The sequence below is a fragment of the Centroberyx gerrardi genome, chromosome 16 (assembly GCF_048128805.1).
Source record: "Centroberyx gerrardi isolate f3 chromosome 16, fCenGer3.hap1.cur.20231027, whole genome shotgun sequence".
NCBI lineage: Eukaryota > Metazoa > Chordata > Actinopteri > Beryciformes > Berycidae > Centroberyx > Centroberyx gerrardi.
This window is the reverse complement of record NC_136012.1, coordinates 14,674,823-14,819,001: the sequence shown is the minus strand read 5'-3', so window position 1 is coordinate 14,819,001 and position 144,179 is coordinate 14,674,823. Positions and strand designations below refer to the sequence as shown.

The 144,179-nt window shown below is 40.9% G+C and overlaps 2 protein-coding genes across 2 annotated transcripts; one reads left to right on the top strand and one right to left on the bottom strand.

The window, feature by feature from the left end:
- Window positions 1–23,100: 23,100 nt before the first annotated feature.
- ctnna1 (catenin (cadherin-associated protein), alpha 1) lies at window positions 23,101–134,735 on the bottom strand. Its single transcript, XM_071916457.2, has 18 exons — window positions 134,478–134,735; window positions 132,750–132,867; window positions 131,262–131,457; window positions 124,698–124,864; window positions 122,455–122,574; window positions 118,753–119,022; window positions 110,077–110,280; window positions 71,316–71,396; window positions 70,865–71,017; window positions 61,826–61,918; window positions 60,975–61,131; window positions 59,973–60,173; window positions 53,793–53,944; window positions 49,679–49,789; window positions 46,131–46,312; window positions 38,405–38,510; window positions 27,343–27,477; window positions 23,101–25,812 (listed from the first exon to the last, which is right to left on the bottom strand). The coding sequence occupies exons 2-18, from the start codon at window positions 132,852–132,854 to the stop codon at window positions 25,528–25,530; spliced, it is 2,718 nt and encodes a 905-aa protein (XP_071772558.1). The 5' UTR covers window positions 132,855–132,867; window positions 134,478–134,735; the 3' UTR covers window positions 23,101–25,527.
- lrrtm2 (leucine rich repeat transmembrane neuronal 2) lies at window positions 75,909–77,486 on the top strand. The gene is made up of 2 exons (XM_078289245.1): window positions 75,909–76,997; window positions 77,028–77,486. The coding sequence occupies exons 1-2, from the start codon at window positions 75,909–75,911 to the stop codon at window positions 77,484–77,486; spliced, it is 1,548 nt and encodes a 515-aa protein (XP_078145371.1).
- Window positions 134,736–144,179: the final 9,444 nt, after the last annotated feature.

Sequence of the window (144,179 nt, the reverse complement as noted above, 5' to 3'; positions counted from 1 at the left end):
GCCAATTTCCATAAATTCCTCCCTTTATTTTGCGCCTCAGCCTTGGAACACCCACAAATGCATATGCAATTAGACCACACCGCAAAAAACGGCGCACACAGATCAACCCATGCCGTCTTAGTAGATCAGAAAACAAGGTTTTAGCACCCGCAGTGCGATTTGCGGTGGAGCAAACCTTTAGTAGATCCGGGCCCATGTCTTCAAAACCTCACCAGAATAATTTATCAGTTTCTAGTACACAGCAGAATTATCATAAAGATACACCGAAATGCAAAGAGATTATACCATTGGCTGGAGAGGTGCTAGTAAATGAGATATCTATAGTCTGGTGATGCTTCTGGGTTGCAGACTTTTAGCAGTTGCATGTTGTACATTTTTCAATGACACACAAAAAGATTACTGAAATAAACAAAAATACTGGTGTAATTCAAGATTTTCCACAATGTGATGATTTCTCTGCTACTTCAGACATACTTAGATTAATACGAATAGTGTTACAGAGATATGCAATTCAAAGTGAAATTCAAAGTGAAATTACCCTCCGTTATCAGATATGCCTTTCACAGACATCTGCGTTGATCTGAAACCATATCCAACAATGGGACTTCAGCCTTATCCACTTTTTGCAGGCAAATATCGTCCTACTTCTTTTCAGAAAATAACTTAGAACTGGCAGTAAGTTTAGCAACCATCGAATCAATTAATACATACTGGTACATTTCAGAAATGCTAAGCAGGCCTCTAAGTTTTTTTTTTACCCATTTCATTATTTTTGTATCTTTTTTTTTTTCTTTCTTACTTAAGATACCACATTCCATTTGAAAGGACCCGGCCCCAAATCATAACAACAAAGCCACATAATGGGAAATGGCCTATGTCAAGTAGAGCTGCAATGAAGGAAAAGATTAAAGGATAATTCCTGCTTTTTGATGTGATATTCAGGCAGTTCTTTGGCTTGTGAATAGTCTAAGAACCACATTAAACTGGAACGCAAGGTTTGACTCTGATAGAATAAAGTGAACTGTGGCATCCCGCATTTGCCAGGTGCTTTGGGAAGGAAGACTCCAAGCCACACCACACGTTCTTTGATAGAGGGGAAAAGCTTTGACATTTCTGAAAAGTCGTGTCAGCTGTGCAACTCCAATATAATTTGCATATTTTTGTATGCGATGTGGTGCCAGTGTAAGAAGATAAAACAAAACAAAACTGCTCTATGTCGCTATATGACGTCTTGTGTTCTCCATAACCCCAGGAAACTTCAGTTCATGCCGTGTACAATTTATGAACACATCGCATGAATGCCAATATTTATATTTACAGTTATTTACAGTGTGATAACGTATGATGACAAACCAAAACCCCATGGCATCCCATGGCACTAAAACAACAGTATGGACATTTCCAGTTGTAAAAAATAAGTGAAGAAATCTGAATTTCCATCTTGGACTTAATCTGTTCACACTGCCTGGGGCTTGGTGTCCATCCTCGGGGGAGTGCTGGCAATCCCCTGGCTCTCTCTGGAGACCAGCAGAGAGAAATGTGCAGCAGAATGGAAATCTCAACACTCTCAGCCCTCCCAGATTGCTATTGAAGGCATTTACAGTACACTGGGTAAGATAGGCAACCAAGCATTGATAATGAGAGAGAGGGAGGGAAAGAGAGAGAGAGCACTATATGGGTAATATTTGCAGGCAAATCTAAGAACACACAAGTTATACGAGTGGTAAGAGAGTCAACCCTAGTTTTTATTTACCCCTCTAGTGTTGGCTAACAGCAGTGGCCATTGTGCTCCAGCGTTTTGATGTAGTGGTAGTGAGCTTATGGATGACCGCCATGGGGTAGGTGTGGGGGGATTTCAATATCTCCCTCAGATGCAGCAGGACTGGGAAAAAGAACTCAGCAGGTCTACCTGAAAAGTGCAATCATCTGCCATGGAGACAGTCTGAGAAACAAAGACTGGAGAGTGCGAGAGCAAAAGAGAGAGAGAGAGAGAGAGAGAGAGAGAGAGAGAGAGAGAGAGAGAGAGAGAGAGAGAGAGAGCGAGAGCGAGAGCGAGAGAGAGATTCCACAAAACAATTATCAAAGACAGGCATGACATGCCTAGTAGGGCAGATTGCATCCCCAGTACTGGTAACAGGGGGTTTTCAGGAGGGAGTACACTCTGCAGATGACTACATGATTTATAGATGAAAGAGGATCCAAAACAGAGCGATCAGTGCGCAGATGAGACCAGATACCAACTACTCCAACACAGAGGATTGAGCGCACAACAAAACTCAGCATGACCACTGCAGTGGGGGCAGGTGCAAGGCTATTTTAATGTCTCCCTGTCCCCTCCCCTAAAATAACCAGCAATTAAATCGCCTTTTCTGCCATCATTCTGAATGTGGGAAAGGACTTGCGTTCTTGTCTTCATTTGGGAGAGCCAGTAAATGAGCCAGCATGATCAGTGAAGAGTTACAGCCATTTAGGCAGATCCATCAGAGCCGTTTGCAGCCACGTTTCCCCTTTGAACACGTTCCTGCACACAAGCACCCTCACAAATCTTTTGTTATCGCTGAAGTAGCTGCTGTGAAACCACTATACCATGTGTGATATGCCTGTTCATGCTAGCCAGGGCAGTGCGTGGGGATCGGAAGTAGGACCTCAGAGAGTGCATTAACCCACACCGATCTGCCAAATACAGCAGCAATTTCACACCTGAGTGGACAAAAACATGACCATTCATTTTTGCTGGTGACAGGGAAAACCTCACGGCTTACAGTCAACCATCTTGTATGAGACATATGTTCTCCATCATTCAAGTCAGATTTTACAGCAGTTGTGGAAGGGATGCCAATTATTTGATTATATATTAAATTCAATTAACTTTGTTAGGAAACATTGTTTACAATCATTTCCTATGTTTGGATGTTATTCCATTATTTACCGTGATCACATGACACTGTTTTCTTTATGAATGACTTCATATTTAATTGGCCACATCTCATGTGTAGCTTGGAAAAAACACTCTGTCAGAGAGATCAATCCTTTATGGTTTGTAGTTAATATGGTAGGTACTGTACGCTTAGCATCACTATGGGAAGAAGTATTTTTTACTTATCCTATCTATGTTGATAGAATAAGTAAAGAATTTGTCACCTTCAACTTTTTAAAGAAAATATTTATGAAATATATGTGGAATGGTGGTCCTCAAGTGCCACGGTAATACTAGGCTTGGTCAACTCACATCACTTTCCCACATAACATTTGCCTTGAGTTGTACAGGAAAAATGTGTTTCCTCAGGATTAAAGGGCATGTGTCAAGTCACATTGGAATAATGTGAAGTGAGACCGATGTTTTGTCACACGATCTCTGCACAATGTCTGTTTACAGTCAACCTCTGTACCATTCTAACATGTCAAAGCTCCGTTTTTATCATGGAATTTCTGCCTCGTGTGAAAATGTATGATAATGACAGGAAAATATGTTTTGATATAACTGTTTTTCTTTGCAGTGCGTTCTGCAGTAATTGCAGTAACATTGATTTTTAGCAATATTGATAAGTGACAGTCAGGCTACAGGCTGCAATGTTTAATGGCACATATTCAAACAGAGATAATCTCAAAGGAATGATTGAATTTATGATGTACACACTTAATTGATACTGTAGATATTATACTGATAGGCTCAATTTTGTTGTTGCTTTCTTTCCTTCCCTCCAAATTTTTGCTGTGTAGCAACTATACAGACCTCAGTAATATGAAATTTGAGTTCACAGTGCAGGAGAGGAGTTTTCAGATCCTTTGATGTGTGATTTCTAGTGGACAAGGACGAATGTGATGTACATGAGAGAAAAGACACCAATTAAGAGAGGCGCCACACTCCCAGGGAAATCACACCATTATTTCTTTGAGACCCACTCAAACTCTGACAAAGGGTATGAACCAAACCAAACCAACCCTTAGGCTAGGGCAAGTAAGGAAAAGTGTGTGTGTGTCTCTGTATGTGTGTACATGTGTGCAATGTATCGGGCACAGCCAAGCTCTGAAACTGGGCAGTAACAAGATAACAAGAGAGTCAGAGGTGCTGCTAGTGAGGGGTGATACTCTACTAAATAAGGGCGTGTTCACACCAAGCATGTTTGGAGCGGTTTATTCAAACTATGGAGTGTTTACTCCCTAAGTTCAGTTGTTTGGGCAGGTGACCACAATGCCATTCAAACTTGGGTGGCACCAAATAACTGTGCCGAGCCGCCTGAAAATTTGGGTCTTGATCCTCTGCCAAGTGAACTGTGGTATGGTTCGTTAGGAGTGAGAATGTAATCTGAACCAACTGCAGGAAACAACCCCAAAACATGCAGTTCTATGGGTACAAGGAGACGGATGTTGACATCTGATAGTCAGCAGTTCCTCATGCTTGGAAAGCCTAGCATTACAAAATGAACTGAGGGCAAACCGCAGTCTCAACTGATATTCGCTCATATTCAGCTATTTCCTCATGTGTTCTTAACTGGTATGAACACCAGAGAAGGGAAATTATGGCAAAGAGTGCAGAGAAGTCCATTATGCTTAGCTAAAGTTACAGGGACTGATATCAGATTTGTCCCTTCCACCGACAAAATCTCTAACCTCGTGATATGGAAGGTTACCAAAACTGTCCAATAAAGGAGCTATTTGCTGCCGCCGAAAAGTGGAATAAGAGCGGCATACCAGTTGTAAGTGGCACCTGCCAATGGAATAAGAGCGGCATACCAGTGAGAAGTGTTACCTGCCAGTGGAATAATAAGTGGTACGCCACTGATAAGTGGTACGCGACAATGGAGTAAGAGCGGCATACCAGTGAGAAGTGGTACCTGTCAGTGGCATAAGAAGTGGCATGTCATTGATGAGTGGCACATGACAATGGAAAAAAGCAGCATACCAGTGAGAAGTAGTTTGCCAGTGAAATAAGACTGGCACACCAGTGGTCACATTTGATCTTGGCCCTGCTGGTGATTTGTGAGTCCGTGTGAATTTTGTTTACAAGCCCTGGTTTGTTTGTAATTGTTGTAATTGGGCAATGTGAACCTAAATGAACGAAATACAAAAATACAACAAAGTAAAGTTTTCTACTATGGTTTGTACCAAAGAAAATGAACTGTAGGTGTGACTGCACCCTTAGATACATCAGAATGGTGTCACATCTTGGCAGAAGGCCCCAAATTCCTAACAGCTCCCCAGGTAGCACAGCAAGGACAACAAATATAAGGCAGTTGCTATTTTTTTAATATACCTTAATGAAACTATGTATTCTGTATATTTTCTATGAAATGATGACTTTTGTGTGTCATTTATGGAGCAAGTATTTACATAGTCACAAAGTTTTTTATGACTTAACTTGCATCTGTTTAAACCTTAAATCAGCATTACACAAAAGGATTTTGAGGGTTAGAGTTCATGGAAAGATGGCTACATTCAGCTGAACCAGGAGGTAGGCACTGCTGGTTTTATTTCATACATTCCTGAGTTTGAAAAGATAAATAGAGAAAACTAATGATATTTTGCTAAACCTCTCAAATGGAAGAGGTTTTGCAATTGCTAAGTTACGGTTGCTATGGTACAGAATAATTAGAGAGTCTGCACATGAGGGTGTGACTCAGCACTATCAGTGTACAAATGGGAGCCAGTGAATAAACATTAAGAGGATGTGAAATAAAGCATTGTTTATGCAGCTGCTGCCTTGGTCGAGTAAGTAGCCTATGCCAGCATCTCAATTCTATTCCTGTTCTTCAAGACTGTCCAAGGAAGGGGAAAGAAAAAAAGAGGAGAAACCAGCTTTCATGGTTGCTTATATAAATGCAGATGAGAAGTCCAGAGTCCTTAAATTTGTGGAAAAGTAAGTACACCCTCCAGATAAGATGCAGGGGTTTGTGCTGTGAGCTGTGAGTATGCAGTGATCTGTTCGCAGCATTGGTATATTTAGCAGAGATTAAAGAGCCATGTGATGCAACAGCAACACAAATGGTTGAAAGATGCACTTTCTGTTTTGTGATTTTGTAGGGTTCAGTCTATAATTCATTTAAAAAAAGGGCAAGTCGATCCTACACACTGGCAGGTAACATTAAAAGATGAGTCATTCAGCACTCCTCAACTGCTAGGTTATCTCTTTACTTTGGTTTTTTATTTTACAGTTTAGGATAAACATCCTATTCAATGTTACAGTCTCATAATACACATTGTGTATGTGAAGCCAGCCCTTAATTTTGTAAGGCACATCTTCTATAATTTTCCCTTTTCATTTTAGGATGAATATCCTCTCCAACCTTACATTTCACTTAATGGTATGTGAGAATTTATGTCCCCGAGGATTTTTTCACGCTAGGGCTGTGTAATAACCACACATTGAAAATGTGGTTCCAAACATTCATCATCCCCTGCACTGCTATGATCCAGTTTAAACACCACTGGGCTTTGGCAGCAAAGCTGCAATAAAAGCAACTTGACATTGTGCTTGTCACATGATTCGCTGCCTACAATAGGCTCCTGTGGCAGCTAAGCACAAGAGGGATAAATCTGAATTGGCACGGTAAGTACAGTATACATATAGGTGAACAGAGTTCTATGACAACTCGCAGGAGATGGTATTTTTAATTTTCATTGCATGCATCCCCAATTCTTCTGTCGTGTGAACGACATAAGCTGAGAAGTTTGAGTCAGTTCTCTTCACACCTGAAAACCAAGAGGTTCATCCTCATGAACACCACTATGTACTTTGGTAGATGCAAATAGAGTTCTACTGGCGCCTGACCCAATCAATAAGCGAGACACTGACTCTTTGTTGGGGTGTTACAGATTTCTTTGTATTTATCTATCTAATTCTGCCAGCGGCAACCAATGCATCACTGTCGGTCTGCGACTGGAAGGCTGCAAAAGAGCAAGATTTAGCTAGTGCCAGGTCACATGGGGCGCCGCGCTGGACTTCACAAAACTCTCTGAGCCCGACGAGAGAGCACTGCCAGAAGCACTGTGGTGCAAAGCCTTGGATTACACCCGGGTGGAGTAGCTAATTGGCCAGTTGTGTTTTTACGCAAGCTTACATCTAGTCTGCTCATGATTTAACTTCCTCATTAATTGGTGGTTGCTTATATCCTCTGAAGGCGCAAGAAACTAAATGAAAGTGGATATAGAAATGATGATTTATCCACAACGGGCCTCATTTATGAAATGCTCATTGAGAAAGTTCATTGTGTACTGCGGCAGGACACAAACTTTACTTCTGTCCTCACTGTAAACACTTCATCTTGAATGTTGGTACATTTTTCAGGAATATAGGCTTTATTATTTGAGACCACAAAAACAAAAGCACAGAGCAAATTGCGATTGACCAGTCTATGGGGAAATTTGAATTTGCTGATGCTTCAAATGTACAGGTTTGTTTGCAGTGATGGAACAACCAACCTACAGTACACTGAGACATTTTAACAAGGAGCTGAGGACCAATTATTGGCTGAACAGATGTTACGTTCTTATTTCAGGGCACAGTTGTCATGTCAACCAACAAAACTCAAAAGAACTCATCCATTTCATACTTCAGGCTGACACTTACTGAGGTACAAGCTAATAACAAGCTTTTGGGATGTATTGTATTACTGTTCCCTGGCATAGGCCGATTTTCCTCTTTTTCACATTTTTTGGCTGGAACAGAACAAGGGTTGCTGAGAAGAAAAACAACTAGGACAAGGGGACATTGCATGCCTGTCTATTTATAAGCTGATATAATGCCAGCTTTTCAGAATACATTTGAAATTGTTTGACCATGCAGGGAGAGAGAGAGGAGCTGTTGACCACAGTTTCTAGCAGGTCAATTAACCAGCCAGTTTTTGCGGCCTTGGGCATCGAGTTCAGCACCACATCAATTATGATGTGCAGTGCAGGCTGCCAGTGCAGCTGTCACCGAACACCAGTGCAATTCAAGTGGTCAAACTAGCTGACCATGGCTGACTGCTACAAAATATAAGTTTTATAAACAATATCACCATACCTCACTAAAAGGTAACTGAAAATGGAGAAAATCAGATGCATAAAGTAAATGCATCCAAAGATTAAAGTCAAGCCAACCATTTGTTGTAATTCATATACTGTTATAGGGCTGGAATTTTAGGTCCAAAACAAGATAGTCCACATTCATGCAAATAGTTGTTTCATATAACGCTCAATTTGAATTGGCGCCTGTATCCTTATTTCATATTCATAGGGCCACTCAGCATGCTATGAAGTATTTACACTAAAGCCCTTTGTAAAGCATTCTACATACTGAAGCACTTCCAAGTTAGTTGCACTGCCTGGAGCAAGAGAAGAAACAGGAGGTCTCTCTGCAGATGCCACCAAGTCACTGATTACCAAAGTCCAAAAATCACTACTGCCACTAGAAACAGACTGTGCACTTCATTTTGTTGCACACCTATTACTTTGCACTCTGTGTCTGTCTGGGCAGAATCTATAGGGCAACAAAAATTACCCACACACAGATGTTTGAGTGTTTCTCCGAAGCGTTTAAGGCTTGATGTATGCCATTATAAAAGCGGTCTGACGGCAGGTGCATTGTCAGCATTCTAGTGTTCTACTGGGTGACGGGGGCTTGGGGCTGTTGGAGAACTGGCTGACCGAGGATATGACAAGATAAAGAATATTAAATTACACACTTCCAACAATAATTACATCTGAAATGAAACATCTACATATACAGGGATAATACAATATTGATTAATTTTTAATGATTCTCAAGACACATCTTGTCTTTTTCTCTTTTATTTGTCATGGTAATTGTGACATATTTGAAAATTAAATATTTCCCCTTTCCATTTTAATCATTTTTCAGTTGCAGTAAATGTCCAAAATAAATGTCCAACATTGCTGAATTACTGCAATGTTAGTCCTGCTGTGCTAAATAAAATATGTATTTACTCATCCCCTTGCATGACATAATAATAGTATTTAAAAAAAAATCCTATTACTTGCTCTCAAATTGGGGATGCATCTGCAACATCATTCAAGAACCGGTGTGAAGTAGTTCTAATGAGGTTGAATCATGCTGCAATATATTCCTTCATCCTAAGCCTATTTCTTTGCAACGCTATCAATCTCCAGGAAAAATGGGATAGTGTGTGTGTGTGTGTGTGTGTGTGTGTGTGTGTGTGTGTGTGTGTGTGGTGTTTGCTCTGTGTGATGCCATGACAAGTTCACTCAGCCCTCAGAAGAATTTAATGGTACTCCTTCCCTCTAGTTCCATATTGGACTGTCGTCCATATTACAGACCCTTCAAGGAACATAGAGCAATCATTGCAAGAGAGCAGACACTCTTGAGGCACTGATCCAAAGCAGAGCCTCATTTTAACGTTGTTTTGTGCCCTGCTTCATCACATATACAGAGTAACAATCACCCAGAATCACTCCTGCGGCTGAAGGATATTATTAAAGAGGGGACAAAATCAATACAACCCAAATTTCATATTGGGGGTGGTTTTCTTAGGCAAGTTAAATGTCGCCACTCTGATAATACAGCTTTTCAAGTGTGCCTGATGACTGAAATCAGGCGTGGAAGAGAGTACCAGGTCTTGCCATGAGGCTGGGTCGAGTTCATGACACCATCACCACCGAGAAATTATTTAACATCACTTTTAATTAAGTCAGCCTACACAACAGCTCATTACAATGGAAGGTTGATTAACTCAACATATTTCTAGCTCAGTTCAGTTCATCCACTTTTATGCCTATGTCCATTCAATCTCACCCCATACTCACTGATACCATCACAGGCCTACATATGTTAAAATGTACATGACAGCAATAATATGGGAACTGACAGCAGAATAAGAATGTCACTTGTCTTTGTAATGTATTAGTTTAAATCACCTCCATAAGGGATACCAAATAAAAGGAGCATGGCCATCCTGTGTATGCCTCCTTCTTCTGAAGGGCAAACCTGCCCTTCATTGAATTAATGCACAAGCCTAGTCTCCCGAAATTTTGTGAAATGAGCACAGTGTCTTAAAATGCAAATACATGCTCCATGCACAAAAAGTGAGAGAAATATATTTACCCAGCACAAACGGGATTTTTTGAAGGAGACGACTACAAACAGGCAGTTGTTTGACATTGAAATAGAGTGGTGCAAAATAGGAGTGTTGTGGTGGGGGTGGTGGATGGGCACATACATTTATCTTCAACTCCGACAACCTGGGTTAAATTCCCAACTCATATCAATAGGTTTTCTACTGTAAGTGAAGATTTAATTCTTAGCTAAAAAGTTTTTCTTATTTAACCATGACCAAAATCTTACTCTAAACTTAAACAAATTGTTCTAGTTGCCAAACCTGAGAGGATAATTCCAGTTATTTTCAACCTGGGCAATCCAACAGGGCCATGGGAAACTGAAACAGTCAATCCCAAAAGCACCCACAACATCAACATCAACATCAACATCAACACGATAACACTGCAATGGGACCTGCCTACATCCGATTTTCCAATTATCCATGGCCAGAACCCCAAGTATAATGCGGTATTAGATATGTTAGGGTTAGTAGCGTGAGCTAGTTGGCAAGGAGAAAGTTCAAGTACTCTGATGCCACATTCAGGTCATAGTGGATTTACAGTAAATACAAACTCCCGACTGGAAAAACTGTTCAAGTCAGCCTCCTAATGGTAATTACAAGTAGAGTATGTGGGAATATACATCTCCTACTTGGCGTCACGAATTGAGAAAGTGTGTCAATGCAAGTGGTAAACATAGCAGGGACTTCAAAGATGTCGGTAGTCCGAGGTAATAAAAATCAAAATTATCAGTTATATTCACACTAATGAACTTCAGTGTGAGTGTTATTGTGTTGAAGGTGTGTGTTTTAATTGCTTTTTGGGTTTCAGTTTCCCTTGGCCCTGTTGGATTGTAGGGCTGTGCAAAAAAATCGATACAGCTGAGTATTGCAATATTTTTTTCCACGATACTGTATTGATTTGCCAGCCCCTCGTATCGATACATAAAAAAAAAAATGTATTCATGTTTTAAACGGATTTAAAATGTCCTTAAATTTCCCTCAAATCCCTTTGAATTAAATAGTTTTGACTCAATTTGTCCGCTGAGTTATCAATATAATGTGAAACGGTCAGTGTCGTGGATGCCCCGGAGTGTGGCCGTAATGCCCCTTCTAAAATTAACTATCCACACGGCCAGTTTGGCATGCCCTGTTTTGAACTGGCCGTTGTGCCCTTAAAAGAAAGTTGCGGATTTCCTAATTTAAAACTACATGCGACGCAGCAAATAGACAAACTCACGTTTCCCAGAGTCTCCATCATCACGCTGGACATCAACAGTAGCGCGAGATTTCTCCCACTCCCGCAAATATATGTGTAACGTTAACGTAAACATTAACAGCTAATTATTAATTAAACTGAGAGGGAGAGAGAGAAGCCATCGCTAACTGCTAAGCCATCGCTAACTGCTAAGCTATCGCTAACTGCTAAGCTAAGTAACTAGCAGATCTGAAAAGCGTGTAAACAACTGTGGGATTAGCGAGAAAGTCGCTAAAAGAAGGAGAGAGCTATGAGTGCTGTGCAGAACTAGTGTAAGTTTAAATGTACAGCAGGTAATTAGCCGCTGTAATGAAGAATATAGCAAAATTAACCGGGTTGAGAGCAGCAAAAACGCTGTAGCAGTAGTCTGCATGAGGCGTTTAGGGAACATCGGTAAATTGTAACATCTACCGATAGTCTGCATGAGGTGTTTAGGGGACATCTGTAATTTGTAGGTACAGAAAATAACCTGGGTTACACTTACGTTATCGTGTGTTACTGGACATGTAACTAACTTTACAGTCTGAGCCATCTTACATATGTGCTGTATCACACTGCAGCACTTAATTTTTCTATTAGGATATTTATTTTGTTGAGGAAAAATGACTGAAGAAAGGATTTTAATAACCATTGGTTTTGGCCTTGGTGCCCTACATTTTGGCCGCGATGTCCCAATAAATTTGTATTTATCAAAGGCCAAAGTGGCCTTGCCCTAAAAATGACTTAATTCCAGGCCTGCAGGGGGTACACAGCAAGTTGTATTTTCAGCTCTATTTTTAAATTTTCAGTAAATTATGTATTGCAATTCCAGAAAGACCTATATTTACACCATAATTTAGTGCAAATCTTAACTACAGCTGATTGACTTGCAACAAAGTATAGGTCTTTCTATTCACAGTGTGATTGTTTGGCTTTTTTTTTGGGAACTCTAAAGAACTGGTCCCCACTGACTTCAGTTGTTTTGGAGAAGGCTGCTACGAAGTTGTGCTGGCAACCTCCCTGTGTGTTATATGGACTAACAAATTTCACCTGTGTTTCATTTGGCATGAGGGTAAGTAGATGATGACAGAATTTTCATTTTTGGGTGAACTATTCCTTTAAGTTGCCTAAACTTAACCGTAAACTAACCTTTTTACATGAAGCACAGGTGAAAATGGTGTGTCCAATTTGGGTATTGTCACATAATCCAATTAGTGGTAATAATAATTGATTACATTTATATAGCGCTTTTCTAAGTACTCAAAGCGCTTCACATATCGGGGGCGGGGGGGGGGGACTCAACTCATCCACCACCAGTGGAGGTAGGGGAACGTAATCTTTATTCGTGTCCACAACACGTAATTAAATTTCAGAGTTTGTGCTCATTTCACAACTGACTGTGTTGGATGCATTGCATGCACCTAGCTCATTAGAAATTGAAATATACATAATGTGAAGTCCTCCACCTGAGAGCTGCATTGGACACTTTCACTCTTTTTAATAAAACACCTGGTGAATAACAACTTGGATGCAGTTAATTTAGGCTAACACAGCAAAATAGCTGCTTTTATAGGTGGCAGAGAAAACATTCTTTGTAGGGGAAAAATACAGAATAAACAATCCCACTGTTGGAGAGGGATAGGTTTCACAGGAGATAAGTGTTTTTCAATGTGAGAACTAGGGAGGGAGGCTTGACTGAATAATAACTTGTGTGCTATGCCCCTGGAATTGTTATTCCAGGTCTCTCTTAGGATCTGCATAATTAATAAACTTATGATATTAGAAGTACACAGCGCCGTAGGGAAATAAAGGAATAAATTTGTGATTAATATTTTGTCTGTCCGTCTTTACAACTCCCCATACTGGCTCTTTCAAAAATAATTCTAGACTAATTTATCACTTGTCATGCATGTTCCTGGCCTAATGTCACAATTTTCACAGGTAGCCATGGTGATAGAGGTAATGGCCTGATTGGCATGCAATGGAAAAGGTGTACCATTGCATTTGCACCCTGTCCTCTTCCTGGCAAATCATCCCCCTCTCTGAGATGCCACATTGCTCCTCTCTCCTCCCCTCTGGCATATTGGAATAGCTAGATGCCGGTCTTTTCAGCTGCACTCATACTGTAGTAGATAACATTCACTACCTGTCTCAAAAGGATATTTGGCCGCTGGGTGTATTGTGGCCTTTGTTTCACCACTGGTCAGCGTGCTGCCCCTAAGCAAACACGCATTTTTGTGGTCTAACTATCTCTCGCCCTAATTAGCCACAAATCACTGAGTGCATTTGAAAATCATCACTAATCTTACCTATAAAGAACACCAATAAAAATGAGCAGGTCTTCGATTAAAGCATTTAAAGCCCATATGTGGAGTGGGGTAGAGGAGTACATTAAGTGATTGTAGTGGATTTCCATTGACATTATGCTATGAAGAGAGAGGAATGCACACCCACCCACACAACCATGAACTATGAGGGCCAGGGTTTGTCAGCTAAATTATTCTATTATATTGTGCTAGGTTCTTTGCCTCTCTAAACACGCTCTACATCAAACTATACTTTTACAATCCTTTTTACTTTTCAAGGTCCAGAAAAACATTTTTTATTTTAATACCTGGATATTACTCTACACTCTGACTGTTGGCTGTACAAATAAAATATTTGTATTGTTTTTCCAAAGATGTCATGACATAATTTTTATGTCTCTCAATACTATAGTCTAAATACTGCAAAACACAAAGCCAAGAGAAATAATAAAAGCAATATTAATAAAATCAATAGGTCACAGACATTTCTTAACATAGATCTAAATAATCGTCACTCTGGTTCACACTCAGAGCTCTTGACTTGTCAAATCTGCAAATTGTATGTGTGAGACGTTTATTAGACAGATAATTGTGCTGCTACACAGGCAGCTACCACAGGGAAAGACATGCAGGACACATTCCCTCAACCTCCAAATGGAGAGAATATGTCTGGCTATTTGATTAATGCTGCAGCTGGGAGCAAGATCTAATTGTAAAAGCAGGATAAACACTTTGAGTAACCCTACTCTGAGAAAGGAAACAGTGCAAATCAGACCACTCCCCAGAGTATTGAGGGAGGAAATTGGTTTAAGGATGAGACACAGACATGCGTACCAATGCAGGCCCCGTCACCCCTCTCTTACTCTCTGTAGCCTTCTCCACCCCTACTGCAGCACCTTTGATTCAAATTTCTACAAAAATTGGGATTGTGACACAACTGTCTTTTTCTTTTTCCTCCCCTCTGTATTAGCTATGCTTGTCCTATAAGCACAAAGTCAGATCCTTGGATCTGATTGTAACTGATGACTTGAGAAGATATAAATCACACTTGAATTGCAGCCCTGAGATGTCAGCCATTAAAATACAGTGCCTGCTAAAGTGGGTACCTGGAATACATATGAGATGATTGGTAGTCAGCAATGCTGTATGACACCACAGGATTACCTTATGCAAAGGTGTTTGACTGAATGTTTAATATCTGGAGCTGTTTAAATAGTTGTCAGGATGTATTTCAAGTTAAGCACCTAAGAGTAGCTTTGAGGGAATCTTAACAAAGTGAGTATGGAATATATGCATTGAAAGTAGTTCTTCCTTAGGGTTATAGAGATCACGTCCACACAAGAGACAGCTGAGGAGCTGATCGAACAAGCCCGGCTTCAGAAACTGGATTTAGGTGCTTGCAAATAATCCCCCGGCCTTGACTGAAGACAACAGCATGCCACTAGTAGGAACTTGATGGTCACAAATCACTCTAGCCAAAAGTCAATTAAAGAGCCAGCTAAAAAGCATTTTACATCTAATTACATCACACAAATCGTCCCGGACAGCACACACATGTTCACCACAGCCATTTATTTGCAATACAAAGACAGCGGCCCTCACTGCAAGGCTTACAGTATTAAGCTTTTTCCAAGCTTCCATTGTGAAAGGAGTTTTTAACATAATTACCTGTGTCTGTGCCACTGCTGATTCTATTACTTTTTACTGCCTTTTTTGTGATTCCTTGGGAGCTGATTATAAAAGTGACTTTAAATGGAAAGATAGTGCTCTATTTAATGCTGGCACCATTTCACTGGATTACACACCACCCAACTCTAAAATGTTTTCAAGCTCACACAACCCCAGGGGCGACTACCCTGCATGCACTCACATCAGAAAGAGGTGGTTTTAGAATATAGATTTTATATAACTGGTCTTGGAAGCCATGCCATCGAAGGTGAAGATATGAAATTGTGTTCAGTGAGACAACCTTACATGTGTGGGAGTCCTTTATGAGGGAAAGGCACTGGATTTTATTGCTAGATGCAGCATTTACACCTACTATGCTAGACGTAAAAACGTGGGTGATGACTGAAATACTATTCATTTCATATGGAGTTCAATCACAGGTTTGTGGTATCGTGAATTCTGAGAAGTCTTGCTGGGATGGGCTGGCTGGGTGGCTGCGCTGTATGGAATGCTGTACTCTCCTCCTTCTTGGGCAGCGGCAAAATAAGTCTTTGGCTAACATTGCTACCCAATGGCAGGCTCATACCAGTAAAAGATTGGCCATGAAACTCAGCAGTCACAATAAAAAGCTCTGTTCGACAAGTCTCTCACATTAGCCAACAAGGGGGAAATGTTTAAGGTTTATGAGATAAACGTTGAGATTGAAAGTACCGTACCACAGCACTAATTACACTTCTACGAAAAATGCAAGGTGAACTTCCCCAAGGGAGAATACTTCCATTAAAATGATATGTGGGTTACCGTGCTACTATAAACCTGACATGGGCAGCACAATATACAATTCAGTAACTTACAACTCCTCCATTTGTCCTGATGGCCTTAAGGTAATTAATGTTCTCCCAAATTCCCAGCACTCTGTCTATGACTGTGGCTTTAGGAGACTTTTTGAACCTTATTCCTCAAGACAAACCCTGATAAAAACTGTTATTAATGTAAAAATATTATTAATGATACCCTGGAAAGGTTAAGCTCGTGAGGTCATTAGAACTGATGGAAGACCTTCAAACTTGATAAAAATCCATTTCCCTTACTTTTACTTTGAGGTTTCTACTTTGTTCAGTAACCTCTAGTGTTTATGTTAAATTAATATTGATAGGACAGATGACATTTCATTGTCTGTGTGCTGGCTGTTAAATAACTCATCTGAAGAGACTGAAATAAACAGACTTTATGAACTGATACCCCTTTTGGTTTGATATTGTACATCTAAAACATAATTTCACCTGTCAAATGATTTCACTTACAACTAGCTCAGCACAGCAAATAAAAGAGCCTTACTGGTATGTTTGTAGGTAGTGGAGAATATTAAAACTCAAAAAATAAATGACAGTTCCATTTAGTTCACTGGTGAACTCGTTGGACTCTTAGATCTTAGTGTAACTCTATTGACATTTTAATAAGAACTGCCTTATTTGGCATGACTGCATGACTGGTGTCTGTATGGTGTGGTTCAGTGGTCCTTTCAACCAGTCATATGTCATATTTAACATTTATACTCCAACACAGAGCCAAGCCTATTTGTCTGAAAAGTCCACCACTACATTGGGCAGCTTGTCAGTCCAGCAACTGATGTTTATTGCCAATCCTTTCCCACCTGGTTGAGAGCTAATACTTCAGAGGCCTATGTGTTCCTGTGTTTATGTATAGTACCCCCCCACACACACACACACACACACACACACATATACACGCACCTGCTTTACCTCCACTCCCTACCCCAACCCAGTCCCTGTACTTATGAAATAATGGGAATCTTTGAGAAAACTTTCCCTATTGATTAAACTGTCACACTCGACCAGTATGATTGATAACACTTCATTCAATCATCTCATCCCGTGACAACGCTTTGAGTGACACAGAAAAACATGGAAGGAAGCGAACTAACTGTGGGGGTTCTGACGTGAATGGCTGCTCTGTACTGTCACCATTGCATCATATCTGCATTGAAAACCCCTCCTCATAATACCTGCCAAGACTCAATAAGTACAGAACCTATACAGACCCACAGTGTGGCTCCAATGCATGCTACAGGACATAATGGTCCTTTTTTGTTTTCTGAGATAGACATTTTATACCACTGCCATACACTACATCCTCAATTTGATGAAGGTTTGATGAATTTTACATCTACAGCATTATTTGTATTACAGTGAGTATATGTCAGCAAATTCATTGTATTGCACCGCATACCTATTGACAAGTAATTGTAAAAGATGTCCTTAGCTATTCTTGTTTGTGATTAGAATCTTACACTTGTAGCTAGCTAGCTAGCTAGCTAACTAAACATACACATCTACCTCCTTAGCCTTAGCTAGTGATATGGCGTCAGAGCAATCTCTGAATACAGCTATCCAGTGTGATCCAACAATATGCATTGACTGAAACAGTGCCTGAAACTATGTTGAATTTAAGAACTCCACCTGTTAACACCAACACGCTGTGGTAGCACAGCGTTGTTGTAACTAAGAGAATCGCTGAACAAAATATTTAATTAATGGGTTGACTTACCCACTCTAGCTAGAAAATCATCAAGCTACTTCCTGGTAGTGAAAGTCCACAGGATGCAGTGAGGATCATGTCCCAAGGCTGGCCGAGAGGTGTGGTTTAAAGGGCCAAAAATTCAGCTCCACGTAATGCAAGTTGGAAAATGTGAGCGTGTGCGTGCAACACCATCTTTGACACGGTGAACAAGCACTGGGGGTGAGGGGTGCATAGCGCTGTCACGTGCAGTGCACTCAAAACTTAATGAAGACCATTATTTTTAGTCGCATTGCTCTACCGCTCAATACATGACTCTAGCTAGCTAGACATTTAGTGATAGTTTGTCTAACAATGCTAATGTTAGCGATAAGCATGACTGTGTAACTTTGCCCATTTAGCAATTGTTCACCCGCTAGCCTATGTTTACAGGATATTTCAATCCCGTATTGTCTTTCCAATTGCAAATCGATCAGGAAGAGCATTTAGGTCAGCCATGTTGCCCCAACCCCCTGCACCGTATTTGAACTAGAAGGCACTATTCTGTGCATACCTTAGCTTAAGCCTACATATGCAATAGCGACTCTGTTGCATCAGTTCCACTGATGAATACTACCTGAAGTCCAACACCACCCCTCCACCTCACAGCTCAGGCGTGTTCACGAGGCAACTTCAGGGGCCAAACAATGGCAAACAAAGAAAAATGTACACACCCATAAACCCCTACCTCTCGTCACTGTCTGCTCCATGTTTAAAGGCATGGAAAGTCAACTGGGGTCGGTAGGGCCAACCAATGCCCTACTTCCAGATAATATAATACTTCCGTGCCCTGCCCAAAAAAACAAACTTTCGAATTGTTGACTCGAGACTACCAACGATTAAGGAATAGTTCACCCAAAAATGAAAGTGTGGTCATTATCTACTCACCCTCATGTCAGTTGAAACACTGGTGAAGTTTGTATGTCCACTTGTGAGTTTGGTAGTGCTGCCCCGTATCAGCCTTCTCCAAAAGAACTAAATTGGCCGAGTCCTGGTTCTTTAGGGGTCTAAAAAGGGCAAAAAATTACCATAAAATTAATATAAACAGCTTGTGCAGCTTAATCCTAGTGTTCTAAAGCCAAACCATTCAAGTGTCGGTCCAAAAGTCCAATATTTACCTCATTATCTCCTAGATTCTATTAGTTGTTTTGGTGTCAGCCCCTCAGAATCAAAAAGCAAAGTCTTTTTCTAGACTCACAATTTTCCACCTATGTTTAACCATCATACAGAGAGAAATCCATTGTAAGAGAGGCAGAGATATCAATTTCTCCATCAACAGTAGCCTCAGCAGACCAGAATGCAACGCAGCCACAAGACATGTTGTGTTTTGAGTGAGACTGGGGACACAATACAGGATCATTGGGTCGATTAACACCATATTCGACCATCCTGACATTTGGGAGGGGAACCCCTGATCTGAGGCTTGGTCTGGACAGATGGTCCGCACAGACTATCTGGTAGTGAGAGTTTACAGATGAAATCTTAAACGCACCGAGTGACTCCCAGACTGATCTGAGCCTAGTGCGATTGTATTTACGGCAGAGACAAAACAACATCTGAAATCTGTCATTAGGTGTATGATGCAATGCATTTTCAAAATCGGTTAGGATTTTAAGTCTTCTAGAGTAGAATAGTAGAGTAGAAATCTTTACTGTCCCCAATGGGGCAATTCGGTTCACAGCAAGCAGTTGTAATACACCGAAAACATCAAAGAAACATAACTACATACTACAAAAACACAGACAATATCACATAATATCAATTTATGTCAACAAAAAGCTGTAGGCCTACATCCTAAGCCCCCCCCCCCCCCCAAGTATGCATAAGCAGGGGACAGGCCTTTGTTTCACACACCTAACTGCAGTTAGCCAACACATTTAATCTGTGGATTGCCTCAGGGATAAAAGAGCACCGAAATCTGTTACTGCTACCTTTAGGGAGCATGTGCCTACGCCCAGAGGGAAGAAGGGAAAACTCAGAGAAAAGAGGGTGCAGGGGGTCCAGAAGAATATCCTGAGCTTTCTTAGTAACTCTCTTCTGGTAGATACAGGCTAACTAAGATCATTAAAGTCACTGCCAGTGATTTTACAGCACAACTTCACAATTCCTAGTGTGTTCCCAGCCTAAGGGGCGCAACTCTTTTTCTTGACTGGAAAACCTCTCTCCACCTACACATAAAGGGTAAGTTAGGCTATACTTCTGCACCGAAGCTAGGCCATAGCTACAGCGGTGCGAGCATTTATGGTTCTGCGCAAAGACCACCGAAATGCTAAACGCCAGTGATGTGTTTTGTTAACATGGAGGTAATAATAACAGAAGAAGTAGTGTTTACATTCTCAAACTCATGCTCTGGGATATTTCTCACCATAAATTCAGCGGCATCTGGTAGTCTTTATAATTCAGAGATGAGGTGTCCTACAAATTAACGTATTTGCAGAACTCCTCAGCTAGTCCCTCTTTGACCTGCTCCATTGTCTTCGCTATCGGTGGACATTAACCGGATACAGGTAGGAGGAAATGTGCGGGCCAATCACAGTTCTTACGATCTTCCGTCGCCCTACGCACAGTTACATAGGAAATTACTAACTTAAGTAGATGTAGACGAGACAGATTGAGGCAAAGTGAGTGGGTCCACCAAAAAAGTAAATTACTACACTTCACCGCAGAATAACTCCTGGAATGCACTGAACACCATAAATTGATCTAACAGTGTAAGAGTATCCAAGGGTGGATTTTTCCTTTAAGCGTCCCCTGACCGACCCACAGACGGACTCTGCTGTGGATTGCTGTGGGTAAAATGGGCAGTTCATTCCCAGTACTCTACCTCTAGCCACACATAGTTTGCTTTCTCACCTCTCTGTCTGAATTTTCTTTTTCAGGCAATGTTTTGTTTTTGGTTTTTTTAGGCCTAGAGATGCTGTATAGTCCCAAGGTGCTATTGCAGGAAGTTGCAACCTGGGCATTGCACAGGCAAATGGCTGAAGTTTGAACGAAAGGAGGGAAATGTTCACGTGGAGATTTCACATTATTTCTGTTAGCCAATAGCCAATGTACAATACATTAAAGCATATAGAGAGGGGCAGACGTAGCCTAGGCTATACATTGAATAGTTGGGTTAACGTGACATGGCATATACATTTTATTATTTTTTTGCATGTAAACATAGCCGAAGTGTTCATAGTATTCCCATGATGTCACATGCATTTCCTACCAATATGATGCTTTAACATACACAGCTTGGATATGGCTGTCATTTGATTATAATAATCTGTTAATTTATTACAGTCACCTGTTATTTTCCTACCAAGATGGCCACGTGGTGATGTAACATAAGAAATCCTACTATGGTAAACATAGTTACCACTATAATAAATATAAAGTTATGTCTATTGGCTGGATTTCGCTATTTGCCATGGTAACGTGTATTTCAAACAATTATCATACATACATACCTTCTTTTAAAAATAGTGGGATTTCCATAGCTTCCACTTAGTCAGCAATAAAGTACTCAAACGCAATGCCCACCATTGCGAAAATGAACAAATCTAACATGATGCCTGCTGTTTGAAAACTCCTCTACTGCACTCACGTCTACTTTCAAGGCAAGGCGAATCTCATCTCAAAGTTCAAGCCTAATATTAGATTAATGCTAGATATAATATAATATAATATAATATCATATAATATAATACTTCCATGAGCTTAGCATGTCAAGAGTAATATTTACCATGACTTGCCTTCATCCACAGCGATGCCATTCAGGTTTTCTTGTTCCGCCGGCAACCGGGGAAAAAAAATCTAACAATATCCATGGAGGATATCTCAGTCATCATCAACACCAAGCGGGATGGCTGCGATACCCAGTTCTGCACATTGACGGATCTGGTCCTCCATGAGTCCAACCAACGATGCGTACTGGGTTCTTCTTCCGCGCCTTTTTGTCTTCACTAGCAAGAGAGCTAGCCGAACCCGGTAGGGAAAAGAGCGACAATATAGTCTCCTCCGATAAAAAAAACAAAAAAACAATGTTTCTTCAGTGTAGTTATTTGTTCTTATGTAAGTGCAGTTACACCCTGGAATTCTGAAATAACAGAAAATATACGTTAGCTTCATAGACACCGCTAAAGCTGCCATGCTCCATCGCCGCCATTGTTGTTTACGTTTCTTCTGCTGCGTCGCGCGTCTCACTTACGTCACTCCGCTTGGATCACCCTACAAAACTGTGATTGGACCGAATCTTTATTTTTCTAAACAATGGTTCAACAACAACATAATACTGGTCAGTGAATTATTTAATAAAGAGGCTATCCTTTACAACTACTCCGACTTTTTATCTGTATACCAACTTCTATAACCCCCAGAGAATTTGGTTTGGTGTTTGATGCTATCCCCTCTGGCATCATTATGTTGTTCAAGAGCCTTTCTATTCCACTGCCCTCGCCTTTACCACGTACTGATCCAGCTGACTCTGCAGTAGGAAAAAAATGTTTTTCTTCTGTGTGTAGTAATGGAAGGATACGTTCTATATTTTCGCAGGATGTTGTTTCTGTTCCTATGGTGGCATCTTATTGGAATAATTTGGTTGAAAATATCAACTATGGTCCAGGCCTTTCTAAGTTCTTACTAACAAATAAGGTAAAAGAAATTTAGAAATTTCTTTTAAATTACTTCCTAAATGTTATCCTGTCGAGCACTTTCTTAAGAAATTGAAGAAAGACATTAATACACACTACTCTCTCTGTGAATCATATCCTGAAACAGTCTTTCATCTCTTCTGGTTCTGTAATTACACCCGTAAACTATGGCAAGATGGTTGTAATGAGTACTATATCAGTGATGAAAAAGCCTTTTTTCTTATTGGTTAAATTTTAATTCTAACAAAATTCAATATCCACAAATGTAAATTTACCAACAGAAAGCCTGAATTTGTGTGTTTTTTAAGGAAATTAGTCTTTATGTTGATTTAATTTCTCTCTCATAACAAAAAGGCCATTAGAACTTTTAATATTTGTCATTTATATAAGGTCTTTGTGTAATTCAAGTAAATCTGTGTATCCCCCTTATTTTTCTTTACATCAATTATTTAATTTATTTTTTATTGTATGTCTGTCATTACCTTAGCATTTTGTATTACATTGCTGTATTCTCTGAAGATTATTTCAATAAAAAAAACTGATTGGACCGTTTGGCTTGCAAGGCTTAAGTATTGTCAACCCTTTCAATGAGAATTGAGCCAAGAGATTGTACGAAAATTCACAGCTAGGGTTTAATAATCAAACTTTTATTTTGTTTGCACCAATTACAAGTAAAATATCAGCACAATACTAAAGATAAATGTAGGCTACTGACACCGTGGCACATGTTCCTTGAGTGAAGCGTCTGACTGACTGACCTGATTTTGTCAGTCCCTAGACCAAAACAGAAGATTGAAGGATGTGCGTTTGATCTTAGATGCTGCACTTATTTTATGGATGAAAATAACCCACAGCTGTAGCGCAACCCAATTACATGACGATCTAGTTACTTTTATTGCACACTGCACTGTGTACAGCACAAGTTTAAAGAGCAAATATAACCCTTGAGTCACTAAAGCTGACTATATGGGAGGTATGCACACAGATAACTCCTTTATTATGCATAGCCTCCTTTTGAGCTTTTGCAGAGACTCTGACTCTTTAAGAAAAAAAATTACTATTGAGGGCCAAGACTTGTTACTTCTGTACCAATTTGGTGTAGTGATAAAACATGCAACATATCATAAAAGCAAGGATTCAAGTGAGAAAAAATACTTTGATCTGCAGTAGATTTGACAAAACACCAGCATGAAAGAAATAGTGGATCCATCTCATTTGTTTATTAAGATATAAAGCAGGCACATGAATATGGAAAACGGTGTGCAGTAAAGTTAGCTCTCAATAATAAAGAATTTCCACAGCAAAGTAGTATGAACACTCCAGATTCAAACTCTTAACCTCACAGCAAAAGACGCAAATCATGAGGAAAAACTTATCAAAAACACGCTCCAAATGCTTGAGTCTACAACACAACAAGCCAAAAAAAAATCTTCCATCTGTCAAATAACCTGACATGCCCATTCTGCTATAGTTTACAGATGTCAAATGAGCGAAAACAGATTCAGCCTCGACACCAAAGCAGCAGGATTTCAAAGCCTCACTCTACACCAATGCACCACTATGCAGCAGACAGAATGACTGGAAAACAAGCGGCAAAGAGCAACTCCTTTCCATTCTACTGTTTTTACCTACTGTAGAAGGCATTTCTCCTGTTAAACACTTTAAAGCTCCAACACCTCCAACAAGTCATTTCAAGGACTTTCATAATGACTAAAAGCAAACCCTCAGAGTGTTTCAGGAACAGCATGATTGTGCATAAACTAAAATCTTGATTAGTGTTCAAGCTTAAGGCCTGGGATTTAAACAGAAGACAAATAACAATGAGCGGAGGTTAAAGCCAGTGGAATTTCCTCCGTTCCCCACCCACCACTAAGCTGTAGAGAGAAAACATATTGATCCCTCAATTTGGACACATTCTTAGATTGTGGAGGCGTTTGGTCTCATTGACAGTTAATGGAGCCTGTCGGCTTTGGAGAACGGTGACACATGGTCAACTCGTTGTTTAGCCCACTGGGTTCTCTCAGACTCAGACATAGGAGTTGAAAGCTCAGTTACCAAGACTTTCTGACTGGGTGGATCCATGTGCTGTGAGTGTAGGATGCAGCACCTGTAGCAGTCTTATGTCGTAAAACAAAATGTTGGGGAGACTGCTCTCTATCACCTTTGGTTTGCCGCATCACATGAACATGAAAAGACATCATGAAGATTATAAAGCCTGGGGTGTGTATTAACAATAAGGAGAAAAAATAACATTTACCAGTCCAAATGTCAAAGGGGACCACAAAATAATTCAACATACAGTACTGAAAATAGTGTTGAAGGACAATTCAATATTACTTGAACTGTATGTAGTGGCATAACAAACTATATATATATATAAAGATATAAAAATGCAAGCACACATGGAAAAATATTTGACTTTGGTTCCTTAGAGCTAAACCAAAACATTTAAAACCTCACCAGTTAAGCTCAGCACATCCGAATGAACTATAATTATTGCTTGAGTTAAAATAAGGCAGTTGAGATTTTGCATAGTTGATATCTGCACTACACATTACAAGTTATTGTGCCATAATCATAAACAACACAATGGAACACCAAAGAGACCCCACAATATTATTATAAAATAGGTTAGAATACAAAATACTCAAAATCTAATCAAAAGCCTCTTGGAATTAGTTCTTACAATATCTATGAAAGCCACTCCCTCCCTCCTATAAACATGACAGAAAAAAAGGGGAACAGGTAAAAAATGCCTTTGTCCAGTTGCTTCCCTCAAACTGCATTTTCCCCAGAAGAGAAATAATACTCAATGCTACAGACTAGGGCAAATCAGACCTTTAGTTTGAGATATGAGAGACAGAGTAGGACTATAATGGGTATACCTTAGGAAGCCTCTACAAAGCAACTCCAAGTCAACCAGACAAGCCGACTATGCAGAGACGGAGTAACATTTTTAAATGTGTTAAATCCTTTCTTTCTGACGGACCGTCAAGCTCAATCTATTGACCAATATATTGTCTCTGCCCTCTCTTGAATCAGAAATAGTGGATCTATATGCTATCCATGGCCTTGAACTCGCTCAGGGCCTGCACAGGATTAACATGCTTCTTGTGAGAGGATCTCTTGACTCTGTTAGTCTGGCCGTCTTCCTGCTTCTCTCTCTTCACCAGGGGCTTCTTCTCAGGGGCCTTCATCCTCCAGGAGATGGCCGGCATGTTGAGGGACTGCATGTTCTTCTGGTACTTGGTGGACGCCACATAGGAGGCCTTCACAGTGGACACCACCGTGTTCATCAGGTTCTTTGCTGCCTGGATAAGGGACATGGCGCTGTCCACCTGAGCAAGTGGAGGAGAAATGTGGAAAGACCAGAGACTCGGTTAGCGTTGTGACATGATGAAAGCACAGCTTAAAGTGATGTTGACCTTTGGTAGTACCTTGGGTTGATATACTGTAACTTCTAGCACATAAAATCACACATCTAGCACATAAATGAATATGAACAAAGCAGATTCTGACAATATATTAAAAACCTAGTCATTCTGCAGATTTTTTTAACCATGAATCACTTTATTTATGTTTACACTTGTTGACTAGTTGTTTTATATATTGTCAGAATCTTCTTAGTTCATTTAGGTGCTAGAAGAGTGATTTTCAGACCTGTTTCGCCATATAATGGCAGTGAATAGAGAGAGAAAAAGACGCAATTCTCCAATCGTCTTGCAACACAACAGAGATTCGCTGATTTTGCTGTTATATCATGGCCAGGAAGCTACACAACCCAAGGACTACCGAAGTTCAACATCACTTTAATATCCTTAAAAATTTACATTCTTGTTGAATTCTTGTCTAGTAAATGTAAACAGTTCACGTCTTTCTGCTATGCTTGGAGAATCCCACAGTTTCGTAGTGTTAGCTTTCCAGTGGAAGGCCAAGACTCAGTGTTTGGAGACAAGAATTAACGACCTTTACCAAGTTTGTCTGGCATACAAACAGATGTGAGAAATTTGAGAATATGGAAAAAGGTCATCCTAATTTAATCTCCACAATTTAATAGCCTCAGAGACACTGCTGACACTCGCCTGGTAGTGTCAGAAGCCTAGTCTCTCATTTCAGGACTACAGAAAGGAGGAATTCATTATCTTCTGCACATAGAAGCAACCAATTTTAAGCAATTCCACTGGTGAGTAAGTGGTTAATTCGCTTTCAAAAGGTTCTGTTTGTAAATATCGTCTAGCACAATGTTATCTTGAGGATTGAAAAAGCTTAGGAAGCATTTGGGCAACACTAGCCCTCCTTCAGAGAGAAAAAGCCATTATTTTTGTTATCTGTCTATTAGATATAAAATATAAGCTGCAAATTACACCGCAAGAGGATGAATCATTAAGTAATCAGAACCAATAGCCTATGCCATTAAGTCTTAGCATTTTTAATTTATTTGGGCAACACCAGCTTATAAAACTGCAGAAAACAGTCTAGGCATTCTATTGATTTAATAATCCTTCTGTCCAGAAATTAAAATAAATAGTTCACTTTTAAACTGTGTTGTGCCTTTAATTTAAGATATGGAAAAATGTAAACCCCCCCTCCACACCCCTATTTTACAATTCAATTATGAGTATTCATACTCATAGAAATAGCTACAAAAATGTTACCTTGAAACTGTAATGCAGTTTCATCTTTAAACACTTTAATTTTGAAACCCGCTTCAGTGTTGTCCATTTTACTTAGGACTTTAGCTAGTTCCTGAATACAATTTAATACCGCGTTTCAACCGCTTTACTACTCTTCAGCTACTGTGGCACCTTAGGATAACAGACTGTCTGTCATACACAATGTGTCCATGGTTGCAATGGTGTTGAACTTACCCCAGACACGACCAGCTCTCCTCCCAGGTTCTGAACCTCAGCCTTGACCTTGCTGCAGATGTTGAGCTGGTGGCAGTACAGAGCGATACGCTGCAGGTAGGCCAGCAGGTCCTGCTTACAGGTGGAGTCGGGGCACTGGGGGAGAGGAAGGAAGATAGAGAATGTGTTAACTAATGTGCGCTATAGTCAGTATTTCCAAGCACACTCAAACATTGTACAACAATGAGGTTTAGAATACATCCATTTTAATCACCTTAATGTGCATTTTCTGGCTCCCATCAATCTGAATATTTATGTTGTTCCACAGATGCAATCTCATACTTAGTCAAGTTGAGTCAGTAGCATTATGACAGGTAAGGTAGACACCCACGTTAGGGCCGTGCTCAGAGCAACTTGACAAACAAACGCCCACAGACTGGTAGATTGATAACTCATCTTCACAGGGTTGAGCACTACCAAGTCACACACGATGCAAATTCTACTGTAAGGCAAACACTGCTGTCGATCAATTACTCCAAGGTGGTATTAATAATGCTGTCTGGAGCAAAGTCTGTGTTTTTATATAAAAGAGCACTTACTCCAGAGTAAAGTGAGATAAGAACTGTTTTCAGGATAATTAAACAAAGGCATCTTACCAACTGTCATTAATCTGTTTGAGCGAGAGTTCTTGGAGAAAATGTTGGAAAAACCCTCCATCCCAACAATTTAAACAATGAGCTTAGATGTAAAAGGCACAAATAAACTGCTCAGGGCTAGAAAGGCACTGAAATAGGCCCCCATAAGCATAATTAATTCTCAAAGGAAACATGCAGTGGATGAGAGATGGTTTACAATGTCTGGCAAAAACAATTTTAAGACCACAGCTGCAATGCTAAGTTGAAAAAGAAGGCTATGTCTCTTATTCTTGTTTTCAATGAGGCGTAACGGTGCTATAAACTACTAGGAGGTCAAGAACAGTTGAGAACAAAAAAACAAAATGCATCAGGATCTATCGGAAATCTATCAACTTCAAGAAATCCCAAAACTTAATTATCATAAAACCCACTTGAAAGAGAAGCTGTATGTAAATAAGTCCACAAATGCATCTCATTTAGCACTGGCAATCTTTTTGAACTACTTCATCTCGTCATAATTAGACTTAGGCTCTATGTTGGAACACCACTTCCAATCCCTTTCCTAGTTTGCTAAACAAGCCCCCTGCCAGCTTGATAATTAGGCTGTAGTTCTCTTCCTCGCTGCTCATCAGGTGAGGGATGTAAACACATTGATGGGGCTCTGGAGCTTTACATTAGATTCTAATAAGATCCAGGCAGAGTGACCTGACAGACAGGGCATTACGGTATGTCAGCAATGATCACGACATGGGGAGACAGTCGACACAGCAGCACCCCAACGACCCTTTATCAGTCTGTTAATAAACAGAGGCTAGTAGCTTTCCCCCTCACCTCATCTGATCTCACTATACCTGTGAAAAGGCACACGTGTGTCCATGTGAGTGAGCAAGCAAGAGAAAATATTTGTTACAACACCAGTATTTGCAGGTGCTTGGCTGTTTGAAGGAGGGTTCCTTTGGCAGCTGTTAATTCTGAGTGCAGGCAGAAGGTGAAAGGGAGGTAATAGCAGCCAATCTTTTAATTGATGGAATATCTGGGCTGTGTGCTGACACCAAGCACATCTGCAGTAAGGAGCTGGCGAGGTCAGAGCTGTAAAACTAAAGCCCTGTGTAAAGGAGTGTGTGTGTGGGTGAAATGAAGAGCCATTTTGACTGGCTTTAAGTGAGCAAATCAGATAGTATACATATCGTTTTTTCCAATCGCAATGATTAGCCTATTTTTCAACTTCAGCTATTACCACTATTTCCATGCGTGAAGCCCTGTGTATTTTCCCCATTCTAAGGGAGGAAAGGAAAGGAGCGTTTTTTGGGGTCGTGATTTTTAGACACTTGAAACAGACTGGGAGTTATGATGCTTCTAATCCTGCTGAGCGCATCAATATCCCTGGTGGGATGTCTACAGCACTCCGCTGAACATAGTGCACACACTCCCAGACACACAGCCATGCATGCATGCAATCACACACACAAGCCCTGCCAGTCCAACTGTGCTCAATCATACACAGCAAACATGAGGGACTGATGGGACGCTATAGCTAAATGAGGACACACAAAATATAGGCACACACATCTTTTCAACCTACACAAAAAAATACAAACCCATGCTACACTATGTCCACATGTAAACTAATACAAATTACAAGACACACAAAAAAAGCACAACTTCACACATTGCCAGTATGGAAAAAAAGACCTCAGTTGTCTTTCCATCTAGAGAGCTCTATAGTTGTCCTCCGACAATATTAATAAAATGGACTAAATCATTTCTATCACTACCATCCACTCCTGATTAATAGAAGGGTGTGCTAAGTAGAGAGGAGGGAGATGTAAGAGATGACATTCTATTAAAAGGAAGAGAAAAAAGAAGGGTATGCAAGAGGAGACAAGGGGAAAGAGAGAGCTGGAGGGGATGATCATCATACAGGGGAGGACTAATACATGGCTGAGAGACTGGAGAAAAAAGGGAGAGGGAGGAGAGTAAAAAGGAGGAGGAGAGAACCAGAGAGAAATAAGTAGTCGGATAGAAGACGAGGATGAGGAGTGAGCCAGAGGGGGAACAGTATGGAGGCGTAAATAAGGGGGAGAAATCCAAATGGGGGCAAGGGAGGTTGAGAGGAGGATACGACTATAGTGGGAGAGGAGAAGGGAAGTGTGTGAGAGAGTGTGTGTGTGTGCGCGCATGCAATAGCAAAGAGCTGGGCTGAGGTTGAATGCAGCAGCCATGCTAATGAGGGCTTGGGGAAGTATTCAGACGGCTGAGAGCAGGGCACTGTGAAAGCATCACTTGTGCTCGTACTCAGCTCAGCTGCTGGCTTCACTCAGCACTCAGGAAATTCTGCAAGGCTGCTCTGACTGTCTCTGACATGTGAATACATGGGTTGCACAGAGAAGAGACAAGAACACCTCTTCTGATTAAGAGGCTTGCATTGGTGACTAATAGCAGGCCTATGTATGATTAACCTGGATGCTAGTCATAAGCTGCTGATTGTTTGGGTGATTTAAGTAGCTCACTGGCTACATTCACTGTGCCACATTAATATGAGTTGAGAACCAGGTTCCATGAGGCAACACACATTTCATCAGTCAGGTTTAATTGCTGTGGGACATAAGAAAATCTCTGCTTGAGCTGTTTGGTGATTTATGCTGTAATCTGGGTCTAGTGTTTAACTTGTATGTTTCCCTCATGTATCGGCAGGTCATGCAAACCAAAATACATGCGGTCATGTTGAAAATCTCAGTTAGCCTCAGCATTTGAACAATCCCCTTGTATTTTATGGCACGTAATATCTCGTGGAAAAGACAGGGATCATCACTTTTACTCTTGTCCCCAATGACTGACGATTGGTGGTACAATGGTGACTTCAATCATTACAGCCCATCATTGTTTTCTCTCTCCCCTAGTGAGAAAGCATCTCTTGTCTGAGCGAAGGCCTGTGAAATGTCCCTAACACCTGGTGATATAGGCCCCTTGGTTTTTCCACATGCTGTGCGGCCGGTTATTAAGTGGGACAGAGTTCACCTTGCTTGGTCAGCGACTACTGAGAGATAGCAAAGCGGGAAGAAGGGGCACTGGAGGCTTCATCACACAACCCAGGAGGTCTTTTCAAGTGAAACAGATAAAAAGGTAAGACACCTCCATCATTAAAAGGAAGCAGCAGTAAGTAGGTAGAAATGTCACAGGTGCTTGTAGATGGAATGTCGTCTCCTCACTGTTGACATTAGGTTCATATTCAGAAAGTACAGCAAACACACCAAAGTAGGGCTGAGAGGTATTGGGTAGTCATTCTATCTGCTAATTAAATCTCTTAAGTAACAATGCCTGGCATGGATGACTTTTGGTGTACTATTTCCATATTCATGAGGTTCAAATTTTGAACTGCTGTGAGTGTGCGTGGGCGGCTCAGTTTTTTGTTTTTTTTTGCCTTTGTGTTTAAGCTGTTACTCTGAAGAAGGTTCAGAGCGCGCTGCAAACAAAAGCAAAAATCTTTTTTCCTTAACAATACCCAGCCCACAAACTAAGAAAGGGGAGAGAGGAAATGAGGCAATAACAATGATAGAGGAGAATGTTGAACAAAAGGATTTCACAGTGCTACGTGTTGGGTAATGTCCATGATATAAATGATCATCAGGAAGGTCAGGTCCCATCATTGGAAATGCCATGCAATTCTGCTGAATTCCATTATATAGAGCAGAGACAGTGGGAGAGCCACTGTGCTGCTGCTGCCCAGCATTGACCTTTCAGGACGCATCACCCAGAGGAAATGCCAATTTCCAATATTTACTGACACGGCAGCATTCTAATGTGCCGCTGCCAGGGGCCTGTCGGGGAGCGCCAGGGGGTAGTGAATACAGAGGTGTTTTCTGCTATGTTTGTTTTCACTCACTTCTTGTCATGAGAGAAGATTGATACTCCTGCTATCCTCAGATCCAAGCGAGGTAAGTTTGAGTGTTTTGCTGTGTTCATGGTAAAACTGATTAATCTGCTGACGAATCAGAAACACTGCCCACAACCCTCTGATGTGAGGCTGACTATCACTGGTGAGTTTTGAGTCATTGGAGCAAACTGGCTCAATGTTGTAATTCCTATGCTGTGATAGAAAAGTATAATGAGGCTTGAAGGTAAAATGGCCCCAATTTTTCTTCTGGGCTTTGGCCTGGTAACAGGGGGCCGGCTAAATTATAGCTTCCCCAAACCAATAATGTAACAGCTGCTGTTATGGTACACGTACCATAAAACCCAATTTATAATTAACGTGAGAAAGTAAAGTGAAAAAGGAAAACAAAAAAAAGTGTTGTTCAATTCCACAGTGGATTGGGAGATATGCCTTAGCTTTGTGAATCATCCCATATCTCAACCTACTGACAGCCCAGTTTGTTCTCCTGCCACTGTTTAAAGATATGCTCATCCAACCACCAAAACCATCTTTAGTCAGGCAATCTGGATGCCTTCCAGTGGAGCCGTGGCTGGATTTTCATAGCCCAGAGAGAAGGAAGCAAACCCAAAAGCTTAGGTCAGTCAGCAAGTTTCACCCTGCGACTTTACTGCTCTGACATACAAGACATCTGCTGGGGACAAAATGTCAAGACATTTCTATGTGTGTGTGGTTGGGGGTTGTGGATGACGAACTGTGTCTGAGCTGGGAGAGCACCTTTAGGACAGCAAGCCACCAGGCACCTTTATCTGCCATTACACCTCTCAACTGCCACGGGGATTGCAGGGGGGGATATGGGTTACAATGGGCTCACCGCCATCGGGAGGAACAGCGTGACTGAGATGCATGGCAAAGTTTAGGCAGATACAGATAATGCACTGGAAAGACTACTCCATTATTTTGAGGCAGAAACAGAAGCTGGGGATAAGGCTAGATAGGGGGAGGAAATCAATCCACAAACTGAACTGTGGTCTGTATGCACTTCCAAGATGAATAGACAGTAACTACAACATTTAACATTTAATATTAATTTATTAATGTTCTTGTAGTATGCTTCAACATACCCCAAGATATTTAACATGAGATGGAAGAAGTAAAAAAATCTTCAGGACAGCTACTAGAAGAGATTTTTTTTTTTAGTCGGGATTCAAAAGTAGAAAAAAAAATCCTACAGTACAAAAGATAAAAGTGCTTTAATGCAGGATAAAGGCTTGAACAGAATAGACTCCCTACTGGAGAGACCTCTAATGAACTTTGTGAGTATGCTGGTATTTTCTGTGTATAGCCTAGTTAATGTGCCGTACCATTAGATTTCTTCTGTCTGGTGCTGATCCTGTTACTGCGGCTGGCTAAATATAAAACCACCATGGTCTACAGTGATCAATCAAGACCCATTTGAAACTGAATGATGATAGCCAGAATTCCTCTCCTCATCACATCTGCTAAAATGATGCACCAGATTTGCGTGGGGCCAATTCAATCACACTGACACTTGGGGATGTTAATGTGACAGTGAAACAGACAGACACTGAGAGTCTGGGCATGACAGGAGAAAATCATGCTGGGGGCAGGCCAAAAAGACTGACTTTAGAGGTAACCACAGGGACCAATTAAATGGCCTTCATCAATTTTTAATGTCCATGCTGCAGCTGTCAGTCAGGCATTTCATTGAAGTACTTGTAAGCAAAACTGATATCTTAACAGGGCAGCTACAAAATAGGTAGGTACAAACAGGCATGTTAAAACATTTATACTTTTGGGGTTAGCTTGACATTCAGGCTGTGACTTCTACTTGGCCTGAACCTTCGCTGCTTAATGGCTCATCTGCTACTTGACAGCTACAAAACTTCAGATTTACAAACTGAGGTTAAAAACCAAAGGACATACTTACGGCCTTCACAGGTTGCAAAATATTTAAACAGTGGCAAATAGTTGCATCCTATTTAAGCTACTTAAATTGTATTTTTGTATTTAGAAAGTGTCTCCATTCCTCTCCTGTGTGCAGAAGGTCTATACTGTGCAATTAATCTGTATCAAGCATTTAGGTATAGCCAAGTACTGAATTTCTGTCAACATGTAACAAGGTACCGCAGACATCACACAACCACCTCAATACGATATTTGGCCCTTCTTGCAGTGTACCCTCCCCCTCGTTTCTCCACCTCTGGGCCAGACGCCAGAGGTCCAGACAGCCTTATTCCAAGGCCACGTGCCTTTTGCCGAACTGCTTCGAAAGTGAAAAATGAAAGCATTTTTGCTATGATATTAGCATAACTACATGCTTTACAAACCAATAACAAAGTGGCAGTGGATAAATTTCCGCTACCAGCAACCAAAAAGGCGGGCTGCTGATGGGAGGGCTGAGCTGCAGTTGGCTGTGGGCTGACCCTTGAACTGCTGAGCTGAGAATTTGTGGGCTCCCTAGGTGATTTTGCTCCTCCACTGCAGCAGGAAATTTACAGCCCTGTCCGCCCTAAAGCGTCCAGGGCCAGAGCCGGGATTAGACTGCGACCAGCACCAGAGCCCATGGATCACCATAAATCTCCACTGATTGAATGCAAATTGGAAAAGTACACTACGTATGTCGGTATACATCATGAGAATAAAGCTTGCGCACCAAACGCACACACGGCAAGCACATGGCCCATTCTCTAAGTATGCAAGCCTTATTTCATGTGCATGTGCCTGTGCATGCGTTTGTGTGTGTACATGCACAAGTGAGTGTATGTATGTGTGCGAGCAGACGGGCGGTGGGAATTTATGGGCTACATAGTGGCTCACACATTTGCATTATAAATCTCAATTACATAGCATTATTTGTTTACCAGCCCGCTCAGATGGAATTCTCATAAGGTGCCCTGCAGAGGAGGGTCATAAATTCTTAATAAACTGCAGTGCAGACCTTTGTACGGCACTGACCTAAATCCTGCAGCTCATCTCTGCACTACACTCATTTCTTTAAACTTTAATAAGGCTCTATTACACACATTTAACTGGTTTTCAGTAACCCAAAACTAGACCACTTCTACCTGCACATATCTGCTGAACACAATGTGCACATACAACAACATGCCATAACACGATCTTGTGCAGGAAAGTGTGGAGTGAGATGCTGTGCTATCAGTATGGGACCATCTGCCGATGTGTTTTATATGAAGAGTCAACCCTCATAGGCCCTCCAGGCCTGAAGCACAGAGGGCGAGTGATTAATATGCCTAGGTTAATGAGCAGACCCAGCATTGCCTTTGCTGCCCTGACTGTTTCTGACAGTATGTTTGCATCTAGGTGGTGATTCACTTTACTATTGCTGCTTGAGTATGCAGACCATCCTAACTTGCCATGTCTTTGCTGGAACTGGGCCTCTGGCATCTCCTGCTTTGTTAGAGATATGCCCCTAAATATAAACCACCTACGTAAATAAATTTTAAAAAGCTGCCACCTGGTAATTACGCTGCTAATTAAAGGCGAATCACTCTTAATGGATTCAGCTCTCAGGAGGGACTTCCCTTTCCTGCACACACACACACACACACTGCCCCTACTTTCTCCGTCTCCTATCATCTCCATCATTCCTTCCCCCACTAGCCCATGTCCATCCCTGGGAGCCCTGGCTGATGTGTTGTGGGTGAGTGTCGCCTGGTCTGCTAGTGTTTTGGTCTGCGCTGAGAGAGGCTAAGAGGGACAGCTGGATGGGTTCAGAGGCTGGAGGGGTCCTCACTCTTGGCAAAGACTTCGGTTCCAACAGCCAAAGCTCTTCATTTATTCATACTTTGAGTGCTTCAAACCCCCAAATCCCCTAATAGTGTACACACATACACAAAGACGTACACACAGAGAAAAAAAACTATGCAGAAATGAGTAGCTACAAATAGTCTCAGACAAGGAAAAAATGTCACCCAAATCAAACATATCCATACACATGTGCATGCGGGGAGGCAGGCAAGTGAACAGACACGTATGTAGGCATATACACTCACACACATGCACGCCCACACACCTGCACAGTTGCCCATCTGTTTTCTTTGGGGGATAACACTGTATTCATTAAAGTGAATAAGCAGCTTCAAAAGCCGCACTGAGGCATGAAGGGGAAAAAAAAGAAAAAAAAAAAAGAAAATCACTTTCCAGAACGGCTTGTTCTCTATTCAGATGCAATTAGGTCAGTACAGGTAAAGGTTTTGCTTGGTGATAGACATGGGTCTGCAACATGAAGGATCCAAGGGCAACTTAAATAAAATATCAAAAGTGTAGGGCTCTTGGAGGCCGGCAGCTCATTATGTCAGATTATGAGGGAGAGATCTCCACTGAAAGCTAACTGCAGATGTTTCCAGTATGCCTAGGTCTAATTAAAACCTATGGTCGTGCAGCAAATCGGATAAAGGTACTTAGCTTTTACATTCCCTCCTTACCTCTGAGAAACAGTCAAAAAAGTATTTTTGTATGCATATGTGGGAGGTGTTCAGCAAATTACAAAACAAGTGATAAATATTTCACATGCCCCAACAGTACATGGTTAAAACATATTTCTCCTCTTTACACAAACAACTGGTATGAAAAGAGCTATGGAACAAAACTACGTAATTCATGCATCAATTATTAAAAAGTGTCTTGTGTATGCGCACACTGTTTGGAAACAGATATTTAATAATGGCGCAAGATAATTGATTCAAACAGAATTGTTAATGACCACTATAAAGCAGCAAAATCCATGACTTGTATTTAGCCTTTAAACATTCAATTTGAATGAACTCATTACTTAATGATGAGGCTTTATGCTGTTATGACACATTTTGCCAACATGAGATCAGTGGAGATGTCAACAAAACCAGAGTAAGAGAAAGACTGACAACGCCTCCATGTTTATCTAAATCGAAATCTTACAGCAAACATCTGAAGCCAGTGTTTGCCTTCCCGCCCGCCTGTGTGTTCTTGGATAGAAGTGGAAGAAACCCACAGCTGGTAGATCTCCCAACCACAGAGGCAAGCGATGTCTTCACAGGGGAAGACCATGTCAACCTCAATCTGACAACCGTGTCTTGTTGCAAACATCACAACTCAACTCCTCCATGATTTATCAACAAAATATATACATATTGCAGACACGGAGCCAGTGAGCCTCTTTTCTGCCTAAGAGGTGGTACATGAATAAGTTGGGGGATAAATCATGTACAGTGTCTCCCAGAGGAGTGGTACAGTGCAAGTATTTAAGTGAAATATGAGGCCATGGATAATTGAATGTGTGTTTCCCTATGTCAAGTACCATAGTCTCTGGGGTAAAGGATAGATGTGGAAACATGATGGAATGGGGGATTGGGGAGTGGGAGATAGAGGGACGATGAGAGGGAGAGCAGTGTTTGATCAAGAAAGGAATTGGTTAGGACCGAAGGGGGGGGTCTCATGAATAACACGCATAATGGTAAAGTTAACAGCAGGCTCAGTGATAAAGACCTAGTGTAGACCCTTTTCATTCTGTTATTGTCTCGTAATATATAATTTTGATTAACAAATCAGCTAGACAATATTCTAGTAGCCTGTCTGTGCCAAACTGACAAATATGACAACAGAAAATACGATTTGGCGATGCAACCATCCTATCTGCAATAGGCTCTTTTGAAACAATGATGTCCTACTTGCCGAGTTCACCGAGCCTGTTCCGATTGGTACAAACATAGCTGAGCCTTGTTCTGGCAGATTCAGAAATGCAATTGAGATCATAATGAAATGTTACTGTAGCCAACACACAGACAGATGTCTCATTTTCAGCCAATAAAGTAGCTTAGCTCCACAAATCCAATGGCATTATCTTCACACATTACATCTGGGTGGTTATCCCCCTTTTTACAGCTTATTCCTAGCCCAAAGTGTCATGTATATAGACCATTATTTACCGTCAGTATTTTCTACTGGACATTTCATTGGGTACTGCGACAGTGCATTAATTAATCCGCTGTAGACTCACTCCATGCAAAATAGTCAAAGATGTGCAAAGTCCTTTTTTCTATAGATACACAACAGAACCAGTAGATAACACCAATTAATCGGCGAAGAAATCTGCTCAGTCTTTTGTTTTCAAAGGAAAAAAATAAAAAGTATTTGAATTTAGGCTATTCCTGTGGATTTTGGACTTGTGAAAACTACTGGTCCCGCTGGGGTACTACTGAGGGAGCTTTATTACTTTTATGTTGATGTATGTTAAAATCATCAGCAAGAAACCAAAATCTGTGTGGGTAGGCTAATTGCCAAGGCTAAAGAAAGGGAAAAGTCTAATATCATTCTGCACAACACGCCAGCAGCAGCCACAGGAGATTTAAACCAAACTTGCCTACAACTATCCTTAACATCTGTGCTGTATCTTTTTCCTCACCATCATGCATTTTAACAGCGCATATTCACATGTGCACAATATAAGAGTCAAGGTGGCAAATAACTAAAATTCTATCCACATATTCGGGTCACTGGTGCAATGTCTTAGTCTACTACATCAAGCCCTTTGGGATGGGGTTCATTTCAGACTTACATTGTCAGCGATGGTGCGGCCCAGCTTGTCCATTCTTGATCCCGCCTCGGCGATTTTCTTGGCGGCGCTGATGACATCAGACGTGTTCTTCAGCGGTCCTTTCCCCCTGGGAAAAAAACGCGGCAAGATCACTCACTGTTTCTGATCTACTGCAGCCTCATTCAATATGCAAGAGCAGCATCTCAGTCATGGAGCAGCTGCGTTTTTTCTGAAGGTTGTTTTTCGGTCAGAGACAGGTATGGACAGAAGCGTGATATATAGGAATAGGTCATAAAAACATTGTACTAGTGCATGTGTATGCTTGGGCACACTGGATAATTCCACACACACAAAACACACAAACACACAGACCTCTGGCACAGTTTTGTTCAGCCAGGGTTGTGAACGTTTTATAACCCATTAAACTCAGGAGTGCAGCCTTCAGTCTGGAGGCCATCACATCAGAGCCGTAGCCATGTGCTTGGGATCCTAACAGAAATTCCCCTTTCCAATCCTGCTGTGTTAACCTGTTTGGCCCCTTTAATTCAAGCGGCTTCACAGGCTTTGTTAGAATGCTAAGAAGCAACTAGGTTGGTTTCATGTGTATTGGCTGAGGAGAACCAGATGGTCTAAACAACATAACACACACCACCCACTCTTCATTTGTGTGGTCATTTTCTGCCATGGATGGTGGGACAAAGAGGGAGAGGTGGACAAAGGAAGAAAGAAGAAATTATTCTAATTGGAAAGTAGTGAGAGCCCAACTCAAATCAAAAGCTCTGGTCAATGTCCTAATGCTATACCTCCACCCCCCTCCATGACCCAAACCAAGCTAGTCCCAACACAGGCCAGTCCAGCCCTGACCCAACCCACTGTAAAGCTTGTCAGCCATTTGCCAGCTTTGTGCCCCCACAAGGGACTCTGGGACACAGTTGGCAAGAGGCACAAATTGGATTCAAAGCTGCTCTCTCCAGGCTAAAAAATGAGCCATCCAACCTAGAACAGATGGAATTTTGTGTTCTCTTCTCTCCCTTCCTCTGCCCTCCCCTCCCGTCTCCAACCCTTCCCCTCTCTTGCTCTCCCTCTGCTGCTCTGCTGTGGAGCAAGTCAGGGTCCTCGTGGAAGAGGCCATGCGTCACGGCACAGACTGGGAGATCTCTGGGGACCGGTCCACCCCTGGAGACAGAGCTGGGGGCATTGTGATGGGTTTGAAAAAAATAAATAAAAATAAAAATAAAAAAACAGGAGAAATCAACAACTCTCTAAAAGACAGCCTTAGCTTGGCTCCATACAAACACAACACTTAGTTTAACAGTGATTAAACTTCTACTGTCAAAACATCTCATAAATATAGCCAACATTGATTTCCTGTTAAAATACTCCTTGCTTAAATATGCAATAACCATAAGAGCAAAAGGATAGCACTCAGTGTGCTGTTACTGCTAAATTTCCTCCATATTTCCAGCACTCCCTTGGTGGCATAGTGACTGTTTTGCAATAGGGAGAGGAAGAAAGGAGGCAGGGGGGAGGGACAAGGGGACTCCTGATTTACCCTTATCAGATTTTCATAGTGGATTTATACATGGAAGAGAGGCTGGGGGAATGTCAGGTCTGGTGACAGCCGCAGGACTCCAGATGGGAGTAAGCCACATCGGGGCGAGCGCTCCACAGCACAGAATGCTCTAGGACAGGTGGCTCCCAAATATGTTGCATGCTTCCAAGCCACACATGCCTTATTCATGAGAGCTACCATACAACCATAAGCAAAGTAGGAGTCAACAAGAATCTCTCACTCTCTCTGCAGATAAGTCAGGAGAGAGGCCCAGATCAATTTCCTCAAACAGCATTAACCTTGGCAAGGCTATGTGCCAGCTCAAGGTTGAGGGGGCAATAATTTGGGCGTGGGCTGAATTAGCCAGCTAGTGACCTTCCATGTGCTACTGCTGCATGTGAGAGTGAAGACATAATGTGAAGATAGATCGTCAGACAGACAAGTATCCAAGTATGCTTGCTCACACTCCCCTACACACACACACACACACACACACACACACACACACACACACACACACACACACACACACAGGCATCCACTGAGAAAAATACAAAGCACTTGCAATCATTTCAAATCATTCTAACTGCGTAAATTATGTAATCAATGGGAAGTCACCTTTTCATTTGCCTTCATTCATTAATTCTGTTAACTTTTTTTTTCCACTTATAAAACTGTTGTGTGTGTTCCTCTTGATTTGTAGACAAAATTGAAATGCATGTCCTGAGTGGGTATAGTAATGGAATAATTTAGGAAATATTGCATTCTCTCCAATTTAAATGATTAACATGATTTAACAGGCAGAATCCAGGCAGATAAAGCTAACAACAAGCAAATTCAGCCGACACAACTGTTGTTGATAGATTATCCAACATGTCACAAGTGTGGAAGCCTACAAACAAGCTACTCCTCTCTCACTGAGTCACAAACTTCAACATTGGCTATTCAAAGATAGTCCAGATAAGAAATTCAGCTGGTTATGAAATCAGTGACTTACAATGGGTAGGCTTCCCCGCAGGAAATGCACAAGAGGGCTGCACAAGAGGAATAAACTTTAATAATTCATTACCTTAATGTCTTCTATCTGCAATTTCTGTTTAATGTGCAAGGGATTTAAATAAACTCCATTGAATTAGATTGTGTATCAAGAGTTGAGTTTGCATCAGCTTACTTGTAGGCTAACAGACTTCCAGTAAAGGCAGAGGAAAGGCCTTGGCAGTGCAAATGTCAGGGTTTGTAAGGACAATTTAAACTATTTATCTTACTTGCCAATGTAGCTAACCAACATTTTAGACAGGTATGCTGATATTGACAATCAGCCCATAAACATTAAAAACATGAATAATGGAATTTTGAGACCAAGTTTTTGCTGTAACACCAGACAGGGATGAAAAGTGCAGCACACGGGAAGCAGAAGGGCCAACTTCCTATAAGTCTGACTATTCAGTCTAGTCTATTTAAGACCGAATGGGAAGCGTAGTTGGGGTAAAAACACATTTCAGGTCTGTTAAGATATCATGATTTGTTTACATCACCATGTCCCATTAACCCTGTCCATCCAAAACCAGTGGTTGAGGAAATTTTGGTATGATGTTTCTCAACGAGCAGACGTAACAAAACTACTGTTTAATATATTCTATAATGCATATGTTCAGCACCAAATTAAATTAATACCTTTACTTGAGAGTAATACTCAGTTTCCAATGGCATCAAAATTCTCTCTACCTCCAACTTCTTTTCTCCATTTAAATACAGTATTTCAAATATTGATGGCACCTCATTGGGCACTTCATGTGAAAGGTTTTCTTCATTTGAATTCCTTGGGTGTGCTTTACATTGTAAAGGCTAGAAAGAAGCAGCCGTTACCTTGACAGAAAAATATGACTGCAATCAAGAACCCCTTAAAATATATATACACGGCTGGTACCATCTAATCAAAATACATGCATGGCACGGGGCTGGAGATGCGAGGCAGCATCATTTGCATTGCATTTACATGCAGCACAATAGGTGTAGTAGGCGAAAGGCTGCTTGCAATTATCTTCTCTTGATCGTTTGGGTAAAAAAGGATCAAATCAAAACTTGTAGGATTCAGCGGACGCTCAGTCGGATCAATGGCTGTCTCAGCACTCTGAACTCTGCTGCAGCTTTCTAATATTATTCCTCCACAGCCAAGGAGGCAGGATCTTTGACCCATTCAAAAAGATGAAGATGGAGAGGGAGCATTTCATCGTCATTACCGCTGTGACTCAGAGCTAGGCACAAGATGTCCTCTGAGTAATTCACTTGAATATTTAAAAAGGCACAGTCACACAAATACAGTCAGACACAAATACACCCAGCCAGTCAAAATGTCCCCTCACTTCCTCCACACACACACACACACACACACACACACACACACACACAGTGAGCTAGACTATCGTGCTGAGACAGACATTTTCTCTCGCAAACCAATCCATACCAGAGAAGCGTCATAATTACCCCACACAGCCAGATATTCAAATGCATCAGGTACACACATGCACAAGCACATGTGCACACACAAACACATCACACACACCACACCATCATACACATTGCATATGGCAGGGATTCGCGGGTGATATGCCAATGAGCTTAGCTTCTGTCACATTTAAACAAGATAGTTTTTGGACTCCTCTGCCTGTCAGAGAAAAAAACCTGACCTTTTCCTCTGTTAAGAACTGCCCTTTCTCTCACAGCCTTTCACAAAGACAGTTTTCTACAGAGGCGGCCTACGGCAGAACCCTAAATTCACACTTGATGCCTTGCAGTCATATTATTTCTCAACATGTTTACTGCGCCGTCGGGAGGTATTCAACCCCCTTGACTTTGTCCACATTTTGTGGTGTTGCGTCTGAATTCAAAATGAATTAAATCAATTTTTTTGTCAACAATTTACACAAAATAACCCATAATGACAATGTGAAAACATATTTTTATAATTTTCCATGGTTTTTTTTGACAAGGCAATACAGAAATCTCATTTAAATAATAATCCACAAACCATACTTTGTAGAAGCACCTCTGGCAGCGATTATGATTTTTTTTTTTGGCAACTTCTTTCTCTTCCTCCTTGCAGATTTGCTCAAACTCAGTCAAATTGGCTAAAAATTTCATTTTTATCAGACTACAGTCTTTTGCCTCATGCTCTGTCTTTCACTGCGTTTTTGAAAACTCCAGGCTGCTGCCATGCACCTTTTTGCAGAAGTGGCTTCCTTCTAGCCACTCTGCCCTACAGCCCAGATTTGTCAAGTTCTGCACCGACTGTAGTCCTTATAACAAGATCTCCCATTGCAGCCAAGGAACTCTGTAGTTCTGTCGGTCAGTGGGTTTCTTGGTCACCTTCCTTGACCACAGTCCTTCCTGGCTAGTTGCTAAGTTTTGTGAGACGACCAGCTCTAGAAAGAGTCAGGGTAATTTCTTCCACTTTCCTAATGATGGAGACTACTGTGCTCTTGTGAACTCCCAACACTCCAAAAATTGTCTGATGCCCTCCTCCACAGTTATGCCTCCTCACAATTCTTTCTCTGACTTCATGGTAGAGTTTCTGCTCTGACGTGCACCATCATCTGTGGGACCTCATATGTGCTTTGTTATAAAGTATGTTGAATCATTTAGTTGGCCACAAGTGGATTCAATCAAGTTGTAGAGCCATCTCAAGGACAATTTGGATGTACTTTAACTCACTGCAAAGGGTGTGAATACTAACTGACAAAAAACATTTCAGCTTCTTTTTGAGTAATTTGTAGATAAACAACTTTGACATTACGTGTTATTGTGTGTAGATCAGTGATCAAAAAATCCTAGTTTAATCCTTTTTGAATCCAGACCAACACAAAAGGCAGAAAAACCCAAGGGGTTTAAATACTTTTTGAAAGCACTGTACATTGAGCGCTGCTGTATTAGGGATCGACTCAGCACAAAAACGACTCAGCACAAACATGCTCGTTAGCAAAGTAAACAATGCCAAGTTAAATTTCTTACTGAAATAGCGCAGAACTGAGAAAACATCTGTCTTGGGGTGTGATTTTTACAACATCTCAAAAGACTTTTTCAGGCCACTGATCCAGACAGAAACCTTCCCCGATTTGTCCTTCCATGACATTTAAACTTTCAGCACATCTATCTAGTGTATCATACCTCTCCATACACCTGAGGAAGTTTGAAGGCCTAAAAAACAAAAATACCTATGCTTACAAATACTCTGTGGCTGGCTGGGTAGTTGAGCCAAGAATATAGCATCTGAAAAGGGGAAATATTTTTGGTCAAAGGACAGGTAAGAATCATTTAATCAAATTTGTAAACATCAGATGCTTAAGTTGCAGAAATAATTTACATCAAGCCAAGCCTAATCCAATATTACAAAATTCTGTTAAAATGCTTATCACACACATTTCCCAAACTGTATTTTTGCAAACTGTGGGGAATTGTGGCACTTCCCAACAGTTTGCAAGGATGCAGTCTTCACAATATGTGTGCGTGTGTATGTGTGTGCACCCGGCATCATCTAAACAGTAGTGTGAAATTCACTCTGTCTTGCTGGCACAAAAACAGTGCGACTAATTAGCTGAATTATCTCACTACAGGTCAAACACTCAGGCTCAACATGGCCCCCACTCATCTGTGGATTATGGTGCAACATGACAGTGCTCACGGACACTTGAGTTTGACACCACAATACAAAGCCTATTGGTATTTGTACCGTGCACAACATTATTTGGATTAAAATTTGGTTTGAGTTTTGATTTTAGGCCGACAATAAGAGCTGGACTCTCTTATTGAGGTGCTCCTCCTGAGCATCTAATAAGTGCTTGAAAATGTAATGCAACAAAAATTCATGTTTGTTTGATATGGGATTGGATTTAAAGTGGTAATTTCAGGGAGAAATATGCTTCATCCAGAAGTCGCTATGCTGGCAACATCTGCAAAACAACTGCTGCCCCATAGAAATCAACACTGTAGCGAAGTGTGAATCAAGTTAAATGTTTGCCAGATATTCACAGCTTCCAACCTGAATAACACAGAAACGCCAACTGCTCTCAGTTTAGGCGTATTTTAGAGCCATCTATACTGCAGCGAAAATCTGGACTAATCTGTTTTATACTTCACAGTGAGTTCTGAGGTTCTTTGCTTGCTGGCTTATTGTCTCAACAAACCCCCTTTGATTTTCTGATGCACATGTACAGACATGAACACATTCACACACAGCAAGCCCTCAGCCTTGTACAAACACAGCTCAGACACAAACACAACAGTCCACATGCACAGTGCAATAATTTATCCGAAGCCTCATAATGGCATGGCAGTATGTCGTTATGTCTGAATTCTGTTTTTGAAGTCAGATTCTGCAAGCTCATTTGTGATTTCTACACAATGGAGAACAAAGAACCCCAAGACTGATTGAAGGGAGTGCATGAGGAAGTGACAAAGAGACACTGGTTAGGAGGGAAACAAGACTGTATAAATGGTATTCTAATAGGAGATGCTGTGTACACAGTGGAGCGAGGGGTGAATCTGGCCACCATGTAGCAGCTCTGCTCAGAGAGCTTGTCCATTTAACATTTACACACACACTGCTACACATGTAGCAGAGAGAGAGGGGAAATTTGACATATTGCTTATGGCTCTGCAGAAAAAGAACAGGGGAAAAAAATCGAAATCAAAAAACAAAATCCCACCTACAGTGCAGCTTGAGGAATATTAAGAGCGTTGATGCATGAACAGTAGTGTTCAACTGGGTGCATAATATATTGCGGATATGGGCAAATGTTGGGAAACAAATGTAAGCTTATTGGGTGATTGTGTTTGACACGGGCTGAGCTTGAAGACGCATTTTGTCTGGAGGCATTTTGCTGCTATTGCACAACCACGAGAATATCAATGTGAGGTGTGACTAAGATGACACATGCGTATCAGCAGGGTGAATAAAGCACCATGGAGAAGTCACAAACACACAGAGAGACTACGAACCCTTCATCCAACTGACTTCTGAGGCTAGCAAAGATCAGCTATAAATACTATATAGGGTATCATTCAGGTCGACAGTTGCAAGGGAAAAACAAATGGCATAAGCTGTGTGTTCGACTGTCTACACGCACAAAACACACAGCCACATCTTCCCACCCCAGACCAGGTGCCTGGATGTGGGCCAAGTTGTCGGTCCAAGCTCACCTGGTGAAGTCCGTCATCTCCATCATGATCATGCACATCTGCTTAGCCAGCACGATGATGTCATTGCCACTGTCATCCCACTTGGATACTTCAGCATCCAGCTTGCTCTTCTCTTCCTGGAAGCTTGCCACCTGTTCTGCAATCTTCGCCTTCTGCTCCTGGGGCAACTGGGCCATGATAGCCTAAAGGAGGGATAATGGAAAGACATAGAAGGTAAGTACAATGGACCAGAACATGGCAGACTGGTGTCGGGGGCCATTTCTGTGTCTCCAGGCTACTTTTTTCCCCAAATCATAGCCACTGGCTTCCAAGGATGCTCGTGTGTTTTTTTGCCAGGGGGAGAGCATCATGTTGTATGAGATTACAGCAGCACTCTCAGGGTCCGAATTACCCCCTGCCAAGCGCCAAATACTGGTAAAATTTGTTTTTGGGTCACCTGCCACACTGGTTGTTCACTTTGAGACAGTAGCATTTGAATGCCTTGGCTATATATATAGTCTTTGATACAGCCATGATGAATTACAAAGCACCTGATCTATACATAAGATAATAGGAGAGCTTGTGAAAATTGTGATGGGCAAGCAATCTCATTTGTGATTACTACAGCAGAATAATATTGTGATTTATTTTTCTGCCCCACGAAACATACTGTCACATTTTTGTATTCCAATATATTGAATTTCCATATATTGTCCCATCCCTATAAGATAACATTGAAAACGGGTAGAGTGTGACATATTTCTCTGAGAACTCTATATTAATAATTTTGGCTGGTAAAAAATATTCTTGGCTTCCAATTTTTTTTTTGTTTACGAGCCCTTGGCAGGTGAGCGAAAAAGTTAATTAGAAGAGGCCGACACCTACTCTTCCAAAAGGACTGTTATAAAGGACATTATTGGTTACCATTAAAGTTGAGTCATCTATAAACATTTGCTTACCTCATAGTTATGGTTTGTGAGGAAAAACTTGTTTTTGAATACTGCTGAATTTAAGTCATCAAAAATTTTCTTAAATAGATAAATAGCATGTTAGAATGACATTCTTCAGGGAGTGACCAATGGCTACTTGAAGAGTAATGTCCTCCCTGTAAATAACTGTCATAAACAGCAACCCTCTAGGGTGAACATTTCCTTGATTGGCCCTGGTTAAATGGGGACTGAAAATCATTAGAAGTTTCATTTCCTACCATCAAGGATGGGTTCAAAACGCCTGCAGAGCTCAAGACTGAAGAGGTTGGTCAGATGGGTGAGGAGAAATATATATCTATTTCACTCTCTGCCTCTGGCCATTAAAGGAGATCAATAGAAGGGCATTTATTTAGCAGTACTTAATATCCTGTGCAAACGTGTTTAGCACTTTATTTCTACTCATCCTGTTGAGGTGGACGGTTAAAGGGCAGCTTCCCAACAGGCAATGAGACATTCAATGAATGAGGTTGTGAGGCCGAAGTGGGCAGATACTTAAGGGTAGAAAATCAAATACAGCAGCAAGGATGTTCATGCTATTACTGGTAAATAGGGATTCTCTCTAGAGTCACCCAAGTTTAAATAAGGGTGTTCACAGTGGTGCAAGGATGAAGGACCCCTACTTAACCCAACAGTCAGCTGATCTTCTGTGGGCTAAACGTACAAACAGCATAGAAATGAGGGACCATTCCACTCTTACAAGGAGTGAAAATTTCAGAGGAATTCAGTCCTGCGTATTATTTAAGACATTTAGGCAATTGGCCTCTTAAGTTACAATTGGATGGGAAGTCAAAAGAGGTTAAAGCTGTGTGGTAACAAGAGAGAGGAGATCTTAGAGATAATAGGAACACAGACATAATGACAATGCTGGCCCATTAAGTTGGCTATGGCACAGCACAACCACTCAAGACAATAGGACTAATGAGAGTGAAGCTCTCTGACAAGAGCTTGGAGTCACACTTGACTTCAGCTCCTCAAAGAAGAGGGCCAACAATAAGAGGCCTATTGTGTGCCGAGGGGCTCTTCAGATGGACCACTGTATGCTAGAAAAGCCTGACCTGCCCATTTAACATATCAAATACCAACCCAAATCCACTTTAAGACTAGAACATTATACCCGAAAAACAATTAGCATGAAGTCCTTGCTAGAGAACAATATTAGAAAGAGAGAAAAGTCACAAACGACGGGCGGAATGTTAATATGTATATAAAATAATCATTCATTGCCTTGATCTGCTTATTCCTATTAAGGGTCATGGGGCGCTGGAGCCTATCCCAGTATGCATTAGGCAAAAGGCATGAAGAAATCCTAGAAAGGTTGCCGTCCCATCGCAGGGCTAACACAGATAGACAATCACACACTCTAGAGCTTCCAATCCACCTGACTTGCATGTGTTTTGATTGTGGGAGGAAACTGGAGCACCCGGGGGAACACGGGTCAAATATGCAAACTCCACACAGAAAGGGCCAGGGCCACAAATCAAACCCGGGACCTACTTGCTGTGAGGCAACAGTGCTAACTACTGAGCCACTGTGCCTACCTCTCATATAAAACATGACAGTCAGAATTTATTTAAAAACCACCAAGGACAACTTTCAACTTCAGCTTGCAAAGATAAGGTGTACTTGTTTTATATAGTCCACTGACCTGCAGCTGCAGTAAAAGTTTATGAAACACAAATTTGTACAAAGTTTGAGCTATGTTGAAGAAAACAAGGTATATAATATTACTTGGTCAACATCAATTTTCATGCTGGTAAGCAAGTAAAGCCTTACGAATGTTAAAGTGTGAGTGTGAGTTTTGTTATGTGCAGTGCAGGCATGTGGGCCTCAGCATGATAACAACATGAACTATAGTACTGACTTCAAGTACAGAGCAGGGCATACATTGTATAGTAGATGTATGCATAAATTCAATTGTGTGTTATGTCAACATAAGAGACCTAGTTGTCCTTAGAGTTGCGTGAGGAGAGGCTCTTTATGAATACTAGGGTCACATTAGCCATGGTTCCAGGCCAACTGTACATAACTCGTCAACAGTACGTGTGGGGGAGGTGTCGGGGGTGGGGGGAAGCATAACTGAATCTGCATTGTAGCAGAAATACAAACTCTACTCCTCTTGTCTACAATGGCAGAGTGGTAAAAAAACAGAGATATTAAATGGCTTTAGATAATGCAGTGTTCTTGGAGGTATTTAATTCTACCATATTTACTCACTACACTGATGTGTGGGAGGATTAGGCTATATTGGCAAAGAGGCAAGTAAGTGATTACAGTTCAAAATTCAACTCAATAGCTCAAGGATATTAGGCAAGCTTATGAGAATGTTTAACCATCTACAAGTACAGATCTGCTCCTTAAGCCACTGAAAAATCCAATTTCCTATATGATAAATACTAAATTTGTGCGCTTTCAGTGAGAATATATTTTTCATTCAGATAGAACATTCTTCACATGTGATGTCATGTCACAACTGAAGATGTCAGAGCCATTAACAGGGTATATTCTGTATGTGTAGGGAGCCCGGGACAGGACAGTACAAGGTGTGCCTGCTGATTGCCTGTGCAGCAATGGACAACTCACCCTGGCACTCTGGCCGGCAATAAGCTGGTCATCCTCTGTCTGCACGCTGGTCCTGCTGCGAACGTCGAAGTCCTCTGTCTCAAAGTCAGAGTCATCCAGCTCCTCTGGAGTCTGCAAGTGAGTGGGAGAAAGGGACAGAGGAAGGGAAATGAAGGAGGGACAGATGAAAGAGTGAGATGGACAGAAGTAGATGAGCAAAGACAAGAGGGAAGGCAGAGAGGATGGGAAGAAGGGAAGGAAGTAGTTGGATGGGAGCAAACAAGAAAAAAAAATATGTTGGTGTAAAAGAGCCATTTGAGCACAGTTAAAAAACCAGCCTGCTTATGATCTATGACAAATGCCTTAGCGCTGCCAGCTAGGGCAGCATCAGATAAATGTCTTCTTTCCCATAGCTTGGTACAGGAAACTGTAAACTGTAAATGAATTTGTAAATCAAGTGTAATGTGCTGCCTGTGCATTTTGAGAGGGAAAGTGGAGGTACGAGCTGTAATGAAGCATATTGGGAGTAAAACGCTTCAGTCAGAGTCCCATCTGTCGTTGCTATCTGTAGAGAGGAGGGGGAAGCATGAGTGGTGCTCTTATAGTGTGCTGTTACTTTATCCCTGATCCTTAACCCCTTCCCAGCATTGAATGCAAAGCAAGCCATGAGCAACTGTTCTTCCGTAAATACTCACATGCAAAGGAAAGTCTTTCTTAGCAGGTCATGCTTAAAGCAAAATATAAAACTGACTGACAGGAAAATGTATTTGGTGGCGATATGGGCAAGGGGAAGATGATGTGGACAGATAAAGGTGCATTATCACGCCTCTGCCGCTACTTGTGCTTATCCAACTGTCTCAATACTTCCCCTCTGTAATGGATTTGGAGCTCTCACATCTAAAAATAGCTGAAGGTCTCTGAACAACCTTACACTCCTTTATGGAATATAGAGATGCTCTTGTTCCCAGGGGAGAAGGGGGTATGGTTTCAGATACAAAGCAGTAGTGACTCATAGGCATCTCTTTCAACCCAGACAATGCTGTTCAGTGGCGCAGAGATATCACCTGCTGTGGCCTGTGCAACAGATAACCTGTGAATGTGGGAGTTTCAGAAATGATAGTCCATGGTGGGTGCCCAATGGGAAACTAGAGAGGTGACAAAGATAGCCTGCAGTTAAACAAAGGGGTTGGATAGTAGTAGCATTGTCACGATAAATGAAATTTCAATACTACTTTGATACATTTGCAAAATATTTTATTCAATACTTAATTTTATAAACATTTGATACTTTCACTGTGTGTTCTTCAAGCTGAATTTCCATTTCACTGTCACCTACAGAGGGTGGATACATGTGGATTGGAATAGTTAAGAGAGGAAGAAGAAATATTGGAATAGACTGAGTTGCAGTCTGTCTTTTCACAGTGGACTGTAGCGGTCAGCGCAAAATTCAAACAGCTGAAAATATAGCAGTGTCAAACAGTCCACCATGCTTTGAACTAAATCCCAGTCCACCATAAATGGTTGGGAAAACTGGTGCCAGGAGCAAAATAAGGAACTATTTTACTTGTTACTTAGCAGTAGGCATACTCATACTGTAACAACAAAGCCAAAGTTGGCTAAACGCTGATGCTGTCTTCAGTTTATTTTATGTTCTTCTGGTTAAGTCAAAAATGATGCTGCACATTTTTCAGAAAGTCCTAGATATATTTATTTGTTTATCTGTTATCATTACAGTTAAGAGTTGAGATGCTGAGTTATTTAAGTTAGTGATGTTGAAGTTATGGTCCTCTCCAGTAACTTATGGTTAAAGCACAGTGATTGCTCTGTGACATTGCCTGATGGTTTCTTTCTTGTTTACTGTGGTATCAGAGAAGTACTGAAATTTTAGATACACTTGGTATCGAACTCAAATTCTGGTATCCACCATTTTTATTCTTCCTGTGACACTCTGCACCCACCCTCTGTGAGCCGAGCAGTAAGCGGTCTTTTTTTTTTTTTTTGGACAGAGCAGGCAAAATCACCTTGGGCTGTGACGCACTGTACAAATCAAAAGGTAGCGACAGCTGCCCCCTGTATCTCGCTGTCGGCAGCTCCCTGACTTTGAGACAGTTTGTTTGATGTCTGGGAGGCGTATTCTCTGATGTCGCTGTAGGTGGGAGAGGGTTCTGTCCGCCTGTCAAATATCCAGGGGACGTCCAACATGGGCTGCCAGTGCTCCACTTACAGAGGTTAAAGACTCTGTCTATCTTAAGTAGCCCCAACCACACACTTGTCTGTTCCGATTGAAGAGTAGCCCACTGAGCAGCGTGTGCACGTGAGTGTGGTAGAGAGCCGGGGAGAGAGAGAGCGCGTGCGTGTGTGGACATGCCCTTTGGAGTAGTTGTTTTACAGAGCTTTTAGCTCAGCTGATTTACAGGCTTTCATATTTTGTTGGACTCAGAGATGGACAGGACAGTTCAGCCAAGCAAAGGGTGCTTCTAGATACAAGTTAACATTTCTGATACACTTTTCTATCTTTTTCCTATAAGATCAAGTCTGTGTACTTGTGTGCTACGCACATAAATGAGAGTACCATTATAGCTCAACAATAATTAAGAATAAGCTTAAACTGACTCCTGTGTAGAGGCTGTTGGAAATATGCGCGCTAACCTGCTGAGCAGCTGAGCTCTTTCCTGCTGAATAATCACTACAAAACCTGTGGTGATTACCTCTTGCACCTGATCCTGAAATCCTGGCAAACACCTGGGAACTGTATGATTTTTTTTACGCATTCAGAAAGGTTCACAGATCAGCAGAGATCTCCTGCTCTCAGTCAATGGCAGACTGAACCTCTGATGGAACCACAACACACAAACACACATCTCCACACACACACCCCCACCAGGTAGCATTCAGCCAGCCCAACGGGCCCCGTGTTAACGGCTTAATCAATCTGGATAACAAGAGTGGAGCAGGGGCAGAGGGGAAATTGAATGTAGTTCTCTGGCTCTCACTCCAACTTAAGAATGCTAATTAAAACCTCCATTTTAAATCAATTGCTTATTATAATGCAAATACTGCATAATGGCTCCCCTCTCATTTGGTGTTTGTCTATGTCTGAGCAGCATTATTAATGGGAGCCCAAGTACAGTTTGGAAGCACCACTGTCAACGCACAATGTGCTGTCAAGACTAATGGTTCCAATTCAATGGATTAAAGCAGCAAAAATAATGGAAGATGGCATAATACAATAAACCAGCACTGTAACACAAAATAGTAAATAAATAATTAGGGACTGTTAGACATGAGAAGCAGTTTAAGCAAATTACCAATTCTCTTCTTAATAGAGAAGAAATTAAATTTGGTGGTTTTAAGTGGTTAACCTAGTAAAACAATAAGACATTAAGAGCTATCCATTTCTCTTCACAGCTGTAGTGGGTTTTGTTGTCAGCTCATTGTCAGTCAATTATGTAACGCTCCAATGGTACCTAACTACCATCTGTCCCGGTTATAGTTCTACTCAAGCAAAGGCCATTAACCCACAGACAACTAAGGCTGTTGTTACACTACATTGCAAGTGTGGTCAATTAGGTCGGCTCTTGCCTGAGACAAGTTAATCATTGGCTTCTGGGGCCACACATGCATATAAAGTCACTCGCATACAATTAAAATAAAAACATCTGGTGGAGAGACCATCAGCCATATATACATTTGGCTTTACACTACAATGCACAAGAACGAATTCAATGCTGGGGATAAAAGGGCTTCTCTTTGTGTAAATTGTTTAAATTAGCCCAAACCAAATGAATGCAGTCCCAGGTCAATGAATCTTAACCTCTATAGATGGCTCTCAAGGAGATGGTGCTTCTTAATGCGATCAATGATAAGCAATGCTGAAGGTAAACCTTTCTATGCACAGTGAAAGCACATACTGGAGCATTATTTAGTCCTGACAGTTTGGACTCTGTCCAAGCTCTGCGGGGGAGAGGGAGGACAGTGTTACTTGCACTCTCCAGGCTTGATTCAGAATAAGACAGAATATGGTGTGATTTAAGCTTGAAAATATTGGTTTTCTACTCCTGGCAGGGCGGAGTTGTAGTCCTGTGGTGCAGAGGGGGAAAATCAAGTGTCCACCAACAGTGTGTTGTTTACTTACCCTGATCATGAGGACAGCCTTGCGAATGTCGCGAACGCCATCATACACCAGACGGGATGCGTCAATGAACTCGTTCTCATCCACGGGTAGCGTGGGGTTTGCACTCAGGGCCTCCACTGCAGCCTCCACCTGCTCTGTGAACCGTGGCATGACTGAAGGAGCAGGGGCGACGGGGTAGGAGGGAGGGAGAGAGAAGCAATATCAATGAGGATTCACCAGAGTGAGTGTAGGTAGGTACATAACCAAAATAGGCTCAGTAAAACAGAACGGAGACCACACACCGTTTACATATCCTGTTTTAAAGGAAACACAGTTTCTTTTCTCTGATTTGAGAGTGAGGCATGACATGGATTATACTGCATGAACATATGAAAAAATCTTGACATGGACAGAAATAAATGTTGCATAAACCCCAAGACCAGCCACCACCCACCCACCCACACATACCAACACAGCCAATGGGGTATTGAAACCTTGGGTACTATGTTGAGAGCTTACTGGAGCAGTGGTGCCTCCGCACCAGTTCCTCTCTAATCCATATTTGCCACATTCCCCCAAGGTTACAGGCTATCAAAGGCTTCTTGACATAAACCATAAATATAGACGCCCTCAAGAGGAGACACATTTCCAATTAATATCAATGAGCCCCTCAAAGAGAACTAGTAAGGGCCCCAATTCTGCTCTGTTGAAAATAAAAGATTCCTTACTGTGCAACTGAAAAACAAAACAGATTGGCCTCTGAATAGTTAATAAAGCCAAGTGTGATGATTACAAAAACCTTTGACAGTTGGAATACGTTTTGCGTTGTTGGTCTACTTGCTTACTTATTGCTTTCTACATGACGTTAGGGTGTTCAAGCTGGGGGTTGCAAGGGGAAGGGAGGCAACATGCCGAGGGGGAGTAGACCCTTGATTCAGCATGATACATAGCAGCTTTCCACTAGTATGTTTCACAAAGCTGTCCCAGCGGGCATGTATTTTGCCCCATCGATGATATAATGGTTGCTCCAGAGGGCTCTGCAGCACATTTGCATTAATAGTCTTTCTCATTCTGTATTTCGGCCTTCGTGGTAGAGGCATGTATGTAGGGATGCAGGAGTGGATAGGAGCAGACGCAGCAAGGAAAAAGGAGAGGATTTGGTTTTGTGCATTAAGAAAAAGGTTTTAGGCCTGCCTGCAGGCTTCTGAAAGTAAATTAAGTTTAAAAGAAATTTTAGAGAAGCGTTTGCAGTGACAACAATCCCTCTCCCCATTTTCTTCAACCTACTCTTGATGAATCTTTCAAATAATTTCACATTAAAAAAGGGAAGTAACCAAGGCATCTCAAACCATGATTAGTAAAACTAACACACTGGCCAGGCTTATTTCCAGCGCAAATGTCCTGTGCTGTAACTGCATTTTCCATCACAAATATGAGAAAAGCATATTTCACACTAAAACGTAATCATGTATTACCTAATCAATGTACTGAGCTGACACTTAATTGCTGTCATAGTGTTGATATTAAAATGAAAATGATATATGCAGAAAAATGCTACATTTTAATGTTGCATTTTTATGCAACAGGAAAATACTGTTGCACCTAAAAATTAGCCCATAAATAATATCAACCTGCAGGCGTGACAATTCTGCATGCAATGTGAAATGCATAGTTACTTAAGAATTTGCGCACTGCTGAATATTAGGAAAGTCCTTTTCCCAAAAGCCATAGAAAAATATATATTTTCTCATATTTTTTGTTACAGATGCTCCAAATATAAAGTTCATCGTGCAGAAGTGCTATACAAACTAGTGTCAAACGTTTCGATTGCATCCTCTTCAGTGACACTATTACTGGCGAACCCATAACAATATATAGAGAGACATACAGAGAATAAACACACACACCCTTGATGTCATTTGGCATTAATTACACGGAGCACCAGCATCAACCACTGGAGATGGCAAAGTGTCAAATGTCTATATTTGGATAAGACATAACTTGTTAAAATTCTTCAAGCTACAGTTGGAAATTTGTTTTTATGCTTCCAATTACTTTCAAAATGGATGACTGAAATAATTCAATCTTGTAATATCTTCCATTAGCCATTATGAGAGGCTATTCCCAAAATCTCATTAGAAATGCTGAACATTGCTAAAATTGTGGCGCTTAAAATATTGTAATGGGATAGTGGTCTTGGGTGCTAATAAATTATAGACCATGGGAGCAGCTTTTAGTGTGCGGCCCGTACTTTTGTTTCATTTCATGTTTTGTATTCTGTCCGGCACGTGGTTAAGACTTGGATTGGTTTTTACTCTCCTCATGCATCTTGGAATACAGTCATAATTTGACATTTGTCAGTGTCATAAATGATAATTTTTCTACCAGGCTTGTTAACATTTGGGACATTTACTAACAATTACTTACAGTTAATATGTAATGTAATATGTATGTTATAATAATTGTCAACAGTCAAAGTAAATGAACTGCATGCATGTAAGAAAAAAAATGCTTTGTGTTACCTAGATCAAAAGTGATGGGAAGGATTTGTACAAATCATAATTCAATCAAACTATCTGTAGCAGTTTGTTATTTGGCAGCATGGAAATATTTTCTCCAGAGTTCTTGATTAGCTGGGAATGAAATGTATAGAATATTCAATTTCTATTTTTGTGGTAATAAATAGAAAATCTGATTTAAAATCAACTATTTTGACAATATATTTACAACTCTACCTCATATTTATCTCCATATAAAAATACAAAAAATGTGTAGCTTGCGAAAAATAAATAAATCAAGCTCTGCTCACAGACAACAATTCAAATGTCAGGCAACTGGCAGACAGCCAGCCCACAGTTTGACATCTGTTCTGAATATGTACAGTGCCTTCAGAAAGTATTCAACTCCATGGATTTTTTTCTGCATTTTGTGGTGTTACAGTGTGAATTCAAAATGGATTAAGATTTTTTGTCACTGGTCTACATAGAAAATATCACAATGTCAAAGTGGATTTTTTTTTACAAATTAATTAAAAATAAAAAGATGTTGTTGACTGAAAAGATGACTGTTTTGAATCAGTAAGTACTCAACACTTTGCAGAATCTGAACTCCTTTAAATGACCTTAAGATGTCAATGCAACTTGGAGTCTACTTGTATCCAATTCAAATCACTGAACAGGATTTAAAACAAACACACATGCCCATATAAGGTTCCACAGATGACAGTGCACGTCAGAGCAGAAACTCTACCATGAAGCCCAAGGATCTGTCTATAGACTTCAGGGAAAGAACTGAGAGAGACACAGATCTGGGGAACAATTTCTAAAGTGTTGGGAGTTCACAAGAGCACACTATGCTCAATCATTAGGAAATGGGGGAAAAAACATGGAATTTTTTGAATTTTTTTGGAGCTGGTCATCCAACCAAACTGAACCACGGGGCAAAAAGGACCCTTTGAACCCAAGGATCACTTTCACAAAACTACACAGCTCTGTGATTGCAAAAGGGATCTTGCTCGAAGGACAACAGTCACTGTGAACTGTGAACAGCACTTCACAAAAACTGGCTGTATGGAAATGAGGAAACCTGACACCGCTCATGACACATCAAACATCATCCCTACTGTGAAGCATGGTATACTTCTTAAGGAGAGCCTGCTTCAGAGTGCCAAAGACCTCAGATTGGGGTGACAATTTATGCCCCAAGAGGACAATGATCTCAAGCATACAACCAAATCAACACCGGAATGGCTTCAAAAAAAGAATGGTTAAGTACTTGAGTGGCACAGTCAGAGCACAGACTTAAATCCCTTGAAAATGAGAGGAATGACATCACCAAGCTTGAGCAAATCTGCAAGGAAGACTGGAAGAAAATCCCCAAATCAAGATGTGCCAAACTTGACAGACATGCAAGAAGACAAAGCTGTAATCGCTGCCAAATGTGCTTCTAGATTGTAGAAGTATTGAGTCGAGCAGATTAATAATTCTTTAAATGAGATATTTCTGTACAGCATTTTCAATACATTTGTAAAAAAAATATATTCTATTGTTGCCAAATATAAATTAATAAATAAAAAATCTGAATTCAGGGTGAAATATCAAAAAGTGCAGGGAAAAAGTCAAGGGGGCTGAACACTTTCTGAAGGCACTGCAAGACATATTCTAAGGCATTTATATGTATATTTTTTTTTTAGAAACAAAGGCCCGTTTTTGGACATGAAATTCATCTCAAAAGTTATTATAATCATCTAATCTCAGCTAACTGGACATATTACCTTATCACAGCCAAATGTAACATCAAGTTCTCCATGCTGCCGGCCTCACTGACACAGACCATTGCAGCCAAAAATAGCCGACAAAGAGGGAGGGCAATTCAAACCCACCTCTTCATCATCACACTCGACTAATACTTGGTATCCCTGGAGGGCCCATTGTCTTTTGGTTTCCTCCGGTGTGTCTGACTGTACCATCACAATTAGGGATGTACCAATTTATTTTTTTGGTATCTGATACCGATCCAGGTTATTAAATATTGAGTGTACCGAGTGATACCAAGTACCAATCTAATATTTTTGTAATTAATTGAAAAATGTTAATTTTTACACCGTACTTTGTAAAGTAGAGCTCAAATCAATCCAGTTTGCGGTCCAACTCAGCAGTGACACGAGGCAGACGTCTGAACTCCAGATGTCTAATGAAACCAACTGCGGTTACATCTTTCAAGCATTCCAAGAGCTGCTCGAACACTGCCCTCCTACAGTTGCAGCAGGGCAGTGGCAAAGATAATGTTGAGGGAGCAAACTACAGCATGGCTCCAAATGCTCCATTAGACGGCGAAACCCAAATTTGTCCACCACCAAGAGGGGTTGGTAGTCCAGTGAAATAAACTCAATAGCTCTGTTATTTTTTTTTTTCAGTGTTGTGGGGCAATTCTCAGTTTTTCAGCACATCCTCTAATGTTTGCTGCTTGGGTGCACACTTCTGATCTACTACCTGTGAGAACTATTACTCCTTCGAATGGTGTTTCTTCAGGTGCCTGATTAAATTAGTAATTTATAATTGGCTCTGCTGCTGCCACCCCTCAAAACACTTGCATTGCAAACATTACAAGAATTATATGCAGACATGACTGCTACCCAGATGCTTTCAAACCATGCCCCGCACGGCCATAAGTGGTGGACGATACGCGTTTAAAGCAAATATGTTTTTACGTCAAAAAAGTATTTACAGGGGAAATTAAATAATAAATAAATGGATCAGAGTTGAATCAAACAACCTGTAGCCAATACCAATACATCAAAATTCAGCAGGATTGCATCTGATTTTGATACTGGATATCAGAATGGTGCATTCCTAATCATAGTTGACAGACCATTAAATACACTGAACTCAGTAGCCTTTAGACCATAGCCTAAAGTGCAATGAGCCATGCATCAAGTCAGTGGCGGTCCTGGTTTATTTGATGCCCTAGGCAAGATCATAAAGAGGTTTTGCGCATCCCCCCCATCAATCAAGGGTCATGTCCCAACTCTCAAGTACACTACTTCAACAACTTTTATGTTTTGTGCAAGTCATGCAATTTGCAGATTAGGGAGGGGGCGCGCATTTGGTTACATGCTGCATTTTGTGTTTTGCCGACTTTTAGTATATAACCTCTACTACAGTGCGGTGCTTTTTGACATATACCCCTCTCCCAGCCCCTGAGTCGACTGGGTGCTCCTGTCCTCACAGAGGGCAAGCACCGAGTGGGAGGAGGAGGGCGGCAGTGCGGCACAGTTGAAGGTGTGCCCCGCACGAGCGCAGGAAGGGAACTACTTGAAATTAACATTATATTAATAAATAAAACAGTACTCTGCCACTCCTACCGCAGCGCACGGCATGAGCGCACAGTAAGGGAAGTACTTTGAATATAATAAATAAAGTGCTCTGCTGCCCCTAACCAGCTGTCGCCCTAGGCGACAGCATATATTGCCTACGCCATTGACCGCCGGAAAAAAATACAAAAACATACCACGAGTTACCCGTTTGATTTTCTCATAAAAAGTCCAATGTTAAGAAGTTGTTACAGGCATCAATCCTTTCTTATGCGGCCCCCGAAAAGAATAATTTACCCACAAAATGGATGGAGCAGTGATGTTCAATTAAAATATAGCACGGTTTGTGTTCTATGGCTCTCTACATGGTGCCTCTGGTTCTGTGGTACCTGTGTCGGTGAGGAGCTTGGTGGCTTCCAAGACCTTCTCAGTGTAGACTCCAGGCTCATAGTTGTCCATTTCTGAGGTGACCACATGGACCACCCTGGCAGCACGGCCTCGAATAGCCCCAGCAGTGCGATCCAAACCATCAACATCCTTCTCCTGGAGAGCGATCACACACTTATTCACATCCTCCAGGATGTGGTTCTCTGGAGACACAAAACAACAATGATGCAGTTGGTTGTTTATATTTTCTATTAATCAAACACACAAAGATGCCATGAGGCTGCCTGGATGCACAGAAGGTGGTATGCAGATTTAACTTAGAGAATGAATACTAAGGTATTTTCACTCTGTGACCTAGAACACTCCTAAAACAAAGATGGGACAAGTCTGTGCCAGTAGCGATGAGAACAGAAGTATAAGCAGGAAATCCTCATCCTTCATGCTGTGTTTGCATTGTCATGGACTTAAGATGGCTAATGGGAAGCACAAGGGCAGGAGGGAGAAGACTTGAGACAAATGCTCAGATGGCTTATTAATGGGGAGCCTGTAAAATGCAAATGTCTGCTGTGTAAACTGCAGTCTGTCCTTGGTTGGAGGTGAGAGGAGTCACTCTGCTCAATGCTTAATGAGAACTCTTTAAGGCCATGCCTGACAACCCATTTGTGTGCCTTAACACACGTGACAGGATGTCAATTTCAGACCTAGTTCTGCTGATGCTTCAGTGCTTTCGTCTAGCTTGTAGAGTCCAATCAGCCTTTGTACATATGGCTCTCATCAGAGAAGACTAATACCACTGCTCCTCCAAAGCTCTTTCTCTCCTCTTAACAATGCTCTTAAATGCTTTGGTACAAATGTATCTAAATAGTGACCAAGAGCTCAGGCGGTCCACCAATTAAGAGTGTGCTGTTCCCCTTTTAAAACACCATTTATCCTGGCCAAACCAACACAATAAAACAGTTATCTTTCCCATGCATAGCTGAAACATGCAAATGAGTACCACTCACCAGACACACACAGGAAGTCATCAATGGATGTAATGTCATCAACAGCATCGGTGAGGACGCGGACCTGCTTCTCCCACTGCTCCTTGAACAAATCCATATTGTCCTGGGCCACCTTACTGTTGGGCTTGGCAGCAAGGGCTAACGCTGCATTAATCACCTGCAATCACCCAATTACAACCATTAAAGCCCCATTACAGCAGAGCCCTCAGCCACAACATTAGCATAGGTTGATTGCACGACACCCCCCCCCTCCCTCAACCTCCCATACCAACGTTTGGACCGCGGCACAAAGTCAATTCATTCCTGGGAGTGATTAGGGACATGGAGCGTTTTGAAGGAATGAATGAAATAAAATGAATGGCTGCTTGTTTTTTTTGTGGAGAAACACATCTGTGGATATCAAAGCTGAGGATGAATGGGAGTCATTAGATGAGATTAAAAAGAGCAGTGGCAGCACACTGGAGAGGGCTGGCAAGGCTAAGGGGTAGAGAGATCAGGGACTGGGAGTTGGCACAGCTAGGGGTATGAGGAGATAAGCTCAACGTTGGCAACATGGACAACAAGACTTTATATTTTCAGGGTTTTATTTCCTGACACACTCTATCTGACTTGTCTACCACTATATTCATTAAATTAAACACCTAGGGTAGGGTCAGACAAATGGGAGTTAACAAAAGATCTAAGGTGTAGAACTGCAGGGTTCTGGTCAGGGATGGAGGCTGGCAAGGCTATGGAAATGGGGGATGGGCATTTACTGATTCAAAGGGGTTGAACGAGTCCAGCACAGGGGAGTGGGGTGGAGAACAGAAGTGAGTGAGGTGGGTGGGGGTTGGGGCATGACAGTCAGTTACCTGGGGGCAAAGGGTTTCCAGTTGGGAGGCTGCCATACGGACCAGCTTCACTCCCTCCTCATTGTTGGAGATGGAGCATGCCAGGTTGGCCACCTAAACAACAAACAATTACAGGAGTTAACATTAGAGAAAGAGAGTTAATGAGAGCGAGAGAAAGAGAGAAATGCATATATACATAATGCATCGTAGGTATGGTAGCCTGGCTCAGAGATGCTTCCCTTTCTATCAGAAATGGAGCAGCTCTGTAACACTACCAATCCCCGTGGAACACAAAACCCACCGCTGGGGATTAACTCATAAAGCTGCTAAAATGATACAATATGATAGCACAGAGGGAGGGAAAGGAGGAGGAATGGGAGGGGAAACAAAAGCTAAGCTGTTGGATGAATGGATGAACAAAAGTTGTATGTTTGTTTTCCACTAGAATAGTTAATTTATCAAAATTCAAATGCCAGTGGTGGCTGATAGTTCAAGGAAGAGGTTCTTTTCAATGATTAAATCACCAAGCTGCCACATTGCCATTACCCTCCTGGAATCAGAGAGGCAAATATTCCTGACACTTTCAAAAACCGAGCGGCCCGGTGAGAACGGGAGTGCTGAGCTAAGCAAGTCCCGCTCCCCGCTGCCAACATTTATAGTTTGAGAGTAAATTTTGTTGTATTGACCAACAAATCAAGCTCTCCAACAATGTAATTTCTAAACATTTTTGCATCGGCCAGAGGCAGAGTAACATTATGAATCCACTCTTGTTCAACAAATTTAGGTCAGAGAATTTAAAGATTGCCATTTGTTGGTTGGGATGTGCTGGCAACAATGTAGCACCAGAATGCTTAGGATTTGAGGTATTGTGCCAAAATGGGATTATCCAACGGGTAGAAAATGTGCTCAAATGTGATCAATTACAGAGACAAAACCAACAGATCTTGATAACACTCTGCCACGATAAAATTCTGGCCCTTAATACCCGTTTCCATTAGGTACCTTCTGTGTCAAGTTTTATGGAATTGCTGAACCAAAACTAAAAAGCAGGGAGAGAGACTTAAATGTAGAGTTAAACTGAGCGTTGATTGGAGCACTGGTAGTGAACGCACCACTAGCTGCAAGAGTGGCAGAGTGGATGAGAGTCTCTGAAGGCTCCTCTCCTCCTCCTCCTCCTCCTCTGTCTCAGTCTCCTCAATCCTTCAAGAAGCACTCCCCCACTCACCCGCCCCACCCACACACACACCACCACCCCCAGAGAATTCTGCTGAAACGTTAAAAACCTGTATCCCAGCTCTGATGACAAGCACTTATGCCAGTGTGCTAGCAAAGCATTGAAGTATTGATATAAACATATCCTACATAACCATGCGAACAGACATCCATGGACCACAGGGAGAACATTCAGTGACCAAAGAGGGGGGATGAGCGTGTGGTTACATAAAGACCAAATGGCATTGTATGAAGATTCTCATCTTTTTATCCTCATGATCTACAGGCATACATTTAGCCCATTCACATAACGTATCTGGCTTTCTCTCGCTCGTGCTGTGATACCACTGGAAATTGTAGCCATTTAAGAATAGAGGGACACCGTGCAGTTAGCCACCTGATGAAATCCTGTCCTTGAGTCAACTTATGCCATTCCACTTGCCATGCTGTAAATCATGCCATTCAATCAAAGTGTCAGAGGAGGGAAAAACAACTGTTCAGGCAACTAATACTGCATTCACATGGGACACAGGAGACGGCAGAGTGCACACCGGGTATCATTTTACTAGACGAGAGCAGGACGGCAAAGTTAGGTGAGGCCGGCAGAGAATACCGGCAACAGCAAACATCACTTGCCATCAAACTAAAAATAATTAACTTTTTGCCGCCCGCCACTACAGAATTACGACCGGATGTGTGACCCCAAGTCTGGGGTCGTATTAATTATACTACATTTCATGACTCCATCATCACTCCAGTAATTTAAAAATATGTGTATTCATAGTAGGAAGCCCACTGCATTCATAAAATTACACATTACCTGACAAATACCAAAATATCAATGTCTTGGGATTGCACAATCAATTTGATGTCTAAAACCACGCCAAAATTTTAAACTGACCACAAAAAGGCATCAGTGTAAGTCAAATGCTTTAGTATTAGCCGACAGCTTTCTCGACAGCACAATGAGAACACACCACATACAAATCCCGTCTAAATATATCCTTTAAATGTGATCCATATAGAATGGTGAGCAGTCAGGGCTTTGTTTTCCTTCATTTCACCATACAGTGTTTCCCCTAAGATTTTTTTCCAGCAGTGTGTGCATGCGTTTCCACATTCGGTGTGCGTGACCGCATACACTGATACACACACACACGTGTACGAAGACTGATCACTTCCCAGTGAAACAGAACATGAAGATTATAAATTCAAATGAAAATGCTCAATAAGTTGTTTCATATCAAGCTCGACAAATGCCAATAACCTAGCCATACATTGGAAAACATAGTTGCCTCTTTCGTTCGTTGATAATCTCTGCCTCTCCAGCAGGCTGTTTTGGACAAGCTACATTTTAAGTTTACCTCAGCTGATGTCGCCTGCTGGCTGCATCCCCGCCATTTGCACGGCCCATAAAAGTTCCATCAAAGCGGGGCATCCAACACACAGCTGAGATAAAAATCAGCTGGGAGTAACAAACAAAATAGGAGGAGTATGTATCCACCAAACAATGTTTGCTACGTCTTTGATATGAAGTAAAGAAACTGATCTGAACTCATTAACCCACCGCAACTGCAGTGTTAAGCACAAGCTCATGTTGGCTATGTAGGCTATGAACAGCTCTGCGGTTTTCAACGTCTCTACTGTCAGATTATCTCTGATTGATTCATTTTAATACATAAAGACCAGAGCGCTATATTTGTCTGGACGCATCACGATAATTCCGTTGTTTCATGTCTTTTTAAATATGCAAAAACATTTTATTTTTGTCAGGAGTTAACGTTCAAAGGGAATGTAAATGAAACCCGGGCAGACTCCAGCTGTCATTCAGCTTCATGTTCTGATATGAATAATGGCTTTTAAAAGAACAATGTTCTGCTGATTCTAGGGTAGAGGAATTGTTTAATTGGGCTTACAAATTAATGTGGGTTGGTAGCAAAGTAAGTTTCAACCAATGGACCATCTGCCTCTGAGTAGCCTATGTTTGTAAAACTCAAGATCTCATAACGACGGTGCATGAGATTCAGCAGCGGCACTGCGCCGCTCCTGCCTCTATGTAGGGGAAACATTGCCATGGCATCATGCACACTCGCATTCGGCATGCTATCAAGTTGCCAGCTGCACTTACAACAAGTATTCACTGGCTTGTAGAATGAGACAGCAGGAACCACAGAGCACTTTATGCTACTTCTCACTCTGGAAAAGACACAGCGCTGGTGGTGAGGTCAGGATATTGTAGCTCCATTCACTCTATACACAATGTATCGGCAGTAAAATGCCAAGCATATTCAGTCAGAGGAGAAAGACAGGAGTCCTACTGCGACCCACCTATTGCCCAGCCGACATTCAAACTGTGGAGTATGAACGGGCTACTGTGTTACACACATAGATTACACCGTTTCTGGGGATATACTGGATCAATGCCTGTGGCTTGATGGAGGCATTTATGAATTTTTACTTGTGGTGTCGACAAAGTCTCTATGGCTTATGATGACTTATCGCTCCAAAACCCAGAAACAAAACAGGATGTACAGTCAAGACAGGATAACAGCTATTTGATCTGAATACTGTAACTCCTGTCTAATATTTTCATTGGCAAAAACATTCTGTTGGCTGGCACAGGCATCCTTAGAGCCTCAGAAAACACTGCATGTCAAATCAAACCCATTGCGTCTCAGCTGTGAATTTTTCCATTTCATCCTCCTCATCTCATCAGGATAAATAGGCAAAATTTTTTCAAAGGAGTGAATTCCAATTTAATTTGTAGCATCATATAAGAACATTTAAGCAGCTGTACATTCTGCTCTTTTTCTAGGCTGCACATGGCATCCTCCTCTGCTAACTCAGTGCTAAAATCTCCACCTCGTCCTGAGCAGCCTGGAACCTTTAAGAACATGGCCTTGAGGCAACAACACTAAGCTCAGTCTATTTTTTCCCTGTGCTCTTAAGATGATGCATTTCACTGCTAAAAAAAATGGTCCTAAAAAAGAAAAAAGAAAACCATTCAAATAAACAGTTTTGTACTGTGAACATATAGTATATTGGCATATAGTGTGCTTTAAGATTGGGCTATGTTTAATGCAAAGGCAGTCTAATAACATTAGGAACAAGGTGAATAAACTATGAATGCAACGTGCAGTACTTCAGTAGCATATTCCAATAGCTAATTCACATAAGTAATCGCAGGGAGATACAATGATCTCAGAAACTTCAATACAGTTTGCACTGAGCATTCCTTCCTTTTAGAACACAAAATTTTAGGACTTTGGTCTCAACTTTTTGGTCATTTTAATTTTACTTAAATAGCACGGAGATATTCCTCTTAATGCCACTCTTCTCACAGCCAACTGCCTTGAGTGGTGTTGTTGCAGTCTGATTTACTTGTGATTAGCAGAGCCTCAACACGCTGTATATTTACATGGAACACTATTGGCTACATGCCAGAGACACAACCTTCTCCAACCCGACTCACAAACTGTGTGTTCTGTGTGCCGATATTTCTACAAAGTGTGAAGAGAATTGGATAAAGATGAGATATTTTATAAAAATATACAGGGCAAAATGCACTATGACCAATGTGCTGTCATATTGAGTCAAACAACGATAGCCACACTTTTTAGTTATGAGCTGGCTCAGACATTAACTTTAGCGAGCGCTCGCATTTCCAGACACTTTTCCACATTTTGTTTTGTTTCATTTTATCAGTTTGTTACCTAAGAAAGAGTAACCAAGGGAACATGGTTGTTATATTTCAAACCAAAAGCCACCCAGGCCCTTCTACTAGGGGTGGGCAGTATACAGAAAATCTATTGAAACCAACACTACGAGTCCTTTTCCGACCTAATTTTCCACGTCGGTATGTTCGGTAAATACATTCCGCCCGTGCAGTCCAGTGCGCATGTTAGTTTAATGTGAAGCAGCTACCAGTAGAATATGAAACTTGATTAGTTTGGCGACCCCTCCAGTCCCTTAGTGACTCCCCATTTGTTCCCCCCTCTGCAGACTGCAGACAGAAGACAAATATGTATCCAGAAGACGTTACGTGACATTAAATTGCCATAATGCAAACCAGATAATGGGACTGGAATAAACTTGTGTGAGGTGGCAGGTTATTTTTCATGTGTTGATCAGGAGCAAAATTCAGGTCAGTCAGTCTGTCCCTTGTCCATTGCTACAGTCTTGCTAAGCTTTGCAACTGCAGTGGCTACTCTGTGTGTGACACAGAAAAAAAATTGCCTGCCGATTACTTTAGGTACAATTAGATTGAGCTAGCAAAGCAGTTTTTTTTGCATAGCATGTGGAATTTATTACGTTTGCGCAAGGCTAAGAAAACTCTCGCTCGCCTTGTATTGAGTGATGAGTGACATTCGCTCATCCAGTGTTTATGTATAATTAATGTCCAAATGACATCCAGCCCTTGCCAGAGCCGATGTGTTTATTCTAGTTCAAAGGTTTAAGGTGGTGGGAAAGAAGGCAGTATACTTCACATGTGTGAAGGTGATGCACTGACGCTCTGGCAGGGATGAAGGCGTCAGGATGGTCTGAATATTTTGGTCCAGACAATTCCCCGAAAGGCAGCTGGCAGTCCCTGCACAAGCCACCTGTTGAAAAACGGATGGCTGACCTCCAGTGGAGGATTGTGCATGGGGCAATAGCTACAAACAGGTATCTGGCACACCTGGATCCAAGCACTGGGATGGGTTGTACCTTCTGTTTAAAGCCTGAGACTGTGTCACATGTTTTCACTGAGTGTCCTTGGTTTAGTCTAATTGAGAGATTAGTGCAGGGCCTGGCGAAGACCTTTTCTTTTGAGGGTTTTATTTTTGGTCCCAAATACAACAAAATGAAGAAGTCTGTAATCTCTCTTCACCAGCAGTGTGTCAAATGTTTCCATATTGCACTTCAGTTCAGTGAAAAAGGGCTTGTTAGCATTGCTAATGATTACCAAGTGCTTAATGCAGAAAAATAATGTACCACAGTAGAAAATCTTTCCATTTACCCCTTGATTTGAAAAGATGTGTTCTACTGTGTGATCCGTTGTGTAGGCACAGGTTAACCAAATGTACTATAGTGCAGTCTGTGTTTCATCATGAGCAGTTAGTGCCATTATGAGCAGTTAACTGACTGCCATTGTGGTTTCCTGTGGTTTGGAAAGAATTAATTGCATGGTTATAGCCCCTTTCACAGATGGAAAAAAGTCTTATTGAAGCTGGCTTATTCATGACTGATTTCTGCATGAAAGGGTCAGACCAGCATTTTTCAAACCACCAGTATGTCGCCTTCCGACCGTCATGAAGCCGGTTCAAAGCTGGCTTTTGGTGCTATGTAAAAGCAGTACTTTAAATGCCCTTTTTCTTTTTCACATTACATGGTATTCATTGTTATAACGTGTTACAGTAGAACACGAAGACAACCAATCAGAAACTACCATACGCCATCGAGTATGTTTACCTGGAGCACGAGATACAGCCGCTTTGGCAGCTTGGTAAAATCTGCAATGTCAAACTAGCTTTTACCCGTAGATACCAGTGCCGTTGACGACTACTTTTGGCATGATGTCTTCTACTGGCTGTGGTTAAGTTGTTTAGAAGACTGGTCTCATTACTACTAGTTGTAAGTATAACCCTCCATTGCATTAGTGCACGCTTTCAAACAATAAAAACAAACATAAAACATAAACAAAACTTTCTTCTGTAGTCACTGCCGTCTTTAACAGCTGATCAGTGTAAATAAACGCTTGTGCGTGTCTTGCGTTGCTTAGCAACAAAAGCAGTCGTGACTGTGTGAATGGGTACACGCTGGCAAAATTAATGGCTTGCTGAAAGCAGTGTGAATGGGTTTAGAACTAGCAACGCCACATTTCCAATCACGCTTTTTTACCGGCTTCTCTTTCTGAAAGGGGCTTATTTTTCATGGAAAAACTGCCCAGGCACCAGCTCTTGGCACTAAGAACACAGATGGCAGTGTTTTGAATTATACAGAGCACACTTATCTGCTACCTAGAAGTTACAGTAGCTTAGTGAAAATGTTTCATCTCCCCTGTGTTTTGGCCTCTCCAACTGCAAACAGCCCATCGCTTCTCTCACTCATCTCCCTCCCTCTCATCCTCCTCAATGAAGCTGACCAAAGGGTGAAAGCGTTTTGTTAGCCGTCTAATTAGTTAACTCACTTGCTAGTTGAGATGTCTGCATAGAATGGAATGGGCAGCCAAACTGTCAACTTCAAAAGTTCTGACTTACTTTTGCTGCTTTGCTAGCTCGAACAACTGAATGCATTCAAATTCTCATCATAAAATGTATTATAGAATAGCCATACATGTGCCCCAATGTGTAAAAAAAAAAAAAAAAAAATTTTTATTAAGTGTAGAAAATAAATTTGGCATTCAGTGTTGAGTACTTGGCATTCAATGTTGACTTGCAAGTTATTTGTAAAGGATAGTTTTTCTTATTTGTTACTTATGCTGCTGAAATACTTACCTGGATTTTAAGGCCTTTTTCTTGTATGCGTATATGAACACCACACAACAGCCTGATTCAATCCAAAAGTCTCCAAGTTCATTGTGAGAGGGGCTCCATCATATACAATTGTGTCCAACAATTAAATTGCAAAAACTTTGTTATCATTTAATGCAATCCATCTTTATCCAATCCATTTACTAACAAAAGTTGCGCATCCTATTCTTCCTGTATCCCAGCTAAGTCGTGTCAACGCTCATCATACAAAGTAGTGGAATGTTACGGGAGTCCATGTATGTCATCCTCTAATGCCACTTCTGACACTCAGGCCTCCAGGAGCCACTGGAGGGACCACTCCCCAGTGTGGTCCCCTTTTCCCTCTGATGCTTCAGCGACTTCCTCAGTGCCAGCTTACGCTGCTCTGCCTTCGACCAACCCGCCCGGCTACACTCTGGGCCAGCCGCCCAGGGGGGGAAGTCACTTCCAAATGTCAGCCTATGACGCTCTGACACAGGCACTCAGGAGATGGATTGAAAGACCACTAATGAGGACAGCTAATGTTACTGTCAGCTTGTTACCGGCTGGAGACCTTCGCTTTCCCTTGTCTTTCATATCTGCATTCTCTTCTTCTAGTGCTGCAGCACTGGAGACTTAAAAGCCACAGCCATTCCAAAAGGAGGACCCTCTATTAAGGAAATGAGACTAGCCACAGTGAGGGAGTACGGGAGAGATGCAAAAGGCCCCTCATAAGACATTTATCTTCCTAAATATCATTGTGGCACACACACATGGGAGAGGACAGCTTTACTTATGCAGTCAGTCAATAAGAAGTAGGACATCCAACTGTTGAGGCAATGAAAACATTTCCCCAGAGGTAGCACTTAACCTTGGGCTTGGGATAGTTTCGCTCCTTTGGCTAGGCTTAAAAATTTGATTTGTTGATGTGACCACCCATACCAATGTTGTGTTTGCCCACTACAGCATCACAGTATCAGATTGCAGCCTCTTCAATTTACAGAATGCTGCTATAAATATAAAGTGTGTGTGTGTGTGTGTGTGTGTGTGTGAGTGTGTGTGTGTGGGGTGAGTGAGAGAGAAAGTGAGAGATGTGTTTTATCCAACTATATCACAGAAAATAATTTCAACTTTTAGAGTTTTCATTAAAAAAAGAGAAGCATCACAGCTTGCCGTTTTCTGAGGCGCTGTAGTCAAAAGTTGTTTCTCGGGGGAATCTGCTTGAGATCAGATTCTAGGCAAGCTTGATGTAGACTGATGTTTAGTATAAACCAAAATGTCTACAACCCACAGGATAGAGGGCAAATTTATGAATGCTCCCTGTATTTGAGCCACAGTGCGTTTTGATCATTTCAAAACAATTCAAAAAGTTACAAACCTCAATCAGCTTATTGGCATGCTCACGGAACACCTGTGCGTACTCCTTGACTTCCTTCTCGTTGCCGTTCTTGGCGGCTTCAATCAGGACCAGGAGGGGAACATTGGTTTCCAAGAAGGAGTCAGAGACATGGTCCATTACAGCTTTACGCAGCTGTGAAGAAAGAAATGGAAAAGGGCACTGTTAAAGTAATATGTCCCCCTGTGTATATGCAATGACATCTTACAGCACAGCTTGTAGACCAGACTACAAGGCACACCCACCCTCCATATACAAGGTAGACAATAGCCTAGTAGGAGGACAGCTAGACAGCTATATTAGCTGTACTACAGAAAAACATATATTCTCTCTGTTCCAGCAAGGAAAACAAATATTTTTACATTAATGACTGTGTGCAAAAATCAATGTGGGGTTATACGAGAGATGGAGTGACAGAAAAAAGGAAACAAACCTGTCTGCGCAGGTCCCTGGTCTTCTTTGTCATCCTGTCGATGGCAGTGTTCAAGGCATCACTCCTGTCCTTCCTGCCCGCCTGAAACATGGACATGAGAGAGGGATTAGTGGGTTGTGTGGTGCCGATAACTCATCTTTTCCTTGGGGAAGACACGTTGACATCATCATGGTTACCAGCTGTATAATCAATAACTTTGTCCAAATCAGTTACAGATTTAAAAATAAACCAAAAAAATATATTTTTTGGTATATATATTTATAGAATACATATTTAATTTTCCACAACAGCTGTCTCAAGTGGATGTCCACATGACTTAATACGTTTTAATGATTCCAAGTCTAAGGATGAGATTGAATTTTCTCAATTTGGGTCCCAGGTTAAAAAAAAAGTTCAGGAATCTATGGGCTGTTGTGAACAAGAGCAGAAATTAACAAAGCTATGCATATAACATAAGAATATACAGGAAAATAATAGAATCCCATGAAGAGGAGATGCTTACTTGGTAGCAAGCAACTAATGGGTATATGGATTAACAAAAGGAGTTGGTAAAGTGGATTTTGACTGTGAACAAACCACGAATGTAGGCAAACGTATCTTAATCACCTGTAAAAATATATATATATTTCGGTCTTTAAAAAAAAAAAAAAAAAATGTAAAAAATTAAAACATCAAGCTAAGATACTGTATTGCAACTTTGAAAATATTAATATTCCAAAATTTCCCCCCCAGTTTCCATTTCCCATCTCTTCAATGGGGTGAAAGTTGGGGTGAGCAAAGGGTCACAATTTACTGCACACAGCTAACGGTGTTAATTATGCACAGTAAAGCTGTGGCAAAGATGCCACACAGCTAAGCAGCAGTCAAAGTCCTAACCACTGTTCCCCACTGGTAGCAGAGAGACGTTCAGTCACATACCCCAAATTGCTCATGCGCAAGTGAAAATCTAAATCTTTCAGGAATGATGGAGAGAGAGAGAGAGATATAAGGGAATAATAAAATTAGAGGAAAATTAGATGAACAGGAAAGGGCAAAAGAGAAGGCAAAGAAGCAGTTGGACTCTGGGCTGTCCCATCCCCCTTACACTGCTGACATCAATTGCAACATAACAGCATGTATGGTGGTGGCATTGACCTGCCCCATCCCCCACTGCCCTTTGCCCATCAGGGGGTTGTGTACATAGTTAGGGGCCAGGCAGCTCCAACGGCACTAATCCACTGTGATTTTGTGCTGGCTGGATGCAGTGCTGTGGCAGGTTCTCTAGTCTGCTCTGCCCCTACTCTTTCAATCCCATTTCATTCATGCCTAGCCTGTATTTCATTTCCACACTGGAGGTTCTGAAGCACTTCTTCAGGTGCTTATTATGGAGGCGGTTTCTCTGCAACGTCTTTTATGATACTCAAGTGAGTCTCTCGCTACCTGTCTCCTTTAGGACAGATTTAGGAACATCCCTTTTCAATAAAACCAGAAGTCCCCTGGATTGTGGAAAAATAATTTAAATGAAAATAAAGTGCCCTCTTTGGGCCTAATGGTCATGGACCGCTTTGTTACTGATCTTCTTCCAGCCAGTTCCCCTAACTGGAGGTCCAATCAGATTTTCACTTTGCTTTTCTTTTCAAACAACATTTGGAGATCCAAATCAAAAGCTAGCACAGGTCAAATCCAGGGAGTATACATCATGCCGCCTGAGACTTAAGCGTGTTTTTTTCCCTCCCTTTTTTTCCTCTCTCACACTCTGCAGAGGAGTCCCAGCGGGAGATGGAGTCTACCACAATAAATGTGAGAATGACGGCGGCATGCCAGTCAAGTGACCTGGAAAGTCACAGCCAGATGCATGTTCAGTCTTGGTTTAAGACCTGAGAATTATGTTATTACATTAAGTTATGAGGGTAAATATTTGGTGCTTTTTTTTGTTGAGTGCAGTTGGTCAAATCCTGACTAGCATGGTAAATGAACACACAGTGGTAACTGGAGTCAGTTCCTAATTACAGTGTTGACCAAATATTACAACATAGTACAACACAACAACAATCATCTAAGAGCAATTAAATGGCATATATATTTCAATTAACAAACTTGTCTGAAAAATTATTCAAACTCAGTTCAGTGGGCATGGGATGCAAGTTAGCTTTTCAATACCAACTACTGCCAAAGCGCATAATAAGATTTTCATTCTGGGCTTTCATAAATCAGAATTTCTGTGTATAACAGGTGCCAGGAAAAGAGAGTTGAAGTTGGGTATGGAAATTAGAGTTAAACTTTATATTATATCCTGTATCTCTCATCTTTAGATGCTTAAAATTTTGTCCACTCTGAGTACCCTCATACCCATCTCCACCCACATTTAATTATTAAGGAAACCAGACTGCACTTCCACCCACTGAAATGCAGATGTCATTCTCAGTGTGGCATTCTGTAAGGTGCTGGAAGTATAGCCCTCTTTCAACAAAACCACAAATCAAATTCATTTTTCTTTGCCCGGCACTGAAAATGACAAATTAACAGTGATTAACAGCATTTTGATTACTCTGATCTTACCTTGTGCGTCACACCATCAAGCAAAGTATAGGGCCTAGTCTATTACATGTGCAAAGCTACTCTAATTTTACTTCGGAGCAGCTGGCCATACATCACATGCCTGTGCTCAAAAATTAAAGCACTGCACTCAGGATGTATAAATTATGGATAACAGCCAGACACCCTATCTTAGCATTTCTATAGCATACACGCTCCTGTTCAGAGGTATGGCATTGCAGTACACCCGTCTACCTTTACCCTTCCTTATGTTGTCTAAAGTCACATGTAACTAAGCACACTGTTTAGTAATTTTATTTTGTTTATGTGCCCAGTTTACATACGTATACGGCAGACGCAGAGGCAACAGCGAGGCGAGGCTGAGATTTAGAGCCATGGTTAATTTCAACAGCGAGCTGCCGCAACACGTTGGAGATATCAATATTCTGATGGTGACGAGCCAGTGGGAGGGAAGGGGGGGATGCAAGGGGGAGGAGGAGGAAGACTGAGGTGCCCAAGCACTGTGTACGAGGCAGAGAGCAAGTGACTGAGCAAGAGAGCGAGAGTGTGCGTGTGTGTGGGGGAGAGAGAGAGAGAAAAAAAAGAGAGACAGAGACGGAGGGAGAGAGCAAGAGAGAGAGCGAGAGTGAGCGAGAGAGAGAGCGAGAGAGAGAGAAACAGTAGTGATGATCGACGCCAGGCTGCCACCACTCTGTAGCAGTGAGTGGCTGCAACAAAAAGCACAGAATAACATCCCGGACTCTCTGCTCTGCTTTTTTCTCTTCCCCTGCGTCTCTGCAAGCAGACGAGGGCTCCGCTCACTGCTCTGCAGAGGCTATGCTGAGACTGTGCTGGCGACAGGAGCAGGGTCTCTGGCTGCCATCAACAAGTTAGGGTTGGAGGACCCCAGTCATGAAAGAGGAACACTTGATCTTCAATTAACCAACTGAGCTGACATCATTGCGGTGGAAGGGAAACAAAAGGGGAAAAAAAAAAAAAAAAGAGGGGGGGGGTCTGTTCACTGGAGTCGTTCCGGATGCAACTGATCAACTTACAAAAAATCATCAAGGATTCGTAGGAGGAAGAAAAAGATTGAACCCTTTCTTTAAGCTTGGATTTTAAAGGACTAAAAGGGGACTAATAGGAATAAACAACGTCTTGGGACATGGAATTTCATATTTTGTTTCAATTGGGTGGGCTCAGAATTGCTTTATTTCAGAAGAGCCTGATTCCTTTTGTGTTTACTCAAAAGGTTTTTTTCCCTTTGGATTTTTGTTCCATCTGGCTGCTCCAAGAGTCTGCGGAAAAGGACAGTTGAATGCAGCCTCCGATGTGCACAAAAGAATGGGTAAGTTAGCCCCTTTATATGGCAGGTCTGGACATGAATAGGGAATAAGAGTAAGAGCGAGGGAGGCTGAGGACTAAAAGCTATTCAGCCCTGTCTATTTACTGCAATTGTCCTTCATTTTTCCTTCTTCACTGACACTCGAGTTAGGAATGTATGAATTTATAATAGGATATCCATTTCGTAACAGACTACCATAAGCTCTTAACTGATGAAAAATAGTAATTCCAAGTAATTTTTTCATGCTTAAGCAGCTTTGAGCTGCTTAAGCATGAAAAAATGACTGGTAGACAATGGCAGGAATGGTACGAACCTGCAGAAAATCCTATTTGATCAAACCGAATGACACGCCATTGAGTGTGAACAAAATAAGATGAACATATATGGTCGGGGAGTGGGATCAAAGTCCAGCTCATTTGCATGTAATTAAGCATATTAGGAGCATATGTAACTGACGTCTCCATTACACCCAAGCTAAAAGAATCATGCTTATATACACTGTGAAACTTGTAAATGTGAAATTCATGTAAAAAGGTGATGTATGTATGACAGACAGAAAGAGAGCGCACACAGAAAACACAAATGCTACCACGCATCAGTAATAAGTGCTCTGCAGAGATTAGCTTTCCCGCCCCACAGTTCATTTTCTTATCTTTGAACCCACCCCAGGTTTCCATTCAAGGTGGCCATTGGTGGGACCTGCACCAGCGGCTCTGTGTCTGTGTGTGAACAGCATGCTGCTGCTGTGCCTGCTGCCTTCTGCGTCGTGCACAACCTGCCCTCAGAAATGCCGCTGTGAGGACCTGCAGTTCTACTGCGACACCCAGGGGCTCCAGGCACCCCCAGATGGCGTGGACAAGGGGGCCCTGGGGCTGTCACTACGCCACAACAGCATCACTGAGCTAAGCCCTGACCAATTCTATGGCTTTAGCCAGCTCACATGGCTACATCTAGACCACAACCAGATTACCACAGTACAAGAGGATGCCTTTCAAGGGCTCTACAAGCTCAAGGACCTCAATCTGAGCTCCAATCGCATCACCAAGTTGCCCAACACAACCTTCATCCACCTCATCAATCTCCAGATACTGGACCTATCCTTCAATCAGATGACAGCATTAGAACCAGAACTGTTCCATGGGCTGAGGAAGCTCCAGATACTCCACCTCCGCTCCAATTCACTTCGCACCACGCCTGTTCGGGCCTTCTGGGACTGCCGCAGCCTGGAGTATCTGGGCCTGAGCAACAACCGCCTCCGGAGCCTGGCCCGGAACGGCTTTGCTGGGCTCATTAAGCTCAGAGAGCTCCACTTGGAACACAATCAGCTGACCAAGATCAACTTGGCCCATTTCCCTCGCCTGGTTGCCCTCCAGTTTCTATATCTGCAATGGAATAAGATCAGCAATCTGACATGTGGCATGGAGTGGACCTGGACCACCTTGGAGAAGCTGGACCTAACAGGGAATGAGATTCGTGTCCTGACAGCTGATGTGTTTGAAACGCTGCCAAACTTAAAGATTCTGCTGCTGGATAACAACAAACTGAGCAGTCTGGATCCCCAAGTCATGGATATGTGGCAGTCTCTGGGTACCATTGGGCTATCCAGCAACCTTTGGGAATGTACCAAAAGGATCTGCTCTCTGGCCACTTGGCTAAGCACCTTTAAGGGAAGGTGGGAACATTCCATTCTCTGCCACAGTCCTGAATATGCCCAGGGTGAGGAGATACTAGATGCCGTTTATGGATTCCAGCTTTGCCAGAATTTTTCAGCGCCAGTTGTACAGACCATTAGTACAACCACAGACGCCACTACGACCCCAGAGGTCACAAGCTCCCTGTTTGGAATTATGCAGCAGACCCCCACACAGGACTATGCAGAGGTTTTTGGGAGCTTTACCACAGTCACCACCACGACAACCACGACTCAAACACCACGCACTGCTCAAGCGACCACCACTACATTGGAAGAGGCAGCTGTCACAGATGACTTCTCTGTAACGGACAATACTGTTCTCACTCATAGGGTTATCATTGGAACTATGGCCCTGCTATTTTCATTCTTTCTCATCATTTTCGTTGTGTACATCTCACGGAGGTGCTGCCCTCCCACCCTGCGCCGGATACGCCACTGCTCGGCTATCCAGAACCGCAGACAGATGAGGACCCAGCAGCGGCAGCCTATGGCAGATCTAGCTACACAGGTACCCTATAATGAGTATGAGCCCAGCCATGAAGAAGGGGCACTCGTGATCATCAACGGCTATGGGCAGTGCAAGTGTCAGCAACTGCCTTATAAAGAGTGTGAAGTATGAACTCTTATTTATTCCTAGAGCATATGGTTTGCCATTTGACCATTTCAGAAGATACAGGGTTTGCTTTTTTGATTTTTTCCAGTTTATATAAAAAGCATAATTTCTACAAGTGAGCTTCGAGAATACATGAGAGCTGTTGAATGCCAAGATGACAAGGGGTGGACATGACAGTTTAGGGATGATGTAGAGATAGTCACAAATTTATTTTTCTATGAATGCAAGGTTGTTCATATCAGGCAGGGGCAATCATTTTAAAGAGGAAAATTGTAAACTGTGAGATCTGTCTCCACATTGTCACTATATTCTGCAGCACAGAGAAAATGCTTAGCCAAATGGCCCTCTGCTAAGGCAACACAACTTAATAATGGAGGAATCTGATTTACAACAGAATATCTTGTTTCTTTTAAAAAGTAAACAAGTATTTGAAAACACATTTATAAGCTGCATAACAGACACTGTAGGCCACTCACACAATCACTTTGGACAAATGAATTGGATAATTTTCTTTTATCAAATGTTTTTTTTTTAGTTTTCAATTGACGTGTTTTGGGAGTACTATGAAATATTTAAGACTGTGAATATCAAATTCACAATCTGAATTATAACTGAAAATCAAATGTCAACATTGTTTGGTAATCATGTTAAAAAAATAAAATAAAGAAAATCCTCTCCTCATCAGAGAAGGGCCCTGAAATTCTGTTCAGTAAACACCAATGATGGTATTCTTTTTTCAAAATTCTATTTGATTCACTTAGCCCAGTCTATAACCTTCCATCAAATCTCAAAGCTAAGCATTGTTCATGGAAAGGTTAATGTCCAATATACCACAGTGCTCGCTTAGCAAAAATATATGGATGTCTTCCTCACCTGGGACTTCAAGAGGAAATGTATTAGACCCTTAAATGTACGCACTCATTCACCACCGTCTCACATATCTGTGAATGGATAAGATGACCTGTACATGGTTTCTTCAACTCCAAAATGCCAAACACACTGTGACCGTAATATTTCCAATAGCTTAACCTAGCAACCATTGTTTACTGAATCGCAATCCAATATACCAGGGGCCAACATACACACCAGCCAAGGTAAGAAAGTAGCAAGTAAAGGGGTAATGAACAACAAAAAGGCCAGAGAGGAGACTGTTTCGTACTGAAAATAAAACCTTTCCCAGTAGCCCAGTGGTGGAGCAGCCTCTTTACTGCTTAGACACTAATCAGGTCTGACAGGCTCAAGATTGAACCAATTAAGGCCAGGCAAAAAGAATCTAATATTCTGTCACCCACACCAGTGATCCAGCAACATTTAGCTTGTTCGGCCACTCAAAAATAGTTCTAGTAGAAACATCCTCCACACCAGACAAGAAAATCTTTGAACCTTTGTTTCAAGATCCTGTTCTTGTTAGAGGTATTGAGTTGACGTTTCTTGTCTTTGGTTAAAAAAGGGTCATGATGAATAATAAATATTATAACAATTCCATAGGAAAAGTCACAAGTGTTAAGTTAAACTGTGGTGGATACCCCGAGAGCAAAGAAAAAAATGCAGATCCACTGATAAGCAAACAGCAAGCCTGGGCCAGGACACATTTGTATGCAGCAGGGAGAGGATGTGCATTAGCATCAGACTAAAGCCGCTGCTGCAGCTCCGCACTTCTTTGTGTTCAGTTCGGTGGTGGGGGCAGGGTGAAAGAGAGAGAAAACGAGGGGAATTGATGGGACGATGGAGAGGGGCAACCATGGGGTAATGTCTTGGCTTATCTAAGCCAATGAGCATCCTTCCGGGCAAGTAACGGTACTCATAAGGCCAAGTGAAGCAGGGAGGGGAGAATGGAATGATAAATATTGACTGACAGCACCGTGGGCTTGAAAGACACGGAGTTAAACATCACATTGACATTCACACAGCAGTAAGACTGATTTCACTATTAACTCACAGATAAGCTATCAAAACAAATAATGTTTAACCAAACAAAAATGCAGGTAAAATCGTTAAGTATGGAATTTGAAAAATGACATGGTCCGGATTAACTTTTGGCTATGTCTGACAAAGTCAGTGTTATAGGTTATAAGATGCTTCTGAATATATATCGCCTTGAAGGGAGGTAGACTTGTTAGAATGTCCGACTGTGAGCAATGGGAACGCAAGGCATTGGCTGGTGCCCCCTAGAGGGCGCTATGAGGTCTGTGGTCTCATCTTCCTACAGAGCTTGTATGTACCATCTAGATTTGGCTTCAAACATAAAAATTATAGTTCCTGCGTCTCAGTACATGTTCCTAGAATGCCCACAATTTCTTCCAATCTGAGGAAAATCGTCGGCATCTGTGAAATAAGACCAGACACATACATCCATTCAAAGTGTAGCAATTCAGCAAGGGTCAAACAATTGAACCATGCTATGGAAGGACAAGTTTCAGTGTAAACCAAAAATTGTAATACTTCACATTTGAATTCAAGAAAAAGAAAATAGAATACTGATTAGTTTCCAAAGCCAAGCACCTCCACTTTGTCTCTAATTTTGTTTTCCTACGACTTCGCACTGCTTTTAATATTGCCCTTACAATCTGTCTTGCATGTTCAAAAGTCAGAACTGAGTTGAATTTTTCTTACTGTCATTCAACAAACATTGTGGAGAGGCCTCGTTTCTGATAATGGCAAGAATGGGGATGTGTGTGGATTTTTTAAAAAAGTTTTGTCAATCATTTGACATTTCACTGTTTAAGATAAAGCTTGTACTAAGTGACTGAAAAATCCACACAATTTGTAGAAATATGCATCCCTTTGCACTTTGGCTCTTTGTCAACTGTTTTTGGTTCCTCTTGTCATACTCTAGCCCTGTTCCCCACCCTGCCTAAAAATTAAAAAAAAAAAAGAAAAAAAAATATGAGTGAACCAACCCCCTTTCTCTTACCCAACCTCTTTGTGCAAAATGAATGCTTTTCTCTTCCCTGTTCCTTTTGTATTGTAATATGTACAATTTCATATCTGTATAGTGGATAAGATGTGGCAAACTGAAAAAAAATCTTTTTCCCCCTTAAAACATATATTTTTTAAATAAAATGGTTACAATTTATTGAGTGTTTGCTAACTGATGGATGCTCACGACTCTGTTTGGTCTTTGAAATAATGCCCAATTCCATCATTTGACCATTTTACCCAATATATTTTGGTCCAACTTGTAAAACTTTAGGACTGTAGTGAAAATCTTTCAGCTGACTGGATAAGCAAATACAGCCCAACCTTTAATGAAGTTGACATGCTACAGATGATTGGTGAAAATGCTAGAGGTACGCTTCATTACAACATGACTTCCATGTGTTATAGTAGTGTTAATTATAATGGGTTTGGTATGGGGTACCAAGGGTTGAAGGGTTTATCCCATCCCATTTCCCTTCCACCAATGCATGTCAACACAGTGATTACTAGACAAATGATAATGCACTAGCCTATGTTACCCTGGGTGATAGAACTATAAGAAATCAATTTAATGGTTTATCCCAAGTTGAACAGCATACATTTTTATTCATCAAAATACACTATTTGCTAAGCCTCACCAATACATGTAGTGAAAAACGGGGGCACTGGTAATCTGTCAGTAATTTCTTTTGAGGCACTGTATTCTAGTTCTTGCTTAATAAAATTTCAGAAACTGCAACAAATGTTACGGGGGTGCTTGAAAATATTTTTGAAGAGTAAATAACTTGATATCAATCCAGCTCTGGCACTTCCCTGCCCTTATAAACCAAGATTACATGCTGCCTGAATAATTCCCATCAAATGTAGGCACATTTGAGAGAGCCATCTCAGGCCCCAAGGGTCGAACGGTGCTGCTGCAGCCATGATAAATACACAGTGATTGACAGTGGTTGAAAATGATTATCTAAACCACTGATTCATGGTTTAAACAAAATAGAAATGGGAGGAATTACCTCACAGTTTTGCTGTAGGCTTACTTGTCCCATTTCAGTGTATTTTTGCTTGGTACTTTGAACGAAAACCTTTCAGAAAGTGCATATAACACTGCCCCAATTCAGATAGAGGGCTGAAACACGTTACTAAGTGCGGTGGTTAGGACAACTATTATCATAGTGAGAAGGCACTGAGATTTTATATAATAGAAATGAGAAAAAACTAAAAGTAAAAGTTATCAGTAAATCCAGATCTAGTCAACTTTGCAAATAACAATTCACTACTTAAGCAAAAAATAAGCAATTAAGTATAAAAACAGTTATTCACAATGTAACTTTTCTGATTTGCAACACCACATAAAATACTTTTCAGGTCGAAATACTAGGAAAGTAAATATAAAAATCTGCTCGTCAAAAAAAAAAAGAAAGCACTCCAGACTTTCGGAACTGACAAAGCATCCTAATAAACAATACTGATATTAGAGATGACACAGCAAACAATTTTTGGATGCACTGATAACTTCCTCAAATAACTGGGAGAAAAATCATTACAGAATTGTGTGCATGTTTGTGTGCATGTAAAATGGCTTTTGTCCCAAAAGAAGATTCCATGCAGGACTACATTGGCACAGTATAGAATATCTTGTAGGCTCAACAACTGCTTGAAATTTCCAAAGGCTACATCTGAGACATTGCAAGATAGATATTTATTACCACCACATGTGACATTTCATATGCTCGAAACATCACATGTAATGGTAATAAACGCCATGGGAGCGGACTCTATATTGCAATAATTGCCTGTTTTTCTGTCCAGGACCTTGTATTAGTTTGGATGTGCGTGATATTGCATATCTTTACATCCGAGATAACCCCAAGACATGTACCCTGTACTTAGGCTACATGTCCATGCACAGAGTACCCAGGAAGAATTCACAACATTTCTCGCTGAATGTCAGCTTATTAACAAGCAGTTCATATGATGTAGAAAAGGTCCTATTAGTGTGTATTAGGGATACATTTATTGGTGACCATTTACTCCTGTCTCCAACAGCTTGAAACAAGAGTTTGTCCTAACCTCTAATCAGTGATGGCCCATCAATGTTGAGCACCACAGTCAATGAATTGGAATCTATGGAAGTAGCAGACTGTGACAGCATCCAGGATGGGTTATTTTTTTTTTTTTTTTGGGGGGGGGGGGGGGGGGGGGGGATCAGGGTACGGTTTCTGTTTTGGAACTGATACCACTACTGTATATACACCCTATATACCGTACATGAAGCAAACTTTGTTGTAAACATTGAGGCAAACATTGTATGAATCCATTAAGTCTTCAATTTATTGACATATTCCATTTATTCTGAATGGGGCAGGTTGTCAATGGTGTACGCTGCACATCAGTATGACATCACAGATTATACTCTAAATTGGTTTCCAACTTTGAGATTTGATAGTGTTCACAATTGTCAGTTATTTAATGGAGTGGTAATTCACTTGAAGGCATAGTGGAGGAGTGGTGACAGTTTTACATAAAGGCTTTGAATGTGGACATTTAAATAGAGAACCAAGAGATCCAGATATATCCACGCTGCACCAGAGTCCTCTGTCATAGATTCTGCTGTCAGTGACATCAGGAAGGGGTCTAACTGAGATGCTTTAATGGGTAAGTTTGTCATGCACTGAATGAAATAAATCTGTAGAGATAAACTACTCCCGTAATGCCAGAGACAGGTCAACCTCACAGAAAATGTTTTGTTTAAATTATTAAATATTGAACCCAAGCAACAAAGGTTAGTCAACTCTAAACACTGACGTGCAGAAACGGCCCTCTAGTTTGTTTTATTTTGGTGGCATTTTTGGTGATAAGCAGTCATTACTGTGGTGATTTTGCACTGCACTTTCCAGAAATTATTTTGCAATCAAACAGCTTCGCCAGTACAGTGATGTCTTTTCTGTTGATTATGATTAACGAAAAATTGATTAATGTTGGGGGTTGAATCTTCACTAAGTCAGAGGAATGCATGTTAAAGATGTGTTCTATCAAAATGAAATTTTACTCTAAGGCACAATTAAATTACACTACAATATCTTCATTCTATATACAGTATAAAGAAGTCAGAGATAGTTGGTGAAAGAATAATATTGTTCAGAAGGATACTATGGTTTAATGCCAGCTAAATTGTCAATGGACCGAGACCATAAATGACAGCCTCCTGGATTCAAGTTCATTCACTCCCAGCCCATGCCACATTACAAAGTGCATTCAGCCGTTCTGATATGCTGTTTAAGCATGTCAAAAACTGTTGGATGGGTAATGACAAAGCTGCCACTATCTTTATGCACCTGGTCCACTGTTGATTATAGCAACTACAGCAGCCCTGACCTCGCAGAATCACATCGCCCAACAGAGTTCCTATTGCTCTGAACATCCATCTACAGTATGTCTAGAATATAATATATAGATAGATATACAGGATAGACAGTAACTGATATTGCCGGATATATACAGTATATATATTTTTTCTGTTTTTTCCAATCTATCCCAGCCTTCAGTTATGAGATAAATACCTGTGTACCAAAAATAAAGCACTCAAAGCAAGAACACTGCTCTCTACAAGTTTTAACACTAAACATTAGGCTAGAATGCTTCCTTTATCTCCAACACTGTTACCTAGGAAACAGCATTGACGCACATTCAGAAAAAACTTCATTAGCAATCTTGGGTTTCCCTGACAAAGCAATTCATTATCCTTACTGCTTTAGTTGAAGCTACCTATAAATGTGCTTCCTTATTTATTGTGGCTGTTTCCCTTCCATGACGCATTACACTGAACAGCCAAATCAATGAGCTATCAAGATTTCTCACTAAGAGGCCACTAATTCAATCCATTTGGAGACAAAATGTTTGCAACACTGTCACAGCATTAGAAATATTTCAATTCTATACAATTTGAAAATTCTCATTAAGCTGTTAAATCTAATCAGGGAAATACCACTAACTGTGTAGATCTTGCCAAATCTACAATTTTGTGCCCTTTTCTCAGAGAAAGTAAAAGGTTGTGCTAGCCAATCAGACTTAGGTTTCGACATCAACTTTGTCTTGTGAGTCACAGCGGACATCAAACATACACTTATATAGTCTCCTCCCAACAGGTGTATCATTCTCATTGGATAATTCCTCCGAGGGAGGGAAATACATGAGCCAATGTCCAAGTACTACATATCCAAAGTGAAAAAGAAACAACAATGACATTTAAAATCTATATAGATGCAAACACAAACGTATAAAACCAAGAGGTGATGACATATAGACTGTTAGAGGAAACATGTTAAATTCAGTTCTTCATTAAGGCCAAAAGGCTAGACTGTATTTAGAGTGTGAATTCAGTATGCTTCTCTACAAAGCAGCCATGTCAACACCTCTTGGGGAGGAAGAGATTTTTTCTATGCCCCAAAATTTCAATGATAGCTGCAGAACCATGATTAACTTGCACATAATGACATGCAATAGCATAATCCATGTTGTGTGTGCGAATTGCAGTCGTATGTTCAGCAATCTTAAGACCTTAAGAGGTCATTTTGTTTGTCCAACATACACCAAACCACACAGACATTTCAACAAATACACAATCTGTGTGCTACTGCATTTGATGAAATATGTATTTTTTGCCGGTACGTGTGGGAGTAAAATCTTTGGTGTTAGTGGAGTTGGAGCGTTGCGTGCAATGACCACAGCGGTAAAAACCCACGGGTTGGTAACTTAACCATGAGGAAGTGGTGGTGGGTTTGCACATGGTGGAGTGGACGAGCCGGTGTCTCAAGTTACAGAACGTTTGAAAGTGATAAATGGGGGCATCAAGCTAATATTGTTTAAGGATGGGTCGCTTTGGAGAACGTTCCAATGTTAAAGGATAACATCGTTGACTTTGCCTGCCAAAGTGGGGGAATATGTGGTGGAAAAGGCAATGCAGGCAGGGGTCACTGATTTGGACCTCTTAAGTAAAAGGGATTGCCAGTAAGGAAACCCGTTTGAAACCTATAACGTTCAGGAAGACAAGAGTCCTGAGATGTATGATTTATCTGAAGGCAATTTATGTGGAGCAGTTTGAAGTAAGCTACCCACCTGTAATAACCATTTCAATTTGAATGGCTCTTTTTTGATCAGGCCAATAGGAAGCAAGCTTCAACAATTAACCTGCAGTCTGTACCCAGGCAGGGAACTCACTGAACTGATGAGCCCGACTCCAAGGCCCCAGCAGCCTGCAGGGTTCAAGGACTCAGAGAGGCCAAGTATGTCTCAGGTATTCATTATGAGGCCTCCAATAAATCTAGAAAATGCTTACTAGGAAGGACATATTGATCTGGACTCTCATCAGCAAATACTCCCCTAATGTATTTACTGCCCAACACATTTAAAGCCATTGCTCAACCACATCATTGGGGAATCCAAAAGCACAGAATAGTGGGACAGGTAAACTAAGGATGCACCGATACCGATACTGGTATCGGTATCGGTGCCGATACCAGGCTAAAATGGAATATCGGAGATTTTACCCAAGACTAAAATCTGATACCGAAAGCCATGAGTAACATGTAAGAAATAAAAGCAAACTGTCTTGATTTTATGCATGTGTGGCACATAGAAGCCTGTATTTCTCAAACAGTGGGAAAAACAAGGATTTTATCTCAATAATTTTGTCCATTGACCCCAAACTAAGGAAGTAAGCCTGCACTGTTCAGTAAAAGTAATGGATCGGAACTCAGTATCGGCCAATACTTAAACTTTCATACTCGTAATCGGTATCGCCATTGAAAAAGTGGCATCGGTACATCCCTAGGGTAAACCAGAAGTACTTTAAAAAGGAAAAATCCACCCAAAACAGCTATTGGTGATGCTTACAATGGGGTAACGGCACAGTTTTAATGAATCCATTAGAATCATGTGTCACTATTTTAAGTATATTATCTATTAGAGAGATTTTCATCAAGTACCTACACAGTATTATTGTGTAATTACTTTTTCATAGGTCAATATACAGGTTAATACCCTGGAATAAGGCCATTGTAAAATAAAATGTTACCACAAGTAAAATCTCAAATATTTATATAATAAGTGGTTGTTAATGATTCCTTATGAATATCAACAATGAGTCTACTGCTTTTCTCCAACACACCTCCACAAACGTTTTTGGATGTGCAAGTTTTCCACTTGTGTAAAAATAAATAACCCTAACCCACAGAATATCCAATATCAAGCCAACTTTACTCCTGTCACGTATATACGCAATCCAGTCACAGCTAAATGGGACAAGTTCATGTCCGTCCTCTGGAGGCTGCCCAAAGGCATTCTGGGATGTGTAGGAAATCACTAACTGTAGTAGAAGTAGACAAGGCAGGTTGAGGGAAAGTGCTATAATAAAATGGCAAAGTACAACACTTCATCACAAAATAACTCCTGGAATGCACTGAACATCACAGATTGATGATATATATCAGTGCAAGAGTATCCAAGGGTGGCATTTTCCTTTAAGCCATTGAAGACAACCAGACAACTACACTCTGCATGAAAAACTTCATTTAGGCATTTTGGTTATCGACACCTTAATTAGACATTTTGATAAATGACAAGCTTGAATAATGAACACAGCTTTTCTCTAGAATTAGGGCTGTATGAGGGAAAAAAAGATACGCAATGCAATGTTGTTTTTTTTAATTCAGAATTGATTCTGCAAATCCTAATATTCATAGGCTACTTCTACTTCCGTTGCTTTAAGAGAAGCAGGTTTCACTTTTATTAAAACCTCAGTTTCTCTAGATGTTTCTCTAGCAATCTTTTAGCAGTAGCCCTGAGAAGTATGATGCATTAAGTACAGAGCCACTTGACCAAACTACGCCCGTTCAATATTAAGGGTGGGTGGTATTAAGCCAGTGCCAGTAAATGTCAAGGCAAATGTTTGGGCATTTCAGATTCAAAAACAAAAAGGAGCAATGAATTAAATAAAAGGAACTTTATCCATAAGCTTTGCCATTCAGTATTAGAACACCTTGGTAGCACGACAAATTTACACCCACACTCAGATGCTTTCCAGCAGCCTGTAGTTAAATTGACAGAATTGAGTCAGTTTACTTGTGTGCATATTTAAGTTTAACTACTAAGAGTTGAGTATTTTCAGTGAGTATGTTTACATGTTATTGCAAAGTATTTCAGTGCACTACAGAACACAGAAGTGTGTATTATTACCTGTTCAAGAGCACCTCTATAAGAGCCGGGCTCTGTGTGTTCATTGGTTTGTTCGTTCGTGTGCAACACTTTTTGCAATGTGCAGTGCTTAGGGGAATTACAGTATGAGCCCTTTAGAGTACACAGAGCCACAAAAGCCCTGCATAAGGGAAACACAGTGTGCGCTCGTACACCAGGCTATACACTATTAGTCCCACCTCTAGGTTGGTGTGCAGTATATACACATACCAGGAAGTGGCTCAGTGATTTCCTAACTGTAGCAGCTAAGTCAACGCATGAATTAAATATTTTGTTAAGCGATTCTTGGTTACAACAACACGGTGCTACCATGGCACTTTCGTGTTAGAAGGTGGAGTTTTTAAAGTCAACTTAATTTCACTCCAATCATGCATACCCCCCCCACCTACAAAGCACTAGCACACATATTTAATTTGCCTAATTTACTGCCAATTTCAGTCATATAAAATGCTTACATAATCAAAATCAAGTCATTCAGTGAGGTCACTGGCAATACCCAGCCTTACTAAGAACTACTAAGTACCTCTAACGTGTATGAACAAGGAAAGATAGATCCAAGTAATATTATTTCCTTGGGTACTTGTTAAAACTTTTCAAGAAGAAATTTTGCTCTTCTTCAAGTATTAACATTGAGAAGTGGGGGGGAAAGCCTTAATACTGGTGGTGACAGCAGAACCCCAGAGCAGCAACTGTTAGAGATTGACTGATCCTGAACTTCTGTAGAGTACACGCTGAGAAGAGAAAATGTCGCCCCATCCCCTGTCAAGCTGAGAATCAGAAGGGGTGGCTAAGAGTGAAAGAAGCTAGGAATGCAGTCTTCGCAAAACACTGTACAGCTAAAGAAAGGACACCTGTGAAGACTCCTGAAGGGTGAGCGTCTCCAAATACTGGCAACAAAAGCAAAGTCCTGGTCCATCAGCTATTTACTGGACTCCTACTGAGAGTGTGAGGAGGAGAGTGTGCCAGGTTTGGCAGGCTGCATCCATCTTCTACTGTGCAATCTGTCACAGGTGTCAACTCTGAACCAGAAGCAAAACCTTGCTAACCACTGAGCATTTAATAATCAATGGGTAATATTTGTCTTGACAGCAGCAAGTCAGCTATTTCTGGAACACCAATCTCGACAATTTCCAAAAAGAGTGTTTCTCCTGTATGACATGCCCAATTAAGTCACTAGGAAAGGAGTATGAGATCACAGATTGGATTTAGTTTGTGTGATAAAAATGAATCTAAATCAGCTCTTGTTCCATTATCAATTACTTGAGAGAAAGACATTATTCTTGCATTTTGCCCTAACTCAGGACATAAGAGTCAAAATACCATACGTCTTAAATGCAGGAGCTGATGTTGTGGGGTGTCATCCCACTGCCTAGCAACAACCTGAACTGCCACTGTGTCAATCACAGCACTATGCATGGTGAAGCGGAAAATTGCTCCATTTGGGTTGACATTCCTTCAACAATATTCTTCTAGCCAATTTGATCTGTAAAATAACTACTCTCCCACACTGTCCCCCAATCTCAAAACACTGCCGCTAGGAAATCAACATATCAGCTTGAAAGAGATCACAGAAAAACCTGGCATCTAAATAGATGACGCCAACAGTCAATACAATGAGGCAGACTTTACCCAAATGGTAAATGACAGTAATTGACAGCATATTGGGAACACTGTGAGGTCATTCTATTGACAGGGCTCTAAAATGCAATCATTTGGGTTGCAAATGTGAACCAGATTTGAATTGTGTGACCTGAAAATAAAATTTGGTGCAACTGCAATTCATTGTCTTAGTGCATTTTAAATTCAAGCAAACAAAGCAAAAACCCTTCTAGGTTATGTGCCAATTTCTAAGCTATGAGACGTCACCATTACCATATTTGACTCCCTGTGGCTCCCCCTTGATAATGGCTGTCAAAGTAGCACTATTGCAGCATTAAATGATTACAGGAAAATTTGTTCTGATCCAACATTATCGATGTCGGAGCCAGAAGGAATAAATAGTTTGTCGCAAAAATGAATCAAAAGTTGAGGCCATTTAAAAGTGACTTTGATTTGTCGTTGTTTCATTATGCATTGCAGCCTACATTTCCCATCCTTTTAGATGCATGGCGGAATAATAATGACTTGTGTGAGAGAGATGAGAGATTTGACCACAAGTTAAGCACACCACTGACTGAACATGTGACTCTTCTCTGCACCTTACAACTGGTGAGTGATTAAAACACCAGGAATATTCAAAAGTGGAACAACACTTGTAAATTTATTGAATTGCCTTATGAATGCTGACATTTTGCGAAGGAAGTAGGGACTTAAACAAATCATGACCAAAGATCGTGTAGAACCAAAAACACCCTGTTCATAAAAATAAGCTTTCCTCAAAGTTGGACCCTTGTTAATAGATCCCTTATGGTTAATTTATTCTTGAACAGTAATGGTGGTTGCATAGCCGCACAGGGTGTGTTTGGCGCCCACAGAAGGTTGCAGAAAGGGTCTGCAGACACACTATGCACATCTAGGAAAATGTAACTATGTGCCATTAGCTGCAGATGCTCCACATAGGTTTATTGGCTTGTCTAAGTGAGGCTGGATCCAAGATTGACTAATTTGAAGAGATCTGCGAAGCAAATTCACCTGTACCAGCATCTTCTAGCGATTACAAAATAATTTGACGATGATTCCTGGCAAGGAATCATCTGAAACCCAATATGGAAGAATGCAGCAGAAAGTGGAAAAATACCTAAGGGACAGATTTGTTAAAACAAAGAAAAAATGAACTAAACAAAAGCACCACATGCTCTGCGCATCCATGCGCAATACTATAAATGAGTGGTGGATGCAAGACTCTGACAGGAGCATTAGTAAATATTACTCCTGTTGATGGCTTAAAGTCTCAAAATGGTTAATGAAAGACAAGCCAACTGGCTTTTTCTAGGACCGTCTGGAACCACATGCTGCATTTTGTAGTCTATATTTTTTGCTGGCATTTATCTGTATGCATTAGGATATGGCTGTATTACCATAATTTAAATTCAAGTCCTGTACAATTCATGGGGAATCATACCTGGGGACACAGAATAAACACAGAACAACATAGAACAAACAAATTTTTCTACAGCCATTATACTAAGCGACCAAACTTAATTTAAAAATTATATATTGGAAGTAGATATTTGAAAATCTGACAAATACATTCGGGAAACTTCACTCAAGGTTTAAAAATAAAATAAAACAATATAAATTATAAAGATGTTTAAAACTCACTGAAAATATGAACCCAAAAAAACTACACCAAAAGCTTTTACTAAACATCACCATTAGATCCTTGAATTATTGGCAAGATTTCCCTTCATGCATACATTAAGACTGCACTTCAACTCTAAAGTGCTGAGTAATTACAAAATGAAATCACTCCTAAATTACTTGGCTTGAATATTACTAAATCGGGCACTCACAAAAGACCAGGAACAGACATTACAAAGAGAGAGCCATGTAGTTGTGACAAGAGAATAAGTTAATAGATAAATCACTGCAGGTCAGAAGGTAATACACCATTTCAATTCCATTTTTTGTTGGTTTTTGAGTTTGAGTATCCTGGCCTAACCTTATTTATGGATAAGGAAATCATTTCTTGCATCGAAATTTTTACTTAATTCAATTTCTTGACTTTTATGGAATGGGCACTGTGTCATCTTATTCAGTCATGCTAACAATATCTGGTGTCTAATTCACATGTACAACCAATATTAGGTGTAAGAATGAGAAGAGGTTTTACATTCATAGGGTTATGATTCAATTAGAAAACCCATCATGATTTCATCCAGTGCATCAGGGTTTTTATTATTTTCCCACCACTTGATTGCTTAATACCTCTAAATACATCATTAGACTTCATGATTAGAAACACTAGTATTTACTTCAGTTACATTCCCTTTTATTGTATACGTCTCTAAGCAGAACATACATGTATACGGCCTGTTTCATTTGACATTCACCTCTGAACTATTGAGTCCACAATTTAGACATTGTAGGCCTAATCAGACCCTAACCCTAACCCAGTTATGAAGGGTTTCCTCCAAGACCGGAAACAAACTTGGTTGTTTCCGAGAGAATATCATATTGGCTGTTCAATAACATCTAAGAATGTCAAAGGATATGAAGATTCAATATCTCTTACCAGTTTCAAAGGCAACAGCTTAAATCATACCTAGTCTTGCCTTAAGGCAAGAGTTATCTGTGGAATCAAAAGTAAAATAATTGTTTCTCGAGACCTCCTGGTAGCTTAGTGGCTTAGATGGCCATGTAAATGCGAAGTCATGGATTCGAATCTGACCCGGGACCTTTGTCGCATGTCACCCCCCTCTCTCTCCCAATCTTTCTTGTCTATCTCTACTTTGAACTCTTGAATAAAGGCGAAAATGCCCCCTGCCCTCACATTTAACAGCAATTAAATAAATGTCATAGGCAGATGGATATTTTTATGGAATTACTGTTCTCCAAGATCCTAATGAATACTGCCATGTTATATTGTCATCTGTTTGTCCCTGTTGATTAAGCAATCTGGACTGAAATGTCTATATAACACCTCTACATCAAATGCATATGTTACACGTTGAGTATGCGGTAAACATACTCTACACTGGTTCCAAAAAAACTCCCACTCCAATCAGGCACTGGGGAGGCAATATATTGTGAGGAGATAATGGGAATTTGCTTAATGTATTTTCAGTGGTGTATTTGTTTAATACAATGATGAAAGTCAAGCAACCCCTTTTTTCCTGTGTCATTTAATTCCCGCCTTGTGAACACAGTTTCCTGTTGCCTAGGTCAGTCATATTGGAAAACTGCACATCTGTTGAGCGCAAAGGCACTTGCTACAGCTATATGTGTGCACCTGTGAGTGCATGTTGAAACATATATAGCTGCGACTTGCCTCCCAGTGAGGTATCATACATTCATCACAGATCAATTCAGTGAGCCCATCTCACCACCGCCAATGTAATTCTCTGGGTAAAAACACCCTCACACACAAAATAACCGACTATAGATTCTAATCCTGCTATTATGTCACTTTCAACCATCTTTGTGCCAACAGGAGGAGAACAATAGTGTATTTGACTTATAGGAAACAGCCATTAAGGGGGGAAAACATTCACCATAAAAATTCATGTTGATTCCTCTGTTCTAGGGTAGTGGTATTTGTGAACATAAACAAGCCTCATGAAAAAGCAGAAACCACACAGTCACGGCTCTAATCCATGATTTCATACCAATGTCCCTTCTAGAGCTGCTCTACTGACAATTAATGGGAAAATAACTAAACTTAATACAGCTGTAACTATTATAGAATTGTCCTCACTATGGTAACAGAGTAACTTGGCTGTGCGATTTGCCGAATTACTGGCAGTCAATGCATGGGAGTGGGTACTTGTAGGGCTGAAACGATTCCTCGAGAAACTCAAGTAACTCAATTACTAAAAATCATCGATGCAAATTCTTTGCATCGAAGCTTCGTTTAATCCATATAACTATATACACACTCAGTGTTTCGCACGGATGATTATTACTGTTGCACAACGCGCTGGAGAAAGAGAGAGAAAATAGCGAGGGGCGAAGAGAAGAGACAGGCCAGAGAAAACGACAGAAAGTGTCCAAAGTTTCGGATCCAGTGTTGCCAACTTGGCGACTTTGTCGCTAGACTTAGCGACTTTTCAGACCCCCCTGGCGACTTTATTTCTCAAAAGCGACTAGCATCAAATCTGCCGACTTTTTCTGACCATGGGAAGCAATGTTAATGTGTTGAATCCCAAAGCATTTGGCAATAAATTGGTTCGGCTGATGCCGGTTTTCTCTACTTGCTTGTCTAATCCAGAGAGGTCTGACGGTCACAGCGCTTCCCACACACAGCGTAGCTCCCTCCCTCCGCTGAGAGCAGGGACTGTAGGATATGGTCCACTTGTAATTGCTACCGGCGTACGCCAAAACTGGCCCGGGTGGGCGGAGTCAGCACTTAATATTAAAACGGGATGAGATGAAGGCTAGTAAAGAATGCACGTTAATTATGGCTATATGTAATGGCTAGTTAAGAACGTAAATCAATATGGTGGCTAGTTATGATGTCCCTAAGTTAGCTAAGTTTTGCTCAAGAAAATAACCACAGAAAATAAAATGCTGCAGTCAATTTGTGAAAGCCTGAGCTTCATTCATGTTATTATTATGATAGTCACACACACATACACACACGCACACACGCACACACACACACACACACACACACACACACACCTACTCCCCTCACAGTGATGCATAAAATACCCCAGAAAGCAAAATATCAGGTGGTGTAAGTAGCAATTGGAGCCTAAAATGCACCAGTCCAATACAGCAGGTATATTCAGTTTAGTTTGATTGCAGTGAGTAGGGTCAGCAGGTGTAGGGCAACCCTTCAACATAGTAAATAAATGTACATTAGCCAGTCTTATGAACTTGTATGATATTTAGGCCTAGTAATAAATATCAATAATAATTATTTCACCTCGTTTTCAGTAAATCACAGTGTCGTATGGACAGCTTCGTGCGGACAGCTTTTCTCTTTTGTATATTTACTATTGCTCTTTAATAAAGCAAAAGTATTTCTTATCCGATTACTCGATTAATCAATGGAATAATCGGTAGAATACTCGATTACTAAAATAATCGATAGCTGCAGCCCTAGGTACTTGTTTTAACGTAATGTCTGCTGAACCTAAAAAAATAAAAAAAAATAAAAAAAAGGACAACTTCTTTTCCACCCACAGCTTCCTCTCCTTTTTAAGTGCTTGCCATGCATTCAGCCTGAGCCCACACCATGGTAGGCAAAACTGTGAAACTGAATCTTCAATCGTCCTCCGATAAAAGGGGAAGAGGGAGTCTAAAAAAAGAAAATCTGCTTTAAATAGACAATAAAAAGTTCATATTCACAGATAATCACCAACATTTAGACTATAGAGAGCCTAAGTCCCTGCCCTTCCGGTGGACCACCATGGGACCTTATTTCGGAAAAAATATGTACGGTAGTCAACGGCGAGAGACAAATAATTGTTTGATCCCGTTTGAATTGTGCAATGAATTACACATATGATGTTTTGTCAATTTAAAAGATAATTTTGCAAGTCAAGAAAGTCGCAGTTTGTTGTAAAACTGTTGAAGTATAAGACTGTGAAAATACGTAATTAGAAAGACTACACACCCAAAGTCGCGTAAGTGACGTCATAACTTTCTCTCTCCACAAGCTACCCAGAGCCGCTGAAGCCAAGTCCCTCTCAGATAGCAGTAGTATTATACACAACCTGGAAGGTAGACAGTAAACTAAACTATCCTAAACTGGTTTAGGATAGTTTTAGTACAGTGGGGGCTAACGTTAATCCGATGCCTGTGTGTTTCGTATGTTTCGTTCCATGTTGGTGTTGGTGACGTATATTGTGTGAGACGAGAGATGTAGTTCACTGAGCTGTTTCACACGAAACTAAACGTTACTTTACTGTTTTACGACAAACTGCGACTTTCTTGACTTGCAAAATTATCTTTTAAATTGACAAAACATCATATGTGTAATTCATGGCATAATTTAAACGGGATCAAACAATTATTTGTCTCTCACCGTTGACTGCCATACATATTTTTTCCGAAATAAGGTCCCATGGAGGACAGCGGAAGGGGAGGGACTTAGGCTCTCTATTGTTTGATTTCCTTGCAGAGTTGCATGCTTATGATTAGCCAAAAACCAAAAGAATGATCCAGCTTCACTATCCCACTGCAATCCCACCTATGGGCTGGGCACAGGGTCACTTCACTAATATAGGATTGCTAGTAGTCGATTTTCATAATGGATTTCTATGGTGAACTCAGTCTGAGGAAATCACTCTGCTTAACCCTCTGTAGGCTGAGACATGGCGAGGGGAGAGCAAGGTCATTCTTTTAGGGGTTCATGTGAATAGACAAAGGCACACGAAGGAAGTCACTGTGGTTACAGACAACAAAATATGGCTATGTTTACATTTCTGATGTATATCTGGCACTGGTCTCGGTGCGACTGCTTTCAGACTGATGGGAAACGACATGCATCTCAGTTGCAGTCAAGCCCACATCATCTCTGCCAGCAGACCCAGTCCCACTTGTTTGTTTTGGAACGGTTCGCAATTTCACTTTCACAGTCATCAAACGTCCATGACAAGGAGGTAAACATACTGTTTCGAAACAAACTAGCCAGCCTAGCGAGGACCCAGTCTGAAAGCACCCACTCAAAGACTTGGTCTTGACGTGCTTGATCTTTTGACTTCCTCAATTGTGGTATACTGCTTCATCTAAACTGGCAGGTTCTAACTCACCATTTGGGTCAAAGCCAAAATGTGAGGTAACATTCAGGGTTCAGACCCAGATTATCTATAGATTCTCTTTAATTGAACACAGCCCAACTATTCCCCTATTTTGTAGAGGTATATTGCCAACTTGCTGAGAAGCCTCAACCTGCAAGTAGCCTTGGCAAAGTATGGCACATAGGAGAAGGACAGAGAACAAAGTAATTATGATCATTTCACATTACGTGGGAGCATTCAGTATTTACCTGCAAAAAGGAAAACAAAACAAAAAATAAATAAAAAGCAGCTGTTATGGATGTGACAGCAGTCACTTTCTACAACTTCCTAAAATCACATCATCTTAATACCTATGGCAGTATTGTGGATACTGTTGCAGCCCTAGAACTACTACACCTAGAAGTGTTTTCTAAAAGTACATATAAAGGAAGTCAAAAATATTGTAGCGCTATGGACCTATCCTAGATGGTACAAAAGTTACCTTCATAGTCTTTTTCCAATTCATTTTCTATGGAGCTGTACATCAGTGTTAGATCACAAATTTGGGGCAGTTGAAACTACTCTGGCAACGCAAGTAGTAAATGATCAATAATGTAGACCAAACTGTCCAAGACTGGCATGGGAGTAACATTTTCAAGATGAAATATTATGCGATTCCAATTCAAAACAGCTGCTTACCTGACTAATCAATGAGGGGAATGGCCTTATGTCATGTACTTTGATAAGTTATAGGTTTTCCAACACTTTCACAGTTACGCAAAATAAAGTCCAAATTAAATGAATGGGATTTGAGATGCGTTCTTCAAAGCAGTGTGGTACTTCAAGTATGGCCATTGCGACTGAAAATTGATCCAACATGGCGATTATTAACATGTGGAACATGAAGACAAGACAAAACAACCACCGACCAAGTGTTGACCAAAACAATGTTCTAAAGCCAACACAGGCAGTGCTTCAGATATCAATTGTGGAGCCAATGAGCCAAGCTGAAAACAAAGCTGAAATCTATTCACTTCGCATCAAGAAACCCGAGGTGACATTTGTACTGAGCACTAGCAACAAGGGATCCGCCAAGCTCTGGAAGACGTGAATTACCCCACAAATGAATATAAAGCTACTTTCATTTTTCCCCAATCGATGGAGAACTCTGCCATCTTTCTTTATATAACCTTTTGTCAGAGACACTTTATATCACAGTCCATGCCTGGCGTGCCAACTGTAGCAATCATTGACCTTCAGAGTCGCTTTAAGTCAACCTGACCACCTCACCTTAAGGGGACAAGGAAAACAATGTCTAAAGGCACATCCTAGAAGTAGATAACAAAAAGGACAAGAAGAGTTGTAGTATCAAAGAATACATCGTCTAACTTGTAGCAATTTAAAGGACACTTCCAAAGACACTGGATTTTATACATCAGTTTTGGCCAACCAATTTACTGGCCAGAGCCCTAGCTGTGATGTTGTTCAGTCTTTCACAAGTACCTTGTAACTACAAGTATTCATTTCAACAAATTGAATGAGATGGAGCATGGTATGGGGAACATGACAGCACAGAACATCAACAGTGATTTGGTTGCAAGCACAGGCCATAGGTGAGTGCTACAAATCATTACTGTGATGTAAAATGATGCCCTCTATGATTTCTATGATAGCCTAACATTATGAATATACTCAGATAATCCTATTGGGCATCCTCACTTCCCCTCCCTATCTTCTCCAATTCTTTCTCAATTGAGATACACATCAGTGTGATATTAGAGGAGATGGGACAAAGTCTTGTCTCTGACTTCTGGCTATAGTGGAGAACAGTAAATGTTCATTAATACAAATTTAACTATTCTAGGACAAGGGAAAATCTGAGTACTGCAATCCAGCAGTATTTATCATTCTTTCATGCATTACAATGACCTGTTCCCAGATCCAAAATTCTCTGCAGAAAAAAAGATTAGGATTTTTCTTTTTCTTTTTATCTTCACAATGAACCACAACTTGCATTCAACTTTTTCCTGCTGTCTGCAAATCTATTCAATGTAGGTGATTATGTATTCAGACTCAAATGAGCATTTTGGCGGCTTGAACAAGATCCTGCAGTCTCAATTAACTGACTATTTCACTGAGTTAGTGACTGATTTACCAGATCTTCATGAACTTACTCTCTCTAAAACTGTTGCTTTCCCATCATCCTCACAGTCCCTCTTTTCGCACCTTCTCGTTTGATCTTTCAGGCTTTCTCCTTAATGTCAGATTTCAGCCAAGATAAAATGCACAGCAGTGTGGCTTTGTGAAATGTCAGGGGATATTCCATTGTGACAAACAGGAAATAGAGATTTGAAATGGGTTCACAAGGTGAACAAAACATCAATGCATTATCTATACGTGAGCAACCAAAGTAAATGCGGGAACATTCTCAGACAAACAACTACACAAAAGCCCCAGTGTGCATCCTAAGATCTCATCACCGTCTCAGAATGTTTTGGGGTACTGGAGGATACTGAAATGTCCACATTGAGTATGTTATTGACTATGTGGAATGGTCAAAAATTCTTACAGAGTAATGCAAGTACAGCAAGCATATGCATATACATGTTGTACAATACTCAAAATTCATTAACCCGGCAAGGCTGTGTAATAAAAATGCAATTTGGTTGCATTCTAATGAAGTTAATGATCACACAAATCATTAGAGAATTTCAGGGAGCACCTGCGCTCACTCCAAGGCACACCAATGTGCCATTGCATACTAGCTGAACCACTGTCTTACACAACAGCAATGAGCAATGAATTTATTCTCCAGATCAGGCTGTAGTTAAAAATAGCCTCTCTTTGGCTGCTGTGGAAAAGGTCTGAGATGTTGGCAGGCATCCTTGAAAAGAATGTAAAACAGCTGAAGGGTACTGCTGCCTGAACAGTTCCTGACGGTCAGCTCATAGGCTACAGGTGATTCATAAAAGAGAATAAACAAGAGGAAACCATAACAGATGTGCTTACAGTGTGGTTCATATTAAATGAGGATTTTCATGTTATTTTGCAGTTTTAAAGGATAATTCCAGCTATGGTGATTGTTAAGCGCATTTTCCAGAGAGCCGTTTCTCAATTATGAAATTCCTATGTTGTTTCTATGGCCACCTGTAGCTGAAGGGATTTCACAGATGTTTAATAGATTTTTCCTGTATTTTCTCCATTTTGAATGGGTCTCGCAGCAGACAAGAAACAAGATTTTAATTATCATTAGGTCAGAGTGATTTGTGCATCTACATTTCGAAGAAAAAAATAATAACTTACTCTGCACCTTATTCTAATCAATTTCTATGAACTACTTTCAGGTGGACAAACTCGTGCTCAGTTGAGGGGCTTGAAATGTGGCGGGATGTAATCACAGAGGATATTAGCAATTGGTGAGAATGGCAGTCTGGAGGCGGGACCTCCAATGTAAACATAAAAGTGTAAGCAAAGATTGTGGATTGCAGTTTTGGGTGAAACTGGCTGAGCTAGTCACATTAGTATTTGGAGAGGTATGTTTCATTTTTTATTTTCATTATCCGACATTGCTCCGATGATACAGCCATGCCACTACAGTGTTTTGCCCGCTTCCTTGTTCCAATGCTAACATTTTCGCCTAACGTCATAGACACGCCTACTCTTCCCCCGTTTATCCAATGGGAGGTTTCTAAATGTGGATATTAAGTCAGAAATGTTGACATGTATTTGGATAGGAAATCCTTTACATACACAAAACAATGTTGTGGGTTTTAATGCTTTATTAGACAAGGCCTAGAAAAAACAAAAAATCACATTGCTGCATTTAGTTAGCCATTTCATAATCATGGTTTTGATATCCTTTGGAGTTGAATGAAAGTAAATGACATCTAGGAGTAGGGAAATAAGTGCATCTCTGATAACAGCATGTAAAAATCCATTTTTTTAGGAGAAAGGACACACTGAAAAATGGTTTTAACATTCACTGTGGCTGGAATTATCCTTTAAAACGGCCCAGCTTCCAGTCAGATTGATGAAATGAGATGTTATTATTGTTTCCCAGATTATAACAGACATTTTATATTAGTATGGAGCACTGATTGCAATAATGCATATTTTTGTCAATAAGCCATGCATAGCATGGCCATTAATAGCACTATGAACTATTACTAGCACTACGAACTATTAATGTTGACAGCTGATTGGCATACATAAAATTCTACCACCAAGACCTGGGAAGAAAAACACCCCAGACCTACAGTACCATATGAGAAATCAGGAATCATTACTCTTAGTGCATGATAAACCTCTCTGAAAGTAAATGTCAGCAATGTAAAAAGCTATATTTTTTTAACAGGAATTAAAACATCAAAAGGATCAATGGTGCCTAATAGTGAATGTCATTCCTTCATATACAACCAATATATCGGATCAAACAGGCAAACCATTGAAAGCCACCAGCAACTTGAAAGAGACTGGCTCATATGTAAATGAAACAAATCCCTGGATCCTTTGCCTATTCTCCTTGGCTGTGTGCATTCCTTCCCACTTCCAGCCAACATACAGTGACAAAGCAGGACAGAGCGACAGGAGATAAATCTCTAGTGTAGCTCAACGACCCTTCCCAGCCATGCATATCATCAACAACTCAGTAAATTTCAATAAGGTCAAGCCCATTAACAATAACTACCGAGGGCTTTGAAATGCCACACGGAAAACAACGCTTAGGCTATATAGTGTGAATATTAGCACCATTTTCACTATACAACCTTATTTCCTTGTGGCACAGCTATATATATATATATATATATATATATATATATACACACATACACACATCTCATTTTCAGGGATATAACGGATCAGGTGGTTGATTCCTGGATTTACCCTGTTGGATTTACACCTCAAAGTGCAACGCACCAACAACCCTTTCATGACCGACAAGATTTGACATGAGACCTTAATGGAAAAAAAAAAAAACAGAAGTAGCCATTGATGTGATCAGTGTCATTCCAGTGTTTCCTACAAGCACATTGAGTAGCCAGCCAAAGAGGGATAATCCCAAGGATTTTTTTTTCCATAATCCCAGGGATTTTTTTTTTTTATGGCCATGCTCTATGTTGTTGTCTTTATATCTAATCAGGGTTAGGGTTAGATTCCAATCAAAATGCACATCTCAATTATTGAGTCACTTAATTTGTGTTTAACTCACAAACTGTATTGTTTACTTTCCAGATTAACTATGAGTTGTGGTGTTGAGAATTGAGCACAGGTAAATAATTGAGAACAGAAATGGAATATAACTACACTAAAAATGTATAAATACTTTCAGTGTACTTTTAGTCAGTTTTATGACTTGTTTATTACAACATCTAGACTATTTTCTCAGAAAACATTAGAGTCCGGTCTTATTCTGGCCATCGCTGGCTAGTTTGATGCAGCTGTCAGATTGGATGAGATGCAACCGGGGCTCTATTCTATCGCACTGCCATAGCAATAAAAGCAAGTGAAACCAACTGTATGTCTGTCTGCTGTGCCAATACAAGGCTCCTTATATCAATACAGTGATCAGATTCAGGAGAATTGTCCATATTAAAAACAAAGATTACTGTTAAAAAACTAGCCAGATGGATGACTGGAAAGGAGTCCGTAATAGACTAGATCTGGCCAGCAGCCGACACTTATGGAAAATACTGTTATTCACAAGCAAGTTGCGTAGCTGTTATAGTGAAACCAGATCAATTCAAAGGGTTATCTCAATAATTTTCAGTTTTAACTTGACCTTCTAAGCTGCGTCTTAGCACTCCTCAGCAGTAATACAAAAACAGCAACGCAAAACGGAGACCTTCTAAACTACTTCTCTGCACTCCTCAGGAATAACACACAAACTCCAACTCAAAACAAAGAGGGATGCAAGACTAATGAAACTGTGCTGCAGCGTCACATCTGCCCTATGTGCACAAAAGGGAATTTAGGAGGAATTAAGTGAGCCAGGGCAAAAACAGAGAGCATGTTTGGCTGCAAGGCAAATTGCATACTTCACTAATCAGTATTGCGGCTGGCTATCCCTGTGACAAGACATTGTGCCTCACACCACACGAGGAAAGAGAGAGATGACTCAGACATGTTATCTTTAAATATTCATCTGAAGCAATGCATATGCATTAACCTGGAGAGACAAAGGTTGCCATACTTGCCAATGTATGCACCCAATATTAAAAGCAGCAGAAACAAGCTTACAAAAGCAGCAAGCCTCCCTTGAGTTCAGTTCATTTACCCTTAAGATTGCGAAAAAAGGGGAGAGGTTTATTTCAGTCTTGGTATCACTCAATTTCTACATCTGGAAGCCAAAGCATTCCTTAGCCGGTGTAACTGTTGTAGCAAGGGGAGCGCATCTGATCTACCTGCCAGCAAAGCCAATCAAAAAGACTAGACTTCAACAGCAAGAGATCAAGGGCCAGGTCTGGGAAAAGCCGCCTGACAGGCCGTTACTGACAAACCAGTGTTTTATGGTGGCTGTAAATATACGCAAAGCCTTGGGGACACTAAATCTTTCCCCTGTTACATTGTGTGGGGTGTAATTTGTTTTAATTATGCATTTAGATGAGATTACAACTAGATAAATTGAACTGCTCTCAAGTTGGTCTCGCATTAGGTCTATCCCCTTTGAACCTTCCTCCACTTCTTCCACAAGCACAGGCAAGAAGTACACAATGATTAAAAATCAATTTTGAACAACTCCTCTACATTCTCTTGTTCCTTGCCTCGCCCTTGACCTAGACTATAATCTCACCTATGGACATGACATCTTAGTAACTAAGGTTATGTTTTTATAAAGTAGTCCAAGTACAACTAAATCAGAGGCCATGTCAAATGCCCACTGGTATCCACATCAGAGAGACAATAGTCTGCAGTTGCTGTAACTTGACACTAATCTTTTAATTGGTTGGCTTAGACTTAGCCAAGACATAACTCGCAACAGTACCAGGTAGGCAAGGTGGATGATCCACTCAAGCTAAAACACACTTCAAATGAGAGGCAACTGTGTGAGCATTGAGTAACAGGGATAAAGCAAAACTCTGCCACTCACTTTAGATGCCCAAGGCAAAAAGACAGAGTGAGAGGAGGGGAGAGTGGGCTGTCGAGAGTGTGGGACACAAGCGGGAGGGGAAGAGATTGTACAGAAAGAGAAAACGGGAGACAAGATTCAGCAGGGAGAAGGTAAAGTGTACGAGAAGTGGTAAAGAGAGCACAGTGGGAGGACTATATTGAGATATGGGGGCAGAAATGCATGGGGAGAGAGGTGTAAAGAAATGGGCAAATACAGGTCCCACTGCCATTTTTTTGCAATGAGATGACGGTGTCAGGCACGTCATTTCCATCCAGATCCAACAGATAATTATGACTTCAAGTTGAAGGAATTTAAATGTCAGTAGCTTAATATGTCAAAGCAACCTAGCATCAATCTGTTCTGTGCAACAAAACCCTGACAGATGCTGCGAACTTGAGATGCATTATTAATAAAATGTGGCAGAAATGGTTAGACTCAACATGTGCCATGTGAAACTGTCATGACAATATGGAATAATTAAGGTCACGCTATGTGGCAGTGCTGAGGCAAACAGCACCCCCCCCCCCCCCCCCATCCGTCACTGGCTGAGTAGACCAGCTCTAGTCTTGGTAAATTATCATCATAATGCAGTACACAATTTCCACCATCTCCAAGAGTGGAGAAACCAAACATTTGATTACAAAAGTAATCTAACATCATTTTATGTGCATTTAGGCCTTTGCCACTCAAGGCAAGGCTCATAAGCCAGCCTGCCTCTCTCTGACAACAATTTCAACCAAGGGTATTGCCGCCTTGCCAATCAATGTGCCACATGTATGCATGTTTCAGCATTTTGTCATGGAAATCACTCCTTGCTGTAATATATATATATATATTTTTTTTTTTAATGAATTATAGTAAATGTTTATCCACTGAGGTTGTTAGCCAGTGACCAGCCTGTAATTCCTGCCTGCCTAACTTGTAACTAGTGTTGACATGTGAGTCAGTGACGCTTACCTTCTTTGCAAGAAGGATACGTGCAGTCATTTGTTGTTCTTTTAATTCACTTAAGACTTCAAGTTCTGCTTGGACAGATGTTGTGGTTGTATCAACACAAAACAATGATGCTCCATAACTACCGTTTGTAATTCTGCTGCATGACTGCAGAGCCTGTTGCTTGCTTCACCAACAGAAGCCCTCCCAAAGATCAACCTCCAAAGCTGATAGCAGCATCAGGATTTTCGTCTCAATCATACCCTCCTATCAGAGGGTGGCCAGACATGTCTCACACTGTGATCAACTTGTAAGATCGTCTACCTTGCAAGACTAATTCAAGGCTATAAAGTATTGCCACTTAGCAAACTCCACAGCACTCAAGATGAGGGTTAGCGAAGATCAATTCACTTCACAGTCACAGTAAAACTTCACCTGTGCTTCACGCTAAGACAGCTGAGAGGGAGAGAAGGCATCAGGCTCTATTAAACCACTTCTGAGATAATGCCAAATAAACTCAAGTGTTACCCCTTAAATATTGTCGCTTTTTTTGGAACATAAAGGTGGTTTTGAAAAGGGTGAAGAAATACACATACATAGGAGAACCATTTTATCATGGGTGTCAGAATCACCAAATAAGTGTAAATCCTTGAAACTCAGTAAAAAGATGGATGGCAAGCAGAGAGGTAAGGATCACTAAGAGGATGTAGCGTGAGTAGGGATGCACCGATCCGATACTTGGTATCGGTATCGGGCCGATATTGGCCTAAAATGCTGGATCGGACATCGGTGGCAGCTAACGTTATAATCCGATCCGATCCAGAGCAATCAGTTCGAGCCCCCGGAGTAATAAACGGGCGTAGCTGCCTGCCGTAAAACATGCCTGAGTTTGCACGTGACGCGACACGAGTGAGTGAAGAAGCTGGAAAAAGAAAGCGAGCGTGCAGGCAATGTGCTGATGTAAACATGTCAGCGGTTGGGAATTATTTTAGCCACAAAGGGATGCTAGATGGCTATGCCATTACTAGCGTCCCAAAGATCTTTATCCAACTCACTTTACCAAGAACTTCATCTGGCGACGCCTTCCAAACGCCTGCTCCTTAGCTCAAACTTACATCGAGTGTCCTTGGGCTTAGTATCACGTACACGCCACCATAAAGGTTTCAATTAAGTCTTCCGTTTTCACAAAACGAAGCTTTTTGGAGCTGGGGGCTAAAGCTAATGCTACCGCGCTGATGACGCTGACGCGACCTGTGCGTGCGTCAGCGTCAGTGACTGTCAACACTGTCAGTGAATGGAGGAACAGGCTGACAGCAGAGAGAGGTGAGATGCTTCTGTTTCTGAAGAAAAACCTGCCTCTTGTCCCTAAGTGATTAAAACTAGACTAGACTTGGCACACACTGGATGTTATGCCCAGAAAAAGCCTATGTGTAGCAGTATTTTTTCTGTCAGTTATTCACACTAAAGAAGAGGAAAAAATATATAAGCAAAGGCTGTATGGTTGTTTCAATATTGTTTTGTAGCAGTATGCACTGGTCAGTTTATTGCTCTTTTGCACTTTTGTGAGTTTTTTTGCACTGTATCCCTATATTGCAGCAATCTTTTATATATCCTAGGAACTGTCATTCCTATTTTGGTCAGTTCTTTTGCCCTGCTGCTTTTCTTTTTTTTAACAATAAAATTATTGTTCCCATGTTATTTACATGTTGTATGCAGCTGTGTAATTACAGAAGAAAAAAAGGGGTCAATATTGGATCGGTACTCGTATCGGTTGATACTCAAAATTCTGGTATCGTTATCGGATCGGCAGTAAAAAAACGGTATCGGTGCATCCCTAAGCGTGAGGCAGTTTAAAAGAGGAGAAAAAGAAAGGGAGAAGGGGGTTAAGCATGAATAGTAGCTAGAGGGAATGGAGAAGCAGAAGGGAAGGGAGAGAATGGGTTAGGAGTCCATCCAACAGCCTCAGCTGTGAGTGAAACCCATATGCTGTAATGGCAGCATACCGTCTTGCGGAGCTACACTGCCCCCTCCACAAATCAGGATAATGTACTGACCAATCATTCCAATCAAGCCACTTAAACACACAATACATAATCACTGTCAACTATAGGCCTACACTATCTCGTCTACCTGCATGAAAGCTTATGGATATTTCCTGACCTGCATGAATTACGTCTTTCATCACATCGTGGCGGCTGTTCCTCAACATGAGAGCACCCACATCAAGCTGATGTGAGGTTTGTTTAGTCTGTCAAGCTTAATCACAGACACAGTCAGGTTACCTATCACACTGTCTACCATTGGTTTAAGACACCAGGTCGAGACACAAGCCAGCTCACTATGATGACCACGTGTCAACTACAGCTCTGAGGGGCTACACTAGGGCATTAAATGCATGAGGTGGACAATGACATATCATATCCCTCATCAGTTTCCTTCATCTGACCGAATGAGCAGCCAAATCCCTGTCGTGTCCACTCACCATCGCTGGGGTGCCGAGATCTCTGTTCTACTGTAATTCTAAGTTCTGCGGACATGTAGAGCTACATGAGTGGCATGGAGGGACCCAGTGAAGTAGAAAACTTGTTTTGAAGCCACCCTGAGTCGATGCATGGATGCCTTAAAATAAACTGGCAGTGTTCTGGATGAGCAATAAGGGCAAACCATGGCTGTAATGCCTGAGCATGGACAGGTCCATATTGAGAGAGAATGACATGTTAATTTAGCAGACATATGATGTCATATAATTCAGCCTGTCACTGGCAAATCATGTATTCTCTGTAGCAAGGTTATTTCTAGGTGGTGCACTGTCAAATTACATGTCTTTTGTGGGCAATCATACTCATTTTGTGAGCAATGAACTTCAGGATCAGGTTATTGCAAGGCTATGGATGGAAAACCTACCAGTTCCTTACTCTAAAAAGGTCAAACGGTGACAGTTATCTTTCCAAGCTGGGATATGTGCTCACTTCCCAAGTCCTATTTAATAAAAAAAATGCCATTCAAGATAACCATTCAAAATGTTACAAGTCTATACATTGATATGCAGTGAGACTACATCTATTGGCCACATCTACTAGAAAGAATAAGAGTCCCCTAATTATCTCCGTCCTACGTATAATTTGAATGCCAATCTCATGACATTAGCACTGATTCAAAGGATAAAAACTGTCAATCTGGAAACAAAACAAAGGCCAGGGACTCAAGACATACAATGTGCTGTAATGCAGAGGCAAGCAAGAAAAACAACCATTTTGCTTCATTTGCATTTGAAGAAAACCTGTGACTCTGGTGGAGCCATTCATTTGTTTCAGACACAAAATCTGTTCTTCAAACCCTACCTAGACTGTCACCACAGCCACAGGGCCATTGGTAACACTTGACAAATGAAATAGGCAAACTGTGTGGTTCAAATGTTTAAATGCCCCAAAACCAGCCAGCAACAGCAGAAAATAGAAAAAAGTTTTAAGTGCATAGATGGTAAGAAATAAGGCATTACCACAGTAATAAAATTTCTCTGGCTGGCTGGCTCTTTCATTGTCTGGCATCAAACGAAAAAAGCAATTCCGCCGTTAAATTACAGGGAGGAGAGTCGGAGGGTGGTTAAACACGGATGTAGCCAAACAGAGAAAAGGAGAATCTGAATGAGAAACGGAGTGAGGAGGAACACAGAGTGAGAGACATACAGAATGGTAGAGGGACAGAAAAACAGGAAAAAATGACAAGAGAGTGCATGTCTGAGAAATGTGACAGTGCCAAGGTACATTGCTCCTCCCTGAACACCAACCCCTGCCTCAGACAACAAGCTGTGTTTTACTGGCAGGATCCCTCGGGGGAAGCTGTGGCAGGCACATTCTAACTTCTCATTATGGAAATACCCAGAATGAAACAGGATGCATTACCTTTCGCACCCCCCTGACAGCTTAAATGATTCCACTGGCTTATTTAAAAGGATTAACCAAGATTTTTACAGTTATTGCGCGTGCATTTGCACCGATGGGAAACAAATCAATTCTGATCAAGTAGAAAACAAACCCAGTGAGTTAGGCAAACTTTCCCTTGAAAGCCTAGGAGTTAAAGTCTGTGCATCAATGTCCATATGGCCAAGCTCTCAAACACAGTGACAACAAAACAGCGTTATGTAAAACAGATGATTTACTAAACTCCATCAGCTGGCATGGACTTAAAATGTTAAGTAATGCTGAACCTAGATGTTTTAGGAATTTTGAGAATAAGACATTAGGTCCAGTGTCTCCTTCAGTGGAAGCGTTCATCCTTACAAGCTTAGGAAGGGCTTGGCCATTTGCCAGTTCAATTGATGAGGTAAAGCACATTTCCTCAGCACAGCATGCCCACTTTCCTTAAAACAAGTAAATACAATGGAGATTGATCACACAGTAAACACAAACTTTGTAGATTTGTCATTTTCAGAGAATAATGGTGCCTATTTAATGATTAATAGTTTCTTTTGTGGACAATTAGTGTGAGACTAGGAAATTCCTGTTCCTTAATGGCTTCATAAATGCATTACAAATGTGTATTAGGAAGATACATCTCAAATTGCTGTGTAACTATGCGTACATGTTGGGGTGGCTGTTTTTCAGTAGACGACTATAATAATGAACATACAGGGCAGGGGAGAAAACTTCACGGTCACCAAAGGATTGTCTTAGCAATGGCAGCTGTGTTGACATCCCAAGGGGCAGAATGAGTGGAAACAGAGGATAAAAGGGTGGAAAGAAGAAGAGGGATGCATATGATACAAGGAGGACATAAGAAGGGAGGAGAGAGATGGGTTTGAAGAACAGTAACCCTGAGAGACGAAAAAGGCATTTTCACAATATAGAATTGTAAGATAGCTAATTAGAACAGACCTGGCTCTGTATCAAATGGAAGTAACAGGAAAAAAGGAGGGAGTTGCAGTCTGCTTGTACAGTAGTTTGTCATGAACCATAATGCAACTTGCTTGTGTCAGAAGAAGGACTATTTACACAAGGGCTAGTCTGGGTGGTAACCCGGACAAATAAAATCAAACAATCAATCATAGTAGTAACTTCAGTCAGTACAAAAGAAACAAAAGAAAGCATTTTTGTTGTTGGATAGTTACTCTCTTATTTCGCTTACCCTCCAAATGTGATGTTGATTTCAATATAAAACATAATAGCCTATCATTTGTCAAACCATAAGTAATAAAATCCATCATCAGTGTTTCCCGCAAGCATAATTTAGTTGCCATCCATACAGAAAAGGTAACCAAGTGGGGGGGGGTCAGGGGTCATGGTCCCCCGAAGGAAAATGTTTTGATGAACAAGCTTTATTTTGGCTATTTTTGCATTCTGACACCTTGATGCCCTTCAAAACACTTAGTCTTGATTAATAAGCATTTTAATGCCTTTACCTCAAAATCTGTATGTTTCCTTTCCAGTTTTATTTTATTATGAGCTGTGGTGTTGAGCATTGAGCATTTACAAGAAGCGACTAAAATGGGTATTATTATTATGAATAAGCAGTAAACTATAGTAAGTAAACCAAACCCTCTATCTCTATCTATAGCAGACCTGAGTTACAAATGGAACTCTTTACGCAACAACTAAACAAAAAGCTGACTATCTGTGTGTTGGACAGATAACACACCATACTTCCTGTAATTTAATTTCAATGTATCACAGCCTGTCGTGGTTTATTGATTAAGTAATCGTCCTTGCCAGTTGTCAGTGCAGTGTGTTGAGTCTAATCAAATTGGCGCATAGAAGCAATGTCCGTCATTGCACCCATGTTCACCTTGTATTCAAATGCTGGGCAGACTGTTCTGACAACTAGTGTTGTTAAGTTACTGTCTGACACCCAGTGTTACGGGGGGTTCGTTCCCAGTGTTGAAAGCCAAAAATCTCAGCAGATGGTGAAAGGAGAGAAAAATGAAGCAACTGCACAGAAGGAGAACTGATGTGAATTAGGAATAGACCTGTACCCTATGTTGAGGTAGGGAAGCTGGTGTGCAGATAGAAGTAGGCAGAGGTGTGGTGGTCAGGGGGGAGAATACGAAAGTTCAGGTACTTACATTGCCCATATACTCAGACAGAAGGTCCTGAAGAGCCTGGCGCACAGAGTTGCACTCGGCCACGATGCGTTCCCTGCGGTCATCGCGTGTGCAAGAAGAATCGGCCATTAGGGCAGCGCCGCTGATAATGCTCTCAAGGCGCTCCTCCAGGGACGGACGGAAGCGCTCTTCGCTGAACGCCAGGGGGTCCACGATGATTTGTTTCTGTAAGGAGAAGGTCAGGGGGAAATTACACAGGGAGGAAAAAAAAAGCTAAAAAGTCATCGTAGTACACTGATCTCTCCCTCTCCAAGCCTGCAGAGAGAGGTCTGGCAGGAAAGAGGGAGGGCTGACTTGACAGACTGTGACAGGCCAGTTGGGAAACCTAGAGGGAAGAGTTTGATGGCTAAACTGTCTTTATTTTCAGAGCCCTTAGGCCAACAGACGATACTTTGGTCTATAATTTCAGGAGAGCGTTCAGGGTGGCCAGATCTCTAACATGAAGCAATGGATGTGACAAAAAGGACTGTGAAACCACTCACGATTTCTTGAACCAGTTAATGATATGCAAGCCTGGGAATTAGATGGATTTGGTTGCATGTGTCTGTGGGCTGAATGGCTTAATTCAGTTGGGGACTGCTTGTCTTTACCATTTCAATGACTTTGTTTTTAAAATATCAACGCATGTAGCATTGACACGACATTTTGGGGGATGCAGATTAGTATTAGGTGACGTAACAATGCTTTAGAATGGCCTTATGCCAGTGTGTAAAACTATAAAAGTGTACTGTATGATGTACAATCATACTGTTACAACTTAATGAGGATCTCCCTAACATCTAATGTACTTCCGAGGGTGTATAGAGTGCACTATAATGCAATGTGCTAAAATAAGTACCAAGAAAAAAAACAGTGCCAAGAAAAAAAACCTTTGCCTTATGACAGACCTGAAAACTTACTTACACATAACCATACCAATTGACATTAGCTAATGGGAGGCCAAATCTCTGCAACAGTGTGATCAATAGGGAAGCAAGGGAGGCAATAGGGATGTTCCCAAATCCTGCATTCAGAAAAAGCATGAATAATGCATTTTAAACCAATATTCGTTTCTTTCTATTTTTTCCAATATTATTCGGATGTTTTAACAGTATGCATATAATCGTGGAGAAAACATATTCAACTGAAAATAACTTGACTGGCTTATCTGAATTGAACTTGGAGTTCCTCAGTCTGCCGGTGTTGCTGCCTGTCACACACACAGCCACGATAGAGAGAGCGAGAAAGAGAGAGGGAGTTGCTTGTTCATACACTTTTCCTTTGCTCTGGGAATAGTCTAATTATTTTGATGACTAATTTAGCATTGGTGGGGCCAGTTTTTTTTTTTTCTTTATCCGGCGGGCTGCTCCTCTGCTCTGCTGATGCACAGCAGCTCATTTGAGTGGAAGTGGATTACAGATCTAGGTCTTCTGAGCGTCTGTTCAGTACAGGTGGGGATGTTGTGTCTTCCCATCACTTAAGCTTCTGCTCATGGGTAGTCTGTCTTCACAAAATACAACTTAGAGAAATTTGAGTAGGGGCTCAGTAGCCAAAGATACGCTATTTCTGCCGGGGAAGCTTTTGATTTTTCTTCATGTTTATACCACAAAATGCAAATTAAACAAAAACTAGAGGTAAAATGAAAGATCTTTAAAAATGAAACAATTGATACAAAATTGATACAAAACATACAATAAAACAAATTGCATGCTATTTCATTTGCACTTCACATCTAAGATTTCTCCCTAATCCATAAATGTTCAATGTCCCCCAGTGAATGGTGGGGCGGGGTGGTTGGTGCTTGGGCAGGTTGTGCAGTTCATAGCATAATGAAAACTTTTATAATGCATTGTTCAATGTATCCCAATGGAGAGTGGGAGGGTGGTGGTGGGGTTCATCAAGTTGCACAGAATAGTTCAGAGTGAGTATGAGGAAATATATTTTGATTCATAAAGACTATTTCATTAGTTTATAATTCACTGTTTAGTGTACCTCAGTTACAAGGGGGGGGGGGGGGGGTCATTCAGCATAGACCTACTGTGTGCTGTAGCAAAAGAATGAGGGGAGGAAATGAGCAATTTATGTTTCAATTAATTTATTAGCTAAAACGTGTATTTTTCAGTACTTATCATTTACATAGAGTGCCAACAACAGCATAATACTTCACTTTTATCATTAGTTGTTGCCACGGCTTCCATATTCTTTTTGGATTTACCACTTTGGTCATTTGTGTGCACTCCACTCAGAAATTACAATAGTTCAGATTTGCAGATTTGACAGAAGTCCCTGGAGCATTAGTTTCAGGAAATGCTTCTCCACAAATGCAAAAGCAAATTATATCTCCATGGCTGATTATAATGCTTTTTTTATTGGATAGCTAAAAGTAGAGATAGACAGGAAAGAGTGGGAGAGAGATGGGGATGACGTGCGACAAAGGTCGCAGGCCGGATATGAAACCAGGACGTTTCTCTAAGCTTAAATCATGGCCAAGATAGATTATTATTTACCTGAGATAGCGCATCATTAAGGCGTTAAAGTTTCAACGATCTTCTGTCTTTAGCTGTGCTTGTCAACCTCCTGGCTTAAGCCATAAGTCACCATCAATAACACCCTGCCTCCCACTAAGCACACACCTCCGTCCACAGCTATCAGCTTTCAACCAGTCAACTATGCTCATTCACCCGCGCTGTCTCAGTCCAACCTACTCTATACCTTTTAACAATGACATGAGGACAATTTTGGTGCGGTAACTTACAGCAGGGAAGTGGTTGAGTGTGTCCTGAATTGTGTGCATCATCATGCTTCATCATGTGCATTCAGTCTGCGATGGTCTCATTCTTGAAGCATGTGGAGCTATTGCCATATGGAGTGTTGCCTCAGTGCATTATTGGGCCAACATTGCAGCAGTCTGTGTACGCTGCTTTGCTGTCTTGACTTGACTGATGGACAAGTGACAAGCCAGATGCAACTCCGGTTAATCCGGGGGTAAAACCATTTTTTGCCTTTTTGGGTTTGGTCATATGGAAATGAAATATGGAGTGGATTATGTTTTTGTTGAGAAACAGACTCATTATGGAACTGAAATGACTCACATCCTTGGTTATTACAACTATTCTGTGAATTAACCTTACCTACTGGTGTGGTGCATCATTATCTTATGGTTACTATTGTGGGTAACTGCTTTGCCTTCTGTGTTACATGGGTTCATTAGAGAAATGTATGGTTTTTATAAATGCACCCCTTGTGGCATTTGACATACATCTTCAATGGAATATCGTCAGGCTTTGTGCCGACAGCACCCCGGTATAAAAAGGAGTCAAACCGCTACAACTGCAATTATAACTCTAGTCACCAAATACTAGCTTCAATGTGTGATCTGGCCATATTACTGTCATTAAACCGTCAAAGAACTTGATTACCTACCAAGAGAGACCAATGGGTTTTAGACAAGGACAGAGTGACAGCAATTCTGAATGAATTGCCAACAGCTCTGCCATTCTAAATTATCAGAAATTGCCTACATTCTTTAATAGCTTTAGAAAATAAAAAAATATTGCTTTAGTATTTTTTTCTTAGGAGAAATTATGAATAAACATTTCAAAGACTTTGCATGTTTTTTTTGGTCACACTGGTGCAAACAATAAAATCCAGTGCCCCTACTGGGAAAATAGTCGCAAAATGTGATCGAATCGTCTTCCTCTGGAACTCTGCAAATGAAGCTACAGAAAAGTGCTACTTGGGACTTGATGAATGAATGAAGAATGAGTCAAAAAAAGAAAGCAGTGGTTCCATGGTCTCATTGTGGACTAGGAGATCCATTTCAGCCAACAGATGAGCCTATGAATATATAATGCTCTTTTGTGGAGGCATTAGATTTTATAGCCTCTGCTACCTTTCATTTGAGTCACAGAAGTGCTGTAGTTGGGTGCATAGTAACCCACTCTCCTCTCTTTTATATCTGCAGGATGAGAGAGAACACTTATTTATGTCTGATTTCACGGGGGCAAGCCTGCTGAGAGAGGGAACTAGTTGACATGCTGGAGAGGCATTGCAGAGGGTAAGGTATCACCATGACGCTTGTGGCAGCAAGAGAAAGAAAGCAAACTTCCCCTATGACAAAGGATCGCTGTGCTACCCCCGATGCCTTATTGCCACAAAAATATTCAACAATTCAGTTGTTAGAATGCTGGTTTATTAGGCGGCCCACCCTCTATCACAACCACCACCAGCCCCCTCCATTCCATCTCATCTGACCTCCTCTGCTTGCGTGTCATATCACCATGGCAACAGGCACCCGAGAGAGAGAGAAAGAGACAGAAAGAGGGAGATAGAGAGAGAGACACAGAGAGAGAGAGAGAGAGCGAGAAAGAGTGACTCATTTGCTAATTTTGCCTTGCACTTGAAATTGGGCATCAGAAAGGAGCTGCTCTGGAAAACGTCTGCATGCAAAATGTTTGCATGCGAAAATACTTTCTGCATGGCCACCAGGACAATAATCACTGATGCAACAGATCTGAGATGCTGTAATGCTGCCATCTTGGTTTGTGTACATTTATCCTTCTGCCTTGTCTTTCATTTTCACTTTTTCAAAGCATGCCATCTGTCTGGCTGGAGAGAGAAACTCTCGCCTGTATGTTTTAAAACCCAAGCAGTTTAAAATAGAACCCATGTTATCCTCTCAGCCTGAGCAGACAGCCATCAATCAATCCCCGGATTCAAAAACGTGTGTATTGGATCTATTGAGTGACACCAACTTTGTGATAAAGTATGCAAAGAAACGTCTCATCTGGCCCCTATATCACAATAAGAAATACAAAATTGTGTGAATGCAGAAAATGGCATGATTTTATATACTCGGTACTGTGACTACTTAGGAAAGCGCTTACTTAATAAAGGATGCCGCTTTAAGAGTAACCCCTAGAGTATCACTTTTTCTACTTAAAAAGCTTAGCTCAAGTAAATTTTTCATTAGCTTTGCTAAGAGCAACTGAATCAAACGGAGGGTTTAAGTTGGGCCTGTGTATTTTTTACTAACAATAACAGCCAAGCATATAAAATGATCATGGCCCCGTTCAATCATGTAGGCTATGACATAGTTTAAAATTACAAGCAGAAAAAAAACTAAATGGTAAGAAGAATCTGATGTTGTATTCAAACCCCTTCAGAGAAGCGAGATTACTGAGAGATTCAGTGTCTTGTTCAAGGACACTTCAGTAGGGGAGAAGCTGATTGACATGGAGCTTGAACCCAGGTCATCCAGCCACGCTGCCAACCTATAGTAGATGCCATCTGATTGAAGACTACTTAAATCAAATGTATCCACTCCTTAATACTTTATGGACCACAGTCTTGTTCCCACTCACTTCCAAGACATGACAGAGAGGCAAATCACCGGAAAATAGACCCATTCAGGCTGACTCAAAAGAACCATAAAAGCTTTCAGGTTGGTCGTGAAAAGCAGCTTCTACATCCTTGGGCACAGGAAATCAAACTTTTCAGCATAGTATTCAAATTATGGAATGTACAAGATCCTTTAACTCCAGCAGCCAGACATGCATGCCCAACAACATCCAAAGAGATTGGGGAAAAGCACAACTTTAAAAAACAACTTGGCACACATGACCTTGTTCATTATAAGTGGTCCTGCAGTGTGCTTCTGAGGGAATAACTGTGGAAACCAAGAGTAAGTGATGGGTGTAAGGGATAAAGACTGAAACAAATGGGAAATGTGTCTGATTATAGCTTAAAAAGATGAAGCATGGGAGGCACTGAAGGGCACTGGAAACAGCTAAAAGATTGCTTCTTTGTCTTCAGATTAGCAGTACAATTGTGTACCATCTAAAAGAGTAGAAACGCCATCTTTCAGCAGGAGAAAATCCGAGGGGACGGGGTTTGTTTCCAAAAGAGCGTACGGGCCAGAAAGTGAGTTTTTCAAAGCCAGAAATCTCAGTACCTTGGGATGTAGTCTTTGAGTCATTGGTATTGATCAACAACCCCCTGCAGATATATTAGTCATTTTGTACTATGGGACAGTAAAAATCTAATAATGCACCTTTAACAAGTCTGACAGAATACAACAAAAGTGCTTTTTAATCTATAAAATGCTGAAAGGGTCTTGAAAGGGCTCATCATTCATCACAGAAAGGTATTCAAAAAAGGAAACAAAAAGGAACCCAAACCACATGAGCACCATATTATGACAAATTGCTAACTGTAACACTGTTTTTGGCATTAGTCTGGCCCAGCTAAGTGGTTCAGTTCAAGTGTGTATTTCAGAAGGACAAGCGCGTTTTGATATTTCTAAGCAATTTTCTAAGTATATGCTATAGCTATATTTGCCGATTCGTGACAAAAACAGGTAAATCACAACACAAAATCTGGGTCTCTGTAGTCATGTAGGGACACACAACTTAGTCTAAGAGGTCCATTATCCACAATAAACTGAAGCACAGTATATCAAGATAGACATATCACCTATGTGCTTTATTCTTCACATGTAGGAGGACCATTGTCTGTGATGTGACAGTCCCATACATCCTATCACAGCAGAGTCATGTTGCTATGTCCACAGAAGACTAATGGGAAACTGCAAATTAAGGGTGTTAAGATTAAGTGGAGAGCTGGTTAATCTCTTAAGGTCTTATCTAATCATGATTATAACGATCTATTAAATGAAAATGTAGGAGTTTTTCCCGCTCCAAACCATGTTATACCTACTCCAAGCAGAGCAGCTTACCTAAATCAGGTTGAGCAGAGGGATTTCCACTGTATTCTATATTGAATCTCAAATTAAACAACCTGCTCTAGCGAGTATGAAATGGAGTCACACCAAACTACCATCCAACCTACTACTTATGAGCTATACACATAGTTGTGCAAAGATATTTATTTATTCCAAGCAAAAACTTAATTTTAATATTCAGATACCATGAAACGGTTATCAGAGATCAGTTAATGACATTTTCCTCTGATTAAAAAGAAAATATGGGTGAGAGTTATGCGAGTTTAACAGTGGGAGGGTACCTCATGTTGGTAAATTGTAGCAAAATCAGTCACAACTCATTGATGAGGTGGCAATGAAAATCAAAGACCTAGTGATGAAATATGATTATAGTCCAGATTTTATCATCCTACAGGCTGCAACTTAATGTGATCATTGTGCTGTTTTTGTTGACAGGCCTATCTGTAGCAAAGACAAACTAACAGAATGTTGTATATAAACCTCGGAAACGAGCCCCCAGTGCAGCATCTCAAGATTGCCAATATGCCAGTCGAAATGTTACACCCCTAAGCGCAGGTTGAGTAAGCTACCCTTCACCGCACATTCACAATAAGTACAAAGAAAAAAATATTTCTGTCTTGACCGCAAATTTCTCTTGGGCATAAAATCTGACATTTTTGGCCTTCATCACCTCCATAGAGAACGCTATGATTGAGAACATCAAGTAAAAGTAATTTTTAACTCGATTGGGGTCTTAAATATCGGTCTACGGTTGAAGCTGAATGAAGTTAAAGCTCTTCCTGTTCTGCGACAGCTACATGAACTATCAGATTTGTAATCCAAGCCTTTGACCAAATCTAACAGGTCAGGTACAGAGCTTTGTTTTGGTCCAAAAAAAGAATTGCTCTGAGGCAATCCTGGATTACAGGGACACATTAGAGGTAGCTCGATGAAACACTGGATAACATTTGAACAGATTTTCTGATTTAGAGGTTTTACAAGAGGGAAAGAGGAGGGGAGATAGGAGGGACTGGACAGCGAGATGTTGAATGTTTTTAGTTGGTTAGGGTCCCTCCCTGTGATAAATGCCAAGGTCGAGTACACTTTTGTTCACTGCAATCTGCACAGACACAGGGACGCTGCCTGCATGTTCACATCTCTTCCTCATCTAAAGATATTGTAGTAACATCTCAGCGTGCCATGCTTTTCTACTGAATGGGACTCTAAAATATACTTCTGCAGTTTTCTTTAGAACCTAGCAGCAGCAGAGATAAGCTCAGATACAATCGTGACAGTGGAATCACTGCCAAGTGCTTTATGAAATGTCAATATTTAATGAGAAGCTGAGAAGGGGGTTAATCTAAATCCTTCTCATCTCAGGTTATTCACAGGATGCACATAGAAAATACAATGTGCTGCCCTTTCTGAGACTGAGGATACACAATGTGTTGTCCAGTGATTGAAAGTATGTTGTATTCAAATTCTGAGCTGGAGCTGCATAAGTCTCCTTCATTTTAGACATACAGATAGAAGCAAATCAAGGAATGGACTAGTGGTGACTCAAGAATTCAATGTACCCCAAAGCCATGTCCCAATTTGTCCACACAGCTTGTCCTACTTTCCAACTCAACCCTAAGCCCCTTCTAGGGTATTGGTCATTTTATGATTCAGCTGGATTAGTTCTTTAACATCAAAGATTTGAAAACCTCTTGGAACAAGCCCACATCCATCTCAACCAATTAAATTATTATTCTTAAATCATTCTGTTGGAACATAAGCTTACTGTGCTAGGGAAACTGAAACTGATCCCAAGTTCAGAAAGGAGGTTGATTGTTGATTAATGTGAGTTCCTCTGCACTAAACTGGGAGATATGCACAAAGAACACATGGATAAGTAGCAAATGGGTTGTAATTTGTATTCCACCCTTTTGACTTACATCAAAATTGTTGAGGGCGTAGGCGAGCTCTCCTCCCCCTGCCGGCTGATTGAGGGCAGAGTCTTCGGTGGCAGTGGCCTGGGCGGCGTTGGAGATACCGGAGACTGCATGCTGCAGCTGCTTGTAGATGAGGTCACGGTTAGCCTTGTAAGCTGCCACATCAGGGTGCTGGAGGCAAGCACGGGACGCCGTGTACAGCATGGGGATGTTCCTCTGTAGGACCCCGCGGGCAGCAGCCATTTGGTCCTTGTGGTGGACATCCTTCAGCTCCTACCATTGACCAGGGGTGTATGGGGGGAGGGTTGAGGGGGTTAATGGAGGGATGGGGTCAAAAGGAAGTAGACAAGGGACAAAAAAAAAGGGTTAAATTGTGAAGACACAATACTTTGAGTGGGGGTGGGGGACAGTATAGGCCTACTTTAGATTCAAAATGGGCCTGTCATGCCCTTATGGAGACACTAAGTGTGACAGAGCTTGTTCTGGATGACCCAGATTTGTTTTTGTCCCCTGCGGTAACACAACACAGTCATAATCGGGCCATTACATTATGCCTTTGCAATTTAATGCATTGCTATTCAGGCCTCTGCATTATATTGCAATTACTTCTTCATAGGAGGGAGGAGATGCGATAGTGATCGCTGGCATAGATATATGGCTTAAAAAAGCAGTTTGCACACAAAAAATGAAAGCTTCTCCTCCAAATTGTATACACCCAGGGCTTTCTTCACTACTGCCTGAGACATGCTCTGCAAAAACTCACTCTTTAAGCCCCATTACTTCATGCATTCATTTTGGTGTACGACATTTCTGCCCTCCATAAAAAATTAACCATAATTGCAATTACAAGTAAATTCCATCACAAAATCATCAGTGTTCTTTTGGTTGTGTTTTGCATTTTAGCAAATGCAAGTTTTACTGCTGGGAAAAAAGTTGAAGCAGAATTGATATTAATATTTATTGTTAAAAATAAATGATTAAATAAAACCGTTGTGTGAATGTGATGAATATGTATGAAACAAGCTACGAAACATCTTCCAACAGATTTCTGTTAAGTGACCCATTTGTAAAGTTCCCTGATATTCTGTGACTCAGTCAATGATATTCTAACAATTCAATAAGTTACATACAAACTAAATAAATACATTAAATACAAAGATTTCAACAAAAGAACCTATATCTCCTTAACTCTAGTGGCAGCAGTGCCTTTACAGTTGTATAATGAAGGGTAATGGGTGAGAAGTTGGCTTCCCACAATTTTTCACCTACTTTCCCCTGATTGTGTTAAAATGAAGTGCTGTTACAGAGACCAGGGGCAGAATAACCACACATTTCTTGGACATTTGTTTTGTTTGCCCAAAGGCTAATTGGGGGTCTTAAGAGGTCATACAGATGATTTGCAGTCTCCAACAAAATACATTTTCCAGGACTCCATAAATGAAAATGCTGCATACCAAATACTTTGGGAGAGCTTTTGCATGGGACAGATTGACTGCCATTTTTGTGTCGCTTGAAAATGCAGTCAATGGCAGTGATTATGTTGCCTTTGGTCTGTTAGCCTACAACTAGGGCTGGGCGATATTGACAAAATCAAATATCACAATATTTTAGACCGAATACCTCGATATGGATAATGTGGCGATATTTTGGGGATGAGTATTCATGCTTTCATCAGATATTTATACACAAGAAAATTTTGAAAATTAGTAATGATCATCAGTAATGTTTAATCAGTAATGTGGATATGACGAGCCGGTAAAGCCAATCATTGTTCATTTTACTTAGCAAGAACAGGCTAATAAGTTCAGAAAATTGTATCACTTTACTTTAACGCAGACTTTAAGACCAGGAAGAAGTAACATTTAAGTTATTTCACAATATTATGATAACCAAAATCCCAGACAATATCTAGTCTTATATCACGATATCGTTATTATACAATATAACACCCAGCCATACTTACAACTTGGTAAAACAGCTTCATTTATATAATTGCACAAGTGCAAGATTTTCCAGGGACACAATGTTATTTTCACACTGTCTATATTGAATGCATGTCTTTGGCAAGGCATCTTGTATTTAGTCTTTTATTTAGAGCCCTTGGAGGCCTAAAGCCAAGGTCAGACTACAAGACTGTTCAAGTCTTGCCCGACTAGTGCAGTTCAGACTAAACGCTTGCCATCTGGTCTGGAAGCTGTTCACACTTTGTGACAGGACAAAGATGGGCGTCACACATGAAGACGAGGGATCACACACACTACCCGATTCTGTCATTCAAAAACATTTTCCCATTTGTCCAGAACAGTTCACTGTAAATATAATTACAATTACAATAATATTATAAAAATAATTACAATTGTTTCTTGCTCCATGATACAGAAGCTACAGATTGCATTTACATTACAATGTATTTTGAAGTGACATTATTCAAATTGAGAATTTTGTCTGATACTTCTTTCACTTGATTTGTAATTGCATACTTATGTGGACTGATTCAGGCACGTTGCCATTTAATACCATTTAATGAGATTTATTCCTCCAACGGAAATTGCATAGCAACTAATCAATAGTTGAGCAAGGGGAGTCGGGAATCTTGCTGAAATAAACTATCTACATGAGTGGACGTTGTTGTTAAACGTGACTTTTCTTCTGGTTCTTTTTTCATTTTTCTTCCCCCTGTATCTAAAATCCCATTGGCTGTCACCAATAACAGAGATTTCAGTCTTGGACTGTATACCTGTAAACAAGCCTGATAAAACCAAACATGTTTGGAAAAAAAATTGTGTCTGGCCAAACAGCCAGAGTCAGCAGTCTTCAGCCCATTCACACTAATGGACAGTCTACACCGACCATCAGGCCCAAGTGCCCCCCCAACTCCGACTAGTCCAGATTCAAAGAGATCTTAGAATCTGGGTTAAAATCACCGACTGTGACCTAGTCTTAAATTGATAATAGTCTTTGGAATCTGCAAATAGCACACGTGGGATATTTGTCATAGTAGTTTGTTGGGGTAGTTGTTGTCCTTCGCTATGCCAGGTAAAAATCCTACATCCACACTTTACATGATGCATACAAATGTAGGCTAGCTCACAATGATGATTACTAAATTGAATAACACCTCCTTGCTAAGTTAGTTTCATGGCAATCTTGACAAATGATGGTAAAGAGGAAATTGATATTAAGCTCAAAACAAAAGCACCATTCACCATGCTTTTTATCTTCAATAATTAGCTTTGTGAGTTATGTGTTTCTGCTGGATCTGTACAAGGAAGTGATGCTCATCCCATTACTCAGTTATTTCACCTGGAAAATTCATCATGAAATCCACTTCACTGTTGACTACCGCTTACAAGATAGCAGAAAAACCAGGCGCCACTTCTCATCTCAAGGAAATGGGTTTTGTCACCCATGCAGCATCCAGCCTGCATAGTCTTTTCTTGCCCTCCTACCCCCTGCATCGCAATTGGTAATAAGGAGATTGTTCATGCTTATAGCATCTAATCTTCAAGCAAAAGCATGAGCCACTCTCTTGTTTGCTCCGTTCCGATCTTCCACTTACAACTTACTATGTGGGTTGGAAAGTTTAGTTTTTGGTTATGAGTGACAAGACATCTAACACCCATTCAGGTACCTGATACACCCCACCCAATCAAATCCACCACACTCCTCTTATCCAGTCTATCTTTTTGGCCAACTGTACATTACCTGCTGTCTCTTGGCAGCCATGATGTTGAGCTTGTCCACCTCTGGTTTCAAGGCCTTATATTGGATCCCCAGGTCCTGCTCTGTTCCTGCATTACGCACTTTCACCAGATTTTCCTCCACCTGAGCCGGATAGATGGAAAGAGATGGAGAGACAGTATATTATAGAGAAAGCATGATTGTTTACTGCAGATCAGCAAAAAAGCAATAAATAAATACCTAGTTGAACAACACTAGTCGATATTTCAACTAATTTTATATTTTCTATACTAAAGGTATAAAGACACACAACCATCTCTTCTAAAAACTACCTGCCTAATTTACATAACCGATAGCCCCATCTAATTGCCAACATGTCGATATGAAATACTTTTATACCAAATTTCTGATGTTACATCGTACTGTTCTGGAAACTCAGACAAACACAAAGAATGTACCATGATGAGTTCCTCGTCCATCTTTGTACACTGACACATGCGTCACATAAAGCTGCGATCTGATTGGAAGCACTCTGAAAGGTCAGCTCTAAACTGGGTCAAAGTTCAAATTTGAGTGCAGTGACATGGTGGAATTTTTAGTGTTGTGCAATGCCAACTGTAGTACTGCATCTGAGGTGGAGGTCACGGCTCTCTCCATAGGAAAACAATGGCTCAGACAGCGCAAAACCATTTTTTGGGAAATCATGTGCACCGGCCCTCAGGTAGATCAAGCTGGCCCATGTTTTGTTGGTTTATTTTTTTAAGGAACTGATAATTGCTGCAAACATACACAGTTGGGAGCACCTAAGCTATATGTAAAGCAAGTGGAAACAAGCACGCAATTCATGATAAGCTGCGACCAGATTGTTGCAGGTTACCTTGTCGGCGCCTGTAAGTGGTAGCCTAAAGTAGGCCTATACTTAGATTGTTCAGTCACCACTAAGGGTATTCATGAATAGGCCTAATCAATGATCTGTTATTTAGGCCTAATTTTGACTCTGTGTAACATCAATCAGTGTTATTAAGTTAAAAGGTTTATTTTAGTGTGGAACATAACTTTTTTCTTAGTATATTTAAAAGACTGCATTTTCCATAAATCCAATCTTTTAAATTGACCATGTCAAATAGCATTATGTGAACATTCTGTGCTTGCTGGGTTCAGGAGTCAAACTACTTGAATCATTTGCCAACCCCAGGATTAGAACCTAGGATGCCAGCATGAAAGTCCGCTGCCCTACCAAGTGAGTCTAAGCACCAGTGTGGCTGCCTGAGAAAGTTATAGTATTGTATCTCTGTATCCTGCGGCTCTATATGCATTGCGAATTGCCATATTACAAGTCACAGTGGAGAATTCGATATTCATGATTACAATGATTGTTATGCTTTGGATTTCAGAGCAACACACTGCTAAACTACAGAAGGCCTAGCCAAATTCCAGGCTCTGAGCTCATTTCAAGCAACTCAAGTTCATCTGGACGTTAGCCAATTCATGTCCCTATGGCATCCATCTTCTTGTTCTGCTTTCTGACAGGGAACGGTAGTAAATGAAGATAATGAAGTAGACGGCTATAAACAGAGCTCTGATAAGATATGGCCACAAAGTGAAACGACTTTGTTGAGTTAGACCTACATGGGACTGTTGTAAAATGACTGGAGAACAGGGTGTGGTCCCTACAAATAACACCAGGCGTAGTAATGCATACTTGTGGACATTTTGAAACCTCAAATATGGGGGAGAAGCCAAATCATTTTCAGTTGCCTGTCTTTAGCTTCTTGTTTCTTCAGTTCAGTAGAGGGCTGGTTGTTACAAAACCATAGTTATACATAAAAAACTCTGGCCATTTTAAGAGCAGAGGATCATCTTACTTCCTTATATTGTTCACATAATGGCCTCACTGTCTGTGCATGTCTCAGCTTGTGTGATTGCATCAATAATAGATTACTCACAAGCAACACTTATGCTGAAGTTCTAATGAACAGTAAAGGTCATTCCCTGTTGACTCCAGGACCATGTAATTCAAAATAAGGAATCGATTTTTCTTTTTTTTTTTTACAATAAAGCTTGGTGGAAGATTGAGACAAGCCAGCACCACCATATCTATTTAATAAATAGTGACAATTACGTATGGCAACAATGTGCTCTTGAGATAACAGAAATAACTTGGAGCATGACTTTATTGTTGAGGGTAATGATTGCATTTTCTGAAGTGATAAATAATTAAAGCCTGTTTCGAATGTATAATGCACAGGGGAGGATGAATGTCTCACCAGTTTGAGCTGCAGTAGCAGTTTGTAGACATCAGACATGTCCGCCAGCACCAGAAGATGAGTAACAGCTGAGAGGAGGGCCCTGGCAGCACGGACCATGTTGCCTCTCTTCACTGAAGAGCAGGGGTCTTCTGCAAACTCTCCGGAAGCCAACTTCATTGAATCACCTAAGGAAAAGCAAAGATGGAACACTTGCTGTAACTTTACTGCTATTTTTGTCAAAGTATTAAAATTTGTACTTTAAAGCACAACTCCGGCCATTTTTGACCTGGAACCCTATTTTCCCATCATGTTGTTCACTTCTGACCATCACTATAGAGGTACTTGCGTTTCGTTTGCCTGGGCATGTGGCTCACCAATACAGCGCAAATGGGCCAATAGATACTCCGGAAATCGAGTTGTTGTGTGACCTTATGTCAGTGAATGATGCGGATGTAATGCACAAGATGCAAGCCATTCTAGCTGTGATACTGACCTCAAGTTACATGAAGCTACTATATGCAACTTTCTTGTCTTGAGACAGAAAGTATATTGTTAGCCCCGCCCTCCTCCCTCTCAGTTGATCTAGTACCAAGCTCACCGGTGGCCGCACCCACAGCAAATGGGATATGGCCCAAAATGTCCTGATCACTGAAAAGCCAATGTCAAGCAAATGGCAAATTGACATGTACACAGAGGGTCACGCACAGACCCAGACTGATAGGTAGGTATGGTACGATATATCCTATATGTTCATTTATTAAATGCATATTGTAGCTTTATATAACATAAACTGACAACTAGCACTAGCGCTTTATAGGTACTCAGCTGGAGGGGCAAGCATGATTGTAGTGAGTGAAACTACGTTGACTTTTAAAAGAAAAAAAAATATTCTTTTGATGTTTTCGCCTTTATTAGACAGTTCAAAGTCAGGAAAGCCAGGCTGAATAGGTTTGTAGACCTCAGCTACATGGCAATGAATAAAAACGACAGCAACAATTTTAATACTCAAACACAGCTAGTTACACTGTGCTTAGTTTAACTGTCAATTCAGAATACGGGTGGTCTGGCCTTGTATCAGAAAGGGGCAGGTCAGCTGCATGTAGGATTTCTTTTGAGGACAGGCCATGGCTGAGTCTTGGAACCGATTGTATCACAGTCACAAGTGTGCCATGTAGGGATCTAGGAGCAGAGCACTTGCACTATCTGAAGTGGTGTGTGGCATTACTGTCCAATACAATGTTTGGCATAACTGATCTATGTAAATAAGTTATTCTAAATATTATAACGTTTTGTCCTAGATTAATACAGAAAACAACTTAAATACTGACAGACTATCTCTGGAAAACTAATTCAGATCAATTTCTCAAATAAAGTAGTCACAATACTACACCAATAGCTGTACTTCACGGCACACTGCAACTATGTAGGAGTCCCTCACGCTGAAATCGGAGGAGAGACTATGGATCGGCCCCGGACTGTCCGTCACACACAATATCTCGGACACCGATTGGATTTTCACAAATCTAATGTTCCATTCTGGCATTTTGTAAAGTGCACTGATTGGCCTGAGGAGGCGCTAGAATGTTTGTTTACTTGTTACTGATTGGTCCAGGGGGTGCCAGCATCATTCATGGGGGACAACATGTTCTCTTGTTTCGCTGAGCTTTACCAAACAACAGGTTATGGAGGGAAAACTGAACTGGGCTTCGGCTAATGCAGCAGCATTGCGTTTTTATCAGAACTCCAGCATCAAATGTGGAACAATAGCTTAGATTTAGAATTTTACAGTATGGGACACTGTTTTACTAGTGTTAGGCTACATGCTATATACTGTCAAAATGAGTAGCTCCGCTCACCTTTCTAACAACCCTTCTCTCTACACAGAACAAATGGCTAAATTCCTATCTCTAGTATCACAGTTGCCAAATTTATATTCACAGTCAACGTGTTTTGCCTCATAACCACTTCTCCCTTGTGTTGTCTATAAACCAATTAAGTGTCCTTCCACCCATCCATCCGTCTGCAAATTCCATAAATAATTTCCCGTGACACCCCACTCCCAGGCCAGAAGCAACACGCAAAGTTAGCCATGCTGTAGCTAATCTGCCAGGCCTAGGACTCTGCCTGAACTACACTAAGAAAAAAAAATGTGATGTCCTCTTAATCTTCATACTCCTCCACCCGAGTGCAGGCTACTCTGTACTACAGGAACTGATAGCAAATGCCTGAGAGCAGCCACAGTCGGTTGCAGGCTACAAGTTAATTGCATTAGAAAGTCTTCATTTGAGAGGACAGGAAAAGTGAGGGAGAGGGGCAGCAGTCTGACGCATTTACCCTGCCTGGCTGGGGTCAGCGTGTGTCACACAGACAGGGACACAGACACACACAGACACACACACCTCCGACATCCAGTGACCATTTCCGCTAGCGCACGAACATGCACACACAGCCGTCCAAAAAGAGGTCAAACCCATGACAAAGACTCACTGTCTGGTTTGTCCAGCACCATGCTTTGTCCTACATCGAATGGGCCTACACAGTTGACTGGGCACACAAATTGGGTTTGTAGGCTCGCATTATGAACTGGACAGTAAATCCCCAAATAGTTTGCTTCAAGGGGAACACTGCCAAATTTTAACTCTGAAATATGTCAATCCTATGCCTTATGACAGCTTGGTCTGCATTAGAGAACATTCATACCCATCTTCAAGGCCAACAACAAGACATGCGTTTGTCCTGCCCACTTATCTGTGATGTCACACTGATGCATAGCTCTATAGAGAATGAAGTGGAAAAGAGAAAAAAGATGACAAACAGTACCCAGGATAAATTCCTTGCGACAGGGATACATTTTTCTGGTTTGAAACTGATAACACACATCAACATAGGGCATAGTTATTCAGCTTTCCCCAAAATAGCGGAGGTGGGCTGGAAAAAAAATTTGAAAACTAGCTTTGCGGTAGTTAGATGCTTGCCAGCTGTGAGCGTCTTGGCAAATAATCCAAAAAATTTGATGTTTTCTCTGACAGTCACGGATACAGACAACACCTCTAATCTTTTAGCAACACCACTTATAGAGACGACAAGGGATTTGGAGTAAAAGTCGTGTTTTCAGTGTTGGCTAACAGTATGACTACTGAGTAACAAGATGACTTGGGCACAGAGTCCCCAAGTCAACAATCTAATTTATTGTATTGCAGTTGAATTGTAATGATTATTGTAAATAAGTTTAACTCAAGGTGTGTGGATGTGTGATAATAAAGTGTGCTTCAGTAGTAGCGTGGGTCAATCTGCATTATACGCATTTCAATAACTTCATATAAGTTGAGAATATCTGATGAGAATGTAACAAGTTTGAGTAGTTTGTCATCGTTTTGAATAGCATAGTGTTACATAGGCAATTTTATTTCGAATTCTGTACTTTTTTCTTAATGTGGAAATTGTATTTTTCTCGAATTCTTTAAAGATGTAATGTATTCATGTATCAAATGTTTGATACATCAATCTGGGCAGGAAAATTAACAGCCCGCCAAGTATGTTACTCAACTACAATAATGCAGCACATCTGTGCTCCTTCAAGTCACGGTGTGTCTGTGCAAACACAAACTGAATGGAGACGTTTGAAATGTAGCCTTGATAATCAGATGGAAATATAACAGTCAGCTAATACTGTACTGCCATTAGTTTATACTAGATTGAGAGACTTAAGTGTCTGAAAAAAAAATGTGTTACTGGGCTAAATGAAACGTAAACAACAAGTCGTCAATAAACCCTCCTCACAACGACGCCGAAGAAAACTAGTGTGAAACGCTGATTAATGTTGCTCGCTATGCATGTGCACACTGCCCCCAACCTTCTCTATCGGTGGCGCCATATGTGCCCGCAAGCATTTATAGTTCAATACGCATGCGAAGTTCAACAGTGACTTCCTGAAAATCATACAGTCACCTTACCCAACAACGGGAGATGTAGATGCCTGCCAGCACTGCTGCCAAGCATGTAAAATAAAATTACATCTTCGGTCTCTGGCTTGCGCTTCCAAGAAGATCAAGGGAATAAGGACATCAATATGTCAGAGGAAATTATTTATTTAACACTTGGGCTTCAAGAATGCTTAGCCTATATCTAGCAAAATGTAATTTCTGGAGAGATGTTTTGACAACTTCTGACATGCTCTTCCTACACTACAGCCAAATGGTGCCATCAGCAGCTAGCTATATATATATATATATATATATATATATATATATATATATATATATATATATATATATAAATAAATATACACACACATATATATATAAAAACATACAAGAAATATATAGCTATATATATAAATAATCTCACAAACATAATAATACACGGCACAGTCACAGTCTTTTATCTGTAGAACAGAGATCTCACAGAGATTCTGACCATTTTGCCCCCGACTAGGAGCAAAAGCAGTTTGTGCAAATGATCGACCACACAGACCTCAGACGCAGTCCCCACCTTCAGGCTGTTATTCCCCCCTGTGAGCCAGATCAATAAGGCCATTTTCAGGGGGCAGATAGTGATCAGTGCTCCTTTAATAAACTTCCATCCCTCTAACGCTCACCTGCGGCTCACCAAGTGCATGATGAAATGATTAAAATGTATATCACACAATAAGCCTCACAAACAGCAGGACAACAAAGGCACAGTCAGTCAGGGAGGGGGAGGGGGGGGAGAGCGAGAGAGAGCAAGAGAGAGAGGGTGAGGGGGGGGGGGAGAGAGAGAGAGAGAGAGAGAGAGAGAGAGAGAGAGAGAGAGAGAGAGAGAGAGAGAGAGAGAGAGAGAGAGAGAGAGAGAGAGAGAGAGAGAGAGAGAGAGAGAGTGTGTCATTACCAGGCGGAGAAATGTCTAGTGAAAGATGAATAATCAAAATATTCTGATAACAACCAGAAATAAGATGTTAACAGGGGCAACACACCTAATAAAGTCCAAATCCTTTTGTAGAAAAAAAAAATCCCATGCCACCAGCCTTCAGCATGCATAGCATACACAGTCATCCCCAAATGATTATGTCAGGATTTTTTTCTCCCATTTAAACAGCTGGTAAGCCACAGCTGGGTGGAAAATGCCTTCTGAATCCAGGGGAGGGTTTAGCCCTACTCAATGGACGCATTATCAGTCTGGGCACGCTCTGCTGAGCAGCATGGCATAGCTGACAGCCAGGCCTAGGCACCAGCTAACAACAGTCACTGAATTCCTGCCCACTGACAGCTTACCAAAACTACAGTAACATTCCTGGGCATTGAGCACAGTGTAGGCCATCTACTGACATGTCATCCACCTCCCAGCTACTCAGACCAAGAGCGCACGCACGGGACATCTAACTTGCTGGGTGTCCGGGAGAGTAGACAGTGACAAAGACATTGCTTCAAGAAGTGATAACAGCCACCCTCAAGTCATGGCTCCCTGATCTCACTGGTCTGCAAATGTGTCAAAAGACAACCTGATATCAGGAGAAGTGAGGAATAAATGAGACTTGCAAGTGGGGGTGTTAGATGAGGAGACCTGCTATCGCAAGACAAATGGTAATTTCATTGGTTGGTGATTTGACGGCGGATTCCTGACTCGGGAGTTGTGGGAGGCATGAAATTGAATTTGAAATGGAATGTGTGTGGGTTGGGTCCCACCAGGCAGGTGGATATAGCCATTTAAATACATTTGAGATCATCAATGACATCTGCACACTTTTTCCTCCCCCGTTCCTTCATGCAGGAGTTATGCTCCCCGTTGTCATTTCCTTGGTAACAGCCAAAAAAAGAAGCATTTAGATAAAGTGGAAACTTAAAAACAGTATGCACAAGCTGTTCAATAACATCCGTGTCAATTCTTTTGTCTCGCAATAAGCTAGTACTCCACTATGGATTAGCAACCCAACAGATAACAATTTACAAAGAATGCTAGGCAAATCCCCAACACCACCCCGAACACAAACACACCCATATAGACAAGCTGACAGAACTGCAGTCTTTGCATGTTTATCTGCAGGGCTACTAACTGGCACTCACTTACATGCAGAGGATTCAGAATGGCTCATTCAGTATTCATAAATAAAATAGGCTTTTACAGAAGACGCAGGGAAATAAAAACAGCTGAGAAACAAGGTGCTCAGCAACTTTACAGGGTTAAACTTCTTGATTAACCAGCCTCCTCTCACTTTTCGTCATGGGAAGAACACAACAGAAAAGAAATTCACTGCAGAGGGGTAACAGCATCCAACAACTAGACGAAAACAATGAGGTTGGCGATGCACAACACCAAATGCCTATGGGCAACCTTACATTGAGCTACAAGAGCAGACACACACTCAGGAGGGACAGTTAGATTGGCTCCTGGTAGCAGGCAAGGAATTGATGGTGTATAGCTTCAAATGAATACGAGAGCAAGAAGAATAGCAAAAGGAAAATCTATCAGGCTCATGGCATATTCTTATTTAAAGGTTTTCCGCTGGGGTAGATGGTATGTACATAGCCTATGATTTATTTAATAACCCTCCTATCTAAGCAAGCAGTCTGTATGGGCCTGAAACCACACACTGCTGCTTCCATATACCTTGCTTGCGGACATCCTCCACAGCAGCAGTCAGCTCATCCTTAAGGAACTGACTTTCCTTTGCAATCTTTTCTCCTTTCTCCAGGAAGTTCTGGGTAGCAGTCTCCACTGAGGCGGCCAAAACATGAGCCTTCTTGGACCGTCCCTTCTTCTTGTTAGAGGGGCCTTTGTTGCTCGAGTTTACCAGAGTGGTGACCTGTGGCAGGGAAAATAAAATGTTTAAAAACAGTAACTCATGTCAGACACAGGTGCTTTAGGATTTTAAATGTTGTTGGGAGACTATGGTTGGACTATGGAAAAATATTGGTACCACTGAATTATCTGCTTTCACAACCAACTGAAAATGTTAGTGGCACAATGTGGGAAAGTCTCACTTAAGAGAAAGAAAGTGCTGTAAACATGTAATAAATACAGGCAATTTAAACTGCCCCATGTTATTCATGATAGCATTTACATTGTTGTAACTTATTTCAATTTCAAATTAAGAAGTAGTAGCCTTTGGGCATAACAGGTAAGCCTATACAAACTACCAAAAAGGTGGCCTGATAGCAGATGCTGCCATTTTGGTGAACTACCACATTAATTTGTGACTTGTACACGCCTGGGGGCACATGGAATGTCATGGATAGCAACATTTGAGAGCTAAAATGAAGATCACCACATTTGAAGAACATGTTTTATTAACCTCTAGAATGTGTCACTTTATCTTTTATCTATAATTTGATATATATATATATATATATATATATATATATATATACATAAAAACAGAAAATTACACGAAAGCAAAATATCAAATCTATCAGTATTTAATTTGTCCACTCTTTACTTTTGTGCACCCTACTGCCACTTTAACTCTTCCATCCTTCCAATCTTAAAACTAACAAAAGCTGTTCCCAAAAGTGTCACTGACATTATGTTAGCACACTTTCCCTTCCAACGCGACACTGACATTCACACGGCAAGATCGCCCTGAAACTGGCTTGGTTGAATAGACATCATTTCACATTCACATTTAAGAATTATATTTTCATACAACGACTGAGTATATCTGACAGCACAACATGAGTTCTAAATGTAAGGAAAAATCTCTTATTTAAGTGAAATGGGGTACTAATTCCATATCACTCTGCCTTGTGATCTTAACTGCCACATTAGGCAAAAAAAATTGGCTGTCTTTCTTGGATGGATGCCTCTTTCTTTCCCAGTTTTGTTTTCCTCATTATTACCACGGATTTAACTTAGTCGGCTTCTCTACACTCTTGAAGATTTCTAATGAAGACAAATGCCATCCCTGACTTCTGTCACAACAATACAAAAAACAAATTCAGTCAAATGTAGTCCTGTAATAATTCTCATTCAGTCATGTCAAGGCAGCAAATCTAAGGCATTGTCCTGCATACATATCAAAGACACTGTGTCCCTGTCGGCTAGCATTTGACAAGTCTTGCTATTCCAAACAAATGGGTACACAGGTATGTAAATTACCTGGGTGACCAAGGGCTCCAGCAGCCTCTCCACTGCCAGAGTACGGATCTCCAGGCTCTTTGGGTCCCACTTGAAGTTGATGTTGGCAGTGTTGATGCTTGTCATGTTCTCACAGATTCTGGGCGTGATAAAATAGGACACAGTGTGAATGAGACACAGATAAAACAGATGCCTAGGGCTCAGTCAAGCCCATGCTTCAGATGCAACAAGCGCACACAAGTTGGACTGCACCAAGCATAAATATCTTGGTCTTACAAAACACAGAATCTTTGCTGTCACAACAAATGATTGTGTCTGTATATTACAGAGAGTAGCCTTTACCAAGACCAAACATTGTACTTTTAAAAGATGCACTGAGAAACAAAACTAGAGGTTCATGTTGCCAACTTGAGTTACCTTTAAGATTTGTCAGCCTAGTTGCTTTGTGAATGTCATACAGTCAAAATATTTAGGTCCTTATTAGAGACAAAGCTGCCTCCATCACTTTTTGAATGACTGCCATAAGCAAAGCACAGTAATACTATGGTCCACTTTCGATTTTCCTTTTCAGGCAGTGACTGCAGCTCCATTGATTAGCTATCACGCATTGAGGGGCAGGGATAATCAGCAAGCCCTGAGGGTTGAGCAGCTTCGGATGAGAAGTTGATCAGCTGAATTGTGTGAACAATGTTGTACCTAGATAGTAGCCTATATTGTCAAGTCAGATATGTTGAAATATTACAGAAAGGACATCTGAATGGTTGCCACCTAGTGTAAGGCAAAAACGCAATATGTTTAGAGAAGGCGTGCATTCCAGTTGTGTTCATGTATTCTGATTAATTTCTGCATTCTGATGGCAAATCTAATCTGTGCCCGCCTTTAAAGCTGTTATTAAAGCTTAAAAAAAAAGTCGCCAGCCAGTGTGGATGAGTAAGGATTGTGTGGCACAGTTGTAGCTCATTTATTCATTGACCAGAAGCACAAGGCGCTTCCACAGTTCTCCTGCTGCTTTAATCTACAATTACTCATCAAGCCCTGCAAGGTTTCTCTTCCCCATAACGTTACGCCTGTAAACCATGCGCCTAACCTGCGTCAGCAGGGCTGGGCTTTTACATGGGAAATGGGACGATCCTAATCGTACACGAAAAGTTCAGAATTTAACATTATTTATATGTCAAAGGTTAAGATGTATTACATCATAACGCCTATACTATCGCAGAGTAACTGCCTAATCAATTGTCAACGCATCAGCAACAAGCTATGAAACGTCCTGTATGTAGATGGAATGTCTGCGTTCCAGACCTGGAGGGGCGGCAGGCTGGGCCGAACACCTGACCAGCTACAATGCTAACGCTCAGTAGCTAAAATTACAATTACTGTAAATTAGTTTAACCATCTAACTAATGCAAACTAAAACAAGTAAAGCGGACAATTATGTCTGCTGAAATCAGCTTTGAAACTAGTGGGTCTTTGTTGTTTAGACAAACTTAACTACTATTCAGCAAGTTTTTTTACTATTGGGTACCGTTAACATTGATGAGCTAACGTAATTTAGCTTACGTTTTCCATAGCAAACACGATAGGTAGCTAACGCTAACGCTAGCTAACACAAATAGCTACGTTCGCGTGCCTTTTACAGTAAAATTGTTATACATTAATTGTATTTGTCAGTCCAATTAACTTTTTCGATGTAATAAAGTTAAACGTATTTGGTTTACATAAACTTAGAAAGAGACGTTATAAACTTACCGAAAGTAATCCACTCGAAAAACTGAGTTTAAAAGTTCAAAATGGTGGAATGGGAATTACAGGAGAATTCCTTGCCTCAAAGTTTTCTTCCCTTTCACTCCCTTCACTAACTGAGGTCTAACTGCTGACCTTACTAGTTTCTGCCTTTCGAATAAATAACTTGAAAAGTCAAAATATTCCGAATACAAACAGTTTATCAGGCTATTCGACAGCTACACGGAAAGTTTCGGTCAAGATTGTTTCGGTGTCGCAGGCTGTAGCCCAACAATGGATAAGGCGGGGGGGGGGCCGGGGCGGTGAGCGATTTCCTGGCTTAGCAGGCAGGCCGATAGTACACAACAAGCCACAAACTAGTAGGTGATCTGGGCGTGGCACTCAAAGGGCAGTACAACGTGTGCCCTTATAAGGATTAATTATTACTTTCATGAAACTAGCTGTCCAATATAGGCACACGCCAAGTTTTGAGATTCCAATTTTATCCTCCAAACAGTTTTGTCAATCTGAGGAAACATTCATACTTAACATAGGCCAGGCATTCCAAATCCTGAAGCCAGGGCCCTGTGTGGGGCCTAGTGTGCCCCTGATGTTAAACTGGTGTCCCTTGAAACATTTTCAGTCAAACTGCAATGAGTGAATATTTTATTGTTATTTTAGCATGAATACTCCCAAAAGCCTTTCCTGTATTTTGGATGTCAAAGATGTTCGTCTCCTCTGTGCAGACCAAAGTGAAGAGCTCATTTTATCCTGAAAGCAGCAAAGTCTCACTGGCTGTTGAGTTACTACAAAGGGATCTGTCAAAAATCTCAGCGTTGTCTTTGATCCAGAACTCACTTTCGGTAACACGACAATATACAAAACAGCATTTTATTTATTTATTTTTTGTTTATTTAACAGGGACAGTGCACATTGAAAAACATTAAATGTATATGTGCCAGAGTTAGCCACAGGGGTTAGTTTTCCCCTAGTGAAAGAAAACACCAGGGGACAGAGTCTTTTCTATTTGGAACATGTTGTCACTTTTGAAATTTTCCAGGATTAGAGATTTCCTATTCTTTACTGACATAGAAAAACTGATTTGTGCTTTTGTTTCTTGTCTTCGTTCTTGCAACGCGCTTCTCTCCAGCTGTACCAACTCCAAACTCAGAAATATCCAACATCAAAACTCGACAGCCAGAATACAAACCAGAAAACATGATCACATTATCCCAGTCTTAGTCTCTCTTCACTGGTTCCCTGTAAAGGCACACATACATTATAAAATCCTACTTCAAACTTGCAAAACATTGCATGGTCTTGCACCACAATATATCACTAATTTAGGTGAAGGATTTCATTCCAAAATGCTAGTTATCCATTTTGGCTACCTCATGTTCAGTGACCAATGTTTTAAAAGCACCAATGATTCTAGTCTTTCAAATATGTAAATTAAAAATGTAATTAATGCTTGCAGTTTTTTGGCAGAGTAGGTGTCACATTTTCTAAATGGTAGATATCTCATTTTGGAAACAACAAGTTCACTGATTTCTTGTAAGCCTACACACAAACTCTCTGTTCACAGGATGCAGGACTTTGTGGCATTTCCTGCATTTGAAAGAAAACACCAGAGGACAGAGCCGCTTCCATTTGGAACAAGCTTTCCGCCAATGTCATGGAATCAGACGTTGTCTCAGTATTTTAAGTACAGATTTATACAGATTTATACCATTTATACAGTTTAGCCTACAGTCTCCCTTCATTCCTATCATACCAGCTGTTCCTTCCCCTTTGTCTTCCTCCCTGCAGTCTGTCATTTTTCTCTCTGTGGACTGTCCTAGTGCTGCCCCATGTTCTCATATTCATTTTTATCTCTTGTGCTTATCTGCATTTCTGTCATTTGTTTTCTATAAATCACTTTGTGGAAAAAAAAAACTGTTAAAAGTAACTCCTACATAAATTTGACTTGACTACTAGATTTCACAGATGCCTTTATAAAATCTAGAGCAGCTTGATTTCAGTCCTTCTGAGGAATCACATATTGTATTCATCCTATGTGCCTCTATAGGTGTTGCAACAATGTTCATGGATTTCAAATGTTGGAGTGACAAATTGAAATAAGAGAAGACCCTGCTGCAAACAAAAATACCTGATATTGCTTTAAGTATAACGATCCTCACTCAAAGGACAAGCCTCTGAAGTCAATTGATGTAGTATCAGATTCACACGCAATGAGCAGGCGGTATCCTCAGTTTCTCATATTATACTGATACATCAAAAAAGATCCTACCACACCTGTACTGACATTTCAGTGAATGCCTTTATCAAGGTAGCTGGTGGTTCAACAATTTCAATTTTCCAACCTCAGTTCTGCCAAAAAACAGTTGGGATCAACCTCTGTTTTGGACAATATAGGCAATGATCAGTCTGCTGTACAAGCACTTCTGCTAAATTGTTTGTTGCAGCTGTGTGAGTAATACATAACAATGGGAAATGTGATGAACAAGAGTATTTTTGTTTGGGCTTAATGAAGAAAGAAAGCCATAAACAGATTATATGAGAAGCCCAGATGCCCACCCACACCACCCCCCGACACACACACACACACAATTACATGCACACCTAATATTGCTTTAAGATGGCAAAAGAATGAACACTGTATCCCTTCTCAATGTGTTGTTTTGCCACTACATTGTCTCTTTACAGCACTGCCCTACCCACAAATTTTACTTCATGGCCATATAAAGTAACTGGAAAGGTAAGTGGCAGTTGGTAATTTAGTTTTCACAACCTGCATCCTTTTTGCACATTGACATCATTGTGTGTGCTCCATAAACCTGCTTGTTGGCAAAGGATTAGTCTATTCACAACTGAAATAAATAATCAAATATGACAAAGCAGTACCAGCAGATAGGTCATAATACCAATTACATATAGAGAGGAAATTGCTGTAAGAGAGCACAGACAATCATCTGAAATCAGAGGTGGTGGGCCAAAGAGAACATTATTAACAACAATAGCTTTTTGTTCTGCAGGCAAGTACAAAACACACAGTTCTATTAGTTGGCCGGAGTAGGTGTTAATTAAGAAGCTCTACCAGTGCAGCATGAATTACAATCCTAAAGAGAATGTGCTTACAAATGTACTTAGGAAGCTCTTAATGAAGGCCTCAGAATATGATTATATTTTGAAAAGACACTCCTGAATATTTTTGGTGCATTAATAATTTGCAAAGTAATTGTTTTCTCCATAGTCCGGGCCATGCCTAGAGTGAAGGGTTATGTATTTAATAATACATATTAATTTCCTGCAGCTGGAGATGTATCAGTCTAGCATCTTGTTTGCAATGTTCATTTTAGTTACTAAGAACAGGGGACCTGTTACATGAGTGATGCACTACAGATTTGTTATTCCAATTAATACTTTGTGCTGAAGAGGGATTCAATGTGGTGGAATTGTGGGTTTGAATGATGAATGTTTGTCCAAGTAACAGCTTGTTGGGAGGACAAGTTTAGGTGTCCTTGAACTCCATCTTTTTGTACCTGTTGGACCGACAAATGATAGGAGCACAGCATGCTATAAATAATTCCTTCTCATAATGAGGAAGTGCACATGTTTATCACACACTGAATGTATAATTGAGCACATGCAAATTTGCAGTGATGGTGAATCACGGGAATAAAAAGATGCTGGATATATTCCAGTTACCTATTTGTAATCACAGTGTTGTGTGGTCATTGTCTAAAGGATGGAAATTACCTTTATCTTATTAAGTGTTTTATCTGGACTTTATGCTCTATGATGGATTCATTTGTACTGTGACTGCTGATAAGGAAAACAATCATGAATGCAGCCACAAGTGAGTCTATTGTGAGTGAGTGAATCTGTAGAGCAGTTACAGTATATATGCTATTACGTACTATTTATACAGTATATGTGCAGACATAACAAGTTACATTATTGCTGTGCCATTTCAGTGTGATCACACATTTAAACCTGATGTGAGCTGAGCTGATGTGATTTATGACTGAAGTGGAAGCGATTGACTGAGAGATTGTGAACGTTATTTTTCTCACTGTCATAACGAACGCAGCTACATTCAGTCTGCCCACATTCACCTGACTCATCCCTACAGCGATCCATGAAGCTGCATGATGTCACCTCCAGAGTAAGGCCGTTTACTTCACTACTGTGATTAGTAATGTGTATACGTCAATCTAGGTGTTACTCATGCACAGTAATACCCAAGGGATGGGAAGTAAAGGGAACAGACTGGTGACACTGATGATTAACCTTGATTCATTCATTCACTGTGACTTTATTGTGAACATGTTGAAATACAGGTGTTGCAATGGATCAGCAAAAGTCCCTTGAGAGAGATCAGATGTGTTTATGTAAGGTGTCAGGACTGTGATGTCATGTATTCTGTGATGTCATGCAGCACTGCCGTCTGATTGGACTGTTGAGCAGCTCTCTCCTGACTCCTGACTTAAACCCCCTGTTAGCAGTCTGCTGAGCTCCACCTGCTGGTTTGAACCATGGGATCCGACTGTTGACCTGCTGCACTGCTGCAGTGAGTCTGTTTGCACAGCAGCTCACCTTGGCTTTACAAAGGGAAGGGATTAGCACAATGAGATGCTTGTGTGCCTGTAGTGTAACATTTGACAGTGTATCTTTCTTTTCTGTTAGATGGTTTGTTTTTACAAAGTGTAGCTTATGTAAATCTCGATCTTTATATCTAATTATAGATGTAGAACTAAAAAGGACATCTCCAGTCTGAGGAGAATCTTTGGAGTCAAATATGTGTTTGTAGAACAGCACAAGTTCCACTTGAGAAGATGGTAATGTTGACATTTCTGAGAAATAGTGCTGTTGACAATATTAAAACCAACGTGTGTGATTTGCCTTTTGTGCTTTCCCAGCAATTCTTTCTGTGATCCTACTGCTTCCTTTGCCGGTAATGTCTCATTTATGTGCAGACAATAGCGTGTTCATAATCATTTTCCACAATCAATGATTACTCACTGAAATGCAATTATCAGCAAACCACCAACTGCAAACACTCTGCTCATTCACAGTACATTCACTACTCCAGAAACCTTGTTTTATTCCAAACTTCTCCCGGGAACTGCTGCCCTAATTTCTTGCTTTCCAACTGGGATTCAGGCTAAAAGAAAGGTGAAGAATGTGGAGGAAGCCCCAAAAATGAAACGTAATGCAACACATTTCAAAGGCGTAATGCGTCACAGGTTCAGAAAGCCCCCACCCCTCCGAGCAGTGCACTCTCTCACTTCCTCTTGTCACTCCTAAGTCTTATTGTAAAGCCTTTGGACCAAACATGTTATACTGCAGCCTATTAAACTCAACAGATGCCTGTGTGCTTCAAAAAGACACAACGTACATTTTGTTGGCAGAAGCGCTAAATGTGTGCAAGGTCACAGCATTGCCGGCACTGAAATATCTGACGACAGCTTATATAACGTCAGGTTGTCCATTACTGTATCATTATCATTCCTTAACAAGGAGTTGATGACATTTGTGTGTCACAGTCTGTTAATCAAACTCAGCCACCTTTGGTAGCCAAGTACATTACAGGCACAGGGAATTGGACTTGACTTCCTTATTCATCATGCCATGTGCAGATATCTATGTGTCTGGACATTTTTTATCTGTCAACTAATTGTGGAATATGATAAAAAAGCATTACTGAACATATCATCATACATGTCCCCAGGCTTCTGTAGAGTTTCCACAAATATGAATAAATTTGCAAGTGAAATTATGCTCAGAATGACTGGGACTGACGCACAGTGAGATATCTTTAAGGTTTCTGAAACTAATTCCGCCTAAAGTTACCACTGTAGCCTAAGGTTCCCAATTATAACACTACAAGAAAGCCTCAAGGAAAAACAATCATTTGGGCTTTTTCCTTGATTTTCTACATTTTTGCAGGATGGCTTATTGTGTGTCATTTCTATGGAGTTAAAATAGTGGAAACCAAACTGTGTCACCCAGATATGCAGCCAAAAGTAACGCAAACTTGTTATTTAGACTGGTCAGTCCATTAAATCAATGTTACTGACTCAAAGATTACTGAAGCCTGAAACTCAGCTTCATACTGAGCTTTCAGACTGAGCTGCTGTGATAGTCTTTCACAGCTATGAGGGAATCAAAGCAGGATTTGAATATACAATGCAAAAAATGTAAACATATATTTTTTAAATTTGATAATACATGTGTTGGTAACATTTGTCACTGGTCTAGACCAGTGGTTCTCAACGTGGGGTCCGGGGACCGCCAGGGGTCCTTGAGGGGGTTCCACGGGGTCCCCAGCAAAACGATGAAGTGATTTACAAGAAGTTAACACAATTAGAGAATGTAGAAGAAATGTAGACTATGTTGGTCATAGTTTCACTGTTATCTTTCTACCTGCAATAAAGATAGTCCTGGAATTCTGGATAAAATCATGTCTAACAATAAAAATATTCTCAGATTTGGGTCCGAGAGACAAAATCTCATTTAATGGGGATCCGTGGGGTCCTAAAATAGGGGTCCCTAGATATGAAAAAGGTTGAGAATCACTGGTCTAGACAAGCATCAAAATCTCATTTCAGTGTGTATTTAATTCTAAGATATCCTGTGAAAATGGCAAACTGTCACGCCTGTGACTGCAGGCCATGGATGGCACATGCTGCTGTCCCCCCATCTCAAGGATTCTATAGGAGAAAAGGAAGGAGGGAGAGAGCTAATTTCCAGAACAATTTTCTAACACTGGTAGGTAGTCCTTCCCCAGATAAATAGTAAGAATGACCCAAGCATTCTTGTGGGAAATTGGAAATTGAACACTGCATGTGAACAGACACGACTTCCAAGAAGGGGTAAATGACCTTTCAATATTAATGATGCGGGCGGCGATGACGTCACCAGGACCTGATTGGGTCCCTGTGATCCATAGGAGATGAATAGATGTGACTGCATGAGAATACTAGCTCACCCACAGCCCCATTTACGCCATCTTTACTTTAATAAAAATTTATCAAACCAACTACCACTCTCTGAGCTTGAGTCACTCTTTATTGAATGCAGCAGCAGAGGTGTAGTAATTCAATGAGCACATCCTCCCACTCTCGCCACAGCTGATGATAAGTCAGATGATGTCTTGTTGAAATGCAATGCTTTTTTTCCCCTTTTTCTCCAGCTCAAGCAGAATTGATAGCCCCTAACATTTGTTTGTTTACTGGTTTACTTAGGCACTACCTAACGCAATATAACGTACAATCAAATTTCTCCCGACATAACAAATATAATCATCATCCCAGAACCACATAAGCCCTCTTCAGGCAATGAAACAACGAAAAAAGAGGGGAAGTAATGTTTTTCTTCCTGTGTAGTCGACCATGCCCATATCTTTGATACAGTGCAAAGCATGGGTCATTGAAAGCATAAAATTCTCACACATCACAGAAAATGCAGTGAGGGGAAACGATGCTCCATCGGTCTGACATTGATTCTTTCCGATGTAAGAACCCATGGTGGGAGGGAAGTCACCAGTATCGCGCTCATGGTGTATTTGTGGTTTCCATCTTGAGCTGTTGTCAATCACTTTCACCTGATGCGTCGCTGTGATTTGAAAGGATAATGAGCTGTGGAGTGACGAGTGAAGAGTTTTTTTTAGCCGCACCTGATAGAAGCAAAAGCATCTTCCTCCTTCAGGGCTTTACAAATCCAAAGAGCATTCCCTGCAAAAATAGCTATGTTTTGAATAATGAACACAAGATTCAAGAAAAGACGATCCATTCATATGCAAACATTGTTGTACCAAATATAAAATACACAAACTACAAATGCGACTGAAATAATTATGCATTGAATGGGTTGCTTGCTTACGATTTGCCGGTATAAACATGGTGAACACCAGCTTTCATTCCCCTGAGAGTAGTTACAAACCTCAAGGGAATTAAGAGAAAATGTTGATAGTTAAAGCGCAATGGATAATTACCCATAAATTACCTAGAGTGAGATTCCCTACTGTCTGCGTAAATGTCTATACCTGCACCTGAAAACATCGGTTTAAAGTGATAGCGGCACGGGCAAACACAGCGGATCCGTGCTGCAGTATAATAACAAATGAGCAAAGCTTGCTGGGAAGTGTGTGGTTGTTGTGAACCTGTTTGCCGATGGCTCTAAGGAGTGAGATACAATGTTGAAATACTGCTAGACCAGACAGCAATAAACGCCCAGTCACTGCCAGGGTCCACCACTGTAAACAATCGCGGGGCATCTGTCGGCTGGGTGTCTAATCAATCATGGGGATGTGTCCGCTTTAATGCACTGTCAAGAGAGGTTTATGGATTTCTATTTTGACTTGTCAATGTTGCCAATAACAAGGAATCCCATGCGTCTATTATCAAAATTTCATGGTATTTCATGAGAGGAGATGGATTCATAGGTAGCAGACAAAAACAGAGAACAGGTTTCTAAGACTGGAAGGTAATTCTTTTTTTTTTATTTAAAATTTGAGTGTGCCAGATTGCCATACCACACACACACACACACACACACACAGAGTGACTGGGAGTTTGTTACTTTGCATATTCCCCCTGAGACACTGCATACTGGGAAGTGTCATGTGTACAGGGCCAGAGGGTTCAGAGTTTTACTCAAAGACTCTGAGGCGGCAGGGACAAAACCTATGACAATCTTCACTTGCTCAATAACCCAAGGACATCCACAAAATAGAGCTGGAATTTTTCATCATAACTCATAATTTACTTGACAGTCATAAGATGAGCAGGCAGATGAATATATGGTTTTAAAATGATGACTAAATTTTGTTGACAGATATTTCCAAATACAGCAAAACATAAAAACATTCTCATCTGTAAAACCATAATGGTTACTTGATAGAAGGAAGACACCAGATTGACCCATGTTTGAATAATTTCCACTGCCAGTAATATTTCTTTTTCACCAAATAAATGAAATATGACAAGAACACAAAATGCCATGCTTCTGGAAGTAAACAACAACAGCATCATCAGTAGTAATGACACACCTGAAGTACAGTATGCTGCTCTGCTTGACCACAGTGATGACTCAAATGGGCAGCATGGGTTAAATGTCAAGGCCCAACCACTGATGAACTGTGCAATAATCTATTCAATAATGAGGTGTGTTGCAAATGACATGGTTTCATTTAGTGGCCTTCAATTGAAAAGTCATCTAATTACACTTGGATGTGCACAAATTACCTAAAATGAAAGACAGACATCTGTGTCCAGGAAAATTGATTCAACCCTGTCGGTTTGCATTTGCTGCAACAGAGTTGTTATCCAATCTATAACAGCACATCCATAGTAGGCTACACTACATGGCAGCTAAGACTAATCACAGGGTTGAACTACAGTTGACTGTAGTATTGACATGTCTTTATGAGACTGACAAAAGACAACATAAAGTGATAATAAAAGACGTCACATTACAGTTTCATCTGGAAAAGAGCGATCATTGTTCCCTTTAACACACCAAAGTTATCTAGTGACAGGAGTCAGCTCTGAAATACTGTAACATTTTCAATACGCAGGATATGATGTTACTATCCCTTGTGCCATAATCCATGGTGAGCATTCATATAGAAACATAAGATCTGCCTGTGACCAATATACTGCAGCTTAAAAAATAAAAATGTGTCTTCTCTTAAGTATAATGAAACAATTAAGCATGAAGCAT

Coding starts and splice junctions, on each gene's coding strand:
- lrrtm2 (XM_078289245.1), top strand. CDS start 75,909: ATGCTGCTGCTGTGCCTGCTGCCTTCTGCGTCGTGCACAACCTGCCCT. Junction 76,998..77,027: donor ACGCCACTACGACCCCAGAG/GTCACAAGCTCC, acceptor GGAATTATGCAG/CAGACCCCCACACAGGACTA.
- ctnna1 (XM_071916457.2), bottom strand. CDS start 132,854: ATGACAAGCATCAACACTGCCAACATCAACTTCAAGTGGGACCCAAAG. Junction 124,865..131,261: donor GGAGGATGTCCGCAAGCAAG/GTATATGGAAGC, acceptor GCTTTTCCTTAG/GTGATTCAATGAAGTTGGCT. Junction 119,023..122,454: donor TGGCTGCCAAGAGACAGCAG/GTAATGTACAGT, acceptor GGTCAATGGTAG/GAGCTGAAGGATGTCCACCA.